Source organism: Oncorhynchus clarkii, chromosome 5, assembly GCF_045791955.1.
Source record: "Oncorhynchus clarkii lewisi isolate Uvic-CL-2024 chromosome 5, UVic_Ocla_1.0, whole genome shotgun sequence".
Lineage (NCBI taxonomy): Eukaryota > Metazoa > Chordata > Actinopteri > Salmoniformes > Salmonidae > Oncorhynchus > Oncorhynchus clarkii.
The window spans coordinates 61,500,659-61,632,671 of NC_092151.1; the positions used below are offsets into that span (position 1 = coordinate 61,500,659).

The window sequence follows — 132,013 nt, forward strand, 5'->3', positions numbered from 1 at the left end:
CGGGTTGTTGAATAACAGTGGAACTGAAAAATCTGACAAATGTTGTTAGCCTTATCAAATTGAAAACAGAATCAAATTTGTCTGGGAATGCCAAATGACCTCAAGTTAACTCACCAGATACCCAGACTTTGCAGCTGAATATATCTGTTCAATGTTGAAATACTGTCAACCATTTGAACCAAATGGGCAGATAGCTATTTGTAAATAGCTATTGGTTATTGTAATGTGAATGAATAGTACTTCCCATTTATCTAGATGATTTAATTGATTTGGGGATAAAAAATAAATAAATACATACTGTTGTTGAACAATTAAAAGTACTTTATTGTAAATACAACTCCATTTCATGTACATGTACCAGTGTACCTACTGTGAAATTTAAATGATCAATGTATCTTCATATTTTTGTATTTTTGTACTCTCAACATAAACTATACTATTTGTCATGAGGCCTCTTTCATTTCTGGTGCGACTTAAATTCAGCACAAATGAGTAACACCTGTTACACAAGTCAGAATTGTCTCATTGGCAATGACAAGGAGTGTAATGTTAGCTAAAGAAAATGGTACTCAGGCTATGGTCTCTCTGGTTTAGTGTATCATTCCAGAAAGGCTTTGTCCTACCCTCTGTTATTAACTCTCTATCATACAATATATCACTTACAGTACAGGCACTGCATGCACAGTAATTACCATTCTATATGTAATGTTTACATGCCTTTTGCCAGTCTAAAAATACACACAATAGTAAAGAAATGTATCAATGGCAGTCATTGCAAGCCTCATGTGGCTGTGTGACAAGCTTATATGCACAGCATCTATCACTTACTACTAAAAGGAGGTCGCCTTTCATGATTATGAACTGTGGTGAACTGTCCACGTTAACTACCCTCACAGAAGAGCAGCAGGTGGGCTAGAGTGATGGACGGCTTTTACTATGCTGCAGCCTCTGTGCGTGCAATGGCCCTGGCGCCTGACAGCCCACTGACAGGCCTCAGAGGAGAGGAGAGGAGACCAGAGGAGAGGGGCGGTGGAGCATCAAAGCAGGGGGACAGGCCCCCGTTTCCTGTCCCTGTGGAGCCTCCTCTGGAGGGGAGGAGGTGGGTGAGGTGAGAGACAGAGGGCCACTGACTGACTCACTTTTCTGTATGAAATACCTTCCTTGTTTTCCTTATTCTGACTGAGAGCCACTCCTGGACCGACTGGGCCAGCATCTGGTTTAACTTTGGGAGATGTTTATATTCTGATCCAAGCACCCTTTTATTACATTGGGAAAGGACTTAAATGTTTGCTCGAACGGGCAATAACAATGCCATCGAAAAGTGGTTGTTTTTCTGATATGCATGCATATTATTTCTTGTTCTACAATTTCTCTGCTCTAAATTATGTTTTTTCATTTTCTGTTTTCTAATGAAATGATACGGTATCAGATGACATAGCGGGAAGAATGTGTGACGCTGCTAACCCATTCCATTTTGCCTAGTTTACTGAGTTCTGGTACAAACTTTAATGGCCTGATGATCTTGTCATCAGCAACCAAGACTTGACCTCAATGTGATCCAATGGCATGCACCACTCAATAATGCCAGCTCAGTTTTTCATATAGTGATAATTGGCATATAAAAGTTTTTTCCACAGGCTATTCTATATTACAGTTAAGTGCCAAAGGGCCTAAAATTGAAGGAATTTAAAGTAAAGTTTAATTATGGAGAGAGCATGGGGAAATGTAAACGCTTTAAGGCGGTGGTTTCCAGACCGTTTTGGGGATGTGACCCATCTAAAGCCTTTTCAATGTCTTGTGACCCACCCAATAAACAAAACCAATGTTTCTGGCACCAATCTAGAATAGACTGTGACCCAAAGGAATATCTGTGACCAAATAGTAGAACAGAAAACAAATGTATTGTCAATTAGTTGAAAAATAAATGTTTTTCAGCCTCTCCCAACACTTGAGATACCAGAGGAGGCTGGTGGGAGGAGGGAAGGAAGGACGGGCAATGGCTGGATTGGAATTAATGGAACGGTATCAAACACATCTAACATATGAAAACCACAGTTCCATTCCAGACATTACAATGAGCCTGTCCTCCTATAGCTCGTCCCACCAGCCTCCACTACCGGACACACACACATGTCGAGAGGCACAGGGTCAGCAGCAGTACAGTGCCCCTGGATGGAGAGCAATTGTGGGGGGTTAAGTGTCTTGCTCAAGGGCACAACGGCAGGAAATGGTACATGGGATCAGAGAACAGCAGCCTTCCAGCTGCCAGTTCACATTCATTCACATAATTGTGTTGCCCGGCCTGGGGCTTGCGATTCGTAGCACACCATGATCACATACTCCACAGAGCAATCTGTTTTCTTCACATAAGGGGCTGTTCTGAAGGCCACTTCCTGAATGGAGGGAGTGGGACTGAGTGTGTAATCCTGCTGTAGATGATGCGTCATGCAAATCCGTGGGTTTTCCCAGAACACACTGCTCTGTTGCTCTGAATCTAACAGATGCACATGGCACAAATCCCTCTGTCAGGAGCTCCAACTGAAATGTTTAGACTTTCAAACAAACACTTGTAGCAACTAAGTGTACACACTCAAGTTTGAGAGCTGTTGGGTCCATCCATTTTGATCATACACAAGTCCTCATAGCTCTTTCTCCATGCCTATTTTTGTATGTTTTTCGTCGTCATGGTGCGTCATTTCCTACAGTCGACTGACAACTTCCAGTAAGTTACGCCCAATAGTTTGATCGACATAGACGTCTTGACAAAAACATGCTGGAGCTCGCAAAGAGACCACCCACTCTCCACATCACACCACTTGATTTTAAACAGCCCCAACCCCACAGCTGAAACTAATTGATATTCAGTGTCTTCGGAAAGTATTCAGACCCCTTGACGTTTTCCACATTTTGTTACATTGCAGCCCTATTCTAAAATGTATTCAATAAAAAAGATTCCTCAGCAATCTACACAGAATAACCCATAATAACAAAGAAAAAACAGGTTTTTAGACATTTTTACAGAAGTATTCAGATCCTTTGCTATGAGTCTCGAAATTGAGCTCAGGTGCATCCTGTTTCCATTGATCATCCTTGAGATGTTTCTACAACTTGATTGGAGTCCACCTGTGGTAAATTCAATTGTTTGGACATGATTTGGAAAGGCACACACCTGTCTATATAAGGCCCCCCAGTTGACAGTGCATGTCAGAGTAAAAACCAAGCCATGAGGTCGAAGGAATTGTCCGTACAGCCCCGAGACAGGATTGTGTCGAGGCACAATTTCTGCAGCATTAAAGGTCCCCAAGAACACAGTGACCTCCATCCTTCTTAAATGGAAGACATTTGGAACCATCAAGACTCTTCCTAGAGCTGGCCAAACTGAGCAATCGAGGGAGAAGGGCCTTGGTCAGGGAGGGGACAAATAGCCCGATGGTCACTCTGACAGAGCTCTAGAGTTCCTCTGAGGAGATGGGAGAACCTTTCAGAAAGACAACCATCTCTGCAGCACTCCACCAATCGGGCCTTTATGGTAGAGTGGCCAGCCGGAAGCCACTCCTCAGTAAAAGGCACATGACAGCCCCCTTGGAGTTTGCCAAAAGGCACCAAAAAACTATCAGACAATGAGAAACAAGATTCTCTGGTCTGATGAAACCAAGATTGAACTCTTTGGCCTGAATGCCAAGCGTCACGTCTGGAGGAAACCTGGCACCATCCCTACGGTGAAACATGATGGTGGCAGCATCATGCAGTGGGGATGTTTTTCAGCGGCAGGGACTGGGAGACTAGTCAGGATAGAGGAAAATATGAATGGATCAAAGTACAGAGAGATCCTTGATTAAAACCTGCTCCAGAGCGCTCAGGACCTCAGACTGGGGCGAAGGTTCACCTTCCAACAGGACAACGACTCTAAACACAGAGCTAAGGCAATGCAGAAGAGGCTTTGGGACAAGTCTCTTCATGTACTTGAGTGGCCCAGCCAGAGCCTGGACTTGAACCCGATCTAACATCTCTGGAGAGACCTGAAAATAGCTGTGCAGCGACGCTCCCCATCCAACCTGACAGAGCTTGAGAGGATCTGCAGAGAAGAATGGGAGAAACTCCCCTAATACAGGTGTGCCAAGCTTGTAGCATCATACTCAAGACTTGATGCTGTAATCGCTGCCAAAGGTGCTTCAACAAAGTATTGAGTAAAGGGTCTGAATACTTATGTAAATGTGATGTCTCAGTTTTTTATAAATTTACAAACCAGTTTTTGCTTCGTTAAAATATTGAGGGAACCTAATAAAATAGTCAAATATAATTTCTGTGCCTTTATAAATATATAAAATATGACCTTTTTGAATTAGTAACATAGTAAACAACTATTTTAGTATGTGATGAACACCTGTCTTTGAGTCTGTTTGCAATTGGCTTCAAGTACAGCAAGATATGTACCCTTTGACTCCATCATTACATTGTCAACATAAACTTGTCATCCACTGTGCCACCACTAGGCTAACATATCACTCCACCTGCACCATTAAACACCAGCAGTGCCCTGTTAGCAATTGAGGGCCATGCTTTCAATTGCGGGGGGATAATCAGACCATCAAGACAAGAGATCAACAGATTTGTGAAGTTGCGCAAAAAGTTAATTGTCCCCAATTATGCAACTTATCTTTTCCTGGATGCGTCTACTGGGACAGCCTGACCCCTGACCCCTGACTGTGTCTGTGTGTGGTCTGATTAAGTCAGTGGAGACGGCAGCTGGATTTGCTGGAGTGTGATTATTAGCGAAATATTACAGCTGTGACAAACAACCACTTAATTGTTTGGTCTAGGAATGGGATGGGATTATTGTTGATTGACCCTCTGCACCCTGTGATGACAAGGTCACTGATTGAACCCAGGTGCGGGCACAGGTTGAATGCGTCATTGGGGGAAGTTATGTTAACTGAATGTTCCCAGTCTTACCCAAAGTCAACTTACACAACTGAGTAGATCTGTACATATGTTGTTTCTTGCACCATCAGCAACATCACTGCCCTACATTCGGTGGGCTAATTTAGACACAAGTAGAAACTATTTTATAAACGTTGGCTCAAGAGAGGGCCAAAATGCCTGCATATTTGTCATAGATAGTTGGTTGTATTCATTCACAGAAGTCATGCATAACCTTTTGACAAGTGTACATTCAGCAGCAAAAATGTACGTTTCGAAGATACAAGCAAACAGTGATAATGTATATCAACTTGATAGATTAACCACAAGGACCCAACTAGATAGCAAAAGTAACTGCAGGGAATTCCCTTCTCATCAGAAGGGAACAATGTACCCCCAGTGAACTCCTGTGGCCATATGGAATCTATTTCCTCTGACTATTACACACATCTCTGCAACAGACTTATGGTGAGGGAGTTCTAGACTGGAGGACTGCCTGCCTGCCTGCCTGCTTGCCTCTGCCCTGATAACATCTGTCCCGGCTCAGTGCAGGAGCGTGTCGACAATAACAGTCTGACGCACTAGCCCCACTATGTATCTCCTCCACCATCTACAGTACCAGTCAAAAGTTTGGACACTCCTAATCATTGAAGGGTTTTTCTTTATTTTAACTATTTTCTACATTGGGGAATAATAGTGAAGAAATCAAAACTATGAAATAAACATATGGAATCATGTAGTAACCAAGAAAAGTGTTAAACAAATCAAAATATATTTTAGATGTTAGATTCTTCAAAGTAGCCACCCTTTGCCTTGATGACAGCTTTGCGCACATATGTATTAGTTCATAGTTTTGATGTCTTCACTATCATTCCACATTGTAGAAAATAGTCAAAAGAAAGAAAAACCCTTGAATGCGTAGGTGAGTCCAAACTTTTGACTGGTACTATATATTGTTGTTGCTCTTTTGGTAATTGTATTGTCGTTCACCGCACTCAGCCTTTTGACACATACTGTATGCTGTGTCTAACACAGTGGACAAAATAAAGTTCTTAAATGGTTCTTCCTTAGCACTTGAGGTTCCTTGGAGAACTCTTGCCCAATAAGGAACCTTGATATGGCATCTACAGTTATTCAGAAATTCTAAAAGGTCTTTGAAATGTATGGAAACCTGCAGATGTGTCCCTTTCATAGCACATAGCAAATTGGCCAGTGTTAAGGAGTGTTTATTTTTCCATGTAACATTTCTAGTGTTGATTCAGGAGTTAAATTAACACTGTAAAGAGTTAAATCAACACTCTTTGCTGTAAAATAACCCCAGTGTTGGTATTAATAACCAGAGTTCAACCAAAACCACGCCCAACATTAGCAGACTTCCCAGCATGCTCTATTGCAGGTAGATTTTTTTAATTGTTTGTTTCAATATCAGTGGCGATTTTAGTATGTGGGGCAAAAAAAATAAAAAATAGATGCATTCCAGCAAAGCCACTACACAACACAACACTGAACAATACATTAATTCCACTATAACGGTGACAAGCGGTGCCCACAAACTGTTAGGGCCGACATAAAGCTGTTCCCCCGCTTCACCTGGCTATCAGTGCAGCCTCCTCTTGCAGCGAAAAAGTTAATTCAGCCTCATTTACTGCCTTTTTAAAAACCATAGCTGATATGGCTGACTTGCTTAAATAAATATGGTTTCTACTGACTTCTTGTGGATTTGTGTAACTCGATAAAAAAACATTTTCTCCTTCAATAATAATGAATGCCGACATTAGTTTTGACTCTTGAACCATATACAAACATGATTACATTTATGTTCAGTAGATTCATAATGTTTGTTCTTATATCATTAACACTAAGCTCTAATTATAAGTAAGTGCAAGAAAACGAGCTGTGAAGAGTTAGGCCTTCGTTCAGCACCTTCAAAATGGACACAGACAGAGATTCAGGTAGGTGTTAGTTCAGATAAATTCAGCAGATGCTGAGGCGTTAATTTTACTCTTCTTTAAGTCACCAGAGATATAGAGAGCGAGAGAGAGAGATTAGCCTACTATTTTAAGTATTTTATTAGGCCTATGTGGTCAAAAAAGGAAGGAAAATACAATCACAAGGATCCACTTTATAGAGAATAGGCTTATACCGAAGCACAGACAGCACATTGCGCAAACAAAATAATCCTCGCAATATCAACTGGAATTACATGGGTCTGTAACTGAACTTTCACTGGAAAACATGGTTACAGACCCAAAAACATTATAATATCACCTCCTCGTGGAGAAAAGCCCCACCTGCCCTGAATGACAGGTTGCCACTGTTCAATATCTATGTTTAGGCATGTACATTGATTGATTAATTAATCTTATTCTACACAAATATAAAGAGCATCATTTTTTAGAAACTAGTCCAATCTGACGGCGTTTAGACAGGCAGCTCAATTCTGATATTTTTCCACTAATTGGTCTTTTGACCAATCACATCAGATCTTTTCACATCAGCTCTTCTACAGAGCTGATCTGATTGGTCAAAAGACTAATTTGTGAAAAAAAGATCCGAATTGGTCTGCCTGTCTAAACGCAGCGTAAATTAGTTGGATTTATTGCACCCGTTAGTTACTTAAATGGTTATTCCAGTTTAGATGCTTTAGGTAGTCTCATATCTTAGTCTTCCCAACCATGGCAGTCATTCTGAATGCAGGTTGAGGGTGAATATCTGAACTCTGGCTGGATTCCAATAGGAATTACACTTAACTTTGCAAGCCAACATAACATGACTTGCAGGCCCGATGTGGCCTAAAACCTATGAATTTCAGGCCACTGAATATGGGTAAAACTAGGCCATTATGTAAGGCTGTATTAAATATTGTAAGTAAATTATTGTCTTAAATTATTTTATTTTAATGATTACATATTCACCTAGGATATAATGGTGAAGGCCACAGAACGACTGAATGACTGCAAAAGCAATGTCTCTGTCACTAGCAAACACAGTCATGGGTGGTACTGCTAACTATAAAATTCACTCCGAAAGGCAACCTGGGAAATATGCAAATAGGGATCTGAATCTGTCTGCTGTGGCCCTCTGCCACCGTTCCACACCATGGTGACCTGGTTCCGAGATTAGGGATGGAGGCACACTTTGTGTTCACACTCATGTCTTAGACATGTCCAGGGAAGACTGTAATAATGTGTTAGTGAATCAATGAGTCATAAAGTCACTCTCAAACTACCATGATATCAAGATCTCTTGGGTATTGCAAGAGCATGTGCAGAGAGTGACTAAGATCAAATTTACTATGACAGAGGAGATTGGATTTTTGTTGCTAATTGTGCACACATGTTATTGCAGACCACACTGACGTCTATATTTCCTTAGCTGTATAATGATGTAATTGCCAAAGCTAATGGACTATTGCAGTGTGGCCAGTGTGTATGACACAGAGTCTAGTCACACAATGGAAAACACTGGATGAGCTGAGCAAAGAGAAGATCTCATGGCCTGGAATTAGTTTGGCAGACAATCCACACTGCCTAACCTGTGTTTAAGTGGCACTTTAATTTATGTGTTGAGGAGTTTTATGTCTGTCTTGACTTGTTGGGCACAACTCTTTCCTTAACTACTGACATATTTCAACTCTGGGACTCACTTCTGGGATTTTACAGTGTGATGCTCAGCTCTTGTGACGCATGGCTACCGCCAGCATGTGTAGGAGAGGGATCTTGTTCAGTGGGAGCAAAAATAAGTGACGCATGCATGACTAAGAGGGCCAGGAAATGTGCTACTGCTGTGTGTCTAGGTATTCGGGGGCCGAGAGGAACTGTGCAGGGCATTCCCTGCTGGAGTGTCTGGAACAACTATTTTGGGTGACAGTCGTCCTACCAGCATGCCCGGGACAATGGCTGCCAATACACAAAATATGTTTCTGTTCCTCTGACTGTACCAGCGATGCTGTTCCTAAAGGACCTGTCTGGTGATTTCTATTACCATCTGTACTTAGATAAATGGCATAGAAACACACGTAAAGTACACTGCTGCCCTATGTGCCTTTAGAAAGTATTCAAACCACTTTACTTTTTCCACATGTTGATACGTTACAGCATTATTGTAAAATGGATTCAACAAATCCACAGCAATCTACACAGAATACCCCATCACGACAAAGTTTTTTGCAAAGGTATTAAGTATTAAAATTAAAAACTGAAAAACATTATTTACATAGAGTTGAACTCAGATTCACAATTACTGACATTTAATCCTAGTAAAAATTCCCTGTCTTAGTTCAGTTAGGATCACCACTTTATTTTAAGAATGTGAAATGTCAGAAAAATAGTAGAGAGAATGATTTATTTCAGCTTTTATTTCTTTCATTACATTCCCAGGGGGTCAGAAGTTTACATAAACTCAATTAGTATTTGGTAGCATTGCCGTTAAATTGTTTAACTTGGGGCAAATGTTTCGGGTAGCCTTCCACAAGCTTCCCACAATAAGTTGGTTGAATTTTGGCCCATTCCTCCTGACAGAGCTGGTGTATCTGAGTCAGGTTTGTAGGCCTCCTTGGTCGCACACACCTTTTCAGTTCTGCCCACACATTTTCTATAGGATTGAGGTCAGGGCTTTGTGATGGCCACTCCAATACCTTGACTTTGTTGTCCTTAAGCCATTTTGTCACAACTTTGGAAGTATGCTTGGGGTTATTGTCCATTTGGAAGACCCATTTGGAAGTCCTAAGCTTTAACTTATTGACTGATGTCTTGAGATCTTGCTTCAATTATATCCACATAATTTTTCTTCCTCATGATGCCATCCCTCCTGCAGCAAAGCACCCCCACAACATGATTCTGCCACCCCCATGCTTCACGGTTGGGATGGTGTTCTTCGGCTTGCAAGCCTCCCACTTTTTCCTCCAAAAATAACGATGGTCATTATGGCCTAACAGTTCTATTTTTGTTTCATCAGACCAGAGGATATTTCTCCAAAAGTACAATATTTTTTGGGTTTGGAGCAGTGGCTTCTTCCTTGCTGAGCGGCCTTTCAGGTTATTTTGATATAGGACTCGTTTTAATGTGGATATAGATACTTTTGTACCTGTTTCCTCCAGCATCTTCACAAGGTCCTTTGCTGTTGTTCTGGGATTGATTTGCACATATCGCACCAAAGTACGTTCTGTCTAGGAGACAGAACTCGTCTTCTTCCTGAGCGGTATGACAGCTGCGTGGTCCCATGGTGTTTGTACTTGCGTACTATTGTTTGTACAGATGAACGTGGTACCTTCAGGCGTTTGGAAATTGCTCCCAAGGATGAACCAGACTTGTGGAGGTTTACAATTTTTTTCCTGAGGTCTTGGCTGATTTCTTTTGATTTTCCCATGATGTCAAGCAAAGAGGCACTGAGTTTGAAGGTAGGCCTTGAAATACATCCACAGGTACACCTCCAAATCACTCAAATTATGTCAATAAGCCTATCAGAAGATTCTAAAGCCATGACATCATTTTCTGGAATTTTCTAAGCTGTTTAACGGCACAGTCAACTTAGTGTATGTAAACGTCTGACCCAGTGAAATTATCTGTCTGTTAACAATTGTTGGAAAAATTACTTGTGTCATGCACAAAGTAGATGTCCTAACCGACTTGCCAAAACTATAGTTTGTTAACAAGAAATGTGTGGAGTGGTTGAAAGCAAGTTTTAATGACTCCAACCTAATTGTATGTCAACTTCTGACTTCAACTGTAAGTATTCAGACCTTATGCTATAAGACTCAAAATTGAACTCAGGTGCATCCTGTTTCCATTGATCATCCTTGAGATGTTTCTACGAATTGATTGGAGTCCACCTGTGGTAAATTCAATTGATTGGACATGATATGGAAAGGCACACAACTTTCTATATAAGGTCCCGCAGCTGACAGTGCATGTCAGAGCAAAAACCAAGCCGTGAGGTCGAAGGAATTGTCCATAGAGCTCTGACACAGGATTGTGTCGAGGCACAGATCTGGGGAAGGGTACCAAAATATTTCTGCAGCATTGATGGTCCCCAAGAACACAGTGGCCTCTATCATTCTTAAATGGAAGAAGTTGGGAACCACCAAGACTCTTCCTAGAGCTGGCCGCCCCGCCAAACTAAGCAATCGAGGGAGAAGGGCCTTGGTCAGGGAAGGGACCAAGAACCCGATGGTCACTCTGACAGAGGTCTAGAGTTCCTCTGTGGAGATGGGAGAACCTTCCAGAAAGACAACCATCTCTGCAGCCCTCTGCCAATCAGGCCTTTATGGTAGAGTGGCTAGATGGAAGCCACTACTCAGTAAAAGGCACATGACAGCCCGCTTGGAGTTTGCCAAAAGGCACCTAACGGACTCTCAGACCATGAAAAACAAGATTCTCTGGTCTGATGGAACCAAAATTGAACTCTTTGGCCTGAATGACAAGCATCACATCTGGAGAAAACCAGGCACCATCAAAAACACCCCCAAAGCATGATGCTGCCACCACCATGCTTCACGCATGGTGGTGGCAGCATCATGCTTTGGGGGTGTTTTTCAGAGGCAGAGACGGGTAGACTAGTAAAGATCGAGGCAGAGATGAATGGAGCAAAGTACAGAGATCCTTGATTAAAATCTGCCCCAGAGTGCACAGAACCTCAGACTGGTGCGAAGGGTCACCTTCCAACAAGACAATGACCCTAAGCACAGGGCCAAGATAACGCAGGAGTGGCTTCGGGACAAGTCTCTGAATATCCTTGAGTGGCCTGGCCAGATCCCGGACTTTAACCCGATCAAACATATCTGGAGAGACTTGAAAATAGTTGTGCAGCAATGCTCAACATCCAACCTGAGAGGGTATGCAGAGAAGAATTGGAGAACCTTCCCCAAATAAAGGTGTGCCAAGCTTGCCAAGCATACTCAAGAAGACTCAAGGCTGTAATTTCTGCCAAAGGTGCTTTAACAAGGTACTGAGTAAAGGGTCTGAATACTTACGTAAATGTCATATTTCTATTTTTTATTTTTAATAAATTAGCAAACATTTCTTAAAACCTTTTAACCTTGTTATTAAGGGGTATTATGTGTACAGTCGTGGCCAAAAGTTTTGAGAATGACACAAATATTAATTTCCACAAAGTTTACTGCTTCACTGTCTTTAGATATTTTTGATGTTACTATGGAATACTGAAGTATAATTACAAGCATTTAATAAATGTCAAAGGCTTTTATTGAGAATGAAGTTGAAGTTGATGCAAAGAGTCAATATTTGCAGTGTTGACCCTTCTTTTTCAAGACCTCTGCAATCTGCCCTGGCATGCTGTCAATTAACTTCTGGGCAACATCCTGACTGATGGCAGCCCATTCTTGCATAATCAATGCTTGGAGATTGTCAGAATTTGTGGGTTTTTGTTTGGCCACCCGCCTCTTGAGGATTGACCACAAGTTCTCAATGGGATTATGGTCTGGGGAGTTTCCTGGCCATGGACCCAAAATATCGATGTTTTGTTCCCCGAGCCACTTAGTTATCACTTTTGCCTTATGCTGGAAAAGGCATTGTTCGTCACCAAGCTGTTCCTGGATGGTTGGGAGAAGTTGCTCTCGGAGGATGTGTTGGTACCATTCTTTATTCATGGCTGTGTTCTTAGGCAAAATTGTGAGTGAGTCCACTCCCTTGGCTGAGAAGCAATCCCACACATACATGGTGTCAGGATGCTTTACTGTTGGCATGACACAAGACTGATGGTAGCGCTCACCATGTCTTCTCCAGACAAACTTTTTTCCGGATGCCCCAAACAATCGGTAAGGGGATTCAGCAGAGAAAATGACTTTACCCCAGTCCTCAGCAGTCCAATCCCTGTACCTTTTGCAGAATATCAGTCTGTCCCTGATGCTTTTCCTGGAGAGAAGTGGCTTCTTTTCTGCCCTTCTTGACACCAGGCCATCATCAAAGTCTTCGCCTCACTGTGGATGCAGATGCACTCACACCTGCCTGCTGCCATTCCTGAGCAAGCTCTGTACTGGTGGTGTCCCGATCCCGCAGCTGAATCAACTTCAGGAGTCGGTCCTGGCGCTTGCTGGACTTTCTTGGGCGCCCTGAAGCCTTCTTCACAACAATTGAACCGCTCTTCTTGAAGTTCTTGATGATCCGATAAATGGTTGATTTAGGTGCAATCTTACTTGCAGCAATATCCTTGCCTGTGAAGCCCTTTTTGTGCAAAGCAATGATGACAGCATGTGTTTCCTTGCAGGAAACCATGGTTGACAGAGGAAGAACAATGATTCCAAGCACCACCCTCCTTTTGAAGCTTCCAGTCTGTTATTCGAACTCAATCAGCATGACAGACAGCCTTGTCCTCGTCAACACTCACACCTGTGTTAACGAGAGAATCACTGACATGATGTCAGCTGGTCCTTTTGTGGCAGGGCTGAAATGCAGTGGAAATGTTTTTGGGGGATTCCGTTCATTTGCATGGCAAAGAGGGACTTTGTAATTAATTGCAATTCATCTGATCACTCTTCATAACATTCTGGAGTATATGCAAATTGCCATCAAACAAACTGAGGCAGCAGACTTTGTGAAAATTAATATTTGTGTCATTCTCAAAACTTTTGGCCACGACTATAGATTGATGACGGGAAAACAACAATTTAATACATTTTATAATAAGCCTGGAACGTTACAAAATGTAGAAAAAGTCAAGGGGTTTGAATACTTTCTGAAGGCACTGTATATAGGCATGGTATCACTGGTCACTTTAATAATGGTTACTTACTAATTTACTCATTTCATATGTATATAACACTCTGACATTGCTCGACCTAATATTTATATATTAATTTCATTATTTTACTTTTAGATTTGTGTGTATTGTTGTGAATTGTTAGATACTACTGCACTGTTGGAGCTAGGAAAACAAGGATTTCACTTCACCCGCAATAACTTCTGCTATATCTGTGTATGTGACCAATAACATTTGATTTGATTTATTACAGTGTTAATCCATCCCATTTACTCTAGGCCCGGGCTTCTAATAATTAACTGGTTGATGAGCTGATGCAGGTTAGTTACAACTGTGATTAGAGCGAAAAACCGGTAGCTCTCCAGGAACAGCCCTGCTCTAGGCATGCACACATTTTGAGCTATTCAGCATATTTCATATTGAACTGCTGCCTGTCACCATATCTTACTTCTACATGACTCAGGGACACGCTAAAATACTTGAATGGTAATCTCAGTTCTATTTTCAACACTTATCAATTCAATATCTCAACCCCATATTGCTTCGGTGGCATGATCAGAGGGCTCGCTCAGTCTTGCATTGTTTCCAACAGCTCACATGACCTGTCTCTGAACCTGGTCTGCTCAGTCTGCTCACAGACATTCCCCAGATTTAAGTGCAACAATGAATATTGAATTGCAGCAATGGCACACTGGGGAGCAGGGAGGCAATAGCTTACCTCAGCAACTTAGACATAGCAACCTTAGTGCTATCAGACCTCTCTATTCACAGCCCATAGAACAGAAGTGCCCCTCCAGTTCCAACAGTGATCAGACACCACAGGATACAGGACCGGAGCTGTGGACTAACTGACTGGGTTACTATGTAATTCCTATGGGCAGAACATTCCATCCACATGAAATCCTATCACTGTAAAAATGTTCTCAGTTGATAAAGAGAAGCAGTCCTTACCTAAACTAACTAATGTGATGGAAAATATTTTAAAAGGCATAACTACCCACAGGGCTGTAAAGGCCATGACAATTTGTATATTAGGCTGGGCAATTTATACATTGTGTTTACTATGCCATTTTTCTAATTAGTTTTAAAGGTATATTGGCAATAAAATGGCAACTGTATTTAGTCCAAATCAATCAAAAGTATCCTAGTTTGGCATCATTTAATGTTGATGTATTTTATTACAAGGCTTCATTCTGGGTCTATGGCTTTAAGACTTCTGTGTTTGCAAAACCATAATGGTTTCGGTATGGTAGGAGTATGAAATAGCACATCAAATCAGCCGAGCAGATTGGAGAGCTGGGATTGGCTAGAGGACAGTCAGGCGGAAACTCCTACTTACTCTCAACATGTGGTGCCAAATACTGGAGATTTGTCTCAAGGTAGCACAGTAAACTCAATACCCCTGGATGCTGGAGTGATACAGTATCTTACAAAGCTGCCAGAGCTGACCATAAATCACTGCTGTTATGCCTCTCTGGAGATAACATTAAAGCTACCTGTGAAAGAGTGAAATATTAAAGGAGAAGTATTTTTCATCTCCAAAATAAAAACAGACCTGCATAGTGCCCTGGGTCTTATCAATCAAGCTCTCCTCTTTAACATAACTACAAGACCACCTGGGCAGTGCAATCTTGAAAATGCTTTAAAATTTGATGTTTGAACTACACTGAACAAAAATATAAACGCAACATGTTAAGTGTTGGTCCCATGATTCATGAGCTGAAATAAAAGATCCCAGAAATGTTCCATTCGCACTAAAAGCTTAATTCCCTCAAATGTTGTGCACAAATTTGTTTACATCCCTGTTAGTGGGCATTTATTCTTTGCCAAGATAATCCATCCACCAGACAGGTGTGGCATATCAAAAAGCTGATTAAACAGCATGGTAATTACACAGGTGCACCTTGTGCTGGGGGACAATGAATTGCCACTCTAAAATGTGCAATTTTATCACACAGCACAATGCCACAGTTGTCTCAAGTTTTGACTGCAGGAATGTCCACCAAGCTGTTGCCAGAAAATGTCATGTTCATTTCTCTACCATAAGCTGCCTCCAACATAGTTTTAGACATTTTGGCAGTGTGTCCAACCCGCCTCACAACCGCAGACCACGTGTATGGCGTAATGTTGGCGAGCCGTTTGCTGATGTCAATGTTGTGAACAGAGTTCCCCATGTTGGCGGTGGGGTTATGATATGGGCAGATATAAGCTATGGACAATGAACACAATTGCATTTTATCAATGGCAATTTGAATAGACAGAAATACTGTGACAAGATAATTTTGAGGCCCATTTCTATTAAGGTACAGTATATGTGACCAACAGATGGGTATCTTTATTCCCAGTCATGTGAAATCTATAGATTAGGGCCTAATGAATTGATTTAAATTGGCTGATTACCTCATATGAACTGTAAATTGTTGAGCATAAAGTTTATATTTTTGTTCAGTATATTATGTACATTGACAACAGATAAATAGATCCAAACTATCTACTTTGTATATCTAAAATATCTCTGAAACCCACAGCTTGTCAAATCCAATGATGTGTATATATAAACCCTGGAACGAGTCATGCTATGCATTGGCCAATTAGAGGCTTTGAAGCCACTGGCCGCCATTTTGGTACTCCCCAGAATGAGAAGTCTCCCATAGGAGTATTTCAATAAAATGTTTCATGGACAAAATTAAGTGTATTTTAGTATTTATATGATGAATTGGGGACAGTAACCTATGATGTGTATAAACCCTGGATAACTGACAGGTGGTGCTGAATTGAAGCCACCTCGGAGCCATCTTGGTATTCCATTGTCAAAAAAGATTTTGGAAGCTATAGAAATGCATTTGTTAATGTTTACATTAGTTTTTAACACGTTTATTATATTATAGACACCTTTAATGCATACGTTTATGCGAGCTAAACATAAATGTAATAATATATATTTTTTTTAAATGAGAGTACTAATGTTACTGTCCCCTCTACAACAAAAAATACTTAAAGACACATAATTTTGTCCTTAAAACATTTAATTGAAATACTGTAGGATTCCATTAATTCCCGTGGAGCACTGCTCCTACTGGGCAGTGACAATATGGCCGACCGGTGGCTTCAAAGCCTCTCAATGACCAAAACATAGAAATAGCAACCATGGGGGTATAGACATCACATATAAACATTACTACCACAGATAGAACAATTAGGCAGATATTTCACCGGATGTATAAAGGTGAAGCATCCGGCTGGCGTTTCCACTCACTACCAAATATGGTGACAAGAAGAAGCTAATTGGCCGGCAGTGGGAGAAGATGGTATGAGATGGATTTTGGCCGAGATATTGCACATTTTCTCATCGATTAAACATTTGATCTCAATACAGTTTTCTGTTCCCAAAACTACAATCTGTTACGTACAGAGTAGACTAAGTTCTGTAGATTTTACCCTTCGACATAGTTAAAAACTTGCGTTGTTTAGAAAGAATGCAAGGGTGAATTGAGTTATTGCACATGCGCACTTCACAGAGTAGGCGCTCCCTACTACGACAGGCTGTGGTCTATAAAGGGTTAGTTATAAAAAAATATACTTGTTAGTAGACCTATACTGTGAATAAATGCTATATTTTTATTTTGTTTTATTTGTTTATGTTCCGTTCACATAATACAATTCAAACGTATGCAGTAAGGTGTCTAACAGAATATACTTGTCAAAAACAAATGTAGACATTAATAAATGCATTTATATAGCTTCCAAAATATGGCTGCACGGTGGCTTCAATACAGAGCCCCCTGTCAGTCAGCCAGGGTTTATACACATCAATTGTAAAATCCCCCAAAATATGTAATAGAATAGACCAGCATTATCTATTTTTTTAACTGGACTCTGGATCTTTTAGTATTACATAAGGTGAAAGGAAGGTTGCCAATAGGTTCTCAACTGGTCACTAAATGTTCCACAATCCTGTACATTAATATGAAGAATACTTTACCTACTGAGGGGCAATATTTGCTGGAGATCAGCAATAAAACAATATACTTAGGACACAAAAGCGCCACCATGTGGCAATACTGCGTAGACCCGCCATCAGAAAAGTGAAATAGAACATAGCGCTTCATTATTCCCCGGAATTTCTTTAGTTATAATGTATGTTGTTCATGTTATTATTATTATTATTTTTAACTATCAGAAATGCATATTGGCTTAGTATTGCTTCTTACCTTATCATTATACAACAAACATCAGTGAAGCACATGAAGATGTTTTGTATTGCTAATTTACTGGAAACTAAGTGCAACGAAAATGCTAATTTAGGCCTAAATAAATATGCCATTGTTTTTCTTTAGCTACCTACTGAATAATACAGATTTAAGACATTTGATGTATTTCATTATAGCGCGTCGTACATTCACTGAGACGTAATGCCTATATTATAGTGAGCGAATGATTATTGTCCCCTTCATTTCGCCGTACATTCTCCCTCTACAACCAAAAAGATGGCAGAAGCACCTCCATGGCCCAGACAGTTTTTCTGTCACAGATGTTCGGAAGAGATCAGCCCTCGCCTCCCGGTAAGTGACGTTGACAAGAAGCAAGAAGTTAAAGACAATAGTCGTGGAGAGTAGATACATTGATGTTGGTCTTGGACGTTTGGAGTCCTTCGCATTTCTAGCTAGCTAACAGCCACTCTGGCTAGTATCTAGCTAAGCAGTACGCTAACGTGAGCTAACTAGATTGTCCATGTCTGGCAACTGACAGTTATCTAATGAGAACTAGTTAGCTAATATTTTAAGCTGGAAGGATGGTGTGTGAAATCAGAGACTCGCTATCTAGTTAACCAACTAACCTAACCGTATCTGATATGGTTTTCGGTTAAGATGGCTAGCTAATTAGCCAGCCTGTCTAGAGTTGCGTCGGTTGTAACTAGCTACTGTAACTAGCTTGGCTGTGTACGTGCTAACTAGTTTACTTAGCTAGGGCATTACATGTATGCAAGATATAAATGTGACTCACATATCTAGCTAGCAAGAAATCAGACATGATGGGACAAGCACTCTTAGCCAAGGAATGCATCAGAACGTCCTTTATCAGTCAGCAATGCTTGGCAATGGCATGTGATGACAGTTACGTCCAGATTAGCAATGAATGATTACTAAAGGATTTCATTCAGTGTCCAAACATCCTGTAGGCCTTATGACTACATCCAGATCAGCTGCAGCAGAGGACGATTTGTATTTAGCTGGTCGTGAGATATTGATTTAATTAACCATTCTCTCCAAGGAACAGTTTATTGTAAATATTTCCATTATGGCATTAAGGTTTTCTCTAGAAAGCGTAGACATAGGTTGGTCATTTGCTGGCATATTCCAATGCCAAATGTAAAATATTATGTCTAGTGTTGAAATGCTAGTCAGTGACAATGGCATGTTGCATTCTTTCTGTGTGTGTGCCATTCAGTTAAATCACACCAGCATAACAGTCAGGGCCTGGAACAATCTGTCACAGAATACTAAAGGTGTGTCTCACAATGAAATGTTCATCTGTAGGCTTTCCCCAGTTTGGTACTAATGACAACTGAATTACATACTGAAAACATTTCAAGTCCTTCCAGGATTATTTGTTGATTATGCTTGTTCTTTGAAGCTGTCCACGTTCATAGTTGAATGTAGTGAAGTAGGAATTCAATAGCTATATGCTCAATGTGTGGTAGTGAATGTGAAAAGGACACCTAAAGTCATTGTAATATTTGTTTGCAGGATTACACATGTCCACGGTGTGAATCTGGCTTCATCGAGGAACTGCTGGAGGAAAGAAGGTTTGTTAAATGTGTGATGGCAGGCATACTGTTGACATTCTGATTAAAGATTTCAATTGATTTTGTCACTTGGCATCACAGAACGTTTCACCTATGATTACATCAATCTGGTCAAGAGGGTGTGCACAAATATAAAAACATCTTTCCAAAATTGCTAACTGTTATTTTCTATGTTTCTCTTCCTGAACAGCAGTGAAAATGGGTCCACATCCACCATCTCCAGCGGTGATCAGAACCAACAGTCGTTAGAGGTTTTTGCAGCTTATTCATTCTGCTTATTGATAAACCCAGGCTAGACCATGATATTATCTTATCAAACACAAAAGCACGCCTCTGTGCATTCTGGAAAGATTCCATCAGTTGAATTTTGATGTAGTTGGGATTTCTGTTGACTATTAACATTGAATAATACAGAAAGAACTCCAAGTAATTTATGAATGCGGCTGTATGTTAAATGTCATTTTCTTGTAGAATGTGGACTCTTCACACATGGCTACATTCCCATCGGGTTACGGACAATTTGCTCTGGGTGTCTTTGACGACTCCTTTGATTTTGGAGCGGGGCAGGGAACAGAGGACAACCGCGACACAGAGAACCGGCGGGAACAGGAGTTGGCATCACGGCAGCGTTACGGCGCCAGGCAACCTCGCGGCCGCCATGACATCCGGGGACAGGCAGGGAGACATGAGGGAGTGCCCACTCTAGAGGGGTAAGCTCAGTGACTTGTGGGACCTTTTTAACTTTATACATGTCAGCAGTTCCCAGTGACAGGCTTGTCTCTTCATCTGAGCTTTGATGATTTAAATAAAATCAAATGTATTTATATAGCCCTTCGTACATCAGCTGATATCTCAAAGTGCTGTACAGAAACCCAGCCTAAAACCCCAAACAGCAAGCAATGCAGGTGTAGAATCACGGTGGCTAGGAAAAACTCCCTAGAAAGGCCAAAACCTAGGAAGAAAACTAGAGAGGAACCAGGCTATGAGGGGTGGCCAGTCCTCTTCTGGCTGTGCCGGGTGGAGATTATAACAGAACATGGCCAAGATGTTCAAATGTTCATAAATGACCAGCATGGTCCAATAATAATAAGTCAGAACAGTTGAAACTGGAGCAGCAGCACGGCCAGGTGGACTGGGGAAAGCAAGGAGTAATCATGTCAGGTAGTCCTGAGGCATGGTCCTAGGGCTCAGGTCCCCTGAGAGAGAGAGAAAGAAAGAGAATTAGAGAGGGCACACTTAAATTCACACAGGACACCGAATAGGACAGGAGAAGTACTCCAGATATAACAAACTGACCCTAGCCCCGCGACACAAACTACTGCAGCATAAATACTGGAGGCTGAGACAGGAGGGGTCAGGAGACACTGTGGCCCCATCCGAGGACACCCCCGGACAGGGCCAAACAGGAAGGATATAACACATGGCTACATTCCCATTTAGCTTGTCAACCATGTTCTATGTAAGCAATGATGAAATTAGGTTTCATTTTTGGATGCATGCAGAACATAATCATGTTTTTTTTTGTCATCTTGTGTAGAATCATTCAGCAGCTAGTGAATGGAATAATCGCCCCTACGGCAATGCCAAATATTGGTGTGGGACCCTGGTGAGTATAATTAGTCTCAGGATACTGGGATGTACTATGCCCCCTTTTTAAATACATTTTTTATGTTAAACTTTGAGGTCAGCCAACTGACTCTTTTTCTTCCATCTGACACGGTTGTTTTTTTAATATTTATTTTTATAGGGGCGTGCTCCACTCAAACCCCATGGATTATGCCTGGGGTGCCAACGGACTAGATGCAATCATTACACAGGTACGTATTGACTGTTTACCACTCACATTATTAAAGTTTCTAAATTAACTGTCAAAAAGCACACATGCCTGCATATTTGCATTGTGAAAATGGTTGCGTTTGGACAGCAAGATCTGCGCGGTATGAAATAAAAATGTATTTTTTATGTGTCCCTTAGTTATTAAATCAATTTGAGAACACTGGCCCTCCGCCAGCTGACAGGGACAAAATCAAGAGCCTTCCCACAATCCCAATCACACAGGAGCATGTTGGTGAGTGACCCTAAACATTAACACACATGTACAGCACAGTCAATTGCATCACCTGTGGGCTGGACTTGTTGTGGTCTTGTTCTTTTTCTACGGAAGTCAGTGAGTCATAGGGTTTGGTGGTGTTTTTAAGCCATTTACATCTTGAATTTGTTTTGTTTCCAGTCTCAGGTCTAGAATGTCCAGTGTGTAAAGAAGACTACAGTGCTGGAGAAAATGTTAGGCAACTTCCATGTAATCATTTGTTTCATAATGATTGCATAATACCTTGGCTTGAACAGGTAAGACCTTTCCACTCATATGCCCTTCTTTTAGTGCTATCATTGACAAAACCTATATGACCTTACACCCCCCCCCCCACACACACATCACCTAACCACAAACATATATTGGCCCACATATATTCTCCTAGGCAAGTTAAGTGGTCAGTAAAAACTACTGGCCCTACTTTAAATTCTTGAAGATGACTGATTTATATAGTGATGTCTTCTGTGTTTGTGCCACTGTGTGCTTCCACAGCACGACACATGTCCAGTGTGCAGGAAAAGCTTGAGTGGACAGAACACCGCTATGAATCCTCCAGGTCTATCAGGGATGAACTTTGCTGCGGCCTCATCCCCTACACCCCCGTCCTCCACTTCAACCAACAACGAGAACTCAGCCAACAACTGCTAAAAAAACATGATCCACCTCACACCACCCTGTGAACTGCCCTGAGTGGGTGCCAGTCTCTGGCTGTAGAGGGGAACTAAGAGCACACACCCAGTCTCATTCTCACTTGGAGCGCTGTCTCACACTGGACTGGAGCCAGCAGGAATCCAATCAAATGAAAGTTGATGCGTTTCTTCTCCACCTGAGGCTCTCCTCAAGCCTTCAGGAATGGTGCGCCCCCTGACCCCCTGCCTGGGGGAGAATAGGAACATTAGGGGGGGGTCACTCTGGATAACCTCATCATGCAACAACAGATCAAGTCAGTTAGTCCTGCATTCTGAGGGCAGACAAGGGTGGGAGGTTTTTCTGGTCTCTTACCAAGACAGTTGTTTTACAATGAGAGGTATATTCATTTTAATACTTTGGATGCACAGCAATTTGTGAAAAAGGATAAATATATTGCATTCACTTTTTTTTTTAAAGTAGCATCCATATCTGTACAGTTGTAGGCCTCAAAATGGAACTTTCAGGAGTGGAGGAGAAAGGAGGCTAAGTATAGGATGTCTACTTGGTTTGGATTCTGCATCTTGTTTCCATGGATTGGAAACATCTTATCAAATTTTAAGTTTAAGTTTTTTTTTAACAACAGTACATATGAATTTATCATTCATACTCAAACAATAACAACCCTACATAAACAAAAGACCAATAAACCGATGCACACACATTTCAACCAACATCGACGACATTACACCTGTTCCCACCGCAACCATACACATCACGTATGTCTCAACCATACACATCACGTATATATCTCAACTACACTCCCCCTTCATCCCCTGGAACTTTCCAGTGCTTGTAGCACTATGCCATATGGCCTCAAATTGCACTGTTCTGATTCTTTGTAGCCCACACCTTTTTAAAATATTTAAATAATTTGATTCATCCACTGTGGTAGTGATGGAGGATAATTTTATTTCCAGTTTGAGTATAAGTATGGTCCATCTGATTTGGGTATCTCAGTTTCTTACTGACTTAAGTTGCACTGATATCATTGTTTTGCTCTTTCAATTAAGAAACAAACTACATTTGGCTTGGGGCTTTTTGGAAAATTTATTTGGATGCTGGATTGTCAAATGTTACTGAATTCCTCTAACTACAGAGGGAAAATCCATTGTAGTTAACCTTCTAGACATTCTAACTCAGCCTCTTCTTATTCAATCATACATAATCAGTGAGTTTCAGTGCATTTTTTTTTCTACATGAAGTTAAATGTAAAAAAAATCACAAAATTAAGTGAAATATTGATTTGCAGATTATGTAAACCCCTGAACAAAACAATCCATTTGAAAATAAAGATGTTTTGGGTGCTACCGCTCAATATTCAAGTGAATGATTCTATATTGGTTTATTTAAATATATAAGCTTATCATAAACATGTATGGATGGACATTTAATGCTCGGTAGTTCAAACATCTATATAATCTATATATTGTCCCAGAAATGATAATGCTATCAGACCAATATCTTATTACTCATGGGTTATCTAGTAGATTTCAGTCACTCAGTGTCTATTACTTATGCATTTCCTCATGACGACATGGGTTTGACACTAGGTGGGAGTGTAATACAAAATGGCTACTGTTTGTCACGCAACCCTCTGATGTGGTTGCCTGAAACAACTATTCATACAGTTTGGAATTGTAGGTAATTGTTTTGTCACCCTATATAAAACAAAGCCTTGTTGCATAATGGACATAACGATTGTTTTCAAGGGCTATAATCAACAATTATTCTGGGACGGTGTCTCATACTCCCATTTAGAGCAATGATATAACATTTACTACCCTGAGAAGTTGTGAACTCACCAGAGGGTAATACAATTAACTCATTAATGACCAACACTGGAAATTACACACCCCTCTTTGGCAAGGTGTTTGGTTAAGGGAAAATAATTGTTGTCCAGTTTTTTTTTTACTTGTGAGATCCAACAAAGGGCATGTCTTGGATAAATGTTACACAACAAATCCAGTGCCTGCTGTATTTTAGGACCAAATATTTAATTATACGGTATCTAATGTACTTTAAGTATCATTGAATATGCCTATTGTACAATACATCCAATGCAACATTGGTACCTCTCTTTTAATATGAACATCAGGAACAAGTTCATATTTTTAGCTTCTAAAACCGAGTAATTTGTAAATTTGCAAGAGTAGACATGGCAAGTCTTATAAACTTATATTTGAAGAATTGCTTGCCACGATTCTGTTTATATTATAATACAAAACAATTGCTCAAGCTGTCAGTTCCTCCAAAGAAATGTAGTGGGTCTCTAGATTCATTGCCACTGATACACCTACATATTAAGTGAGATTTCCTGAACCACTTTAAGAGTAAACCATATAAATGGTTGTCTGTTATTGTGCGAGAATAACATCCATGAGTAACATGCCCAAAATGTTTTAGCATTTGCTTTGTTGTCATTTTCCGAGGGGGGTTTTGTCAAAAACCGTATGAATTCCCAATCTGGCCCTCATACCATCATGGCCTCCTAATCATCCCCAGTTTCAAACTGGCTAATTCATCCCACCTCCTCTCCCCTGTAACTATACCCCAGGTACTTGCAGTAAATGGGAAATTGTTCTTAGGCAATTTACCTGGTTAAATAAAATAAATGAAGAAACTGCTAACTCAATAGGCGATGTCATGGCGACGTTGGCTAGCTAAACTCATGCGCAGCAACACGTCATCGGGTCTAACTGTGGCCTTACTGAGCATGTACAGGCCGTGAACTTAAAAGCAGTGGACGTTGAACACATTTATAGCGGCAAAAAAATATATAACCATGGTATGTATGAAAGGGATAATTATCTCGGGGCTCTATGCGTTCTCTGGAGAATAATGCAACTCCGTGGAAGGTCAGTTCCACTCTGCTAACGTCGTGGAACACATCTTCCACGTCGTTCATTATTTTCCACAGAACGCATAGCCCCAGCCCTTCGTTGATTATCCCTTCCATCTGTACTGTTTTGGGTGGATGACTATTTAGAGTTTAAATACATCTGTATCTTTACAATCTAACTACATAGGCCTATCTGTGTGATCCACATTTCCATAGAGTAAGATTTTTTTGTTGACTCCATGTAATCACATTTGTTACAATTCCATGTTGCACAATCACAAACAATAATGAGGAAGGTTCATGGGCATTACGTAATGAAATACAATGGAGCATATCCCCTTCTAGTAGCCTATGTACTCACTACCTAGTTATATTTTGAGAAAACCAACACAAAAATACAAAACAAGTCTAGTGAATGTTAGAAAGAGCTTGGGCTGGTATCTAAATTCCTTATCATCAGGATGTTCATTCATTGGAACATGTTGGGGCGGCAGGTAGCCTAGTGGTTGGTCAATAACCAAAAGGTGCTCAGATCGAATCCCCGAGCTGACAAGGTAGAAATCTGTCATTCTGCCCCTGAACAAGGCAGTTAACCCACTGTTCCTAGGCTGTCATTGAAAATAATGATTTGTTCTTAACTGACTTGCCTAGTTAAATAAAGGTATAAAAATGGATCATGTTCAGCTTTGTGCAGAAGTGGAATTTCGATAGCAGCCGCTTTCTTGCCATCACTAGCCTGCTTCCCCCCAGTTACGCACCCCCCCTGCACCTTGGAGGCTGCTGCCCTATACACATAGACTTGGAATTACTGGCCACTTTAATGTCTACATACTGCTTTACTTATCTTATATGTATATACTATATTCTATTATACTGTATTTTCGTCAATGCCTCTCCGACATTGCTCGATCTAATATTTATATATTTCTTAATTCCATTATTTTACTATTAGATTTGTATGTATTGTTGTAAATTGTTAGATACTATTGCACTGTTGGAGGTAAGAACACAAGCATTTCGCTACACTCGCAATAACATCTGATAAATATGTGTATGTGACCAATAAATATTGATCTTATCAACAGTAACAGAGGAGAATGCCATTTTCGCGTTTCCTAGAAAAAGCATAAGTTGTCCGACTTGCTGTTGGTGCACGTGTACCTCCATCCACTTTACTCTCCTGACTTTCCTCTACATTCGGCTACTTTCACCTTTACCACTGAAACGCGCCATTTGACTCCTCAAACCCTGGCCTTATCTGCTAACGGAAGTATGAAGAGTCTGTTTCCGCAAGCGTTCCCGGAAGTGATGCTGCGCCTCTGGGGTTAGAAACTCTGTGGTTTGGTAATCAAATCTATTTTGGTCACGCCCGAGCGTCATGTCATGTGTACGTGCTAGTTCACGACGTGACTGATTGAATTGAGGAACAAGTAGAGGACGACCAACTCGGTCGATGGTGGAGCAGAGCTAACGTATTAAAAAAAATTGTGAAAGTATATATCTGTGCTAGAAAAGGACATCGTCGAAATGAAATATCTGTGGGGTTTAAGTGCCCTCCTCTTGTGCTTGTACCGAGCCGATGCCCTGACAGGTAATATTTTTAGCTTGCTTTCTAGCTAGTTAGACATCATACATACAGTCATTGAGTTAGACTAACTCGGTTGTGTGTGCCGTGCGTGCTAACTCACTGGCTTGATAGCAAACAAGCTAACGTTAGCGCTTTTCAATTATTGATTTGATATAGTGCTTTCGTAAACGTAGCTAAGACATTATTTTGTTTACAGTTGAATGTTTTCCCAACGTTTTTAAACCAGTCTTTGCCATCGAGCTACTTTAGAAAATGGACCAGTGGCTAGCTGGCTAGGAAACAACCTTCTTTTGTAATGCGTTAGCTAAGTTGGCTAACGTTAGCTAGTATAATGGTCCCAGCGTTCAAGCGTAGGAGCCATTTATCATTTCAGACTGCTTCTCCGTAGGGTTTTCAGCGGTTTGCCTCGTCCACGGTTGGCTCCATGTGAACTACAATTCCGACGCATTTAGAAACGTCTATCATCCCTTGCTAAAATGTTTTATAAACATATGCTGATATGCCACTTTCATATCAGCGAGGAAGACTTTCAAATAAAAAATAAACACTTAACTACTGTAGCAGTTTTGCACAGATCCATATGCTGTGTGCCAGAAAACAAATCAATCAAAATTATTTATATAGCCCTAGTTACATCAGCTGATATATAAAGTGCTGTACAGAAACCCAGCCTAAAACCCCAGCAAGCAATGCAGGTGTATAAGCACGGTGGCTAGGAAAAACTTAGAAAGGCTAAAACCTAGGAAGAAACCTAGAGGAACCAGGCCAGTCCTCTTCTGGCTGTGCCGGGTGGAGATTATAAAATACCAACCGTACCATTATGATTGTTTACGATGAGCTACACTGGGGTAGGAATGCAATGTGGAGCCGGTGTAAGATATAGGTCGGAAAACGCACCTCTTTGCAGGGATGGGCTATGCCACTGTGCCCCAAATTGTACTTTCATCCGTAACTGATACAGCAAGAATATTTAAATAATGTTTGTTTTCCTGTAAAACTGTCCTTCTCGTCCTCATACTAGCTAGCGTTTTGGATGGTGTTAGCCAATCAGCTCCTTTGTTCTACGTGAAGTGCCATTACACAATGGCTGCCGTGGCTACTGCTCGCTAGCATGAGAACAAGAAGTACACTTTACCAGAACTAAATACAGTTGAAGTCAGAAGTTTACATACACTTAGGTTGGAGTCATTAAAACTTGTTTCTCAACCACTCCACAAATGTCTTGTCAACAAACTATAGTTTTGGTAAGTCAGTTAGGACATCTACTTTGTGCATGACACAAGTCATTTTTCCAACAATTGTTTAGACTGGGAATTATAAGTGAAATAATCTATCACAATTCCAGTGGGTCAGAAGTTTACATACACTAAGTTGACAGTGCCTATAAACAGCTGGGAAAATTCCAGAAAATGATGTCATGGCTTTAGAAGCTTCTGATAGGCTGATTGACATAATTTGAGTCATTTGGAGGTGTACCTGTGGATGTATTTCAAGGGCTACCTTCAATCTCTGTGCCTCTTTGCTTGACATCATGGGGAAATCAGCCAAGACCCCCAGAAAAAAAGATGGATATCCACAAGTCTAGTTCATCCTTGGGAGCAATTTCCAAACGCCTGAAGGTACCACATTCATCTATACAAACAATAGTACGCAAGTATAAACACTATGGGACAACGCAGCCATCATACCGCTCAGGAAGGAGACGCGTTCTGCCTCCTAGAAATGAACGTACATTGGTGCAAAATGTGCAAATCAATCCCAGAACAACAGCAAAGGACCTTGTGAAGTCCTATATCGACATAACCTGAAAGGCAGCTCAGCAAAGTAGCCACTGCTCAAAAACCGCCATAAAGCCAGACCATGGTTTGCAACTGCACATGGGGACAAAGATTGTACTTTTTGGAGGAATGTCCTCTGGTCTGCTGAAACAAAAATATACCTGTTTGGCCATAATGACCATTATGTTTGGAGGAAAGGGGGGGGGGGGGCTTGCAAGCTGAAGAACACCATCCCAACCGTGAAGCAAGGGGGGTGGCAGCGTCATGTTTTGGGGGTGCTTTGCTGCAGGAGGGATTGGTGCACTTGACAAAATAGATGGCATCATGAGGAAGGAAAATTATGTGGATATATTGATGTAACATCTCAAGACATCAGTCAGGAAGTTAAAGCTTGGTCGCAAATGGGTCTTCCAAATGGACAATGACTTCAAGCTTACTTCCAAAGCTGTAGCAAAATGGCTCAAGGACAACAAAGTCAAGTTATTGGAGTGGCCATCACAAAGCCCTGACCTCAATCCTATAGACAATTTGTGGGCAGAACTGAAAAAACATGTGTGAGCAAGGAGGCCTGCAAACCTGACTCAGTTACACCAGCTCTGTCAGGAAGAATGGGCCAAAATTCGCCCAATTTATTGTGGGAAGCTTGTGGAAGGCTACCTGAAATGTCTGACCCACTGGGAATGTGATTAAAGAAATAAAAGCAGAAATAAATCATTCTCTGTACTATTATTTTGACATTTCACATTATTAAAATAAAGTAGTGATCCTAACTGACTTATGACAGGGAAGTTTTACTAGGATTAAATGTCAGGAATTATGAAACTGAGTTTAAATGTATTTGACTAAGGTGTATTGAAACTTCTGACTTCAACTGTATTTATATATTGTGGATAAAGGTACAGTAGCATATCCCATTCATGCATTAAGGTAAGTTTTTCGCCCCCCGTGCAGCTCACTGAAGTGTAACGGTGGGGTATTTTCTAGCAACCATCCGATGAACTATACTTTCGCGACACTGTTCGATCACAGTAGATGACTTGTTAGCATAGGTGGCCGTGTCTGTCTTCGGTAGCGCCAGCGCTGTAGAATGGGAATAGTATGGCAGTATGGGAACACTGACCCTTTAAAGGTGTGTAGTATTTGAACCTTTTTGTTTTTTTGAACATAATTTCTCGCTTAGATGAAAGATGGCTACTTTCCTTGTGTTTCCAAAATTTTATCGCAAGCGATGCATGCTAATATTAAGAACGAGCGTCTGGGCTTTTAACCAAACTCCACCGGCAAGAAGATACTATGTTTAGTAGAGGCGCTAAAGGTAGTTAGCATCTATGAATGGCTTTACCGGGTAGTTAATTTAAACACATTGCGGTGATCAAAATCACTCCCTTGTAACGGTTAACGCTAGGTAAAATAGTTGATTTTGCAATTGGAATCAGCCATCATAAAAATCATTTTATTAAATAACTTGTTTTAAATAGGCAAACTCGTGTCAACATTTACAGATGGTATCTACTAGGTAGCTAACTTGCTAATTTTTCGTGTGATCCAAACCCACCTTTGGCCAAATATCATAGATGTTTTATTTTTCATAAACCAGCCAATGCAGTTGCTTTTGGCTGGTTTATGAAGAAATAAACCAATATATATATATTTTTTTAGTGTTGTATTTGTAAATTAGCAGACTAACCGGACACTTGTGTTTCAAGTCTCAGCTAGTTTTGTGTGAGAGCCAAAGCTTGTGCTTCTGGCTTGTTTTAGCTGCAGTCTTTAAACTGGTGTAGACCAGTTTGCCTGCCTGAATCATTGGACATTAACTAGCAGGTTAGCTGCTGTGTCCTATATAAAGACATCCCTTTTTTAAAAAGTAGGCCTATATTTGACCTCAAATCAGGTGTAACCTTTTCTATGGAGATTAATGGCATGCAGTTGAGGTACAACATGCTACCACATTTAAATTCACACCATTTTAAATTGATTACAAATGTATGTGAATGTGTTACATGAAATGTGTCAAACAAGCAAGAAGCTTTATTTACAAGATTGTTGTGCGGGTTTGTTTTTAGCGGAGACTGCAACACATTTAGATTACCTTAATCTCATTATAACATTCCGTCACAACCACTGCCTTGTCTATTTAAGATTGTGCTGACTTTCTAAGCCTGGAAGAGCCTCAAGCCATGGCAGTATATATACATTACGCAACCTTGAGTACTTAATAAAGCATTGCATGCAGCGCATGATGCACTCATTGTTAATTTAGCCAATTCAGAGTGAGGGTCCAACATTGTATTAACTTATGTTCAGTGTCAAAGAAACAAGGCAGTATGTGGATTCATTATGATGAGTTCATGTGTTTTGAACCAATTAATGACACTAAAACATTCTAAGTAAGGAGCGATGTGGATGATGTATAATCTTATTGAGAGTAGATTGCTAGCTCACTTAATTTGGTGTGAAAAAGGCTCCATTTTAGGCCTAATGGTTTTGGTTAATCCTAAAAACCGTACCAAATGTTTGAAACTTGCCTCGTATTTTGCTTTTTAAAAAGCAGATTTTTATAGAAAAGTCCTACACTATAACCTGCCCTATTTGCTCCAAACAATTTAAATTGGTAAACCTAACAAAAAAATATTGATTTTTGCCAGGACAGTCAGGGGAGACTGGACTTTGCATTGGGCCTTTTACTCTGCGAGGTCCTCCATTGACCTAGATATACAGAGTGGCATGAAAGCTTTAGAGGGCATGTCCCAGAGGACTGCAGATGCCTCTGAAGATACAGCACACAGGCAGTCCCCATGCTGGACGGGCAGTTTTCCGCTTTGGCAACTCCAGATCATTAATACAATTATATTTCTATTGCGCTCCAGCTTCGTCTTGAGCAAAACGTTGGTTGGAGAAGTAGGTTATAGAAAGCAGGCAGCCATTTTCCCTTCGGTTAAACGAGGTCAGGAAAAATACGTTTTGAAGCATTTCCTATGCAAATGAGCGGAGTCATGAAGTACGATGGGCTCATAAAAGCCCATTGATTTATGTAACAGAATATTAATACATATATGACTCAGATAAATCTTTATTGCTAGTAGCATTTGTTTCCCTGTCTGCCCCGAACAGTGTGTTCAGGATTCATGTTGTTGGTTTGCTATTTTGATTGTGTGCCCATTTTCTGGGTGACCATTTTATGTCGGCATAATTGATCACTGGGTAGGCTAAATGCTGCATACAAACAACTGTAATGACTATGATCACTCTTTCTCTCACCTGTTGCAGGACATTTTTTGTGTTCATCTTTTATATTTTGCAGTCACATGCCTATCACACCTGCTTTCGAAATGTCCTATTTGTCCCCAGCTAACATTCACACAAAATATAAACCTAGTTGTTTTCACTGAGTAGGCGGCTTGTGGAGCATGACCCTATGTAGTTAGTAAACTGTAGCACATGAACTTGACAACCATTCCAAGCAGTCAGGCTTCTGTCTTTTTGCTATGCTAGGCCAGTTAGGACTACATGTTGCCTACAGTACTGGTGAGTCACACTGATTTCAAGAGGGGTATACTGGAGCGGGCTTTTTGGTCAGGCCCCCCCCCCCCCCCCCCCCCCCCCCACCCACACACACAATTTTTTTGGGGGGAGGAACTTGCTGGTGTGTTAGGTTTGATACAAGCTAGAGTAACAACTCATTTTAGTTAGGCCTGAACGGAAGTCATATGTGAAGTCACTCTGCATTTACTTGGGTTTGTTTTGTACAGCATTTGCTATGAAGGTGACCTCTTTGTTATGGTTATTAAAAGGATCCTGTCAGCCTTAGCTAAAAGGTCACATGATTTTTAGAGCCAGAGGCAGCCGTGCCTCCAATCCACTTTACAAGTTTGACTTTGGACATGTTAATGGGTACATACTGTCTCTGGTCTTTAGGGAGCCAACTATTCAGAAAATGTCCACCTACCACCATGCCTTGTTGTCCTACTATGCAAAGATGCAATAAAGAAAGAGGGTGTGGCTCAGGCGTTGTCTGAACATGGTTGTCTTTGTTCAAGCGGCGTTACATAGGGATCCCTGAGTTTGTTCTGAAGCATTTCTCATCATTGATCTCTTGGGTTGTTTATTCAAGTGGGCCTGGATGTTGAAGGTATGCCAAGGTTTTGTTCTCCTGTGTTTATTTAAGATTGTTCCGTGGGCTTCGATAGAAATAACCCTACAGGGGGCTAACTCTACAGAATGCGCCTCGAGCCTTGCAAATGTTATTCTTCTGTTGCTCCTCCTGGGTATTAAATCCTGTACAGAATGTCCTCAACGTCAGATCAGGTGTTTCGTTTAATAACTAAGCCCTGCACTTCTCAACACAATGACAAACGGACAGAGAATGTAATAGATTTACAGACACAATTTTGAATCATATCTGACATTTTAAATTTCATCCATCTGCTTAGTCCACTCGTGCGATGAATAACAAACATATTTTCACTTGCCCTTCATGAAATTTATCTGTTTTTATTAGTTGCTTTTGATTTTAATGCATGTCATTCAACTTGTCTATATCTGCAATGGGTCTGAGTATCAAGTACTCTAAAAAGCCATTTGGCATGAACTATTTTGGTTAATAATGATACTCAAACCCCTACTCTTCATGTGCCTTCTCTCATTCTTGTGTTTTATTAATCTTTTGTTTCTTTCTTTTTTGCCTGCTTGCCTTTTCCATCGCATTTTACTTTCACCTCCATAAAATTGTCGGATTTGCTAAAAAACCAATCTGAAACCAAATCAATGTAAACCACCCCTCTCCCACAATGGCCTGATCAGCTGGTTTTGTCAAGTCGCCCCTGTCCCAGATGAAACTGATAGAGGACATTGCAGAGCTGCACTGTGAGGTGACGGGGAACCCCATCCCAGAGGTGCAGTGGTGGTTCATAGAGGGCGAGGAGCCCGACGAGACCATGACCCAGCTGTTCGATGGGGCTCGGCGAGACCGTGTCGAGATCAACGCCACCTACATCCTGCACGCCACCAGCTCCATTCACCTCTTAAACCTCACGCTCGATGACTCCGGCACGTACGAGTGCCGCGCTTCCAACGACCCCGACCGCAACGAGCTGAAGAAGGCACCCAAAATCAAGTGGATCCGCTCACAGGCTAACGTTATAGTGTTTGAATGTGAGTGTTGGGAGGCCCTACGTACAGCCAGGCATCGTCTCCCTGTAGAGGACAGCGAGGGGTCCAGCTCCTGTCCCACACCTTCTCCTGCCCTCTCCCCTGTTTCACCCAGACTCCCCTACTCTCCCCTCACTGAGCTCCCATGATGTCCAGTAGTGGAGAGCCAACCTGACCACAAGGCGTGGCCGGGCCTCTCCTTAGACGTGTCCTACCTGCCGTAGCACTACCCTCAATCTGATGCCTTTTTTTTTGCTGGGCCTATGTCAAATCCTTATTTTAAATGAATTAGGAAAATATTTCACATAATACTGGTCATAAGGTCTGAAACCTGCAAATGGCTACATCTAATTTTTGAATCATAAAATGTTAATTTTGTTTTTAAAAGGGTCAGATTATGGGTTGGTCAGCTTCTTGTTGGCTTCCATTTGGTCTATTTTGCTGTCTTGTCCAAGGTATAGAATGTGTAATTGATACTAACATATTGACACTGTCCTGTGGTGTTTACACTCTTTAGACCTGTTAGGCCTGACTAGGCTCTTTAGGAGTACTAAATCTATCTATAGGAGACAGCAACCCAGCTTTCTGATTCTTAGCCATAGGGCATCTTTCCAGTATTTGTTTTCTCTACCTGAATCAAACCAAAATATCCTCTTATTTGTTCCTCTTCTCTGTTAGTGGAACACCAACCTACCATACCTTGCCGGTTGCTTCTTCTGCATGTGTTGATTACAAGCTCCTCTCCTCATGGTCTCCTAGATTAATTTCCCTGTGTAACCCCTCTTGTATTTAACTCTTGGTTCAGCCCGAGCTCTCCATTTTTAGGTGCCTGCCCATGTGATCCGCCTCTTCTTGGAAGAGGCACTGCCTTTTTTATATTGTGCTGTTCTTGGCCAGTTCTTGGCTTGATTTTGAAAGTAATAACATTTGACAAGCTAAGCTAGACCTTATCAGTTGTCACTATGAAGTTTAGGCTAAAGGATAGTAAAGCAATGTCAAGCCCTGAACAGTCAAGGTTTGTGCTGCAACATGTTGGTATCAAGAGAGCCATTTATCCTGTAAACCCAATACATGCGTACCTTTTAAGTTTGGATTAAATCCACTACTTGGATATAAAATATTTTTTTGTGTCTTTAGTTACCCTAAAGTATTTTAGCAATATCCTGTACGTGAAAAGACATGCAAGAATTAGTTACACTTGGCTTGTCGTCGTGGTAATGTTACTACGGTAATGATCCTACTAGAAGTGGTCATGGTCAAAGGACGGCTTATTAATATGTTGACTTTGTCTACAGATCCCTTAATTGTGTCTTCACCTATGGAGGTGAACAACCAGACTTCTGCCATCCTCTCGTGCAACCTGACCAACCCCCCGTCCACAGTCAAAGGTCATTACTGGATGAGGAATGGCAATGTGATCGAGTCATCCAAGCAGGACTCTGCTGCTCTCTACACCGAGTACATGTAAGTGCCTGCCAGGCAGGCAGCGTGTGTTTGCATGTTTGAGCCACCAGATGGACAGGAATCCCTCTGAGCTATAGAACGATTTCCCGGAGCTGGGCTCGCTGATTTGAGATTCAGCTGTTGTCCTGAATCTAGCAGTCATTGCTTGTCATTATTAGCGACCATGCCTTTATAATGTTTGGTCAGCAGGGCGGTAGGTCACAGATTTGACCGCACAGCAACACCGAATGAAAAGCCATGCCAACCTTTCCTCCAAGTATTTTCTACATGTTAGCTCTCCCTCATTCTATTGCTCACACACACATACACATACCATCCATTAAAGGTAACACTCCAGGCCCTGCTCAGGCATTGCCTGCCATTAATTAGTAGCGAGATGGACTACAGCTTTGGTTGTAGCCTTGGCAGCAGCATGGATAAGCGCCCCCTAGCACTCCCATTCTTTCACTCTCATAATAACCATAATTCCCCATCAGACGTAAAGAGCAGGGTTCCAGTGCCGACACAAGTCTGATTGTTGTTACCAGGGGGAAGTAGAAGCGTTTGTAACAAGGAGAGAGGCAGTTTATTTTTATCTGGTTGCTTCTCATTCTCAACAGCAACAGGGAGCCATTTGAAGTTCAGCCTGTTGGTGCAGCATCTTTTGTAGTGTGTTTTTACAGGCAAAGTGACTTCATGACTGAGATGTGTTTGAAGCCATTGAGTGAAGTCTGTAGGCCTGCGTTTCTCATCCTCAGGGCTTACGTTGTTGTTTTTTTCCCCCCATTAGCTTGGCTAAAATTGATTTCCATTCTGGTGGAGTATATGACTGCGTCTTCCTGTCTGATCCTGTGGTGAAGAAATCCATTGCAGTCAAAAGTAAGTAATGCGTTTGAACTTTTAAAGTGAAGTCTCTACTGTCATTAGCTAAGCCGATGAATGTTACTACCTTAGTGCACTTTGAGTATCTGAAAGCTGTAATGGGCTTCTATAGCCAGTTTTAGACAACTGCAGGTGTTGGATGAATCGCGGCTAAACGATAAATACCTGCATCCGTGTGTTTGTCACTAGCTGCTATCCATGTCTCGGCCTACAAACGCTCTGAGCATGGAAACGAGCAGGACAAGGGTGTGCTGGTGTGTGTCAGTCATGGATATCCACTGCCTACTGACTGGAAGTGGTACAAACTGGAAGGAGAAGAAATGCTGAAGAAGGTATGCGTTTACCATCATTGACGCACCATTAGGCTTAACCACGATGAGTTTCACTGAGCCAGAATAACCCCTGATGCTGAACTGAGTGAATTAAGTCACATGCTGCAGTTATTTTCCAATGTTAGGAATCGTTGACTAAATCAATATCTTGATTGAAGTCACAGTAATGCCACATGCACTAGTACTATCCAGAGAGGTCTCTGCCCTAGATAAGAGTTGAGTATTCAATTACTTTTTGCTCCCTATTTGTCATTCTCAGGCCATCACCAACGGTACTGACAGGTATGAGATCAAGAGCACCCCCAACAGGACCACCCTGACCATCAATGACCTGGACATCGCCATGGACATGGGCGACTACATGTGCTACGGTGCCAGAGAAGTGGACTCGGCCTTCGACAAGATCCACCTGCGCGTCCGCAGCCGCCTGGCCGCCCTCTGGCCCTTCCTGGGCATCGTGGCCGAGGTCATCATCTTGGTCAGCATCATCTTCATCTACGAGAAGCGGAGAAAGCCTGATGAGATCAACGACGGTACGTAGGAACACCCACAGAGAAATGCAGAAACGAAGTACTCTTGTTTTGCCATTCATGATTTCTGAAGTAGCATACCTCGCTAAGTCCATATGATTTAGCTGTGAGTGTCTGCTGCCCTCCAGTGGCTGAACAGTCTTAGTTTCAGATGTACTGTCATTCTCCAAAGATTGCTGTGCATTAGCTGCCATTTTAATGATATCTCAACACGTTGTCTTTTCTTAATGGTTTGGATATAGCAGGTTTACTGTTATTTACTTGGTCTTCTTGATTTGCAATTTAAATATGTTTTTCACTTATGATTTTAGTCATTTCATTTGATCAAAAGCAATTGGTTTTCTATTAGAACACTTTTTTTCCTTCTCCGTTTTGTATTTCTCTGTTCGCTGCTGCGTTTGCGTTTTGGTAAGTGATCAAAACTGCATGTCAGACGGAAGTGGTTGACCTGAGATGACCGTAACTGAGAAGCTATAGGAATGCACTGCGTTCACTTGTTAAGAATGTATCTAATAAGGAACTCTTCCACTGGCCTTGCATTCATATATTGGACCAATTTGGGCCAAATTTGAAATACATTTTCAGACTGCTAAAACTTCGCCACATTTTTATGCCCACCAATCAATGTGTTTTTGTCATGCCAGTAAAAGGGTCAAATAGCCCAAGTCATGTGATTTATGTGGAGATGGAAATTAGGCCTAATGTCATGGTTTGTAGTGTTGGAAACACCTAAGGGTTTAGGGTTTTTAAAGGTACACACAGCAGTATGACATCACGGGGCAACTTCCTGCTTGCATACAGTTGTTGACGTCTGTAAGCAGGAAGTTGCTCTGGTTATGTCATATTTCTGTGTGTACCTTTTATAATATCTTGTCTTGCATGCCATCTGCATCTTGATCTCATGCATGACAAGTCATTTTCTTTTTTTTATAATAGGGATATCATTTCATTGATCTCATTCATTGCCTGAGGGCACCTATTCTTTGATTTTAACCGGTGACTGAACGGTCATGTCCAGACCTTTTTAATCTGCAGTATACCTGTACGCTTTGTTTAGAGCTGTTTTCGGTGTTGCATTGTCCCTTCAATTTTTCACTTTTCACTTGGTTATCCTGTTTGCGTTATTTTGAGATGCTCAGAACAGATTGATACCATATCTTCTAATCAGGAACATAGAGTTGGGATACAGTTAACTGCAGTTATGACAAATCTACCTTTTCTTTTTAAATGAAATGCTTAAGTTCAAGCGATGTAACTGTATTTGCTTATTGCAGATAGAATTATGGCAGTGTATGCTTGTTTTGCATAATTGACTGCAATCATTTGACAATGGCCTACTTAAAGAAATACTTGGAACTTTGTCACCATTTCCTTCATTGTCTGTGGAAAGAATTTTCTCCATGCCTTGCTCTCATTAGAATGTCTCCCTACCAGACAGTCTCTGACCAATTCAGCTGTTGACACATCTTTTCTCTTGTCCCTGTGCTGCTTTATAGATGAGGACTCAGGTTCTGCTCCCCTGTAAGTACACATTTTACACTGACATGTAAAAATGCAATACATTTAATTTCTCATGAAGAAAATATATAAATGGGCCTCCCAAGAGGTGCAAGGGTCTAAGGCACAGCATCGCAGTGCTAGAGGCGTCACTACAGACCTGGGTTCGATCCCATGCTGTCGCAGGTGGCTGTGACCGGTAGACCCATGAGGCGGCGCACAATTGGCCTAGCGTCGTCCGGGTTAGGGGAGGGTTTGGCCGGCCGGGATGTCGTTGTCCCAGCGTGCTCTAGCGACTCCTGTGGCGGGCCGGGCGCACACAGGCCGACTTCGGTCGCTAGTTGTACAGTGTTTCCTCCGACACATTGGTGCGGCTGGCTTCGGGGTTAAGCGGGCGGTGTGTCAAGAAGCAGTGTGGCTTGGCAGGGCCGTGTTTCGGAGGACACATGGCTCTCGACCTTCGCCTCGCCCGAGTCAGTTTAGGAGTTGCAGCGATGGGACAAGGCTGTAACTACCAATTTGGATATCACGAAAAAGGGGTAATTTAAAAAAAAATAAACATTTAAGATATACATTGCTGTGTTTGTAAAGTTCTGGATGGAAAATGTATTTCAGGAAAAGCAATGCTGCCACAAACCACAAGGATGTCAGGCAAAGGAACTCCAACTGAGAGAAGATGAGAGGTGTGTGTGTGTGTGAGTGCTTTTGAATCAACCCACTCGACTGGATGAGCCTATTTCAAATTAATTTATTCTGATTGCAAAATCAAAGCAGTAAACCTCCCGTAGAGGTTGAGCTCTCAATCTAATTGTCAGTCCCCTTTCTTTCCTGACAGATATCCTGATGACTATCTTCCAGGATGAAGAGCATTTGCTGAGCGTCACATAATCTAGTGCACCCTGCAAATTTTAAACAACTTTAAATTTAAATTCTTGAACGTTAATGTCTTGAGAAATGGACTGAATTGTACTTCTATATTTCTCTCCATATTGTGCTTTCGGCTTAAGGCCATTGGCAAAAAAAAACATGTTTTTGCATGAGTTTTATTGCCGTTCTAGAAGTGTTTGTTCGTAGTGAAGTCCATTGTAAAGGTTTACGTGGGAATGATCTATTGGTGGTTTTTCTATTTGTGCTTATAGCTTCCTCCACTGTCCTTCACGTCTAAATATCTGCTCTTATATTTGCAAGCATGAACAGCCAGCCACCTGTTAAGCAACATGGATCTTACTACGATTGTGAAACGTTTGGACACTGACATGCTTTTTCCCCAGGCCCTATTACCACACCTGACTCCAATAATCAACTAATCATTGTCTTTAGAATGCAATTAGTTTAATCAGGTGTGTTTAGATATAGGGCTGGGGACAAATTACATGAATCAGGCCCCTGAACTGGAGAGGCCCATCCATGCATCCCTCACATAGTTGGCTGAGTTATAGGATACACCTTAACACAGTCCATTTGACTTCCTCCACGGTATTTGATTTTCCGCAGAGGAAGTTATAATACTGTAGGTAGTTCCTAAATGAAACGCAGCAGGTAGGATTATAATGCAATTTCGTCTGAGTTCCTGCTGTATTTAATACATGCGCTGTTGAGATTTTAAAAGGCTAATCATTGCAAAATAAAATCCAAGCTTTTTGGAGTTTTACTACTATGTTAAGTTGTAGTTTTGAATTTTCTATGCTTTTGTTGCCATAGTCACATCCATAGTAATACTTCCTGAAAAAGGACCAAGTGTAAGAGATTGGTTTTCTGCATCTGAACAACGACTAATACTAATGTATTAATCAGAATGGAAGGCGATTTTTAAATGGCTTGTTTTCTTGAAGGGTACATGGAACCTTAACAGGATTGACACTATTGAAGCATTGTCCTTTTTCTAACCTCCACTTTGTAGACAACTCAGAAGCCACATGTTGCACTAACTTGATTTAGTATTGTGACTGGATGTGCACCGGTAGTTTAAGAAGTACATGTGAAAATTACTGTCATTTATTTTGCTTAAAAGTAACTAATTAGATTCAACACAACTGTACCAATTTGCACAATCTCAATAAAGTGATCTGATTTAAGAGATGTGGTCTGTCTGTTACTGCTTGAATAAGATGGACATTTTGGTTAATTTCCTCTGGGCAATAAAATGCTATAGGTCATCCCACACAAAGCTATGAAGTTACTGTTAAGTGCCCTGGATAGTCGTTGGCGATGGGTTTGTAGAGCAAAGGTGTTGGTCCTCTGGTAAATGGCATGACTTGAAGCTGGCATACATACAGAAGGAGTTACCCAATGGTAAAGGAGTAGTCTTGGAAATTCCAGACCTATGACAACAACATTACATACAGTTGTGGCCAAAAGTTTTGAGAATGACACAAATATAAATTTTCAGTCTGCTGCCTCAGTTTGTATGATGGAAATTTGCATATACTCCAGAATGTTCTGAGTGATCAGATGAATTACAATTAATTGCAAAGTCCCTCTTTGCCATGCAAATGAACTGAATCCCCCAAAAACATTTCCACTGCATTTCATCCCTGCCACAAAAGGACCAGCTGACATGTCAGTGATTCTCTCATTAACACAGGTGTGAGTGTTGACGAGGACAAGGGTGGAGATCACTCTGTCATGCTGATTGAGTTTGAATAACAGACTGAAAGCTTCAAAAGGAGGGTGGTGCTTGGAGTCATTGTTCTTCCTCTGTCAACCATGTTTGCCTGCAAGGAAACACGTGCTGTCAATGCTTTGCACAAAAACGGCTTCACAGGCAAGGATATTGCTGCCAGTAAGATTGCACCTAAATCAACCATTTATCGGATCAAGAACTTCAAGGAGAGTGGTTCAATTGTGAAGGCTTCAGGGGGCCCAAGAAAGTCCAGCAAGCGCCAGGACCGACTCCTGAAGTTGATTCAGCTGCGGGATCGGGGCACCACCAGTACAGAGCTTGCTCAGGAATGGCAGCAGGCAGGTGTGAGTGCATCTGCACGCACAGTGAGGTGAAGACTTTGAGGATGGCCTGGTGTCAAGAAGGGCAGCAAAGAAGCCACTTCTCTCCAGGAAAAAATCAGGGACAGATTGATATTCTGCAAAAAGTACATGGATTGGACTACTGAGGTAAAGTCAATTTCTCTGATAAATCCCCTTCCCGATTGTTTGGGGCATCCGGAAAAAAGTTTGTCCGGAGAAGACATGGTGAGCGCTACCAACAGTAAAGCATCTTTCATGCCAACACTAAAGCACCTTTCATGTGTGGGGTTGCTTCTCAGCCAAGGGAGTGGGTGGGTTCACTCACAATTTGCCTAAGAACACAGCCATGAATAAAGAATGGTACCAACACATCCTCCGAGAACAACTTCTCCCAACCATCCAGGAACAGTTTGGTGACGAACAATGCCTTTTCCAGCATGATGGAGCACCTTGCCATAAGGCAAAAGTGATAACTAAGTGGCTCGGGGAACAAAACATCAATATTTTGGGTCCATGGCCAGGAAACTCCCCAGACCATAATCCCATTGAGAATTTATGCTCAATCCTCAAGAGGCTGGTGGACAAACAAAAACCCATGAATTCTGACAATCTCCAAGCATTGATTATGCAAGAATGGGCTGCCGTCAGTCTGGATGTGGCCCAGAAGTTAATTGACAGCATGCCAGGGCGGATTGCAGAGGTCTTGAAAAAGAAGGGTCAACACTGCAAATATTGACTCTTTGCATCAACTTCAACTTCATTGTCAATAAAAGCCTTTGACATTTATGAAATGCTTGTAATTATACTTCAGTATTCCATAGTAACATCTGACAAAACTATCTAAAACACTGAGGCAGCTAACTTTGTGAAAATTAATATTTGTAATTCTCAACTTTTGGCCACGACTGTATACTGGAACATTGCTAACGTTGTGGGAGGCAATTTATCTACTTAGGTCCTAGGGAGACTAGTAAATGAGTGGACTAAAGGTCTGATTTCATAGTCCAAACCGATATAGACTCACTGTACAATATTACATCAGTAGGCCTACACATCCAAATCATTGAGAAGATTCGACACCAGAGGGTGCCATTTAATCATCAGTGGAGGAACCATTGTGATTATATGTGGCATGGTTGACGTAGCCTATCAAGGTGTCTTGAATAAATCGACATCTGGACTGGTGAATATTGTAGCCTATATTGGCACATATTCCATTTCTCAGGTGAAGTAATCCACCAGTATTATTTGGGGATTACACATGCGTGCTATGCATAAAATTGAGTAAATTTGCCAATGTGCTTATCGATTGACCTTTCAAGGCTACTATTGCATTTGAATGTTTCACAAACTATTTGCATTGAAAATACAATATTCAAAACAGATATATAAAATATTTCACAATTGTATTACTTTTTTTCCATCTTTCTTTGGTCCACCATGCTGTCATCTCACATTGGAAACTTCCCTTGGATGTCATTCGTGAGGAGGAGAGGAGGGCTCTGAGGTTATAGGTAATAGGACGGGCTCTCCGTTTCACTGTGACATGAAACGAATAGCCTGATTGCAGCCATAGCAACGCCACTGGTGCTGTATCCTAAAGTGGTTTCCACTGGATACAATAGGCTGGGGCTGCTTTGAACTCGTCGCCGCCCAGCCACGCAAAGGTTCCGAAGGCGCGCACTCTATTCCCAGGCGCTGTCATGGACGAGGCTGAGGATGGAGAAGATGAGTCCAAATTCCAGCAGCCTTTATTGTGCGGAACCGGCTCCGTTGGTGGCGGAGGCGATAGGAACGGTCTAAGTTTGAAGATGAAGCAATTTACGCCAGGAGGGGGAGCATCATCAACAGCGCGCAAGAACTCCAACAATGAGCTGTGGTTCATGCAAGGCGAAGAGTCCGCACCTTGTGCTCCTACAGGCGCCACAAGCTGTGCTCTGTTATGCCAGGGAGATGCTACTGCCCGTGGCGGCTCATACTATAGGGCTGGAGGGGACTTAGCCCCAGGGTCAGCGGTAACCGGGTTGGCTACTTGTTGGACAGGTGAAGGCACTACCGGTGTGATATGCAACAACAACGGAGATTGCAGAAGGGACCCCAACATTTCAGGGAGCCTGTCCTCCATCGTCTCTAGGCAGGAGAAACAGACCGGTGGAATAGTTGCAGCGGACAACGGGAAAAGGCCAACTAGATGTAATTCCAGAGTCGCCAGCATGGACGGTTCGATCACCTCAGTACAGGGGCAAGGGCCCGAGGTGGCCGGGGCCACAACTACTGGCAATGAGAAAAAGGACTCCAGAGTTTCCTTCTCAAGTGCCCCTAATAGAAAAGCATCGTCCTCTGTGCAGAACCAACAGAACAGGAATTCTCTCGCATTTTTTAAATCTGAGGATGGACCCCAGATTGTGCCAGATGATGGGGAACCGCAGGACAATCGGACTTATATGCAGCGCCAATTTAGTTCCATGCTTCAGCCTGGAGTTAATAAATTTTCCCTGCGTATGTTTGGGAGCCAAAAAGCGGTGGAAAAGGAACAAGAGCGCGTCCAATCGGCCGGTAATTGGATTATTCATCCATACAGCGATTTCAGGTATGGGTTGAGTGAAGTGCCACTCTGAGGTGGGCGCAAATTGTTAATGTGATCTATGGGCTAAACAATTTACCCAATAAGTAACTTGAATATAAATTAACATAACCAATTTGATATTAAGCATTGGAAGTAGTTTATGAGTTGTTGTTAAATTATAAGATTTGTTGACATCCATTTTGATGTTTGCTGTCAGTGCGGTCTGCTGCTTTTCTTGAGTAATGCATTGCCACTAAATGTCAAATTAGGCAACATATATTGGGAGAACAACACCGAATCTAAAAGCTGAAAAGGTATGTTGCACATTCTCATCATTGCGCAGTTTTGATTCATTGGGGTCGAAAGACCTATTCCATTGAAAATACTTGATTTAGGGATGAGAGTTGCGTTGCTGAAACCTCTGTAGTTTACAGGAAATGCCTATTTATGTCTCGCGATTTACAGTGAGGACGCGTGTGTAAAACAGCTGACCACAAAGGCCTTGTTGTTGGTGAAGTTACTTGGCAAACATATACCGCATGAAATCAATCTAAAACACCCACGCAGTTGATAAAATGTGTCCCAGGTTATCACCTTCATGAAACGCTACATGCGCTTTTTATTAAGCTCTTAATGGTAGCCTACTATAAAGCGTTTTTCTCAGATTCCCTAATAGTATAGCCATATTTCAAGCAGGGATGGGCAACTTTGATGGGGGTGGGTGCCACAAAAAAAAATCTGAGCTCATCATGAGAAATGTTTGCTGTTTTTAAAATGATATCTGAGTGAGACTAACAAAATCAATGGTGGGGGCCGCCATTAATTTGACGATGATAACAAGCTTAGATAGCTGGCTTGTAAATTAATTTGGCAATCTTTTTTTTTTCTTTTTTTTAGCTGACATGGGCTAATTGACTGACTGTAAAAACTGCTGATGCACAGCAAATTGTACCTTGTGTAGTTTACTACTCGAAATCGCAACAGTAAATTGAGACACTGACCGAGTTCTTAAAAACTATATATATTTATATTTATATATATATTTATATTCAAGGGTTTTTCTTTATTTTGACTATTTTCTACATTGTATGATAATAGTGAAGACATCAAAACTATGAAATAACACATGGAATCATGTAGCATCCAAAAAAAGCTTTAAACAAATCAAAACATATTTGAGATTCTTCAAAGAAGCCTCCCATTGCCTTGATGACAGCTTTGCACACACTTGGCATTCTCTCAACCAGCTTCACCTGGAATGCTTTTTTCAACAGACTTGAAGGAGTTCCCACATATTAACAGCACTTGTTGGCTGTTACTTGGTGTCCTTTAGTAGTGGTTTCTTTGCAGCAATTCGACCATGAAGGCCTGATTCACTCAGTCTCCTCTGAACATTTGATGTTGAGATGTCTGTTACTTGAACTCTGTGAAGCATTTATTTGGTCTGTAATTTCTGAGGCTGGTAACTCGAATTAACTTATCCTCTGCAGCAAAGCTAACTCTGGGTCTTCCTTTCCTGTGGCGGTCCTCGTGAGAGACAGTTTCATCATAGCGCTTGATGGTTTTTGCGACTGCTCTTGTGGCCTGATTGACTGACCTTCATGTCTTAAAGCAGGGGTGGGCAACTCCAGTCCTCGAGGGCCTGATTGGTGTCACACTTTTCTCCATCCCTAGCAAACACAGCTGATTAATCGAATTGCATTCTAAACTGAAGACCATGATTAGGTGATTATTGGAGTCATGTGTGTTAGATGTGGCTGGGGCAAAACATTGACACCAATCAGGCGCTTGAGGACTGGAATTGCCCAGACCTGTCTTAAAGTAATGAGGGTGTTGCTTATTTGAGCTGTTCTTGACCTAATATGGACTTGGTCTTTTACCAAATCTTCTATATACCACCCAGAAGATCTATACCACATCTTCTGTATACCACCCAGAAGATCTATACCACATCTTCTGTATACCACCCCTACCTTGTCACAACACAACTGATTTACTAAAACGCAATAAGAAAGAAAGAAATTCCACAAATTAACTTTTAACAAGGCACACTTGAAATGCATTCCAGGTGACTACCTCAAGAAGCTGGTTGAGAGAATGCCAAGAGTGTGCAAAGCTGTCATCAAGGCAAATGGTGGCTACTTGGAAGAATCTCAAATGTAAAATATATCTTGATTTGTTTAACACTTTTTTTGGTTACTACATGATTCTGTATGTGCTATTTCATGTCTTCCCTATTATTCTACAATAATAGTAAAAATTAAGAAAAACCCTTGAATGAGTAGGTATGTCCAAACTTTTGACTGGTACTGTATATATTTTTTTGGGGGGTGGGGGTATTGATCCGAGGGCCTTCAAAAGGGGTTGTGTGGGCCGCCAGTTGCCCATCCCTGGATTACATTATCATACACAGACATCTGATATTGTTTTGTCACATAACTTGGTCAAACATGTTTCATATTTATTTTGTCAATGCTTATTCATAAAATATGAACGTTACATGAATGGAACCATGCATGCATTGACAGGATATTATTCCATGCAAATATATTCATATTAGATTTCATATTGAAAATACTAAATGCACCAATCTAGTTTGATCTTTTGGATTTCGTTATGGGTAGGTGTCAGTGTTAATTTAATACTCTGTAATTAAAATCGGGAACAATTTCTTTCATGAATGCAAAATCAGCTTGAGCTATCTCACTGTAGCTGCTTCGTCCCTATCCCTCACTATTCTCCTCCCATTTCCTCACATCGCTCTACAATAGATTCCCATAAACATTTAGGCTTTCCCCCGAAATCAGACGCTTCGGTCTAAGACAGACTCTCCCTCGTATGGTGACAGCTATTTTAAGCCGACTGATAATCAATTTCATTACGTGCACGTGTAATTATAAGAGGCACCATGATTTTTTTATTAAGTCAGTTCCAGGTCTTGATGTCAAGAAAGAGTTAAGGTATCATCTCTCTTCTAGGGTTAAGGTTGGTTTTTAAAGTGAATGATGAATTGTGTCATTGAGCAGCACCCTGTCCCATTGCTCCCTCTTTCCGAAACATGACCTTTTAGAGAAACAAACAGGCACGTACACTGACCCATTACTCAGTAACACAATAGTAAAGTAGTACTGTTATGTATGTTTGTTAGGTAGCCTTCAGTTTGCAGGTTAGGTTCACATAGGGTGAGATACGCTACATGACCAAAAGTATATGGAAACCTGCTCATCGAACATCTCATTCCAAAATCATGGGCATTAATATGGAGTTGATCCTGCCTTTGCTGCTATAACAGCCTCCATTCTTCTGGGAAGGCTTTCCACTAGATGTTGGAATATTGCTGCGGGGACAAGCTTCCATATAGCCGCAAGAGTATTAGTGAGGTCGGGCACTGATGTTGGGCGATTAGGCCTGGCTCGCAATTGGCGTTCCAATTCATCCCAAAGGTGTTCGACGGGATTTAGGTCAGGGCTCTGTGCAGGCCAGTCAAGTTCTTCCACACGGATCTCAACAAACCATTTCTGTATGGACCTCGCTTTGGGCATGGGGGAATTGTCATGCTGAAACAAGACACAAATGGCTTCACCAAACTGTTGCCACAAAGTTGGAAGCACAGAATCATCTAGAATGTTATTGTATGCTATAGCGTTAAGATTTCATTTCACTGGAACTAAGGGGCCTTGCCCGAACCATGAAAAACAGCCTGGCATTCAAAACTGTCAACATGACAGCATACTGTCACATACTGTGCGTTTAGACAGAGAGCGATTTTTAGGCCTATTTCACAACCAATAACTTCTCCGATACAGTAAATTTGAGCAATTTGCAAACTTCACGGCAACATTTAGGGCATTTTTGTTATGTAGCCTACTGTAGCAATTTCTCGTTGGAAGGATGATCACTCACTCAGTGGAGTCGTCGATGTCCGTTTCCGATCAGGCAGGATCAGTCAATCGACATGACTCAGCGTCCCACCTATCAGTTACACTCTTTCCAAGCATTACCTTGGGTTGACAGCAATATTTATAGCCACTGATATTACACTAGGTGCACAATTCAATATGTATTTTCAGTTGAGCTCTTCAATATTAATCAATCTCTTACCTCACACATGTTATTGTCAAGTGTAACATTCCATATGCAAAATTCCATAAACTTGTAATGTATCTTACATAACCTGGCAGTCACAATAATTCAAATATATCAATATAGGCCTACTATTCTGGTTTCACCTATGCCACCCTTTGTCCTTGTAGCAAGGATTTAGAATCAATTCACCATCCAGCTGTACCCTCATATTACCCTCTTCCCCCATCGCCTCCCCTCCTGTCCTTGACATGACCTTGTCATGCATGAGCAGGAGGATGGACTTGATTTCTGACAGGTTGCAGTGATATGACTGTTGATTGTTAACTGTTTTGTGGTAGGCTATGCCACCAGCCTTGTTGTGTGTGTGTGTGTGAGCTTGCATGCACATGTTTGCTTGACTCTGTGTGTGTGTGTTATTGTCAGTGTGCCCCTTTCTGACAGAGGTTGTTGTGAGATGTGGACAGTAGAGAGCAGGCTGCAGTAAGTCGAGAGGTACTTGTCAGAGTGATAAAGCAACTTCAGCGACTTTTTAGTGATTAGAGGGAAAAAATCCATACAGTTACATATCGTGATATTATTTTTGGATGATACTATATTGATATTTGTCTCCAAGTATCGTTTATTTATTTGTGCCACTGTAGGTAGTATCAGCTTGTACTAGTCGGCTGTACCTGCATCCAAACACCAGTACTTTTCCTTCATAGCTTGTTCTCCATCTTTAAAAAAAAAGAATAGGGAGCCAATTTCTTTTCAGCACTTATATTTCCTGGACTGATCATAACTTGTTTTCTCATGCTCTCTCTTGTCTCTGCAGCAGACATATAGTGAGAATACGTTTGGAACATCAAATCGCAATAAATGTAGAATTGTGATTCGTGACAATGGTGGGAGTTGTGAGAATCGCAGTACATACAGTATCTTATCAGCTCCTCGGTATAGTGATAATGTATTGCGACGTTCCTGGCCATTCCCTACTACTTGCATGTGATATGCACAGCAAACAGAAAATAAGAACATTTGCTCATAATGAAAACAGTGATACTACAGTTTCTACTTGAACTAGTACTCATCCTACCCTAGTCACTTACTGTACTGTTATTGTAGTATTCTTACTAAGTAAAAGCACCTGTCAATTGGTCCATAGATTATGTGATGACAGGAAGCCCTGTCTCCGAGGATCTTCCCTCGCGACAAGACCATTCCCCAAACAATTGAATAAAATGTTATATTGCATTCTTTGTTTTTAATTTAGTTAAGCCTGTACTCGATTGAACAGCAGTTGAAGTTCAGGTGTCCCGAGTTCTTCCACCATAACTGTCTCTCAGTCCCCTAACCTCCTTCTCCTGCCCTCTAGGTTCTACTGGGATTTCACCATGCTGATGTTCATGGTGGGCAACCTCATCATCATCCCCGTTGGGATCACCTTCTTCAAGGACGAGACCACCGCGCCCTGGATCATCTTCAACGTGGTCTCTGACACCTTCTTCCTCATGGACCTGGTCCTCAACTTCCGCACAGGCATTGTATTTGAGGACAACACCGAGATTATCCTGGACCCCAGGAAGATCAAGAGGACGTACCTGAAGACCTGGTTCTTGGTGGACTTTGTCTCCTCCATCCCTGTGGATTATATCTTCCTGATCGTTGAGAAGGGGATCGACTCTGAGTTGTATAAGACGGCCAGAGCCCTGAGGATCCTACGCTTTACCAAGATCCTCAGTCTGCTGAGGCTGCTCAGGCTGTCCAGGCTAATCCGCTACATCCACCAATGGGAAGAGGTAAACTGGGCTCTAGAACTTACTTTGACCTAACATAGCAGGCGTGAAAGAAATGCCTGAAACTAGATCTCCTACATACTGGTCTTGAGGAGAAGAAAAATAACTGGGGAGGTTCTCTTCTGCACTGTTCAACTAATCCAGTAAATGTGGAGGAGGTTGTTGATGACTCGGCAGAGTCTAACTTTGACCAGTGGCAGGAGGAGATGGGATTGGCAATGTGTTTCTAGAATTTAAAATGAGAGGCTACACACTATAGGTTAAGTACTTGCATCGACCAATGGAAAGAGGGGGTAGGCCGCAATAATACCCCTATGATACAAAGGCAGCAGTAGAAAGAATAAGCTCTTTTAGTTTGTCAAATCAGGGCAAGTACAGAAGGGAGTCAGATATGAACATCATCAGCCCAACCTACTTCAGAGTAATGTCCTTCCAATAATAGGCTAGTCTCACACTATCACAGGCCTTCAACACTGTTTTCTCTCTGTATCTGTAGTGATATACATCAGCAGGATGCTGAGATTCACAGCCTTGCTTTCTCAGTGAGTGTTGGCCAGTTAGCCTCATCATCACAACCTTTGGCTGTGGTGTGCAGCCAGTCACAGTGGCCTGTTTTACCCTGATGTGACTGGATGTGTAAAGCTGTGCTGGCCAAACAGAGGGTAGGATGGCTATACATACATTTATGCCCCTTCTGTGCTAGCTAAGATATTCCAGAAAAGGCTCTGAGCTGACCCGAGTCTGATGACTCATTTGTGTGTGTTCTGTACTCTACTTAATGGGACAATTATTTTCTTGATTCCAGAGTGGTAATTTGAGCCAGACACAACCCCCTAATTATTGAATCAACCCCTTGCGTAACCGAGTGCCTCTCACCCACTGCTCACCTCATCTGGAGCATGAGAGGGCCAGTTAGACAAGTCACCGAATAAAGGAGGAACCTGAACTGCAATATTTTTCACAGCTGTTGTCATACAGTGACTTCATTTTCTTAGAGAGCAATGTGCTCATCAAGATGTACCTGGGAACACGGTCTTCTTTACTACTGCATGTAGCTGACAGCTGTTTGGAGCACTTCTCTGATACCCTATCTAGGACCCACGTATTCCCTGAGTGTCATCCCCTCTGCATTGGGCTGTTTGTGTGTACGTGCTTGTTAGTTTGTGTTCTAGGTGCTAGACAGGATGCAGCAGTAAAAACACTGAGGCTTTCTGGGAATAGGAAGCTTGTATCAACCTCTTCCATTTGCAGTCACGTCCAGACTGAGTGGATGTTACCTTTCTCATGAGCTGGGCTGGCCAGGCAGCAGTGCACTAGGCACTCTGGGATTGCGTAAGGGGTTCAGGAGGACTTTCACTTAGCATGCTCTCATTTCTGATTCCCATCTAGAGCATTATGATTTAATCAGAATCCTTAAACAATTACATTTTAATTGAATTGATACAGTATTTCCATATTAGTGGCTGTGGAACTGTTGTGTAATGTGTTAGAGTGGATTGCGTAATGCTTTGTCCTGCGTTTCTATTTGTGTAATGGGCTGCAGGCCATAAGGTTCTTGTTACATCTACGCTATGTGCCCTGGCCCTTCCGGCCAACTGACAGTGACACATGTTACATGTCATAGTTCTGCTAGTTAGCTGAAGACTTAGTTTTAGCCCATGATTGGATCCTAATCAAAATGCAAGGCCTTCAAGTTTTTTCTCCTCCTGTTGCTTGCGGGCAGTGAGTCTGATAGCAGAAGCATGGAGGGGGAGTTGAGAGATGGCGAGCAACTGCCTGTGAGGGCACCGCGATACGCTAAACGCACCAATCTGAGCCCTCTGACCTTAATGGTGTAAGACAAGCCATTGCATTTATGTAGGTGTGTGTGTACGCTGCAGGTAAATTGTCCATAAACAGATACAGAAATAGCTGTACAGGCACAGTGAAAATAACCCAATACCACCCAAACTCAGTAATACAGGGATTTTGTTTTCAATTTTAGGGCTTTTGAGACAAAACTAGAAAGAGGTCATGCAGAAGGATGCTTGTTTGGCCTTTTTCACCACAGATATTCCAATACAGTCACTTTTACAAACAGCGAAAGGAGGCTTTTCATTTTGTGTCCGGTTAAGCTTTAAACCCATGGGTTTGCGTAAGGTCTTGTGAGGTGACTGAATCACCTGGCTCACACTTCGATGGAGCTCTAATTTTGATACTCCATGCTTATCCCTCTTGGTCATATTTGCCTCATCAAAGCTGTTAGTGCCTCTGATGAGTGCAGGAAAGGAGTGCCGTCATCACTGATGTTATTTGATGTACATTTCTCAAGGCAAACTAAGTTCAACTTCTGTGTACAGAAAAGCAACTGTGCATTTTTGGCACCGGTAAACTTACTTACTTAATTACAATAACTAATCCGATCATGAATCCAAATCCTGTTGTAACCAGATAATGCTTATAATGGAATCGTTTTTTTAATCATGTGTTCATTGGCTATGTTAACAGGCTAAGTCCATGTGAAATGGTGAATGAATGAGGTGTGTAACACACCACTTACTCCTCTCTCTCTGACCCTCTCATGACAGATCTTCCATATGACCTATGACCTGGCCAGTGCAGTGATGCGTATCTTCAACCTGATTGGTATGATGCTGCTGCTGTGCCACTGGGATGGCTGTTTGCAGTTCCTGGTTCCCATGCTGCAGGACTTCCCCCAGGACTGTTGGGTCTCTCTCAACAAGATGGTGGTAAGTGCTGCTTAATACACACTCTAGAGTGTAGTTCGATCCGGTACTCTAGGGGCCAATTCCTGGACACCGGACTGGACTACCGGGCAGACGTTTGGTATTTTATGTAAATATTAGCATTTCCAATAAGTCTTATATGTTACATTTGGTATGGTTACTTAAGACAGAAACGATCAGAGGGACGTTGGACCGTGACCGTCTAGCAATCCAAAGGTTGCGTGTTCTAGACGTGTCAGGGACAACCGTAGCATTTGAGCTAATCCATATTCTAACCTTAACCCAATTCATCTAACTTTTTTACTTCATTTTCTGAACCTTTGTCGTTTTAGTTCCCCTAACTTTTTACATAAATTATCCTAACCTTTGTTGATATTTATCCACCAATGCAAATTCTCCCTGTAATTCTCCTTTGTTGTTACCATGCAACAAGCAACTTGGTTTCAGAGAAGAACGTATAATACTATACGTCCTTTAATTCGTATGATATATATATATATATTGTACGACTGCTATTCCATTCGTAATGTAACCTAACGTAGTGTAATGTTTCGTACTAAATGGAGGGGAACAGATTTACATTCCAAATCTTACAAATTGCCCTGAGGCTAGGCTGCGGACACAGATGAAGCCTATTCCTGGACTAAAAACACTTTCAGTGGTGATTCTCCACGGAGCATGCTTTATAGTCCAGGAGTAAGCTTAATCTAGGTCCGTAAAATCAACCATTCAAATGCTGCCGTGAAGGAGTATTTCCTACCTCAAAAGAGGTCTGAGGTAGACGCTCATCCAAAATACCAGTGCTGGGAAAAGCAAGAATCCCAAGGCACAGACCGTATTAGAGGGAATATATTGTCTTTACTGAGACAAAAATATTAATGGACCAACAGGTGTTTCCTAACCAGCTCCTGCTAAGAACGACACACTCACCCAGGCCTGCAGTAAACAAGCAATTATAGTAGTCCTCAAGAGGCTTGTTGAAGGTTTGTTCTAGTCTCAGGCTCTCTCTAGTCTCAGGCCCGGACCTCAATCATTCAGCACACAACGCTTTCTCGCTGTCAGAAAGGAAGATAAAAAGGCCCTGTCATTCTCTCTGCACTCCGTTCCTTTTCTTTGCTCTGATGTCTGTGGACTCAGATGATTCGTTGCTTGTGTCCACCTGCAGACTCCTCATAGAGAGAGGAGGCTGACAACACTACAGAGAGAATAAAGACAGAAGACGTGAACAGGCAGGGGGCACGTTGCAGCAGCACACCGGTCTTCTCTTTCTCTTTCTCCAGATATCATAGTGCTAGCAATCCATCAGCCCTCACAAGCCATAAATATCTGGCTGAGTGCTCACAGACAAATGTGTTTTGAACAGGCTGAGGGCTAGCATGACTGAGGATCAACATAGATGCACCTGACTCAGAGATTCAACACATTGCTTGGTTCTGAGGTCCTTGATGATCTTCTTGGCTTTCCTTTGACACTGGGTGCCATGGATGTCCTGGAGGGCAGTGTGTCCCCAGTGATGTGTTGGGTTGAACCAGCCCGACAGGATGCTCTCAATGGTGCATCTGTAGAGGTTTGTGAGGGTCTTAGGGGCCAAGCTGTTGCACCCTCTTCATCACACTGTCTGTGTATGTTCCCGCTGGCATCTAGCCCCCTCTGGCCTATACAACCCCTCCCATCTGGGAACAAAGTCTTTCTGGGGTCTGGGGCCATACTGAGTTAAAAAGGCATTTTTCAGCCCTACTCTCTGTCCAATAAATTGCAGTGATCCGATATGTTTAAACGTGTGTGTATTGATGAGCCCCGTGCCTCTCCTGTGCCCTCCTCTGGGGTTGAGGAATAGAGTTCACCTGAAACGGAGGAGCTTTAGCAGACAGGTGGTGTGACTGACTGGGACTCCCGTACAGCTGAGAGAGTAGCTGGCAGCCCCAGAACCACCACCCCAGGTCTTCAGGACCTTTACTGCCATGCCATTACAACTAACAGCCATGCCATAAGCACTGTCATGCCATAAGCACTGTCATGCCATAAGCACTGTCATGCCATAAGCACTGTCATGCCATAAGCACTGTCATGCCATAACACTGTCATGCCATAAGCACTGTCATGCCATAAGCACTGTCATGCCATAAGCACTATCTAACAACACAGGAGACACATTTATGTTCTACAAGCATAGAGTAACCTGCAACCTGTTGAGTTGCCTTAATGATAGTGCTGTGCTGTAACATAAAACTCCAATGGGTAAAAACACAAATGCTTCTGCACATGCTAATTCCAAGTCCAAATAAGGAAGTATTGAGACATGTCCATGTGAAAACAAATAGTTCAGGCAGGAACTAAAAGAGCCACCCAAGCCACAGCCTGTTCATCCTGCTACCATGTAGAAGACGGGGACAGTACAGGTGCATCAAAGCTGGGAACGACAGACTGAGAAATAGCTTCTATCTCCAGTCAATCAGACTGTTAAACAGTCACCACTAGCCGGCCTCCGCCCAGTACCCTGCCCTGAACCTTACTGTTCTAGTCGGCTACCACCCAGCACTCTACCCTGCACCTTAGAGACTGCTGCCCTATGTACAGAGTCATTGGGAAAGGGAAAGGGGGATACCTAGACAGTTGTACAAATTAATGCCTTCAACTGAAATGTGCCTTCCACAATTAACCCAACTCCTCTGAATCAGAGAGGTGGGGGGCATTGCCTTAATCGACATCCACGCCTTCGGCGCCCGGGGAACAGTGGGTTAACTGCCTTGCTCAGGGGCAGAACATGAGATTTTTATCTTGTCAGCTCGGGGATTCGATCCAGCAACCTTTCGGTGGTCACTTTAATAATTTTTACATGCTATTTCACCAAATGTATGTGTACAGTACCAGTTAAAGGTTTGGACACCTACTTATTCAAGGGTTTTTCTTTATTTTGACTATTTTCTACATTGTAGAATAATAGTGAAGACATCAACACTATGAAATAACACATGGAATAATTTAGTAACCAAAAAAGTGTTAAACAAATCAAAATGTATTTTGTATTTGAAATTCTTCAAATAGCCACACTTTGCCTCTGACAGCTTTGCACACTCTTGGTATTCTCTCTCAACCAGCTTCATGAGGTAGTCACCTGGAATGCATTTAAATTAAAAGGTGTGCCTTGTTAAATGCTCATTTGTGGAAATTATTTCCTTCTTAATGCGTTTGAGCTAATCAGTTGTGTTGTGACAAGGTAGGGGTGGTATACAGAAGACAGCCCTATTTGGTAAAAGACCAAGTCCATATTATGGCAAGAACAGCTTAAATAAGCAAAGAACATCATTACTTTAAGACATGAAGGTCAGTCAATCCATAAAATGTCTAGAACTTTGAAAGTTTCTTCAAGTGCAGTCGCAAAAACCATCAAGCGCTATGATGAAACTGGCTCTCATGAGGACCACCACAGAAAAGGAAGACCCAGAGTTACCTCTGCTGCAGAGGATAAGTTCATTAGAGTTACCCACCTCAGAAATTGCAGCCCAAATAAAAGTAACAGACACATCTTAATAGAGGAGGCTGCGTGAATCAGGCCTTCATGGTCAAATTGCTGCAAAGAAACCACTACTAAAGGACACCAATAACAAGAAGAGACTTGCTTGGGCCAAGAAACGCCATCAATGGTCATTAGACCGGTGGAAATCAAACCTTACGTATGGGTGGTCCCAGTAGCTGAAAGGATGATCTCTGCATGTGTGGTTCCCACCGTGAAGCATGGAGCCTGCATTGCTTGCTGTTTGGGGGTTTAGGCTGGGTTTCTGTACAGCACTTTGAGATATCAGCTGATGTAAGAAGGGCTATATAAATACATTTGATTTGATGGAGGAGGAGGTGTGATGGTGTGGCGGTGCTTTGCTGGTGACACTGTCTGTGATTCATTTATAATTCAAGCCACACTAAACTAGCATGGCTACCACAGCATTCTGCAGCGATGCGCCATCCCATCTGGTTTGCGCCATAGAGGGGCTATATTTGTTTTTTAACAGGACAATGACCCAACACACCTTCAGGCTGTGTAAGGGCTATGTGACCAAGACGGATAGAGATGGAGTGCTGCATCAGATGACCTGGTCTCCACAATCACCCTACCTCAACCCAATTTTGATGATTTGGGATGAGTTGGACCGCAGAGTGAAGGAAAAGCAGCCAACAAGTGCTCAGCATATGTGGGAACTCCTTCAAGACTGTTGGAAAAGCATTCCAGGTGAAGCTGGTTGAGAGAATGCCAAGAATGTGCAAAGCTGCCATCAAGGCAAAGAGTGGCTACTTTGAAGAATCTCAAATATAAAATATATTTTGATTTGTTTAACCCTTTTTTGGTTGTAACATGATTTCATATGTGTTATTTCATAGTTCTGATGTATTCACTATTGTTCTACAATGTAGAAAATAGTAAAAAATAAAGAAAAACCCTTGAATGAGTAGGTGTGTCCAAACGTTTAACTGGTACTGTATATGCTGTATTCTAGTCATGGCTTATACCATATAACTTATTTTTGAATTTTTCTGGATTATGTGTGTATTGTTATTTTTTTTAATGCTAGATATTACTGCACTGTTGAAGCTAGAAACCGATGCATTTCACTGCACTTGATTTGATTTAAACTAAAAGAGCTGTATGTTCCAGGTCTCTAGTTCCAGATGGCCACCATTACCCCATAGTAGAGAGCAGTGAGATGGTGGAGGGTGGCTCTATCTCTCCCACATCTCCCCTCAGACTGGCCTGGGTCTGGGTGGACTGTGCCTGCCTGGGTAGACTGCTCCACTACTACGTGCCAGCTCTACATCACTGTCTCTGAACCAGGCCCAGGATTATGGCAAGCGCAGACGTTGACTCAGTGTCTCTTACTGTGCAGTAATTGTGTTTGGCCCCCTCCCCTAACTCCCTCCTTGATTTGGGATGATGGTAGGTAGGGTGCAGTGCTGTGTGTATGCCACACACACACACACACACACTCTCTGACACACACACACTCTGACACACTGTGAGTGTACGTCGCGTACGCCTCGTGCACAAACATACACACGAACCCATGCCTCTCGGTCCTGTTGATGTTCTGTTCCTCTGAGCTGGGCCCCTACTCTGTGTACTCCATGCCAATTTCCCTGAGAACAGTCGTACTGGGCGATCGGGTGCAGGCAGGCGCAGGCTGGCTGGCATCTCCCAGCAACCAAGGTCAGCATTTCTCTGGAGGCGGATAGCTTCAAATGAGAGACGCAGCGTTAAATGATCCATCTCCCTGCCACTCGAGACTTGTTCACTTCGAGTGGCTGCTTGTCTACTCACTGCATCCTGGTCTGCATCCTTCATGCTGCTCAGAGAACAGAGACACACACATCTCTGTGGCCACAATACTTTTCACATTTTTGACGGTTTGACTGTATTTTATGTTTTTGAATAATAACAGTTCTACATTTGCTTTATGAGTAGTCTATGATCCTACGGTGGCAACACATACAGTTGAATTCAGAAGTTTACATACACCTTAGTCTAATACATTTAAACTCAGTTTTTCACATTTCCTGACATTTAATCCTAGTAAAAATTCCCTGTCATAGGTTAGTTAGGATCACCACTTTATTTTAAGATAGTGAAATGTCAGAATAATAGTAGAGAGTGATTTATTTCAGCTTTTATTTCTTTCATCACATTCCCAGTGGGTCAGAAGTTTACATACACTCAATTAGTATTTGGTAGCATTGCCTTTAAATTGTTTAACTTGGGTCAAACGTTTCAGTTAGCCTTCCACAAGCTTCCCACAATCATTTGGGTGAATTTTGGCCCATTCCTGACAGAGGTGGTGTAACTGAGTCAGGTTTGTAGGCCTCCTTGCTCGCACATGTTTTTTCAGTTCTGCCCACAAATGTTCTATAGGATTGAGGTCAGGGCTTTGTGATGGCCACTCCAATACCTTGACTTTGTTGTTCTTAAGCCATTTTGCCACAACTTTGGAAGTATGCTTGGGGTCATTGTCCATTTGGAAGACCCATTTGGAAGACCCATTTGCGACCAATCTTTAACTTCCTGACTGATGTCTTGAGATGTTACTTCAATATGGTGAAGTGCACCAGTCCCTCCTGCAGCAAAGCAACCCCACAACATGATGCTGCCACCCCTGTGCTTCACAGTTGGGATGGTGTTCTTCGGCTTGCAAGCCTCCCACCTTTTCCTCCAAACATAAGGATGGTCATTATGACCAAACGGTTCTATTTTTGTTTCATCAGACCAGAGGACATTCCTCAAGTATGATCTTTGTCCCCATGTGCAGTTGCAAACCATAGTCTGGCTTTTTTATGGCGGGTTTGGAGCAGTGGCTTCTTCCTTGCTGAGCGGCCTTTCAGGTTGTGTCGATATAGGACTTGTTTTACTGTGGATATAGATACTTTTGTACCTGTTTCCTCCAGCATATTCACAAGATCCTTTGCTGTTCTGGGATTGATTTGCACTTTTTGCACCAAAGTACATTCATCTCTAGGAGACAGAACGAGTCTCCTTCCTGAGCGGTATGGCGGCTGCGTGGTCCCATCGTGTTTATACTTGCGTACTATTGTTTGTACAGATGAACGTGGTACCTTCAGCCGTTTGGAAATTGCTCCCAAGGATGAACCAGACTTGTGGCGGTCTACAATTATTTTTCTGAGGTCTTGGCTGATTTATTTAGCTTGACATCATGGGAAAATCAAAGAGGCACTGAGTTTGAAGGTAGGCCTTGAAATACATCCACAGGTACACCTCCAATTGACTCAAATGATGTCAATTAGCCTATCAGAAGCTTCTAAAGCCATGACATCATTTTCTGAAATTTTCCAAGCTGTTTAAAAGCACAGTCAACTTAGTGTATGTAAACAAAGTAGGTGTCCTAACCAACTTGCCAAAACTATAGTTTGTTAACAAGAAATGTGTGAAGTGGTTGAAAAAAGGTTTTAATGACTCCAACCTAAGTGTATGTCAACTTCCGACTTCAACTGTACATTCTAAGTGATTTTAATGGCTCTGTCTCCTTTCTGAAAATAAGCATTTTCATACAGTTCTGCATTTCACTGCACTCGTTATTTCCACACTGCCATGTTGGTCTGCACAATATGTGCAAAACATAGAGACCGAACTATTGAAATTGCGATTTGACTTGCAATTTAGATCAAAACACTTGGGTAAACTGTTGGAAAAAGGGGAATACAATGATTATTATAATTCTATAGTTAGAATATAACAATAGGCACTTTGAATACAGTGTAGTTTGACATTCGTTTGACAACGAATGAAAAAGCCAGGGTGGCTTTATTGTGACAGGGTAGGAACCAAAATGTTGGTCAGTGTTTCCAAGGAGACCCTTTAATCTTTGTCTTCATTAAATGTAATACAGCTAACATATTCATGCTTTGCCTATTTCTCTCTGATTTTGAAGATACTAATGCACAATCAACCAGCTAGCCAGCTAACTAGCGAAAAGCAATTGGAGCAAACATGATTTATTGTAGCCACAACTTGTTAAGAAAAGACAAACTAGCTGTTTGCAGAAAGTAAGATACACAAACTAAGTGTAATTATAGAATGCTTGTGGATTTATATTAGGAAGCAAAGTGGAATGGAGCAATGTTGTCAGTCTTGAACATGCAGACTGAAGAGTGAACAGCAAATGGTCGAGAAACGACAACTGCGCTCCTCGAGTCACGTGGCAGGGTGGGGCTTGTTGTATGAGAGAGGGAGAGAGACAAATTAAGTATAGCGAAGTAACCTATACAAACAGTCTTTACACGCGGCAGAGTGGCGTATCACATTTAACAAACCAAACAGTGAAATACCGTTATAGAAGTAAAAACACAAGCCGGTCCTTGCATCAATACAAGTCTTCAGTATAGTAAAATATGGTATTCCGCCCAGCTGTAACACACGCACAAACACACAGAGCACAGAAATTCACTGAGCCAGAGCATCAGGTGTGGGAGAGGCTTTCCTCCAACTATCTTAAGGCCCCGTGGGAGAGAATTACCAGGAGGTCCCTTCATCAAACAGCCAGTCAAATCACATTTATTTATATAGCCCTTCTTACATCAGCTGATATCTCAAAGTGCTATACAGAAACCCAGCCTAAAACCCCAAACAGCAAGCAATGCAGGTGTAGAAGCACGGTGGCTAGGAAAAACTCCCTAGAAAGGCCAAAACCTAGGAAGAAACCTAGAGAGGAACCAGGCTATGAGGGGTGGCCAGTCCTCTTCTGGCTGTGCCGGGTGGAGATTATAACAGAACATGGCCAAGATGTTCAAATGTTTATAAATTACCAGCATGGTCAATTAATAATAATCACAGTAGTTGTCGAGGGTGCAGCAAGTCAGCAAGTCAACATGTTAATATACCTGACCCTCCCTGATCTGACCACTGATACGGGGCGACAGGTAGCCTAGCGGTTAGAGTGTTGGGCCAGTAACCGAACGGTTGCTAGTTTGAATCCCCGAGCCAACTAGGTCGAGCAAGGCAATTAACCCTAATTGCTCCAGGGTTGCCATTGGGTGTCTCGGGGAGTTGGGATTTCCAATTCACACATGAGTATGATACACACTTGGTCTGAAATAGGACAAATATAAGCACCCACCTCATTGTTATTAGATAGAGACTGTTCTGCTATAAGCCAGGATTTAAGTTTATAGCCACCTGATCAAATTAAATAAAAATGTCCCCTCTGTTATGAAGCCCAAGTCAGGGCCAGGTGCTTTCATCTCATATACCTTATCCTGTATGGCTCTTAGATCAATAGAATTATAATAAAGCCCTGGATCATCTCACTATCCATCTGTCCTTTATGATCTTAGACCTGAGGTAGAGTAATCCGGCTCTCATGCCAGGGTTCATCTGGCTAGAAGATGCAGGGCAGCCAGGGAAAATACAGTTACTAAGACGAGACGCATATCTCCCTCTCTAACTTTAAGCATCAGCAGTCAGAGCAGCTTACCGATCACTGTACCTGTACACAGCCCATCTGTAAATAGCACACCCAACAACCTCATCCCCATATTTGTATTTTTTGTTGTTGTTGCTCTTTTGCACCCCAGTATCTCTACTTGCACATCATCATCTGCACATCTATCCCTCCAGTGTTAATGCTAAATTGTAATGATTTTGCCTCTATGGCCTATTTATTGACTTACCTCCCTAATCTTAATACATTTGCACACATTGTACATAGACCTTTTCTATTGCGTTATTGACTGTACGTTTGTTTATTCCATGTGTAACTCTGTGTTTTTGTCGCACTGCTTTCCTTTATCTTGGCCAGGTTGCAGTTGTAAATAAGAACTTGTTATCAACTTGTCTACCTGGTTAAATAAAGGTGCTATATATATATATATGTATTTTATTTATTTATTTAAAAAACACCTATACACACACACACACACACATACAGAGTGTTCACATCCCTTTACTTTTTCCACATTTTGTTGTGTTACAACCTGAATTTAAAATGTATTAAATTTAGATTTTGTGTCACCGATCTACACACAATACCCTATAATATCAAAGTGGGACTTTGTAGAACATTTTCGAAATTAATAAAAAATGAAAAGCTGAAATGTCTTGAGCTGATAAGTATTCAACCCCTTTGTTATGGCAAGCCTAAATAAATTCAGGAGTTAAAATGTACTTAACATATCACAAAAGTTGCATGGACTCATTCTGTGTTCAATAATAGTGGTTAAAGTAATAATGTAATATATTAAACTTTTATCCAAAGCAATTTAGTTAAAAAAATATATTTATATACAGTGCCTTGCGAAAGTATTCGGTCCCCTTGAACTTTGCGACCTTTTGCCACATTTCAGGCTTCAAACATAAAGATATAAAACTGTATTTTTTTGTGAAGAATCAACAACAAGTGGGACACAATCATGAAGTGGAACGACATTTATTGGATATTTCAAACTTTTTTAACAAATCAAAAACTGAAAAATTGGGCGTGCAAAATTATTCAGCCTCCTTAAGTTAATACTTTGTAGCGCCACCTTTTGCTGCGATTACAGCTGTAAGTCGCTTGGGGTATGTCTCTATCAGTTTTGCACATCGAGAGACTGAAATTCTTTCCCATTCCTCCTTGCAAAACAGCTCGAGCTCAGTGAGGTTGGATGGAGAGCATTTGTGAACAGCAGTTTTCAGTTCTTTCCACAGATTCTCGATTGGATTCAGGTCTGGACTTTGACTTGGCCATTCTAACACCTGGATATGTTTATTTTTGAACCATTCCATTGTAGATTTTGCTTTATGTTTTGGATCATTGTCTTGTTGGAAGACAAATCTCTGTCCCAGTCTCAGGTCTTTTGCAGACTCCGTCAGGTTTTCTTCCAGAATGGTCCTGTATTTGGCTCCATCCATCTTCCCATCAATTTTAACCATCTTCCCTGTCCCTGCTGAAGAAAAGCAGGCCCAAACCATGATGCTGCCACCACCATGTTTGACAGTGGGGATGGTGTGTTCAGCTGTGTTGCTTTTACGCCAAACATAACGTTTTGCATTGTTGCCAAAAAGTTCAATTTTGGTTTCATCTGACCAGAGCACCTTCTTCCACATGTTTGGTGTGTCTCCCAGGTGTCTTGTGGCAAACTTTAAACAACACTTTTTATGGATATCTTTAAGAAATGGCTTTCTTCTTGCCACTCTTCCATAAAGGCCAGATTTGTGCAATATATGACTGATTGTTGTCCTATGGACAGAGTCTCCCACCTCAGCTGTAGATCTCTGCAGTTCATCCAGAGTGATCATGGGCCTCTTGGCTGCATCTCTGATCAGTCTTCTCCTTGTATGAGCTGAAAGTTTAGAGGGACGGCCAGGTCTTGGTAGATTTGCAGTGGTCTGATACTCCTTCCATTTCAATATTATCGCTTGCACAGTGCTCCTTGGGATGTTTAAAGCTTGGGAAATCTTTTTGTATCCAAATCCGGCTTTAAACTTCTTCACAACAGTATCTCGGACCTGCCTGGTGTGTTCCTTGTTCTTCATGATGCTCTCTGCGCTTTTAACGGACCTCTGAGACTATCACAGTGCAGGTGCATTTATACGGAGACTTGATTACACACAGGTGGATTGTATTTATCATCATTAGTCATTTAGGTCAACATTGGATCATTCAGAGATCCTCACTGAACTTCTGGAGAGAGTTTGCTGCACTGAAAGTAAAGGGGCTGAATAATTTTGCACGCCCAATTTTTCAGTTTTTGATTTGTTAAAAAAGTTTGAAATATCCAATAAATGTCGTTCCACTTCATGATTGTGTCCCACTTGTTGTTGATTCTTCACAAAAAAATACAGTTTTATATCTTTATGTTTGAAGCCTGAAATGTGGCAAAAGGTCGCAAAGTTCAAGGGGGCCGAATACTTTCGCAAGGCACTGTATATTTCACATTTATTTAACCAGGTAAGCCAGTTGTAAATAAGTTCTCATTTACAACTGCGACCTGGCCAAGATAAAGCAAAGCAGTGCGACACAAACAACAACACAGAGTTACACATGGAATATCCCTTTACGCATGGTGAAGTTATTTGTTAGGCTTTGAATGGTGTATCCATACACCCAGTCTCTAAAGATACAGGCATCCTTCCTAACTACGTTGCCGGAGAGAAAGGAAACCACTCAGGGATTTTACAATCAAGACAATGGGGATTTTAAAACAGTTAAGAGTTTAATGGTTGTGATATGGGAAAACTGAGGATGGATCAACAACATTGTAGTTACCTCAAAATACGAACCTAAATGACAGAGTTTGGGCCAAACCAACACAACACATCACTGAGTACCACTCTTCATATTTTCAAGCATGGTGGTGGCTGCATCATGTTATGGATATGCTTCTCATCGGCAAGGAATAGGGATATTTTTTAGGATAAAATGAAACGGAATTGAGCTAAGAAGAGTTAAACCTAAAACTCAAGGCCAAATCTAAATTGGAGTTGCTTACCAAGACGAGACCTAGTTACTTACATTTTTGTCTTAAATTGGCGTGAAAATCGATGGCAAGACTTAAAAATGGCTGTCTAGCAATGATCAACAACCAACTTGACAGAGTTTAAGGAATCAAAAAAAAGTGCAAATATTGTACGATCCAGGGGTGCAAATTTCTTAGAAACTTACCCAGAAGACTCACATCTATAATCACTGCCAAATGTAATTCTAACATATATTTTCTCAGGGGATTGAATACTTATCGAATCAAGATATATTAGTGTTTTATTTGACACAATAAAAAAATAAAAAAATGTTAGGATTTTTCTTCCACTTTGACATGACATAGTATGTTGTGTAGATCGTTGGCCAACAATGACAATGAAATCCATCATAATCCCCCTTTGTAACACAACACAATGTGGAAAAAGTCAAGTGGTGTGAATACTTTCTGAAGGCACTGTATGTGCGCGCGCACACACACATGCACACACACAGAGCCACAGGAAATACCCTTGTTTCAATGGCTAATAAGGATATCCTCCATTTATTAAATGACTGAATCCATTAGAGTGGCTCAGCATCTCAACCCTCCTATCATGCCTACCCATGGCCCTTAGGGATGGTAAAGATGGCTGTACCAGTTTAGGCATCTGACATGGTGAATGTAGCTGAAGAAAGAGCCTTTTACTCAGCTCTCACTGTTATCCATCTATGAAGGCAGGCCACTCAGAGGTTAAACGTAAGCTCCGAGGCACAGCGCAGAAGTGTGGGAGCAATAGTGACAAAAAGTCCACAGACACACACACACACACACACACACGCCTGCACACACATACACATGCATATACGTACACACACACCACGACCCCTCCTCCCTTCTCCTTCCACATCTTACCTCCCTCCAGGATCTTGGAACAAATCTGCGTTTATCTCTGATTATGCCATCATAGATCATGCACAACCCATACTGCATGAGTGCTCCTCTCTGTAAATGGATTATGTACAATTAGGCTTTGCCCCTGTTCCTTTAGCTGGGGAATGACTAATGCAATGGATGGGGGAGATTATCCTCTGTATTGCTGCTGAATTGTGAATAACAAAACAGAGCTCAGTGGCGTGCATCATGTAGTGAAAGGTGTAGAGTTTGATCCTAAGTGACGGTTGCACACTAGACTGGGGGATTTGATTTTCTCTAGCATTTGCAACTTCTCCTTGGCAGAGAATGTTGGGTTGTAGCCTGCTTCAATGGAGCTGTGGTGTGTATTCCACACTATCCCTCAGAGCCAATACCTTATGAGCTGGGTCACCCATTGTCATTGTAATGGGTTATTTTTAGTGGAAAGTGTATGCCTATATCATATCGGTGTGAGAATCAGAGTACAGAACAGAGATGATTCACCTGCTCCTGTCTAAACACCAGGCTGTCTGTTGACGTTATTGCTGTGGGGATTGGGGACTATGTTTCATCATTTGATCACAAATCTGAGCTCCCGTACCTGTAGGATGGATGCATGTTCTAATAGATTAGCATTTCTGTCAACTCCCTGTCGCTATGGAAGCAGTAATGGCGCGGTGCGACACACACAGGCACACATACACACACAGGCACACATACACACACAGTGCAGTGGGTAAAATATGGTATTGTCCTACCGAGACAGAGAAAATGGATGTGTCAGTACTGTGGAGGATGTTCAGTCATCTGCACTGGGGATTGGGTCTTTAGATCACAGGTGATGTGTGTGTGTGTGTGTGTGTGTGTGTGTGCTGTGCTCAGTTCCTCAAACTCGGGGTGCAGTGAGGCAGCATAGAGACGTTAGTATAAAAGCCTGGGTGAACATTGTAAATTCAGATAAGCTACTGCAAGCAGGCCGAGCCAGAGCAGCTAGCTACATCTCCCTGTCACATTTCTTAAAGGCATGACTTTATCTGAATGTATTCCTTTTTCATCCATGTTGGACAGTTTCTCTGGTTCTGACAGAGTTATTGTAGCTACCTGCACATATCAGTCAAACAGGCCTGGTGGTAGGGAGTATACATATCCAGGCTGTATCACATCCGGCCGTGAGAGTCCCATAGGGCGGCACATAATTGGCTCAGTTTCGTCCGGGTTTGGCCGGGGTAGGCCGTCATTGTAAATTATAATTTTTTCTTAACTGACTTGCCTAGTTAAATAAAGGTTAATATATATACAGTGCCTTGCGAAAGTATTCGGCCCCCTTGAACTTTGCGACCTTTTGCCACATTTCAGGCTTCAAACACAAAGATATAAAACTGTATTTTTTTGTGAAGAATCAACAACAAGTGGGACACAATCATGAAGTGGAACGACATTTATTGGATATTTCAAACTTTTTTAACAAATCAAAAACTGAAAAATTGGGCGTGCAAAATTATTCAGCCCCTTTACTTTCAGTGCAGCAAACTCTCTCCAGAAGTTCAGTGAGGATCTCTGAATGATCCAATGTTGACCTAAATGACTAATGATGATAAATACAATCCACCTGTGTGTAATCAAGTCTCCGTATAAATGCACCTGCACTGTGATAGTCTCAGAGGTCCGTCAAAAGCGCAGAGAGCATCATGAAGAACAAGGAACACACCAGGCAGGTCCGAGATACTGTTGTGAAGAAGTTTAAAGCCGGATTTGGATACAAAAAGATTTCCCAAGCTTTAAACATCCCAAGGAGCACTGTGCAAGCGATAATATTGAAATGGAAGGAGTATCAGACCACTGCAAATCTACCAAGACCTGGCCGTCCCTCTAAACTTTCAGCTCATACAAGGAGAAGACTGATCAGAGATGCAGCCAAGAGGCCCATGATCACTCTGGATAAACTGCAGAGATCTACAGCTGAGGTGGGAGACTCTGTCCATAGGACAACAACCAGTCGTATATTGCACAAATCTGGCCTTTATGGAAGAGTTGCAAGAAGAAAGCCATTTCTTAAAGATATCCATAAAAAGTGTTGTTTAAAGTTTGCCACAAGCCACCTGGGAGACACACCAAACATGTGGAAGAAGGTGCTCTGGTCAGATGAAACCAAAATTGAACTTTTTGGCAACAATGCAAAACGTTATGTTTGGCGTAAAAGCAACACAGCTGAACACCCCATCCCCACTGTCAAACATGGTGGTCATCATGGTTTGGGCCTGCTTTTCTTCAGCAGGGACAGGGAAGATGGTTAAAATTGATGGGAAGATGGATGGAGCCAAATACAGGACCATTCTGGAAGAAAACCTGATGGAGTCTGCAAAAGACCTGAGACTGGGACAGAGATTTGTCTTCCAATAAGACAATGATCCAAAACATAAAGCAAAATCTACAATGGAATGGTTCAAAAATAAACATATCCAAGTGTTAGAATGGCCAAGTCAAAGTCCAGACCTGAATCCAATCGAGAATCTGTGGAAAGAACTGAAAACTGCTGTTCACAAATGCTCTCCATCCAACCTCACTGAGCTCGAGCTGTTTTGCAAGGAGGAATGGTAAAAAAATTCAGTCTCTCGATGTGCAAAACTGATAGAGACATACCCCAAGCGACTTACAGCTGTAATCGCAGCAAAAGGTGGCGCTACAAAGTATTAACTTAAGGGGGCTGAATAATTTTGCACGCCCAATTTTTCAGTTTTTGATTTTTAAAAAAGTTTGAAATATCCAATAAATGTCGTTCCACTTCATGATTGTGTCCCACTTGTTGTTGATTCTTCACAAAAAAATACAGTTTTATATCTTTGTTTGAAGCCTGAAATGTGGCAAAAGGTCGCAAAGTTCAAGGGGGCCGAATACTTTCGCAAGGCACTGTATATATATATATATATATATATATTTCATCAGACAATATTTCAGCTCAGTCTTGAGACCACAGTCCACAATAGTGAACATTCGCTGCTAATTCTGTCCTATTGGATGGGTGCGTGTGTTTGTGTGTGTGTGTGTGTGCTATTTCCGGCTCAGAGTTTGGAACTCAAGGTGACGGGTTGCTGCTGCTGTTTGCCTGGCGGGCATGCTCTGTAGGCAGCATGCTGATAGACCAGGGGGACAGAGAGAGAAAGAGAGAGAGAGAGAATAAAGCGATGCAGCTCTGCCTCTATTGCACACCCAAGGTATTGGGACCAGGTCTGAGGTTAAAGCTGCCCCTAGCAAAGAGAGAGAGAGGGAGGTTCCATATGAGGACACACAAATACATCTCTGCTTTGGCTCTTTACTGGCAGTCCCTCCTCAGTGCTGACTGCTGAGTGCTCCCAAGATCTCATCTCATCTCATCCCCATGCAATTCCACACAGTACCTATCTGTCCTCTTCCATTATTCCTTTCCATCCAATTCGCTCTGTCACATTTCAAAACAATCTGATGGTGCCTCGCACTCATTTCTCCTGATTTCCACCCCAACTCCTCTCCCAACTAAAGCATTTTGAATTGAATGCAAATGGAGTTCAAAGAAATTCAAAACAGATACAATCCGATCCAGAAGGAGTCAACCGTTGATAGTGGAGACTGCTCTGTTCGGCTCGGCTCTCTACGGCATGCAGATAGCCGATCCAGAAGGAGTCAACCGTTGATAGTGGAGACTGCTCTGTTTGGCTCGGCTCTCTACGGCATGCAGATAGCCGATCCAGAAGAAGTCAACCGTTGATAGTGGAGACTGCTCTGTTCGGCTCGGCTCTCTACGGCATGTAGATAGCCGATCCAGAAGGAGTCAACCGTTGATAGTGGAGACTGCTCTGTTCGGCTCGGCTCTCTATGGCATGCAGATAGCTCTGTAAAGCATGTTTTTTCAAATGTCTGTACTTAATGTTTTCATGTTTATATGTTCACCTGCCAGGGGACTGCAGATGTAAATGTCTGCTAAAGCTGGTGCAACGGATCACTTCTCTTACTCTGAGACGTATGTTTTGTTGTACATTGTACCTGCCAAATAAACGGAATAACTAATACCGCCAGGCCAGTCTAACTCTGAACCAAAAGCACTGTAGATGGCAGAGGAGAAGATTAACAGTGACATTTCCCTGGATGAGCAAACCTGTAGCCAGGCAGCGTTTCTCAGTCAGTGTTGCTGTTTACGGCTGAGTAGACAGTGTTTATAATGACTCTAACATGACTAGTCTCACTGTATACACAAATCAAAGGCAAAACAAACCAAAGTGGAGGAGGCAGACGTAATGGCTCCTCATTAGAGCCCAGTCTGAAGAGGCCTTCTATACCTGAGTCAACAACACTATGGTGGAGTGATTAGGCCTTCAACAAGCAGCAAGCTAGTACAATGGAGCCAAACTCCTTACCTACTCCAGAGGAGAGATCTCAGCTTTCTTCCAGGAACTTTCTCATATCCCCCCCCCCTCTCTCTTTCTCTCTCTCTCTTTCTCTCTCTTTTTAAAGGCTTTCTATTTTAGACTTTTAGGTTGGTATCATAGTCATGTTTTTTTGTACAGTGAGATTGAAAATGTGGTTTTAATGCAATGTTATTCTTTCTATATAATATCCTTTTTTGTAACAGAAACCCTGTTGTTTTCTCTCTCCCAACAGAACGACTCGTGGAGCGAGCTGTACTCCTTTGCCCTGTTCAAGGCCATGAGTCACATGCTGTGTATCGGTTACGGGCGCCAAGCCCCAGAGAGCATGTCTGATATCTGGCTGACCATGCTCAGTATGATCGTGGGCGCCACCTGCTATGCCATGTTCATTGGCCATGCCACCGCCCTCATCCAGTCCCTGGACTCATCCCGACGCCAGTACCAGGAGAAGGTAAGACCGCCGTCGATGAGGACCAAGCCATGTGACCAGGAGAAACTCAGAGCCGTAGACATAGGTTATTAGTACGGCCTAGAGTTTTCCCTGGTCAAGTCACATAGTCAGGAAAATCCCTGTCCCTACCGGCATCCACCAGTCTGTGTCGTCAGATCAAAGCATGTGGTCAAGTCTCTTAAGAAGGAGAACACTGCTCTATAAGGACATTGCAGCTGAGTCTCCATAGAGTTCTTAGATACTGGGTGATCTGGTGGAGTATTATTCAGTCTGTCAGCAGCATGTCCCCCTGGCCTGCAATCATTTGCCAGGCTTTGTTGTCTAATTGCAGCATCTGGCTAATGTTGAGAACAGAGGAGAACAGTGCCTCTGACTCCGCTTCTGTCATCTACTGTTTGGCTTCTCTTCAAGACCTGAGACAGGATTCCATCCTGTCTCTAGTTTCTGTCCCTCTGTCTCAGTCTCCAATACCTTTTTGATATTATCTTGGAGAGATAATCATCCTGTTTTCTGGTTCACAATACTAGGGAGCGACGAGGGGAAATTGTGTGCTTGAAACAGAATGAATTTGCATTTGAATGAGGGATTATATAAACCAAGTCTCCGATCAGATAACATTAAGTCGGCTAGTACAGTAAGATAAAAGTTAGACTAAATTCACAGGAAAGGGTTTCCCTGAACCAATTTGACATGATCTGTATCCACTGCATACTATCATTCATACACAAGTGCACCCGCTGTAAGTAATTTCCCCTGCATGGGATAATGAATACAAACGTTCAATAGAGATGTGCTTCTCCCTATTCCTTACTCCCTAGTGATGGAGATGCAACAGTTAGTGCTATGTAGCAATTTGTACCTACTCTGTAACTACACTACCTCTTTATGTAACTTCTCAAAAACATACATTTAGGCCACTTAATGTAGAGTGAAACCACACTCTCTGTTCCCTAGCTAAATATATGCCCATTACATTATCTCAGGACTGTTCGGACCGGTTACAACAAGTATGCTCCTGACACAGCACATCAATCCCTACTACTCCCTACTCGGTGACCGAGATGGAGAGAGAGAGAGATCTCTAGCTGAAGAGATGCACACGCCTCCTATCACAGGAAGAGCACGTAAAGCCAGGAAGGCCCCGTTATTCCTGGAACTGCTCTCTCTCTCATGCTCCCCTTCTTCCCTAATGTCAGAACTAACGATGTGACTACCGTGATCCAGCGAAGACAGCTCATCACATCTAGATCTTCCTCAGGCCATCACTCATGAGGGTGTTTTATTCATCATCAGCTACTTGAGATACAGTATACTGGGATACACACTGAGGCAGGCATCCAATTACACAGTGATAATGGCACAATGAGTCTGAACTCTCGCCTCCGATCCCCACAAAAGTGTTTCTTTGTACAGGGTAGTGTAAACACAGGCGTCAGTGCGTGGTCGTATTGACAGCGCAGTGTAAAAAGTTAGCCGTGGTTTCTGTGTTGAAACAGATTAGTCATGATACACTATATATACAAAAGTATATGGACACCCGTTCAAATGAGTGGATTCGGCTATTTCAGCCTCACCCGTTGTGTATAAAATCTAGCACATGGCCATGCAATCCCCATAGACAACATTGGATGTAGAATGGCCTTACTGATGAGCTCAGTGACTTTCACCGTGGCACCGTCATAGGATGCCACCTTTCCAAAAAGTCAGTTCGGCAAATTTCTGCCCTGCTAGAGTTGCCCCGGTCAACTGTAAGTGCTGTTATTGTGAAGAGGAAAAGTCTAGGAGCAACAACGGCTAAGCAGCAAGGTGGTAGGCCATATAATCTCACAGAACGGGCCCACCAAGTGTTGAAGTGCGTAAAAATCGTATGTCCTCGGTTGCAACACTCACTACCGAGTTCCAAACTGCCTCTGGAAGCAATGCCAGCGCAATAATTGTTCGTCGGGAGCTTCATGAAATGGGTTTCCATGGTTGAGTAGCTACACACAAGCCTAATATCACCATGCGCAATGTGAAGCATCAGCTGGAGTGGGGTAAAGCTCTCTGGACTCTGGAGCAGTGGAAATGCGTTCTCTGGAGTGATGAAACACGCTTCACCATCTGGCTTTCCGACGGACGAATCTGGGTTTGGCGGATGCCAGGAAAATGCTACCTGTCCGAATGCATAGTGCCAATTGGAATGTTTGGTGGAGGAGGAATAATGGTCTGGGGCTGTTTTTTCATGGTTCGGGCTAGGCCTCTTGGTTCCAGTGAAGGGAAATGTTAACGCTATAGCATACAATGACATTCTAGATGATTCTGTGCTTCCAACTTTGTGGCAACAGTTTGGGGAAGTCCCTTTCCTGTTTCAGCATGACACTGTCCCCATGCACAAAGCGATGTCCGCACAGAAATGGTTTGTCGAAATCGGTGTGGATGAATCACCTTTGGGATGAATTGGAACGCCGACTGCGAGCCAGGTCTAATCCCCCAACATCAGTGCCCGACCTCACTAATACTCTTGTGGATGAATGGAAGCAAGTCCCTGCAGCAATGTTCCAACATCTAGTGGAAAGCCTTCCCAGAAGAGTGGAGGCTGTTATAGCAGCAAAGGGGGGCCCCAACTCCTTATTAATGCCTATGATTTTGGACGAGCAGGTGTCCACATACTCTTGGTGATGTAGTGTACTTCTGACACCGAGAAAATCCACTTTTACGTTGAGAGAAGGTATTGTCATTGTTTGCAATGTCCACACTGTTAGACAATGCGTAGGCTACTGATTTATCAGAGTGTGGCGTCTGGGCCTTAGGCGGTCAGAGTTTCTGTTTCTCATTAGACATTCAGCAGCTCATTCTCAATGGCTCTCTAAAGGTACACATTGTCCCTCTCCATGTATCTCACCCGGTCACACATTCCATGTACACTCTTAGAAAAAAAAGTTCCAAAAGAGTTCTTCAGCTGTTCCCATAGGAGAACCCTCTGGGGAAAGGATTCCACACGCACGCATGCACGCACGCACACGCATGTCTGCTGGGTTTTCTCACATAGGAGACAAGGAATACCATCAACCTGTGTCTTAATCGTCTGATGGTGTTGAGTAGAGGACACAGATACACAGTCGTAACGTGTCTGTCTCTCATATTGAGGACAGTGTGGCAACAGATGAAGCAGCAGCAGCATGTCCCTGTGTCCTCTCTTCCTCTGAGGTGACACAACCCCCCCCCCCCCCCCCCCCAACATCCCTCTCTCACCTCCCGCCGTCTTTGACATCTAACTGGGTGAAACATCATCTGCCAGAGGACACAGCGTGCAAGTGGCCCCGCCGCCCAGATCTTTAGGCTTTATGTAACTGTTACTACTGTCCTTCTCCTCAGCAACGCTGCTGAATAGGCTCTGAAGAAAGATGTGACCCAAGGGGCCTCTAGGGCAGAACAGTTCTCCACTGGGGTCCAGTCAACCTACTGTCTTCGTTGACTCAGCACAACCCCTGTGGTCTCTCTGGTATATGAGTCAATATTTCCATAGTGTGATTGGTATTTATTTGCTTCTTGTGAAAGCTCATTGGAATAAGACAAATCAAAAGAAAATCCTATGGAATGTGTAATGGGAAATGATGGTGTAGAAACACTTGTACAGTGGTTCCTCCTTTAATAGTTGCGAGCTTACACCATGGGACTTAGAGGTAATTTGTGGTTTAGTACGTTACCCTGCATCACCACTTCATTGCTCCAGACCAGCGCAAGGGGGGAGTTAAAGCACTGATTATGATTTTGGGTCCTACTGAGTCTCTAACGGACTATGAATCGGCAACATAAACCTAAATAGAAACTGATAATTGTGCACGACTTCAGTATTACTTACTAAAACTGTTGTTACACTAAGGTTTTTATTATTTTATTTTGTTAGGATTATTTTGCTCTTACTGTAGCACAACGCCTGAGTGGTGCAACGGTCTAAGAAGCTGTGTTGCTATAGATGCTGGTTCAATACCCCTGCCAGCCTCAACTGGGAGACCCATGAGATGACTGTAGGTTTTTGGTTTTTCTCCCTCTAAAAACAGAAATAAATCATTCTAAATAACAAACTGGATTTATTTATAAATTAGTAACAATGTCTCACCCCACCGTAGGCGACATGAATCTCACTAGTGTTGAGTAACGTGCTGTTAAAAGTGGTGTAGGTCTTATTTATTTAAAGAGCATATTGAAGTTCGAAGCAAAAGCCTACAACTATTTTAGCACCGTTTCGTGCTGCTCTGAGACAAGCATGGGGACTGGTCGGGATAAATCAATGAGATTTTTATTTTCACTGAATCTCCATTTGGGTTTTTGGTTAGACTAGAATTAGAAAATTAGGGTGCAGATGTTATGCTCTTAGTTAAGAACAGGGACAGCCTACTCCTTCCTCCCCATTGGGGAATTGAACCCCGGTCTCCCTTGTGCCCTGCCCACACGACACAGGGATTTAGCTAAGTAGCCCAGTACTGTACTCCCGACCGTCATATTGTACAGCGCCAGATTTTCCGTTCCATCCTAACGGAAACCCTGAGGGTTTTTAATTTTTCTTGGAATAGAAACATAATATTCATCAAATTAATTAAATTAAGCAAGTAACAGTCAAAAGTTTGGACACACCTACTCATTCCAGGGTTCTTTATTGTTACTATTTTCTACATTGTAGAATAATAGTGGAGACATCACAACTATGAAATAAGACATATGGAATCAGTTAAGAACAAATTCTTATTTACAAGGACAGCCTACTCCTTCCTCCTCGTCGGGGAATTGAACCCCAGTTTCCCGCGTGCCCACGTTCTCTAGTACAGCCATTATTGAAGGCTATCAAATGCTTCTCAAAGATGCCCTCTGCTGGTCAAACTAGCACTAACGAACATTAATGGTACCAGTGGTTTAAACTTAAATAACGTGCCATAGAATTCTGCCGCAACATGCAAGCTGTGCCACAGTACACTGCAACTTTTAAAGTGTTAGTTCACTGTGTTAGCTCATGTATATGACTTTGTCCCTATTCAGGTCCCCCTTGTCCTTCCTTTTGAGCAGCATGCTTCATTGGGGGTGTAGCACGAGTCCATGACTCTTACATTCCCGGCTCGTTGAGTTTTATAGGATCCTGCTTAAAACTTCTTATGGCTTGGGGGCAGAGTTTCGGTGTCTGGATGAGAAGCGTGCCCAAAGTAAACTGCCTGTTACTCAGGCCCATAAGCTAGGATATGCATATAATTGGTAGATTTGGATAGAAAACACTCTAAAGTTTCCAAAACTGTTAAAAAATGGCGGTGAGTATAACAGAACTGATATGGCAGGTGAAAACCTGAGGACAATCCATCCAGGTAGTGTTTTTTTTTGTTGATGTGGGTATTTTTAATTGAAATCCTATAGAGTATCTAATGGGTTAGGACCCAGATTGCAGTTCCTATGGCTTCCACTAGATGTTAACAGTCTTTAGACATTGTTTCAGGCTTGTTTTCTGAAAAATGACGAAGAATGAGACCTTTCTGTCAGTGGACTGTAGAATCATGCAGCACTGGTTAGCACGCGTGACCGAGTGCGCGCCCTTCTTTGCTTTTCCTTTCTATTGAATACGCTATTGTTCGGTTTAAATATATTATTGATTATTTAGACAATTGACAACCTGAATATTAATTATAAACATCGTTTGACATGTTTCAACGAACTTTACCGGTACTATTAGGATGTATTCATCTGCATGTTTTGACCGCCTTTGAGCCAGTCGATTACTGAACAAAAAGCGGCAAGAGAGTTTTGGGGATATAAAGAGGGACTTTATCGAACAAAAGAAGTTCATCTTTAAACCGATGTATAACACTTGTATTTTTTATGAATGTTTATTATGACACTTTCTGTATTTTGAATTTGGAGCTCTGCAATTTCACCGGATGTTGTCGAGGTGGGTCGCTAGCGGAACGCCTGCGCCAGAAAGGTTAAGCTAAGTCAGTTCTGATGTGATCCACCTTTGACACCCCCTCTCCACACATCCACACACAAGTCATTGAGCCCCACCTCGTCCTACCTGCCTACGGCATCCTGTGTTAGTTCAAGGGACAATTTAATTTCCTCCTCTGGTTCTGTGGCAGCTCCCACTCCTAATGACAGCCATGCATCATGCCAGTACGTACGCCACAGACCAGTGGCTTTATGTCCTATAAAATATATAAAGGAACTCTGAACTCTTCCTCCCCTAAGTCTACAGGCTGACGGGAACAGATTGGATTTCAGAAAATGTAATGCATCTTTATATAAGTGCAGGAAGAGATATAGCCCCGGCTCTGCCTGTATCTCTGCTCTGAGCCTAATTTCATAAGATGGACAGTGGGACAGAAATATGACCTTGGAGGACAAGCTGTATTGTAGCAGACATGGAGGGTCACATGTCAGTGGAGCTTTAAAGAACTACACTTTCTGTCTGACTTCTAGTGAAGCGGAATATCCAATGCAATAACTATTGTATAACTGACTCTCCACAGACTCACATAGGTGTCTGTCTTACACAGGTATTGTATGGGGGGGGGGGGGGGGGGTCTTTGTCTTTAAACACAGAACATACAGTCAGTGCACTATGTGTGTGTTTGATTGCCATGGGGGTCCCTTTGTCAAATACTGTACTTCCTCCCGGAGCTTTGTGACAGAGTGTGTGTGTGTGCTCAGTGTGATGTGGTGTCAGAGCTGCCCTTTGGCCTGCAGTGATACAGTGAGTCAGAGCTGTAGAGAAGATCAGAGCTACTGACATTCAGCCACCGATGGTCTGGCAACTTAGTGGTAAAAAAATATATACTTTTCCGTGGCGTATGTCTGCCCTAAATCTCACAATTCACCATTGTACCAAACACCCTGTGCCTAAAGTGACAGTGGCATGGGGTTTTGGTAGGAATGTACACTACTGTTCAAAAGTTTGGGGTCACTTAGAACTGTCCTTGTTTTTGAAAGAAAAGCACATTTTTTGTCCATTTAAAATAACATCAGATTGATCAGAAATACAGTGTAGACATTGTTAATGTTGTAAATAACGATTGTAGCTAGAAATGGCAATTTTTTAATGGAATATCTACAAAAGCGTACAGAGGCCCATTATCAGCAACCATCACTTCTGTGTTCCAATGACATGCTGTGTTAGCTAATCCAAGTTTATCATTTTACAAGGCTTATTGATCATTAGAAAACCCTTTTGCAATTATGTTAGCACAGCTGACAACTGTTGTCCTGATTAAAGAAGCAATAAAACTGGCCTTCTTTAGACTAGTTGAGTATCTGGAGCATCAGCATTTGTGGGTTCGATTACAGGCTCCAAATGGCCAGAAACCAATAACTTTCTTCTGAAACTCGTCAGTCTATTCTTGTTCTAAGAAATGAAGGCTATTCCATGCCAGAAATTGCTGAAGGGAGTAGTACACAACGCTGTGTACTACTCCCTTCACAGAACAGCGCAAACTGGTTCTAACCAGAATAGAAAGAGGAGTGGGAGGCCTCAGTGCACAACTGAGCAAGAGGACAAGTACATGAGTGACTTGTTTGAGAAACAGACTAGTTGAGAAACAAGTCCTCAACTGGCAGCTTCATTAAATAGTACCCGCAAAACACCAATCTCCATGTCAACAGTGAAAAGGTGACTCCGGGATGCTGGCCTTCTAGGCAGAGTTGCAAAGAAAAAGCCATATCTCAGACTGGCCAATAAAAAGAAAAGATTAAGATGGGCAAAAGAACACAGACACTGGACAGAGGAACTCTGCCTAGAAGGCCAGCATCCCGGAGTTGCCTCTTCACTGTTGACATTGAGACTGTTGCAAAAATTAAAGTAGGGTAGTTGGTCAGGGTGGATGGGTAGGTTTCTAACGCAAACATCTAGCAACCCAAAGGTTGCGAGTTCAAATCACATCACGGACAACTCGAGCATTTTTGTTAATTAGCAACTTTTCAACTACTTACTACTTTTTAGCTACTTTACATCTACATAGCATGTTAGCTAACCCTTCCCCTAACCCTAAACTTAACCCTTTTAGCTAACTCCTAAACTTAACCTTAACCCCAATCCAATTGGGGTTAGGGTAGTGTGGATAGGCTCAGATATGGATTTGGTAAGGGCTTTGTACAAATGTAGCATAATGTGTTGAGATTGGCTGGGGAGTTGTGGTTGTTAGGCAATAGATTGGAAATGGCACAAAACCCTTTTCAATCCAACTTGAGATTTAGAGTAATGATTGTAAGGGCGAAATTGTGGTTGTATATCGAAATTGGATGTCATAGATCAATTACGGATGAGACCAAATCTGATCTACTAACGTGGCTCCATGAGGCACCCCCAGCATCATACTTGAGTAAGCATATATGATAAAGTTGGCCTCAGGCCCTTTCAAAGTCCAAAATAGGCCAAGGCCACACCCCCCCAACATGTCACATGACTCCTCGGTCAATCGGAGCAATATCAGATTATAATTGTACTAAGCCCTTACTAAGTCCATCCATATACCTACTTACTATATGCTCAGTTTGGCCGGGCGGCCAGCTCTAGGAAGAGTTGGTGGTTCCAAACTTTGGTTTTGTACCCTTCTCTAGATCTGTGCCTCGACACAATCCTGTCTTGGAGCTCTACAGACAATTCCTTCGACCTCATGGTTTGGTTTTTGCTCTGACATGCACTGTCAACTGTGGGACCTTATATAGACAGGTGTGTGCCTTTCCAAATCATGTCCAATCAATTGAACTTACCACAGGTGGACTCCAAGTTGTAGAAACATCTCAAGGATAAACAATGGAAACAGGATGCACCTGAGCTCAATTTCGAGTCTCATAGCAAAGGGTCTGAATACTTATGTAAATAAGGTATTTATGTTTTTTAAAATGTATAATACATTTGCAAACATTTCTAAAAACCTGTTTTCACTTTGTCAATGTGGGCTATTGTGTGTAGATTGATGAGGAACAAATAAGTTTTAATCCATTTTGGAATAAGGCTGGAAATGTAACAAAATGTGGAAAAGGGAAGGGGTCTGAATACTTTCTGAATGCACTGTACTTACAGAATAATAAGAAATGCTCTGAGACCAGGGTTGGTTGTGGTAGTTTATGTTTTAGGGTGAATTGTTTGATTCAAGTGATGCCACTGACCTTCATTTTCTCCACTCTTTATTCTATTCCAACTTCCAGTTTTCAAAACATCATAAAACTGGTAGTTGATAAAAGACAATGTCCTACAAAGCCGTGGAATAGCGATAGTAAGGCGAGTGTATATGTTTTGTGGATCCAGAGACAGCCATCACTTTAACGGAATTCACCAGCTTCTCCCTAGGTTGATGGAATGAGGGACTCCTGGGTAATTCTCCCACTGTGAGCTAACAGGATGCATGTTTTGGAATATTTTTATTCTGTACAGGCTTTCTTCTTTTCACTCTGTCATTTAGGTTATTATTGTGGAGTTACTACGATGTTGTTGATCCATCCCCAGTTCTCATATCACAGCCATTAAACTCTGTAACTGTTTTAACATCACCATTGTCTTGATCCCTGAGCTGTTTCCTTTCTCTCCGGCAACATAGTTAGGAAGGACGCCTGTATCTTTGTAGTGACTAGGTGTATTAATACACCGTCCAAAGTGTAATTAATAACTTCCCCATGCTCAAAGGGATGTTACTTCTGCTTTTTTTTTTACCCATTTACAAATAGGTGCCCTTCTTTGCGAGGCGTCGGAAAGCCTCCCTGGTCTTCCTGGTTGAATCTGTGTTTGAAATTCCGTTCTCGACTGAGGGAACTTACAATTATGTGTGCAGTACAGAGATGAGGTAGTCCTAAAAAATATATGTTAAACACTTTTATTGCACACAGAGTGAGTTTATGCCATTTATTATGTGAGTAGTTAAGCAAGCTTTTACTTCTGAACTCCTTTTGCCATAACAAAGGGGTTGAATGCTTATTGACTGAAGACATTTAGCTTTAAATTTTTAATTTGTAAACATTTCTAAAAACATTATACCACTTTGACATTATGGGGTACTGTGTGTAGGCCAGTGACACAAAATCTAAATTAAATTAATTTTCAATTCAGGCTTCATGATTAAAATTGGATTACGTGGAAAACAAAAGGATTTGACTGAATTTTTTGAGGGGGATTTCCACACGATTAATAAATGATTTCAACATTCACATATCCAGATTGTGTGTGGGTGTGGATGTGTGTGTGGATGTGTGGGCGTGTGTGTGTGTGGACATGTTGGTCCCCACAAGAATAGTAAATAAACAAAAATTTGACCAACTAGGGACATTTTGCTACGGGGTTAAGGTTGGAGTTAGATTTACATTAAGGGTTAGGAGCTAGGTTTATGGTTAGGAGCAAGGTTTAGGTTTCGGAGCTAGGGTAAGAGTTAGGGTTAGGGAAAATTTGGATTTTGAATTGGACTGAATTGTGTGTCCCCACAAGGTTAGCCATACAAGACTGTGTGTGCTTGTGGGTGCATGTACTCATGGGGGTGGGGGTGTTTTTCTATTTGGCTATGAGAATTTTCTGTTTTACCAACCTTTTAATATTTCTTGTTTGGCAGATGCAGTGGGGCAAAAAAGTATTTAGTCAGCCACCAATTGTGCAAGTTCTCCCACTTAAAAAGATGAGAGGCCTGTAATTTTCATCATAGGTACACTTCAACTATGACGGACAAAATGAGAAAAAAAATCCAGAAAATCACATTGTAGGATTTTTAATGAATTTATTTGCAAATTATGGTGGAAAATAAGTATTTAGTCACCTACAAACAAGCAAGATTTCTGGCTCTCACAGACCTGTAACTTATTCTTTAAGAGGCTCCTCTGTCCTCCACTCGTTACCTGTATTAATGGCACCTGTTTGAACTTATTATCAGTATAAAAGACACCTGTCCACAACCTCAAACAGTCACACTCCAAACTCCACTATGGCCAAGACCAAAGAGCTGTCAAAGGACACCAGAAACAAAATTGTAGACCTGCACCAGGCTAGGAAGACTGAATTTGCAATAGGTAAGCAGCTTGGTTTGAAGAAATCAACTGTGGGAGCAATTATTAGGAAATGGAAGACATACAAGAACACTGATCATCTCCCTCGATCTGGGGCTCCACGCAAGATCTCACCCCGTGGGGTCAAAATGATCACAAGAACGGTGAGCAAAAATCCCAGAACCACACGGGGGGACCTAGTGAATGACCTGCAGAGAGCTGGGACCAAAGTAACAAAGCCTACCATCAGTAACACACTACGCCGACAGGGACTCAAATCCTGCAGTGCCAGACGTGTCCCCCTGCTTAAGCCAGTACATGTCCAGGCCCGTCTGAAGTTTGCTAGAGAGCATTTGGATGATCCAGAAGAAGATTGGGAGAATGTCATATGGTCAGATGAAACCAAAATATAACTTTTTGGTAAAAACTCAACTCATCGTGTTTGGAGGACAAAGAATGCTGAGTTGCATCCAAAGAACACCATACCTACTGTGAAGCATGAGGGTGGAAACATCATGCTTTGGGGCTGTTTTTCTGCAAAGGGACCAGGACGACTGATCCGTGTAAAGGAAAGAATGAATGGGGCCATGTATCGTGAGATTTTGAGTGAAAACCTCCTTCCATCAGCAAGGGCATTGAAGATGAAACGTGGCTGGGTCTTTCAGCATGACAATGATCCCAAACACACCGCCCGGGCAACGAAGGAGTGGCTTCATAAGAAGCATTTCAAGGTCCTAGAGTGGCCTAGCCAGTCTCCAGATCTCAACCCCATAGGAAATCTTTGGAGGGAGTTGAAAGTCTGTGTTGCCCAGCAACTGCCCCAAAACATCACTGCTCTAGAGGAGATCTGCATGGAGGAATGGGCCAAAATACCAGCAACAGTGTGTGAAAACCTTGTGAAGACTTACAGAAAACGTTTGACCTCTGTCATTGCCAACAAAGGGTATATAACAAAGTATTGAGATAAACTTTGGTTATTGACCAAATACTTATTTTCCACCATAATTTGCAAATAAATTCATTAAAAATCCTACAATGTGATTTTCTCCTCATTTTGTCTGTCATAGTTGAAGTATTCCTATGATGAAAATTACAGGCCTCTCTCGTCTTTTTAAGTGGGAGAACTTGCACAATTGGTGGCTGACTAAATACTTTTTTGCCCCACTGTATATCATATTTCATAAATGTTTCATAAAATACTGATTTATCTTTTTGTATTTATGTTGACTTATTATTATTCTAATCACTCTCTTAATACTGTCCTATAATGTGTATATATATCAAAGCCTACCCTGGTGTTTTTGTAGAAGTAAAATAAGTCTAATTTTTATACAGTTGAGGGAGAAATGACATTTGTAGTCTCATGCTAAGTGTGATTGAAAGTGTTTCTGACACACCTTTGAATGCATGTACACTGAGCTTTTCTTGGAGCTTCGTTAAGAAGAGGTTGTCAAATACATAGCCATATCATATTTTATCTCTATTTTCTTATTAGATGATATAAAAGTGAGAAGGGTTATGCCAGATAACCCCACAACAAGGACTACAGCCCAAAGGGTCACAACTCTGTTTCTGACATTGCGCTCTTCTCTGTAAGGGACAGATCGAAATGTACTGGGGGGAGGGTTGTCAAACTTATTTGTTTCTGCTTTGGAAAGGGTTGTGTGTTTTTTTTTATTGGGCACAGGAGAGGTAGTGTGTTTTTTCCCCGGTTTACATTCGCTCTTCTGCTTGTATTTTTCCTATCAATAATGTCTTGACTTTTGATATTACCCTAATAAAGTTTATGTACCGGCATTCATTAGAAAGTGAGGACCAAGGAGCAGCGTGGTACGTGTTCATCTTGTTTATTTAACTGAACACTGAATGACCAAAACAACAAAGAGAATGACCGAAACAGTTCTGTCTGGTGCAGACACAAAAACAGAAAGCAACTTCCCACAACAACCCAGTGGGAAAACAGGCTACCAAAGTATGGTTCTCAATCAGAGACAACGATAGACAGCTGCCTCTGATTGAGAACCACACCGGCCAAACAACAAAGAAATCCAAAACATAGAAAATGAACATAGAATGCCCACCCTAGTCTCACCCTGGCCTAACCAAAATAGAGAATAAAAGCCTCTCTATGGCCAGGGCGTGACAGTTTAGAAACATTTGTGAAGGTGTGGTTATTATTAAAATGTAGCTACTGCAGGACTATGATATGAAGGCGGTGTGCCCCGGCGCACTGACTCAACACTTGAGGTGAGGAAGTCTGTTTCAGGTCTACCAGAGTTACTCCTATAATCCAACAATAAAATGCTTATCTTTATAAAAAAACATTTTGATAAAAACGTCCTCCTTCTGTACTTCTATATTTGTATAGCAGACGCAGTAGCCATCTCACATAAAGAAATACATGACGGTGTCGTAGGATGCCACCGTCATACTGTATCTTTATATCTCTGGGGTTAGGCCTAAACTTCTCTTCCTTTTATATAGGCATTATATATAGTACCAGTCAAAAGTTTAGACACACCTACTCACTCATTCAAGGGTTTTTTTATTTATTTTTTTACTATTTTCTACATTGTAGAATAGTAGTGAAGATATCAAAACTATGAATAACACATAAGGAATCATGTAAGTAACCAAAAAAGTGTTAAACAAACAAAAATATATTTTATATTTGAGATTCTTTGAAGTAGCCACCCTTTGCCTTGACAGCTTTGCACACTCTTGGCATTCTCTCAACCAGCTTCATGAGGTAGTCACCTGGAATGCATTTCAATTAACAGGTATGCCTTGTTAAAAGTTAATTTGTGGAATTTCTTTCCTTCGTAATGCATTTGAGCCAATAAGTTGTGTTGCGACTGGGGTGGTATACAGAAGACAGTCCAATTTGGTAAAAGACCAAGTCCATATTATGGCAAGAACAGCTCAAATAAGCAAAGAGAAATGACAGTCCATCATTACTTTAAGACATGGAGGTCAGTCAAGTGCAGTTGCAAAAACCATCAAGCGCTATGATGAAACTGGCTCTTATGAGGGCCGCCACAGGAAAGGTACACCCAGAGTTACCTCTGCTGCAGAGGATAAGTTTATCAGAGTTACCAGCTTCAGATTGCAGCCCAAATAAATGCTTCACAGAGTTCAAGTAACAGACACATATCAACTGTTCAGATGTGAATCAGGCCTTCATTGTCAAATTGCTGCAAAGAAACTACTACTAAAAGACACTAATAAGAAGAAGAGACATGCTTGCACCAAAACAACACAAGCAATGAACATTAGATCAGTGGAAATCTGTCCTTTGGTCTCATGAGTCCAAGAGAGATTATTGGTTCCAACCGCAGTGTTTTTGTGAGACGCAGAGTAGGTGAACGGATGATCTCCGCATGTGTGGTTCCCACCGTGAAGCATGGAGGAGGTGTGATGGTGTGGCCATGCTTTGCTGGTGACACTGGGATTTATTTAGAATTCAAGGCACACTTAACCAGCATGGCTGCCATAGCATTCTGCAGCGATATGCCATCCCATCTGGTTTGCGCTTAGTGGGACTATCATTTGTTCTTCAACATGACAATGACCCAACCCATCTCCAGGCTTGATCAAGAAGGAGAATGATGGAGTGCTGCATCAGATGACCTGGCCTCCACAATCACCCGACCTCAACCCAATTTTGATGGTTTGGGATAAGTTGGACCGCAGAGTGAAGGAAAATCAGCCAGCAAGTGCTCAGTATATGTGGGACCTGTCACATCTGCTCCTGCAACGCCCTCTACTGCTCATCCTGTGTCTCCTTGACCTGTCGCCACTACCCCAGTACTCTCTCTCTCTCTGTTTCTCTTTCTGTCTGTGTGATTATGTGGGCAGAGACATGTATGCTGGAGTCAGTGTAGATCCCCACCAGCTGCCACCTGTTCCATAATCAAGACCTCTAGAAATACTCAACCTTGTCACTTCCACGCTGCCAGATCGAAATCTCTGCTCATTCTGCCCGCTCTGACTCTGGTCCCTGTCTCCAAAACATAAAGCAAAATCTACAATGGAATGGTTCAAAGATAAACATATCCAGGTGTTAGAATGGCCAAGTCAAAGTCCAGACCTGAATCCAATCGAAAATCTGTGGAAAGAACTGAAAACTGCTGTTCACAAATGCTCTCCATCCAACCTCACTGAGCTCGAGCTGTTTTGCAAGGAGGAATGGGAAAAAATGTCAGTCTCTCGATGTGCAAAACTGATAGAGACATACCCCAAGCAACTTACAGCTGTAATCGCAGCAAAAGGTGGCGCTACAAAGTATTAACTTAAGGGGGCTGAATAATTTTGCACGCCCAATTTTTCAGTTTTTGATTTGTTAAAAAAGTTTGAAATATCCAATAAATGTTGTTCCACTTCATGATTGTGTCCCACTTGTTGTTGATTCTTCACAAAAAAACACAGTTTTATATCTTTATGTTTGAAGCCTGAAATGTGGCAAAAGGTCGCAAAGTTCAAGGGGGGCGAATACTTTCGCAAGGCACTGTAAGCCTATAGGCCTTTGCATACAATGCCCTGATACATTTAGTGCTCAAATATCTGACAGCTGAACCGTGAGGTGGACATTTATTACTTTAAGAAAGTAGCCAAAAAATACAATAAAAACAGGCTACAAAGTTTTGTATATGGTACACATTGAAACACAAGTAATAGTGTTTTTGTAATTTGTTAAAGCCATGTAAATGTAGCTCATTTAGCCAACATCACTGATTTATTGATGGAGCTGGATGCGCCAGGTTGGATCTGAATGCATATGGATGTGCGTAGAATTTCTCAAATGTCCGGTAAAGTTAAATCTTCCCTGTCATGTTGTCCGGCGCCAAATTTCGCAAAAAGGAAACTCTGAAGTGGCATATTGCTTTTAAAAAGATTTTAGAATATTCACATGAAAATGTGTCTCCAATTGGATGGAATGTAGTGAGGTGTGTACTGGCGGCAGAGAAGTCAGGCGCAGGAGAGCAGAAACTGATTTACAACGGTGTCGTTTAATATCCATAAACCACCGTCAACAGAACAATACATAAAATGGGTCAAACAAAACCCGGTAATACCAGCATACCGTGCACAAGCACTACAAGAAACAATTACGGACAAGGACATGGGGGGGAACAGAGGGTTAAAAACACATGTAATTGATGGAATTGGAACCAGGTGTGATGGAAGACAAGACAAAACCAATGGAAAATGAGAAGTGGATCAGCGATGGCTAGAAGGTCGGTGACCTCGACCGCAGAACGCCGCCTGAACAAGGAGAGGGACCAACTTCTGCAGAAGTCGTGACATGGAAACCTAGCTGTAGACACCCTAAAGACTGACAAGTGCATTAGTCCAGTGTCACTTTCAACATGCCTGCACATCATGGTTCACTAGCAGCCCCAAACATCTAAATAATAAGTTACCAGCCCAACAAGCTTGTAAGAATTGTACTTAAACTCCCCCCTCAGACTTATCTGGAGGTTAAGCATCTTTTTGTCTACAGTGCATTTTTGTGTCTGTATCTATGTAATTGTATTTATGTTAAAAATAGGGACCACTGGAAAAAAATCCCTGAGTTCATTGTGCAATCCCGGTACCTTAAAAGTATTTGTGTATATATATTTTTTTCTTTCGGACCAATACAATCAATCAATCAATCAATCCGAACTGTGCAGTGGCCAATTGGTGAATGGAAAGAGAGATCTGTTACGAAACACAAATGTTTAATAACATTTGAAGATTGTCAAACCAAGCCAAGATGTATTTTCTGTTTGTTGAGATTTACATTTATTGTGGTGTTGAAAATGCTAACCATGATATTGCTCCCATCTTCCCATTCATCCATTCATATACATCATGAATGTTGGGATGGGCCATTGACATGCATGGAACACATCAGCACCATCAATTATTAAAGAATGGAGTTTGCATGTATGACACGTCTGATGCTGCACTGAATTCCCCAACTGCATAACCACAAACACGTGGAGATAATCACATAATTGCATAATTCAACTCTTCTCATCAGCATGGCCTTATTTCTATTACAGCATATCGGATGACTGTCATTCATATTGCATTCACCCAGTTCAATGTAACATCGATAGTTTCAGGCTACTACATGATACTAAAACTGTCCCTATACCCATCATGAGGTTGCTACAACCTAGCCTATGAATGAAAGTTTACAATGTAGGTGTACACAGGTAGAGAGAAAATCTTTATGTGACGAACAGTGACACATTCAAAACTCCCTTGCACACTCTTGCCCGCATCTAGCTGATCTAGGGTGTAATAATTAGTCCAACAGTTTCTATTGGACAAATCCAGGTATGTTTATCCCTGTTTCGTTCTGTTTGCTTCTGTTTAAGAAACGTTTTACAACAGAATTGGTGGAAGGACTACACCCCTGATCACATGGTAACACAGTTCACTTCATAACAGCCACGTTGTATTCCTTCTCGCATCTATGCGATCCCCTCCTCTCACCTTTTCCCTTCGTTTGTGGACTTCAATGCACAACACATCAGCTGTATGTGTATAGGCGAAAAAACCTTTCCAAGCAAAACCATATCATAACCGTCACACAGCCTACATAGTTTTCATCATATTAGCTAAAGTAACGTCATAGTCAACATAGCCAATAGAACTAACACGTTAGTGAACCCGCTACAATCATACAGTAATGTTACAGTGTACAGTTAGTAAGCAGTTCAATAAGCAGCTTAGCAGTTACACTGGCAGGCCCAGGTGGCAATAAATTAGTAAAACCAAAAGCTTACCTTGATTTGGAAGATTTCCAGTGTTGTGTTGGATAGTCATAGCCAGCTAGCTACCATAGTATCCCTCTGTTTGAGCCGAGTCTTTGAGTAGGCTAAACTAGCTAGCTAGCTGCATTTGTTTGCTAAGTAGGTAAAGTGACAGCGAAAATAAATGACAAAATATAGTTCTCTCTCTCTTGCTTCTCCTTCATTTTTGAAGAAATTAATTTGTTGTTAACTGTTCAACTATTGTCTTTCTCTCTCTGAGTCAACTACTCACCACATTTCATGCACTGCAGTACTAGCTAGCTGTATCATATGCTTTCAGTACTAGATTCATTCTCTAATCCTTTGACTGGGTGGACAACACCTCCAGAAGTAGTCATAATTACTGTGTAAGTCTATGGAAGGGGTGAGAACCATGAGCCTCCTAGGTTTTGTGTTGAAGTCAATTTACCCAGAGGATGGAAGCTAGCTGTCCTCCGGCCATATCATGGTGCAGCCCTAGAGAGTGCTGTTGAGGCTAATGTAGACCTTCATTGCAAAACAGTGTGTTTTAATCAATTATTTGGTGACGTGAAAAACTATACTAAATATTTATCTGAAAAGGATACCTTTTTAAATGTTTCACTACTTTTATGAAATTGACTACAGAGGATGGTCCCCTTCCTCCTCTGAGGATCCTCCACTGGTGGAGATAGTCTTCTGTGATGCATGCTGTATTTTTCATCCACACATGACACCGCCCTGACAATATTATACGATGGGAGTGGCCATGTGACGTGTGTAGCTATGATTCATTTCCTGCTTGACAGCTGACTTGACAGGAACAATCAATTTCAGCACACATTTCATATTGCCAATATAAAGTGGTGTGAAATATTTACAAGCAAAGTAGTCATATTAGTAGGCTTGTGAAAAGTCCATAAAATTGTTTTCACATTCAGAGCTAATCACTATAAACGATAATCAGTATTTTTACATTTTTTATTTCACCTTTATTTAACCAGGTAGACTAGTTGAGAACAAGTTCTCATTTGCAACTGCGACCTGGCTTAGATAAAGCAAAGCAGTTCGACACATACAAGAACACAGAGTTACACATGGAATTAACAAACACACAATCAATAATCAATAATACAGTAGAAAAATCTATATACAGCATGTGTAAATGAGGTAGGATAAGAGCGGTAAGGCAATAAAAAGGCCATGGTGGAGAAGTAATTACAATATAGCAATTAAACACTGGAATGGTAGAATGTGCAGAAGATGAATGTGCAAGTAAAGATACTGGGGTGCAAAGGAACAAGATAAATAAATAAATAAAGTATGGGGATGAGGTAGATTGGATGGGCTATTTACAGATGAGCTACAGTGCCTTGCGAAAGTATTCGGCCCCCTTGAACTTTGCGACCTTTTACCACATTTCAGGCTTCAAACATAAAGATATAAAACTGTATTTTTTTGTGAAGAATCAACAACAAGTGGGACACAATCATGAAGTGGAACGACATTTATTGGATATTTCAAACTTTTTTAACAAATCAAAAACTGAAAAATTGGGCGTGCAAAATTATTCAGCCCCTTTACTTTCAGTGCAGCAAACTCTCTCCAGAAGTTCAGTGAGGATCTCTGAATGATCCAATGTTGACCTAAATGACTAATGATGATAAATACAATCCACCTGTGTGTAATCAAGTCTCCGTATAAATGCACCTGCACTGTGATAGTCTCAGAGGTCCGTTAAAAGCGCAGAGAGCATCATGAAGAACAAGGAACACACCAGGCAGGTCCGAGATACTGTTGTGAAGAAGTTTAAAGCCGGATTTGGATACAAAAAGATTTCCCAAGCTTTAAACATCCCAAGGAGCACTGTGCAAGCAATAATATTGAAATGGAAGGAGTATCAGACCACTGCAAATCTACCAAGACCTGGCCGTCCCTCTAAACTTTCAGCTCATACAAGGAGAAGACTAATCAGAGATGCAGCCAAGAGGCCCATGATCACTCTGGATGAACTGCAGAGAGCTACAGCTGAGGTGGGAGACTCTGTCCATAGGACAACAATCAGTCGTATATTGCACAAATCTGGCCTTTATGGAAGAGTGGCAAGAAGAAAGCCATTTCTTAAAGATATCCATAAAAAGTGTCGTTTAAAGTTTGCTACAAGCCACCTGGGAGACACACCAAACATGTGGAAGAAGGTGCTCTGGTCAGATGAAACCAAAATTGAACTTTTTGGCAACAATGCAAAACGTTATGTTTGGCGTAAAAGCAACACAGCTGAACACACCATCCCCACTGTCAAACATGGTGGTGGCAGCATCATGGTTTGGGCCTGCTTTTCTTCAGCAGGGACAGGGAAGATGGTTAAAATTGATGGGAAGGTGGATGGAGCCAAATACAGGACCATTCTGGAAGAAAACCTGATGGAGTCTGCAAAAGACCTGAGACTGGGACGGAGATTTGTCTTCCAACAAGACAATGATCCAAAACATAAAGCAAAATCTACAATGGAATGGTTCAAAAATAAACATATCCAGGTGTTAGAATGGCCAAGTCAATGTCCAGACCTGAATCCAATCGAGAATCTGTGGAAAGAACTGAAAACTGCTGTTCACAAATGCTCTCCATCCAACCTCACTGAGCTCGAGCTGTTTTGCAAGGAGGAATGGGAAAAAATTTCAGTCTCTCGATGTGCAAAACTGATAGAGACATACCCCAAGCGATTTACAGCTGTAATCGCAGCAAAAGGTGGCGCTACAAAGTATTAACTTAAGGGGGCTGAATAATTTTGCACGCCCAATTTTTCAGTTTTTGATTTGTTAAAAAAGTTTGAAATATCCAATAAATGTCGTTCCACTTCATGATTGTGTCCCACTTGTTGTTGATTCTTCACAAAAAAATACAGTTTTATATCTTTATGTTTGAAGCCTGAAATGTGGCAAAAGGTCGCAAAGTTCAAGAGGGCCGAATACTTTTGCAAGGCACTGTATGTACAGGTGCAGTGATCTGTGAGCTGCTCTGACAGCTGGTGCTTAAAGCTAGTGAGGGAGGTAAGAGTCTCCAGCTTTAGTGATTTTTGCAGTTCTTTCCAGTCATTGGCAGCAGAGAACTGGAAGGAGAGGCGGCCAAAGGAAGAATTGGCTTTGGGGGTGACCAGTGAGCTATACCTGCTGGAGTGCGTGCTACGGGTGGGTGCTGCTATGATGACCCGTGAGCTGAGACAAGGCGGGGCTTTACCTAGCAGAGACTTGTAGATGACCTGGAGCCAGTGGGTTTGGCGACGAGTATGAAGCGAGGGTCAGCCAACGAGAGCATACAGGTCGCAGTGGTGGGTAGTATATGGGGCTTTGGTGACAAAACAGATGGCACTGTGATAGACTGCATCCAATTTGTTCAGTAGAGTATCGGAGGCTATTTTGTAAATGACATCGCCGAAGTCGAGGATCGGTAGGATGGTCAGTTTTACGAGGGTATGTTTGGCAACATGACTGAAGGATACTTTGTTGCGAAATAGGAAGCGGATTTAATTTTTGATTGGAGATGTTTAATGTGAGTCTGGAAGGATAGTTTACAGTCTAACCAGACACCTAGGATTTGTAGTTGTCCACATATTCTAAGTCAGAACCGTCCAGAGTAGTGATGCTGGACGGGCAGGCAGGTACGAGCAGCGATCAGTTGAAGAGCGTGCATTTAGTTTTACTTGTATTTAAGAGCAATTGGAGGCCACGGAAGGAGAGTTGTATGGCATTGAAGCTTGCCTGGAGGGTTGTTAACACAGTGTCCAAAGAAGGGCCAGAAGTATACAGAATGGTGTTGTCTGCGTATAGGTGGATCAAATAATCACCAGCCGCAAGAGCGACATCATTGATGTATACAGAGAAAAGTCAGCCCAAGAATTGAACCCTGTGGCACCCCCATAGAGACTGCCAGAGGTCCGGACAACAGGCCCTCCGATTTGACACACTGAACTCCATCAGAGAAGTAATTGGTGAACCAGGTGAGGCAGTCATTTGAGAAACCAAGGATGTTGAGTCTGCCAATAAGAATGTTGTGATTGACAGAGTCGAAAGCCTTAGTCAGGTCAATGAATACGGCTGCACAGTAATGTCTCTTATCGATGGTGGTTATGATACCGTTTAGGACCTTGAGCGTGGCTGAGGTGCACCCATGACCAGCTCTGAAACCAGATTGTATAGCGGAGAAGGTGCGGTGGGATTCAAAATGGTCAGTGATCTGTTTGTTAACTTGGCTTTCGAAGACCTTAGAAAGGCAGGGTAAAATAGATATAGGTCAGTAGCAGTTTGGGTCTAGAGTGTCTCCCCCTTTGAAGAGGGGGATGATCGCGGCATTTTTCCAATCGATGGGAATCTCAGACGATACAAAAGAGAGGTTGAACAGGCTAGTTAATAGGGGTTGCAACAATTTCGGCAGATAATTTTATTAATATGACTATCCACTGTATGTCTAACTGCTATGTTCAATGAAAAAGCTCAATATTTATAGATTTCCAGTTTTCGAATCAAACGCAGACAATATTATATTGTGTATGCGTAACAGTATAACTTTAGACCGTCCCCTCGCCCATACCCGGGCGCGAACCAGGGACCCTCTGCACACATCAACAACAGTCACCCTCGAAGCATCGTTACCCATCGCTCCACAAAAGCCGCGGCCCTTGCAGAGCAAGGGGAACTACTACTTCAAGGTCTCAGAGCAAGTGACGTCACTGATTGAAACGCTATTTAGAGCGCACCGCTAACTAAGCTAGCCGTTTCAAATCCGTTACATATGTTGTCAGAAACTGCGATTTATTTGGATTTTATCACCATGGTTTACCCAAGTTCCCCATTATATAATAATCTGAACTGTTTATGATGTTGTACTTGGCACCAATGTAATCCCTGACCATAAAAACATAGCTGTAGACATCACCTTTTCTGTGGTGTCATGTTTGGTTCAGCAGATATGAAGAAAAATGCATTTTCCAGCTATGGCGGAATAGCAAAATGGCCGTCAGAGCTGCCAGGGGGGCGTTTTTTCGGTTGTACATGGCAAAATTGTTAACATCCTTTTCACGTATAGCCTGGACTAAAACACATATATACCCCCCCCAGACCCATACATAAAGGCAACAAAATGCCTGTTCCATGTTGGGGCAGAGAGGGAGAGAAACCAAAGCCCTTGAGGTGGGAGGTGGCTGGATTGGCCCTTGATCTCCTCCTTGGTGAGTCCAGTAGTGAGTACTGAATCTGTACTGCAACAATTTCTCACAGCTGAACCCAGTCAGAGAGAAAGGAAAGGGAAATGGGATACCTAATCAGTTGCACAACTCAATGCATTCAACCGAAATGTGTCTTCTGCATTTAATCCAACCCCAGAGACAGAGAGAACAATATGGAGAAGGACAGATAAAGATAGAAAGATAGAGAAAATGAGAGAGGGAGAGAGTGAAAGAGAGATAAAGAAAGGAAGAGAGAGCTTATGCAACATCTTCCTCCTTCAGATGTGGCTAGCATTATCAACCCATGTGGCTTGTCAATTAGTCACTATGACTCTATAGGACCACAGCTTCCTGTTGGTTCATTCACGTGTGTATTCATTGACACTTGATGTAATGATGGGTGGGGACCGGTGGTATGAAAACCAAGGTTGTTGATTACAAACGCAACATATTTCACCATTGTTTCTGTCTGATTCTGCATCTTTACAGTACTCTATTCACGTTTTATAATTAAATGGAAGCTGAAAAGGTTGTCCGTGGTTGGAAGGGGGCGTTCACTGTATTGGTTTAATACACAGCTAAGTCACATGATTAAGCTACCTTCTTCTTCTCTGTCCACGTGTTTCGCGTTGTGTGTGTGACAGGTGTGTGCATTGTTAACTGAAATCCAGTGATGCTTGAAACTAGAATAAAACCCAATTTTCTGCTCTTATATCAAGGGATGAGCAAATACCCTGCTTATTCTTCAGTTGCAGCAACAGACTGTACACATGAAAGGGCACCATTTTACACTACTGTCTATACATGAAAGGGCACCATTTTACACTACTGTCTATACATGAAAGGGCACCATTTTACACTACTGTCTATACATGAAAGGGCACCATTTTACACTACTGTCGATACATGAAAGGGCACCATTTTACACTACTGTCTATACATGAAAGGGCACCATTTTACATTACTGTCTATACATGAAAGGGCACCATTTTACACTACTGTCTATACATGAAAGGGCACCATTTTACACTACTGCCTATACATGAAAGGGCACCATTTTACACTACTGTCTATACATGAAAGGGCACCATTTTACATTACTGTCTATACATGAAAGGGCACCATTTTACACTACTGTCTATACATGAAAGGGCACCATTTTACATTACTGTCTATACATGAAAGGGCACCATTTTACATTACTGTCTATACATGAAAGGGCACCATTTTACACTACTGTCTATACATGAAAGGGCACCATTTTACACTACTGTCTATACATGAAAGGGCACCATTTTACATTACTGTCTATACATGAAAGGGCACCATTTTACACTACTGTCTATACATGAAAGGGCACCATTTTACACTACTGCCTCTTCATGAAAGGGCACCATTTTACACTACTGTCTATACATGAAAGGGCACCATTTTACACTACTGTCTATACATGAAACGGCACCATTTTACACTACTGTCTATACATGAAAGGGCACCATTTTACACTACTGCCTCTTCATGAAAGGGCACCATTTTACATTACTGTCTATACATGAAACGGCACCATTTTACATTACTGCCTCTTCATGAAAGGGCACCATTTTACATTACTGTCTATACATGAAACGGCACCATTTTACATTACTGCCTCTTCATGAAAGGGCACCATTTTACATTACTGTCTATACATGAAACGGCACCATTTTACACTACTGTCTATACATGAAACGGCACCATTTTACATTACTGTCTATACATGAAACGGCACCATTTTACACTACTGCCTCTTCATGAAAGGGCACCATTTTACATTACTGTCTATACATGAAACGGCACCATTTTACACTACTGTCTATACATGAAAGGGCACCATTTTACACTACTGCCTCTTCATGAAAGGGCACCATTTTACACTACTGCCTCTTCATGAAAGGGCACCATTTTACATTACTGTCTATACATGAAACGGCACCATTTTACACTACTGTCTATACATGAAAGGGCACCATTTTACACTACTGCCTCTTCATGAAAGGGCACCATTTTACACTACTGCCTCTTCATGAAAGGGCACCATTTTACACTACCGTGACTACAGCATCTTTTTTTCATTAAACCCAGCGTTAAATATGTTTTGATGAGGCAGAATTGACACATTTCGATTGGCAGCTACCTCAAAGAGAGAAGGAAACACTGGATTTTAACACGGAATATGGTTTGAATCATTGAAATTTCATTTGAGCAGGGACCTTCTCTCTATGAACAAGCATAGAGTAAACTTAGAGTACTACAGTCCAGCCACCACTTTACAAACATCAGATCAGAATGGTAAACTACCCCTGTGCATATACCCATCAATTCCACTGGAAGTAACTTACATCTATGCCTCTTAGAATAGTACCCAAGTACAGGAATGCATGATGCTCCAATTAATACCCTGTCCTCCACTGAATACAGTCATCATCATCATGCCAAAGAGTGGTTCCATGTCCAATAATATGACTACTGTTGCCAGATAAACAGTTGTGGCAGGGTTATATTGGCGTGTGTTGACTGAGAGCAGGCCTGTGGTTTAATATATGTCAAATAGAGCCTGGTACACATCTGACATACTCTGACACAGTCAATGACTCAAATGTAAATGTGGGAAATCTCTGGGGCTTTCTGGAGCTGTCACTTTTCCTCAACAACTAAATGTTTTCCCTCTCCCACCAGCTCTGTAGCATAAATAGGTCAGGTGAGTGCTGTGAACGTGTCTTCCTTGTCTTCCATATGTATGTTTATGTTCAATGTACAGTAAGAGGTATAGGACCACATATGTTTAGCTCATGGTTTCATGGATATGCAATAGGTTGTTTATTGTGAATGGTATTGTATGAGAATGCATACAACAACCACAATGCATTGAGTACTAGTGTTAATATCCTCATGACCTTAAAATAATAGTTAGGTTAAATATACATTTATCAAACGTTGTCTAAGCATCTATCGGAGTCCAACACGTGAATGCGTACACACAGCAGTGTTCTAGAATATTGGACCGTTGGCTTTCATACTTTTCAAATTCTCAGCGCTGCTAGAGCAATTTCTCCAACCCTCACCCCATTCAAATGGATGGCTGATGAGTACGTGGAGCCGCGTTGCTTGTGAATTTGGGGAGTTGCACATTCGGGCTGTGCATCGCCTGAGGACGTTGGTCTCAGAGCCGCATTGCTATGTCTGCCAAACATATTTTTTTTGACAAACTGTTCCTTTAATAAGCAGGTGCTAACTCCAGTCCATGAGTGCCCCCAACAGTACATATTGTTGATGTGGCCCCGGAAATGCACACCTGATTCTACTTGTTAACTAATCATTGATCCCTTGACAAGTTGAATGTGGTGTTTTTGTCCGCGCTACAACAAAAATGTGTGCTGTTGCCTCGAGGACCAGAGTTTGGAGACACTGCTGTAGAGCGTATTCCACATTCTCCATTTATATCAACCTGCACTCAGGGGTAGACGTAACATTGTAAATGAAAATCCAGGACACTCAAATTAGTATTACATACCATACCAAATGAAACATTCATTTATGGATGTCCATCATCCATTTCATATGATATGTTACAAATTACAATTCACATGATATGTTACAAATTACAATTCATGATATGATACGAATTTGTAATAGGTATGATATGTTACAAATTACAATTACATTAGCTAGGTGGCTAACATTAGCTAGGCTAGGGGTTAGGTTTAGGGGTTAAGGTTAGGGTTAAGGATTGGTTTATGGTTAGGAATTAGGTTAAAGGGTTAAGGTTAGGGAAGGGTTAGCTAACATGTTAAGTAGTTGAAAAGTAGCTGAAAAGTAGTAAGTAGTTGTAAAGTGGCTAATTAGCTAAAATCCATGATGAGATTCGAACGCGCAGCCATTGGGTTGCTAGACGTTAAAAGTCCAACCAACCACCCTCCTTTCATTTTTGCCTTCAGTAGTCTTCTGTCTTATGTAACCAAACCAAACGTAACATATCATGCTAATTTGAGTGTCCCCTCTTTCTTCCTTCTTTCTTTCTCTTTCCCTCTCCCTCTATTTCTTGTTCTCTAGTACAAACAAGTGGAGCAGTACATGTCTTTCCACAAACTGCCGGCTGACTTCCGACAGAAAATCCATGACTACTATGAACACAGATACCAGGGCAAGATGTTTGATGAGGAGAGCATCCTGGAGGAGCTTAATGAACCACTGCGGGAGGTAAAACAACCAAACACACCATTAAAAACCTTGACAAGGTCTGACACTTAAAGGAACAAAGGAACTGAAAAACAATGTCTCTGCCCCAGATGTCTTTTGCAAACATGCCCACTGAGAACTTCTGAAGTTCTGAACCACTTCTTTAAAATCACAATAAAAACCATAGCTCTACACAAGGAGTACCAGTACCAGGTCAATGTGCAGGTGTACGTGGTAGCTGAGGTAATTGAGGTAATACAGTATTTACATGTGGGTAGGGATAAAAGTGACTAGGCCATCAGGATATATAATAAACAGAGTAGCAGCAGCGTGAGTGAAAGTGTGGTGGTGTGGTGGTGTGTGTTGGAGTGTCAGTGTAGTATGTGTGTGGGTAGAGTCTAGTAGGTGTGCAAGAGCCAGTGAAAGGGGGTCAGTGCAAAACCATCAAAATAAATGAAGAAGTAATAAAGGTGGTCAATTTAAACTGTCTGGGTGGCCATTTGATTGATTGACTGTTCAGCAGTCTTATGGCTTGGGGGTGGAAGCTGTTCAGGTGCCTTTTGGTCCAAGACTTAGTGCTCCGGTACCGCTTACCATGCGGTAGCAGAGAGAACAGTCTATGACTTGGGTGGCTAGAGTCTTTGACAATTTTTAGGGCCTTCCTGACACCGCCTGTTATAGAGGTCCTGGATGTCAGGAAGCTTGGCCTCAGTGATGTACTGGGTCGTACGCACTACCCTCTGTAGCACCTTGCAGTCGGATGCCGAACAGTTGCCATACCAAGCACGGGTGCAGCTGTAGAACTTTTTGAGGATCTGAGGACCCATGACAAATCTTTTCAGCCTCCTGAGGGGGAAGAGGCGTTGTCGTGCCCTCTTCCCGACTTTGTTGGTGTGTTTGGACCATGATATGTCCTTAGTGATGTGGACACAGAGGAACTTGAAGCTCTCAACCCGCTCCACTGCAGCCCCGTTGATGTGAATTGGGGCGTGTTCGGCCCTCCGTTTCCTATAGTCCACAATAAGCTCATGGTGATTTTAGGCTTGTGTGATGCTGCTCGGCCCATTTCCTGAAACTCCCGACGAACAGTTCTTGTGCTGACATTGCTTCCAGAGGCAGCTTGGAACACAGTAGTAAATGTTGCAACCAAGGACAGAAGATTTTAAGCGCTTCAGCACTTGGCAGTCTCGTTCTGTGAGCTTGTGTGTCCTACCACTTTGCGGCTGAGCCGTTGTTGCTCCTAGATGTTTCCACTTCAGAATAATAGCACTTGCAGTTGATCGGGGCAACTCTAGCAGGACAGTAATTTTACGAACTAACTTGTTGTAAAGGTGTCATCCTGTGACGGTGCCACGTTGAAAGTCAGCTCTTCAGTAAGGCCATTCTACTGACAATGTTTCCTATGGAGATTGCATGGGTGTGTGCTCAATTTTATACACTTGTCAACAACGAATGTGGCTGAAATAGCCCGAATCCACTCATTTGAAGGGGTGTCCACATAATTTTGTGTATGTAGTGTATGTTAGTCTTAGACTTAACAATTCAAATTCAGTTACATTAATTATATTTTCCCTCAGGAAATTGTCAACTTCAACTGCCGTAAGCTGGTGGCATCCATGCCCCTGTTTGCCAATGCCGACCCCAACTTTGTGACAGCCATGTTGACCAAGCTCCGCTTCGAGGTCTTCCAGCCCGGAGATTACATCATCAGGGAGGGCACCATCGGCAAGAAGATGTACTTCATCCAACATGGTGTGACCAGCGTGCTGACCAAAGGAACTATGGGCATGAAGCTCTCTGATGGATCCTACTTTGGAGGTATGCTCAACAATATATATATATACATTTTATTTTATTCAATTCAATTGTATTCTATCGTGGTGCTGATAACATACATCTACTGTAGAACAGATATTATATAAGTTACAGTACATTCATGTAGACTTAATTCACGTTCCTTTCTCGCTCTAAATCAGGGATCATCAAGTACATTTTTTTTCTGGTCGGGGGGCCTGAACGTATTTACAAATAATTTGTAGACTGAAAATTGACCGAAAGAAGACCAAACAGATAAAATATCTGACTAAAACATAACATTTGTATACAATATTTTATGTGAAGGAATACTTGGGAACAGCTTTTTTTAAATAAAAATGACTTGGAGCTGATTTCCTGGTGTTTTTACATTATTTTATGTCCAACAATACAATTTATTTTATTTTATTTTATTCAAAAATAAAACCACCTGCGGCCCACCAGTTGGGGAACCCTGCCCTAAATCCTATGATCCAAACCACCAATGTCTCAACTATGTTAATATAAAAATTGTAGCAGGCAAGACAATAAAATAAAAACACCCTGACATTTGACTTATTCTCGCTAGTCTTTTCGCCCTGCAGCCAGTTTTGTCCCCATTTCCCATGCAGTCTGTCCTCTTCCCTGCCTGTTTTCAGATGCATCGCTGCTGTTGATCCACAAAAAAAAGCACAACTTTTCCCAATGTGTCTGGGCCATGGTCTGGGGGCATTCTTCACATCCGGCTCCTCTTCAGAAGAGCAGAGTTCAGTTCAGTGGTGCTGTGGGTTGGGCTGTGAGGTGCCAGGAGCAAGGGCGGATGCTGAGGGAGAGAGATCTACAGCAGCACCCACGGCTCATAAATAACAGCTAATTAGTCCACAGAACACCAATGACAGAGCAATTAGGAATGTCAACCGTCGACGTTCAAAGCCAAGCCATTATATTTTATGCCACCAGGAGGCCAACCCTTTTCTACATGGCATGGGCTAGGCACAAACTTGAATCAGAATGTCTGTTGGATTTGTGGTGGCATTTGCCGATTCATCTGCTATTATTTACAATTAATAATATTACTGGAAAAGATACCGTATTTTGGTCATGTTGTTGTAGTATGATGAGGCCATATGGAAAGAAGGTAAAAACTAGGCACTGTAATAGTTGCCCTAAGATAAATTAAATGTGGGCATAAGGGAAACAACATGGCCCATATTTGCCGTAGTTTGTTATTAAAGGAGGAAATACCGGAGTGAGTAAATGGGTGTAGTAGAGTCAGAATCACATCCCAGCATTGTGTTCTGCTGCTTGCCTCTGCAGCACTCGGCACAGCGGAGAGAACGGAATCTCATTAATCTTGTGAAGAACTGTAAATCCCCCATCAGATAGCGAAGAGACACAGGGCCGCGCTGACACCCAAGGTCACACTTTAATACCCTGTGAATAAGGAGTCATTTTGAGAGTGGGAGGGGAGCTGGGGTGGAGAGGGTTTGTCACTGCGGCTTACTGACAAGATTATTATGTAAATGTATAACTCATGAATGGAACATCCCTTTGTTGCTCTTTAATGGTATGTGGGCCTCTGTCCAGCCGGCAGTAGCTGATCTTTTACTTGACTGCGCTTCTTGTTAAATCCTATTTTTCCATTGTCCCCGGGGGGTTGCCTACCACTGTAAAAGCTGATATGTAGAGTGGAGCCAGTGCAGTTCCCCCATGCATACAGTAAATACTCCCCCCCCCCCCCCCCCCCTTTACTGAGAGCCAGAGGATACCCTTCACACGCGACAGCAGCGCGAGGGGGGAGAACGGGGAGGCAGCAGAGTAAAAAGAGCATATGGTTGTCAAGACAACCATCAGTCACAGGCCAGAGAAGGAAGGGTAACACCTGAATGTAATGAACCTTGGCTCTACTACGTATCCAATCCTGTAGCTCCCTCCATACACTAAGTAGTCTCAGCAGGGTCTTTGGTTTAAATGCCTTTCTCCTCTCTGTATTCATGCTCTGTATCCTCTCTGTAAATGACCTATGTCCACATGTGATACATTGATACTGTAGGATTGTGTGTGCATTGTATTTGAATCATAGTGTAGCAGTGTTTTATAAGATAGAAATAAGAAGAATAACGAGTGTGACATGTCCAAGGGAACTTTGCCATGGGGATCATGACATTCGAATGGCTCATGTTTCTTTGACATGTTTTCTGTAGCTGAGTTACAGTAATGATGCTCCCTCTGGCCGTGTAGTAATTGTGTCTGTCTCTGATCGTCCTGTCTTTCTCTCTCTCCCTCAGAGATCTGTCTGTTGACCCGAGGCAGACGGACGGCCAGTGTGCGGGCGGACACGTACTGCCGTCTCTACTCCCTGTCTGTGGATAACTTCAATGAGGTGCTGGAGGAGTACCCCATGATGAGACGAGCCTTCGAGACTGTGGCCATCGACCGACTGGACCGGATAGGTGAGACCAGCCCACCCACTGACCAGTAAATAAGCCACTGACCCATACAGGATTAGCTATGCACGTAGTTGAGGCATTTTGTCATTCACAGAATCAGCAGAACAAAAACAGACATACTGTATTCTATCAATGGAACCTACTGTAACTATGCCACTAATCATTTCTCTTTGACTTCCCTGGTTCCTTTGATTTAGATGCAGCTGGTGTATCTTCAGCATTTGATTTTCACAAGATATGATTATTATCTCAAAATGACTGTGTGTGCCGTCCTCCCCTGGGTTTACTGTAAATGTGCTCTCAGGAGGAGTGATGCTCATTTGTGAAAGGGACTGCTCAGCACACTGTCTAAACAGCTTCCTTATGCTCTCCTCTTCTGTGTGGAAGGGAGGAAGTTACCGTATTCTCTCTTGGTTGCTGCGTTACCTCCAGTGTTGCTACGCTGTCAGTCACTCAGCTATCATCAGAAAGCACCTGGTTAGTGAATTCCGAGCTTTGAGTGTAAACATATAAATTATTAAACAGTGAAGGCAAGGTCAATGTGATGCTGATGTCACCGCTCAGTGACGTGCAGGGGCCCTGCATCCACCAACTGCCAGCGGTTGCCATAGCAGCCAGATTCCACATCAAGTACGAGACATTCGGTTTCACACATTCAGATGAGATTGAGTTGTCTTTGATCTTTGACAACAGATTAATACCTAACCTGAATAGAGCATAGGGGAGCAAGAAAGGTTTAATATTCTGTTTAACCCATTCATGTCTGTAACAGAAATTTAAAATGTATTTTAGTACACTTGTTCTCTGAGCTTACTGATGGACGAATCTGAAGACATCTTTTAAATCAGCCAAAGCATTTGTCTACAATGTGAGTTGTTGATATTGTAGTATATTTTGTCTCCAGAGACATGGGGTTACTGTTTTTACACATTTCATGAATCACGTCATGTGAATGAATACATGTTTAAATGATTCGATCTTTAAAAAAATGTTGGTATATAGATTGTCCAGAACAATATATACAGTGCATTCGGAAAGTATTCAGACCACTTGACTTTTTCCACATTTTACAGCCTGACACTAAAATTGATTAAATCATTTTTCACCCCCTCATCATCTATACACAATACCCCATAATGACAACACAAAAACAGTTTTTAGAAATGTCTGCAAATGTACAACCCCCCCCCCCCCCCCCCCCTGAAATATCACCTTTACATAAATATTCAGACCCTTTACTCAGTACTTTGCTGAAGCACCTTTGCCAGCGATTACACCCTTGAGTCTTCTTGGGTATGATGCTGCCAGCTTAGCACACCTGTATTTGGGGAGTTTCTCCCATTCTTCTCTGCAGATCCTCTTAAGATCTGTCAGGTTGGATGGGGAGCTGCACAGCTATTTTCAGGTCTCTCCAAAGATGTTTGATCAGGTTCAAGTTCGGGCTCTGGCTGGGCCACTCAAGTACTTGTCCCAAAGCCACTCTTGCGTTGTCTTGGCTGTGTGCTTAGGGTCATTGTCTTGTTGGATGGTGAACCTTCGCCCCAGTCTGAGGTCCTGAGCACTCTGGAGCAGGTTTTCATCATGGATCTCTCTGTACATTTCTCCATTCATCTTTCCCTCGATCCTGACTAGTCTCCCAGTCCCTGCCGCTGAAAAGCATCCTCACAGCAAGATGCTGCCGCCACCATGCTTTACCTGTAGGGATGGTGCCAGGTTTCCTCCAGACGTGACGCTTGGCATTCAGGCCAAAGAGTTCAAACTTGGTTTCATCAGACCAAATAATCTTGTTTCTCAAGGTCTGAGAGTCTTTAGGTGCCTTTTGGCAAACTCCAAGCAGGCTGTCATATGTCTTTTACTGAGGATTGGCTTTTGTCTGGCCACTACCATAAAGGCCTGATTGGTGGAGTGCTGTGGAGATGATTGTCCTTCTGGAAGGTTCTCACATCTCCACGGAGGAACTCTGTAACTCTTTCAGTGTGACCATCGTGTTCTTGGTCACCTCCCTGACCAAGGCCCTTCTCCCCCAATTGCTCAGTTTGGCTGGGTGGCCAGCTCTAGGAAGAATCTTTGTGCTTCCAAACTGCTTCCATTTAAGAATGGTGGAGGCCACTGTGTTCTTGGGGACCTTCAATGCTTCAGAAATGTTTTGGTACCCTTCCCCAGATCTGTGCCTTGACACAATCCTGTCTCGGAGCTCTACGGACAATTCCTTCAACCTCATGGCTTGGTTTTTGCTCTGACGTGTACTGTCAACTGTGGGACCTTCTATAGACAGGTTTGTGCCTTTCCAAATCATGTCCAATCAATTGAATTTACCACAGGTGGACTCCAATCAAGTTGTAGAAACATCTCAAGGATGATCAATGGAAACAGGATGCACCTGAGCTCAATTTTGAATCTCGTAGCAAAGGGTCTGAATACTTATGTAAATAAGGTATTTCTGTTTTTATTTTGTATACATTTGCAAAAAATTCAAAAAAGTTGCTTACGCTTTGTCATTATGGGGTATTGTGTGTAGATTGGTGAGGAAATTGTTTTATTTTAGAATAAGGCTGTAACGTAACAAAATGTGGAAAAAGGAAATGGGTCTGAATATTCTCCGAATGCACTGAGTATACCAAGCATTAGGAACACCTTCAGAACAGCCAATCCAAACACACTCTCTTATACACACACACCGCTAGAGTACATAAGGAAATCCAGTGCATGTCAATGGAGACTACAGAGTGAGTCATTTTACAGCAATTTCCTTAACTCAATATTAGGAAGGTTTTACAGAACATATATTGTGTTGCGCCCCCTTTTGCCTTCAGAACAGCCTCAATTAATTGGGGCATGGACTCTACAAGGTGTCAAAAGCATTCCACAGGGATGCTGGCCCATGTTGGCTCCAATGCTTCCACAGTTGTCAAGTTGGCTGGATGTCCTTTGGGTGGTGTACAATTCTTGATACAAACTCAGCAGAGTTGCTGTTCTTGACACAAACTGGTGCGCCTACTACCATCCCCCGTTCAAAGGCACTTAAATCTTTTGTCTTGCCCGTTCACCCTCTGAATGGCTCACATAAACAATCCATGTCTCAATTGTATCAAAACTTCAAAATCCTTCTTTAACCCGTCTCCTCCCCTTCATCTACGCTGATTGAAGTGGATTTGACAGGGGACATCAATAAAGGATCATAGCTTTTACCTGTGTTTTTAATGCTTTGTACACTCAGTATATACAAAACAAATATCTATAGAAATCCACACACACACACACACTCTCTCTCACATACACAGCCCTAGAATATATGCTTTATAAGTAAATTCAATGGAGACTGGATCTCTCTCTCTCTCAGGTCTTAAGAATTGTTGGTATGTGTGTGTATATATATATATACACACACACAACAACAATTCTTAAGAATTCTTATGAATGTTTCTTGTGAATGTTTTGCATTCATACCAAACATAATTTGATTTGTGGCACATTTTTGATATTGTGCTAAATATTGTACAAGCACGCGAATGGGTTCATTCGTCTGCTGTTTTAGCTATTCTCTAGATTTACTGACAACAGAAGCATCCTGGATCAAAGGCTTAGTGTTGTAAGTGGCCAGACTAAACAGTCACTGGCGGGTAGGAAGCTTATGAATTCCAGATCTAAACAGTAATTCAGAGGATGGTAATTCTCTGTTAACCTTGGAGTTATTTTGGTCTTTTTCCGACACCTTCACCTAAAGCATCCAAAGAAATCATGTTTATAAAGTCTTGTAGTTTACACAATGTCAGGACAGGAGACTATGATCCTTCTGTTTAGCAGATCAGGGTGTGTACTACAGTGCTCTGGCGCCTTTAGATGTCTATGGAAGAGACAGTAGACTAGACTCATTGAACTCTATCCTGACCCTAAGGAAACATAATAGACGTGGCCCTTTTGGCCTGGGGCCTATAGCAGCCAACCACTCTGCAGTCAACTGGACTGTGTTGTACCATGCTAGCTAGTTATGCAGCTTGAATTAGAGTTAATGTCCCTGTCAGACTGTATTTTCCATGTTCCTCCAGTCCCTCAGACTCATGTTTCAAATCCACCTGATGTTTTCATGTGGGTGTCACTCTATTTGTTTTTAAAAGCCCGATGGAGACGGACAAGTTGAAAGTCCCCTGCCGATGGGGAGAAAAACAGAGAGTAGTAAAGATGAAACTCTGAAACTTGAGAGGGGGCGGAAGTAATAATCCTAATAATCCTTTTAATGCGCGTTCAACTAGAAATGTTTTGAACACTGGAGAGATGAGAGAGATGGATCTGTGATCTTACTTGGCCGCCTGCGTGAGCTCCGTGAAGGAGGCAATTTCAGCTGCAAATTGGTTTCTCCCCCAGCACCACCACCAACCCAGGCCCACACAACCACTACACACATGCACATGTTGATCCACCTCATGTTTGAGAAAACACAGGCCACCCATTCTCACACCCTTGTGTTTACAATTCAGGTGGTGCATGCTAGAGATGGGACGATTAACTGATTAATTGCCTGCCTCTTACCAAAGCATTTTGCTTACGTCCATAAACTGGTAATTAGGCTACACAATGTGTTTTAGGGTTCTATTCAAACCATTATTTGGTCAACTGTAATGTGCATTAACCTGCTTCCTGCAAGTAAAGTATCTGCCCCTCCGCCCCTGTTTCGCTGCCCGCTCTCAATCCCTCCCCCCACCTTGTGCACGGAGTGAAGGGAGCATACGAACAACATTTCAAAATGTAATTGCAGGAAAAACACTTTTTGTCTAATGTTACTGTTGTTAAAGAGAAGAGAGTCTCAGCTTTCTGTATGTATGAAAAACATTTCTCAACACTAAATATTGAGAAATTACCAGCGCTTTACAAACAGAGTATATAATTGAGGTGATGCGTTGGCGAAACCGAGCGCACCATTTGTGGTGAATACATCATCAATGGCCTACATAGGCCTAACCAATGGAACGTGTTTTGTTGGATATTAATTATATCAATTACATGGCTATCTAGCAACAATATCATATTTAGGGTTGGCAATCTAGCTAATATGTTTTGACTTCCACTTCCTTAGGTGTTGAATTATGTAGTATATAGCCTAAGCCAATATGCACAAAAAGATGCAGGTAACTTAATCTCTAAAGAGCCCCAAATGAATCTGATCATTCTAGATCCTGTTTTGACTCTGTCACGTCTGTCACATGTGCTCAGTGTGAACCTGCTTTCATCTGTGAAGAGCACAGGGCGCCAGTGGCGAATTTGCCAATCTTGGTGTTCTCTGGCAAATGCCAAACGTCCTGCACGGTGTTGGGCTATAAGCACAACCCCCACCTGTGGACGTCGGGCCCTCATACCACCCTCATGGAGTCTGTTTCTGACTGTTTGAGCAGACACATGCACATTTGTGGTCTGCTGGAGGTCCTTTTGCAGGGCTCTGGCAGTGCTCCTCCTGCTCTTCCTTGCACAAAGGCGGAGGTAGCGGTTCTGCTGCTGGGTTGTTGCCCTCCTACGGCCTCCTCCACGTCTCCTGATGTACTGGCCTGTCTCCTGGTAGCGCCTCCATGCTCTGGACACTACGCTGACAGACACAGCAAACCTTCTTGCCACAGCTCGCATTGATGTGCCATCCTGGATGAGCTGCACTACCTGAGCCACTTGTGTGGGTTGTAGACTCCGTCTCATGCTACCACTAGAGTGAAAGCACCACCAGCATTCAAAAGTGACCAAAACATCAGCCAGGAAGCATAGGAACTGAGAAGTGGTCTGTGGTCACCACCTGCAGAACCACTCCTTTATTGGAGGTGTCTTGCTAATTGCCTATAATTTCCACCTGTTGTCTATTCCATTTGCACAACAGCATGTGAAATTGATTGTCAATCAGTGTTGCTTCCTAAGTGGACAGTTTGATTTCACAGATGTGTGATTGACTTGGAGTTACATTGTGTTGTTTAAGTGTTCCCTTTATTTTTTTGAGCAGTGTATATATATATATATATATATATATATATTAATTTCCTGAACATGTTAGATGAAATAGCTAACGTTTTTCATGTCTTACTTGGCACCTTAAAAGTCCTGCCGCTAACGAAAAGTGATTGTGCATAAAAAAAATATACAGTACCAATCAAAAGTTTGGACACTTTATTTTGAATATTTTCTACATTGTAGAATAATAGTGAAGACATGAAAACTATGAAATAACACATATGGAATCATGTAGTAACCAAACAATTGTTAAACAAATCCATATATATTTGAGATTCTTCAAAGAAGCCACCCTTTGCCTTGATGACAGCTTTGCAAACTCTTGGCATTCTCTCAACCGGCTTCATGAATGCATTTCAATTAACAGGTATGCCTTGTTAAAAGTCAATTTGTCAAATTTCTTTCCTTCTTAATGCGTTTGAGCCAATCAGTTGTTTTGTGACAAGGTATGGGTGGTATACAGAAGATAGCCCTATTTGGTAGAAGACCAAGTCCATATTATGGTAAGTACAGCTCAAATAAGCGTATCATTACTTTAAGACATGAACGTCAGTCAGCCTGGAAAATTTCAAGAACTTTGAAAGTTTCTTCAAGTGGAGTCGCAAAAACCATCAAGGGCTATGATGAAACTGGCTCTCATGAGGACAGCCACAGGAAAGGAAGACCCAGAGTTACCTTTGCTGCAGAGGATAAGTTCATTCGAGTTACCAGCCTCAGAAATTGCAGCGCAATGCTTCACAGAGTTCAAGTAACAGACACATCTGAACATCAATTGTTCAGAGGAGACCGCATGAATCAAGCCTTCATGGTCAATTTGCTGCAAAGAAACAACTATATTGGTCATGACACCAATAAAAAGAAGAGACTTGCTTGGGCCAAGAAACATGACCAATGGACTTTAGACTGGTGGAAATTTGTCCTTCGGTCTGATGAGTCCAAATGTGCGATTTTTGATTCCAACCACCGTGTCTTTGTGAGACGCAGAGTAGGTGAATGGATGATCTCCGCATGTGTGGTTTTTCAAGAGGACAATGACTCAAAACACACCTTTAGGCTGTGAAAGGGCTATTTGACCAAGAAGGAGAGTGATGGAGTGCTGCATCAGATGTCCTGGCTTCCAGAGTCACCCGACCTCAATCCAATTGGGATGAGTTGGACCGCACAGTGAAGGAAAAGCAGTCAACAAGTGCTCAGCATACAATTGAAGTCAGAAGTTTACATACACCTTAGCCAAATACATTTAAACTCAGTTTTTCACAATTCCTGACATTTAATCCTAGTAAAAATCCCTGTTTTAGGTCAGTTACCACTTTATTTTACGAATGTGAAATGTCAGAATAATAGTAGAGAGAATTATTTATTTCAGCTTTTATAGCCTTCATCACATCCCCAGTGGGTCAGAAGTTTACATACACTCAATTAGTATTTGGTAGCATTGCCTTTACATTGTTTAACTTGGGTCAAACATTTTGGGTAGCCTTCCACAAGCTTCCCACAATAAGTTGGTTGAATTCTGGCCCACTCCTCTGACAGAGCTGGTGTAACTGAGTCAGGTTTGTAGGCCTCCTTGCTCACACACGCTTTTTCAGTTCTGCCCACAAATGTGCCCCTAATTTGCTAAGCTTGCTGTATTGTACAATGCTGTCCAATACAATTTTTTTTTGTATTGGCATTAGCACAGTATACATGATCCCAATTTTAGCCCCAAGAAGGTGGCAATTAAAAAAAAACAATGTGTGATTTACACATTAAACGCGTTGATTTACACGTTGCGCACCGTAGATTAAAAAGTATGTGGATAGTGCAAGAACAACGGCGTCATATCTTTTTTAAATTTAAATTTTATTTTTACCCCCTCTTTCTCCCCAATTGTTAGTAGTTACTGCCTTGTCTCATCACTACAACTCAACCGAAGGTTGAGAGTCATGCGTCCTCCGAAACACAACCCAACCAAGCCGCACTGCTTCTTAACACAGCGCGCATCCAACCCGGTAGCCAGCCGCACCAATGTGTCGGAGGACCTAGCGAACTGGTCAGCGTGCACTGCGTCTGGCCCGCCACAGAAGTAGCTAGTGCACGATGAGACAAGGATATCCCTCCCGGCCAAACCCTCTCTAAGCTGGACGACGCTAGGCCAATTGTGCGTCGCCCCATGGACCGCCCGGTCGAGGTCGGCTGCGACAGCGCCTGGGCTCGAACCCAGAGTCTCTGGTGGCACAGCTAGCACTGCGATGCAATGCCTTAGACCACTGCGCCACCCGGGAGGCCCGAATTCCTCCACCTTTATGCACCTTAGCCATTGAAAGGAGATGTGAATACATGTCTGTCCTGATCAGGTTAATTAACTGCTTCCAGCTGCCCCATACTCTGTTCTGCTATGCCAGCAACTTCTCTAATACCAACTAATCAGGGGGGAGAATGCTATTACTGTCGGGCACTGTTAGGAGTATTCATTGGACCATTTGGCTGTTTATTACTTTGTATAATGTATTGATTGTGCTGATTCTACAGTGGAACAGTGTCTGCTCAGGTAACAGAGTCTCATCTCTCCTCTTCTATTTTCCGTCCTCAGGGAAGAAGAACTCTATCCTAATGCACAAGGTTCAGCATGACCTCAACTCGGGTGTCTTCAACAACCGAGAGAATGAAATTATCCAAGAGATTGTGAAATATGACCGTGAGATGGTGCAGCAGGTGGACATGCAGAGGCCTCGTGCCATGTCCATGTCCAACCCCCCCACGCACGGGGGTATCTTCGCTCCTCCAGCCCCACCTCAGAGCTCAGCCATCGCCACCCTCCAGCAGGCTGTGGCTATGAGCTTCTGTCCCCCCATGGCAGGCCCCCTGGTAGGGGCCGGGGCCCTGCAGTCACCTTGGATGGTACGGAGGTTCCAGGTGATGCAGAGCATGTCAGCCTCCCCTCCTCCCCAGACTGAGCAGACCATGCAGCCCCAGCTACACGCCGGTGGTGCCTTCGCCTCCGCCCTCTCGAGCCCCCCCATCCAGAGCCCCCTAGCTGCTGGGGGACGGACATTCCAGTACGGCCACTCTTCTGGCTCCCAGCTCTCCCTGGTCCAGCAGATTGTACCCAGCCCCCCACACCGGCCCAACACCCATAACAGCACCCGCTCTCTGCACATGGGCAGTCTGAGTCAGGACGCCAGGGCACTGTCTGCCTCTCAGCCCTCTCTGCCCCAGGGAGGGGCTCAACCCATGGCCCCGAGCCCATCACAGTCCAACCGTGTTTCCTCAACCTCCATTGGGCCACCTCAGACCCCCCCGGGTTCTGTGGGGCTCAGGAGCGCTGTGACTCATAGGATGGTTCTGCCCCACCAGATGTCTGTGGGGGCGTTTCCTCTAGCCTCCCTCCCGGGGACTCTGACATCGCTGGGGACAGGCATGGGTGCGGGTATGGGAATCGGCATGGGAGTGGGCATGGGATCAGGCTTGGCGCCAGCCCTTCCGGACTCGGGTTTACCCAAAAAGGACTCCAAAGCCAGCCACCCTGAGACAGACCATGTCAGATCGAGGCTATCTTCCAATTTGTGACCTTTATTAGATTTCTGCAGAGCCAGGAGTTTTTGGTTGTGGGAACTGTGGAAGGTTTTGTCCTTAGACCCCATAATCTCCCCTCTCCCTGTCACGCGGGTCTGAATATGACTATAAGAATGTATGCTGTGGGACCTTGGAGAGGGAGACCGTAGCTGGAAGACAATGTACGACTAACAATATAGTTATTATCAGAGGTGGGATGTTTCTACTCCACCCACAGACATAGATAGTAGATACCGTCCGTACGTAGTAGTAGCACCTTCTCCCCACATCTCTCCTTTATTTACTCTCTTTACTGTAACCATATTCAACATAAATAGCACGCATCTCTCACCCATTATCTATATAGTCGAACAATACAAACTGGCAGGGACAAGAAGAAAATCAGGAACCTGCTTCCGATGACAACGATGACATCAACACTTTGCAGAAGTTCTTCTGGGATTTCATCTTTTCTCTACGGACTGGTTTTAACAAAAGTTCTACTCACGTCACTGTAATATTGTTTCAGAAAACAAGAAAATGTTTTTTTTAGACCATGTCTTAAATTATTGTTTTTTTTTGTTGTTGTTTTTTCACAGGTTGGGCTTAATAAACAAAAGGTTGCATTGCATTAATGGGATTAATAATATATTTCTGAAAAAAACGAGTGGATAGATCATTTCACTGCATTGATTTCAACATTTAAAGCCATATCCTTGTGTGTGTGTGTGTGTGTGTGTGTGTGTGTGTGTGTGTGTGTGTGTGTGTGTGTGTGTGTGTGTGTGTGTGTGTGTGTGTGTGTGTGTGTGTGTGTGTGTGTGTGTGTGTGTGTGTGTGTGTGTGTGTGTGTGTGTGTGTGTTAATAAGGAATTCACATCTATAAAATATATCTTCCCCCGTCCTCAAATTGTATTTGCAGATGACAGTGTAGGTATCATTTCAGTATTTTTCTTGGAGTCTACAGCCTACATTTCATTCTGGCTTGGCCAGAATACAGCTAGGGTGCAAGTGATATACACTACATGAGCAAAAGTATGTGGGCACATACTCGTCGACCACATCTCATTAGAAAATCATGGGCATTAATATGGAGTTGGTCCCCCCTTTGCTGCTATAACAACCTCTACTCTGCTGGGAAAGCTTTCCACTAGATGTTGGAACATTGCTGAGAGGTCTTGCTTCCATTCAGCCACATGAGCATTAGTGAGGTCGGGCACTGATGTTGGGCGATGAGACCTGGCTCGCAGTTGGCGTTCCAATTCATCCCAAAGGTGTTTGATGGGGTTGAGGTCAGGGCGTTTCAACTGCTCCAGTATCCAATGGCAGCAAGCTTTAAACCACTCCAGCCTGCGCTTGGCATTGTGCATGGTGATCTTAGGTTAGGGTGCGTCTGCTCGGCTATTGAAATCCATTTCCTGAATCTCCCGATGAACAATTATTGTGCTGACGTTGCTTCCAGAAGCAGTTTAGAACTCGGCAGTGACTGTTGCAACCGTGGACAGACAATTTTTACGCTCTATGTGCTGCAGCACTCGGCAGTCCCATTCTGTGAGCTTGTGTGGCCTACCACTTTGGGCGGAGCCGTTGTTGCTCCTAGACATTTCCACTTCACAATAACAGCACTTACAGTTGACTGGGGCAGCTCTAGCAGGGCAGAAATTTGACGAACTGATTTGCTGGAAAGATGGCATCCTATGACGGTGACACGTTGAAAGCTCTTCAGTAAGACCATTCTACTGCCAATGTTTGTCTATGGAGATTGCATGGCTGTGTGCTCAATTTTATACACCTGTCAGCAACGGGTGTGGCTGAAACATCCAAATCCACTCATTTGATGGGGTGTCCACATACTTTTGTGCATATAGTGTTTAAACCAAGTCATCCATCCCCATTGGCTGCTCGGCTATTGAAATCAATTTCCTGATTTGAGTTATGAATCACATGAATATATCAACATACTGTATCTCATTCAACCCTGATGGAAATGCGTATCAGGTTTTTTGCATAGCTGAAGTTTAGAACAGACAGATCATAGTTTTATATTTTATAGTCTGACTGATGTTCTGACGGCACTGTGCAGTGTAATTGATTACGCTAATATGTATTCTTATACTGTACAGACTGATGCACCCTGGTCAGATCCACACATCCACACACCATTTAATGAATACATTGAATTTTTCATCTCATCGGCATTGTCCCATCCATTACAAGACTTTTTAGATTATTTGAAGTTTAAAACAAATCCATTTTCTTTTTCCTTTCCTCTCAAATTCTAACAGTAATATTGCATCAAATTGAGGTAGATTTTGTGTGCATAAATGACATAATGCTTCTGGAATGCTGAAATCTAAATGACTCCCATTCTATTCTAATCTGCAGCAAGGACAGAGCAGACATTTTGGAGGGTGCATTTCAATGATGTGTCTCCTACCATAAGTGATGCCACTGAATGTGTGTACCGGCCTCCACTGATTAGTGTCCAAAAGTATTAGTGGAAGAGGCTTTCCAAGCGCTGATATCCACTTCATCTGCTGCTCAATAACCCCCGCACCACCACCACCACCACCACCATTACTATGTAATGAGAGAGAAGATTGGATCCCCTCAGGCCCCATTTATTTTGGACTGTTATTACTTTCCATTGTGTTTCATCATAAGTTTTACTGTATTATCCACCTTGTCGGTGGCGCCAAGGTTGTGGGTTTGGAAGGGATTTGTTGCTGGAAATTATGCCCAATGAAACTTCTTTGGGAACTTTCATGTGTTTGAAGGTGGTTTTAATTCCTTTTAGGTTTTGAGACTATTTGTCTAGCAATAAATTAGGACATTTAACAAACATGTAATAAATACCATACAATACAGTGTAGATGAAAAGCCAAAATTTGAATAAAATGTCAATGTTTTTGAATTGCTTAAGATTTGTTTATGGGAAGCGTTTGGAAGTTCTTATATCTACTGTACATGACACACTTAAGATGGTAAATGGTGGGAATATTTCATGCAATCCATATACACTGAATAAAAATATAAACGCAACATGTAAAGTGTTGGCCCCATGTTTCATGAGATGAAATAAAAGATCCCAGAAATGTTCCATACGCACAAAAAGCTTATTTCTCTCAAATGTTGTGCACAAATTTATTTACATCCCTGTTGGTGAGCATTTCTCTTTTACCAAGATAATCCATCCACCTGACAGGTGTGGCATATCAAGAAGCTGATTAAACAGCAAGATCATTATACAGGTGGACCTTGTGCTGGGGACAATAAAAGGCCACTCTAAAATGTGAAGTTTTGTCACACAATACAATGCCACAGATGTCTCAATTTTTGAGGGAGCGTGCAATTGGCATATTGACTGCAGGAATGTCCACTAGAACTGTCGCCAGAGAACTGAATGTTAATTTCTCTACCATAAGCCGCCTCCAACATCGTTTTAGAGAATTTGACAGTACATCCAACCGGCCTCATAACCACACGTGTATGGAGTCGTGTGGGAAAGCGGTTTGCTGATGCCAATGTTCCTAGGCATGTGGAATCCATAGATTAGGGCCTAATTTATTTATTTCAATTGACTGATTTCCTTATATGAACTGTAACTCAGTAAAATCTTAGAAATTGTTCCATGTTGCGCTTATACTGTATTTGTGTTTAGTATACAATCCATTTACAATCCTATCTGAAGCATGTTCATTTTGTCAGGTTAGAATGACAGTTATCCTCTCCAATAGCTACATTTGTTGTCATGTGTTTAGCCTTTACCCAGCATTTTTCTTGGGATGTTTCCTTGCCAAATTGTGATTTAAACTGTAACTTGAATAAATATATGACGCAATAACAAGCAGTATAAGAAAGAGTCCTTGATGTTTTGGCTTACATTTCCAGGAAGAGACGGAAATAACCTTTTAAACCCTTATATTTACTGTACGTACTGTATAGGTCATATTATATAACAATTAGTACCTGTTGTTCTATTCAGAGGAACTGAAACAATGAAACGTGTGGTACTGTTTTGTTCATCGCTCTACACAACAGAAACTCTATCAAGAATTTGAATGAAGTGTTTATTTGCTCATTAGATTTTTCCAGTGCAATACAATTACATGAAATATCTATCAACACTATCTTCAGGGCATTGTTGTCTCTCAGCTCTGCAAACATTCCTAACCACTTTTCCTGAAGTATCCTCAAACCAATTATCAATTTAGCCTTGAATCCTGACACTGGTGTAACCCCTTCTCTCACACTGTCAGAGAAAAGCTATTTTTCTGTAAAAAAAATAATGCGCCTGAGCTTTTTACAGAAAAACACAGAACACCCCTGGGCCAAGTTAGGCATCTGCGTTTGTCACAATCCGCAGCATCTGTGTTTTCCAAATGCTTTATTAGCCCCCCATATGTCGTTCCCTCTCTCCAAATATAGTGTACTTTACAGAAACTGTTGCAGTTTTAGAAATGGCTTCAGCTCAGTGAGTTAATTTAGGGAGACACTGATGGCTGTTTTTTTGTTGTGTTGCCGAGCAGGTGATTGTGGAGAAATAGCATGTAAAGCTGGGACATAAATCAGGGAGAACATGGATTAGAGAAGGGCTACAATTTAATACTAATCAACCTTGCAAATAAAATATTCAAATAGCTGCGATGGGGAGAGAGGTAATTTTGAAGTGGCCAGTCATGGTGGAGAGAGAGGGTTTGGGGTGACTGTTACGTGAGCTGACATTTCACAGGCTTTGTAGTCTACCAGAAAGCTTGGCCCAGTCTTCAAACTCACATTTTAGGGGAGTTCCACAAACATCGTAGTGCCTAATCCTAACTTAAGATTCAAACTTGAACAGAAATCCCATGACACTGCATGATGGGGGGCCTCTGGAATAATCACTCCACCAAATCAAATTAATGATCAGTTAGTCCTTTCAGTTGAGCTTTGTCTGACCTTATATTTCAAGTGTTGCTGTGGTCGGACAAACATCTTTGACATTTGAACAAATTCCGTTTCTGTTGGTTTATTACCAATATCCTAAACTGTAAGCAATGAGATAGATGGTATATTCATGAATGTTATTCCCCCCCAAAAAGTGTGAATTCATTGCTTACAGCCATAGACGTGTATAATGTTCCTCATACTCTTAACCTACACATCTCACTCTCATACAGTAGTTTCTGAAACAATACTCAGTATGGAACTAGCAGTGTGATTTTCTGTTTGAGACGCTCTCCATCTCTATTGGCGGACACAGTTGTGACCGATGTGATGTGAGCATACGTACATTATGCTGCACAATATAGTCTTTGCTGTTGTTCCTCTCTAATGCTGACCCCATTTAACCTGTAATGATTTTAGCTGCATCACAGACTATATGATTCAATTTGAGTGCATCTTTGAGTGGGTGTGGACATTGAGAGAGATTGGAGGGGGGTGACTGTATACAAATGGTGCTTTGAGCACAAAGTGGCAGAGTCAGCTGTTATCGCCTAACATTGTTCCTAAACTACAGCACTCAATTGACTTAACAGCTGATGGTCTCTTTTCAGAGCTGGTTGGAAACCCAGCCATGAAGAAAAAAAAGATATATATATACTTACAGCTAGTTAGAGCAACAGAAACAATAAAGGTACACATGCTAATCAGAATTGGGAGCTGGTTCTTTTAAAGAGCAGTAAATGTCTCATCTCTCTTGAAAAGGGATCCCCATAACACGTGTACTGTATATACCTAGTGCCTAGCATACCTAGTTTCCACATACTACATAGAGTTAATTGTCTCTGTGGCTGTAAAACAAAAGCTCCCCAAATGCAAATACATTCAGTTGTGATGTATATCTAACTACAATACATGTAATAAGGAAAGCTAATAAATACCATTTGGATTACTAATGTCTGTTGTTGGCTGATCAGCTATTACATAATGCACATTGCACTTCTAACAAATGTTAATAGGGATTATATCATATATATATCATTATTATACATATCCTTATAGCATGATATAATCAACTGGTGTTCCCCTGTTCTCTGCACTCAACCTTTTGATTGGATTTTCCATCACCTTTGAAATACACCATTTACTGTGCAATAAAGCATTTACTCATAAGGTTACTTTTTCCTCCATTAGTGACACTTGCTGCAGCAATATGACTAAGTGGTCATGACCCTTGACATTCATTGCCAATGTCTGTAATGATGGAACATCCTCTTGACTGTTCTTGATTCAATTGTAATTGTACACAGGGAAAAATTGACATGGTTGTCAATACATGACCTTATTGTTATTCTTCCAAGGTTAATTTGCTCAATGCAATGACGTCCCAGCACAGTAATCTCACTCACTCACTCACACGGCGTGCACTCGCACACACACACACAAGCACGCGCACACACAAACACTGCTCCATCACTGAGCAGTGACAATAGCTAGGGCCGCTGCATCAGTGATGAGGTGTGTGTGACAGTCAGTGAGCCACGCCACCCATTAGTGTGCGTCAGAGCTCTAGGTCAGAGTACCCCCTAACCCCCCTCTGGGGCTGCCAATGGCCAGCGCCCCCATGCCGGCTCTGCTGAGAGGTGGGCACTCATCACGCCACGGGGCAGCAGATACGCAGCGATACTGGGAGAGCTTGGCAGATGACCCAAAGAGCTCGCTCAGTGAGTGAGTGTCCTGGCTAACACATGGAGACATTTGGATCCCTTACAGCTTGAGCCATGCTAAAACTCCTCACACTAGGTTGCTTCAATAGCTAGGATACCCGCTACTGTGCACATTATGTACCATTACATCAGATCATTAGTTAAGTGTTTATAAATCCCTCAAATGTATACTACATCCTTTTGAAATCATGCATTAGAAACACTTTGGCTTAACAGCAAAGGCTGTAGTAAAACTATGTTCGGTTGCTTTTCATCAAACACTTGTGTTGCTTTCATGTGCAAGCTTCAACTATCTATCTATCGAACTTACCTGAATTCACCTGCTATGGAGTGTAGCCATCGTTGCTTCAATGGTAGTTGTTCCAAGCGAGAGCAGGACTTATTTTATGACGCTGGACATCGTTTCTATTGCACGCAGGGCATTTTCCGCCATGGATTATAGATAAGCATCGGCCTTGGAATTATAGTTTCGGGGAGTTTGCTGCGGTACCGTGAGTAATGTTGGATTTCCATTTGTTTGCTGAGTTAGTCACTTCAGTGACAGAGGTTTTAAGAGTGCACTCTATACCCAGGGTTTTTTTTTTTTTTCTGTATTGTGATTGTGTTGTGTGCCAAATAATTTTGTCTAATAATATTTTAAAGTTAATTGCATTCCGTGTGTAGTTGTCTTTTTATTGAGTTATGATTGCATGGGAGAACATCCTGAAAACAGTCATCTCTGTGACTCGGATGGATCAGCATGGGAATAATTGTGAAAAGGACATCTCAGTAAATTAAATTCTATGATAATGACTTGCTAGGGGAAAAACGAGAGGCTAGGGATATTACTAATAGATATTTAAAGTTTAGATGGTTGTTTTCAGAATGTACTCCTTTGCAATAGAATAAATGTAGTATGAAAATATAACCACACACTTAATGCAATTTGACTTAAATGTATTAGCTAAAATAATGATTAGGTATACAAACGCAATACAATCAATTACAGTATAGAAATCAAAAACAAAATCCTGGTTATAGAGCTCCCTCTTAAAACTCAGTCAATGACACTGTTTGACCTAGCAAGCTAATGTTGACTCACGTTGGAGCTCAATTAATGATTAAGCAATGAATGTGAACACAATGTTACTCACAGTACCGCAGCAAACCCTTGAAACCAGCTGGCTGGTGTGTTACCAGACATATTCAATCTCTCCCAATCCCAGTCTGCTGTCCCCACTTACTTCAATATGTACACCATTGTTCCTGTACCCAAGAAAGAAAAGGTAACTGAACTAAATTACTATTTCCGGTGGTGAAGGTAAGAAACAACACCTCCACTTCTCTGATCCTCAACACAGGGAACCCACAAGGGTGCGTGCTCAGCCCCCTCCTATACTCCCTGTTCACCCATGACTGTGGCCACACACGCCTCCAACTCAATCATCAAGTTTGCAGATGACACAACAGTAATAGGCCTGATTACCAACAATGACAAGACAGCCTACAGAGAGGTGAGGGCCCTGGGAGTGTCGTGCCAGGAAAATAACCTCTCACTCAATGTCGACAAAACAAAGGAGCTGATCGTAGACTTCAGGAAACAGCAGAGGGAGCACACCCCTATCCACATCCATGGGACCACAGTGGAGCAGGTGGAGAGCTTTAAGTTCCTCTGCGTACACATCACTGACGATCTGAAATGCTTCTTCCAATAAAGACAGTGTGGTGAAGAAGGCGCAACAGGAGGCTGAAGAAATTTGGCTTGGCAACTAAAACCCTCACAGACTTCACAGATGCACAATTGAGAGCTTCCTGTTGGGCTGTATCACTGCCTGGTACGGCAACAGCATCACCCGCAACCACAGGGCTCTCCAGAGGGTGATGCGGTCTGCCCAGCGCATCATCGGGGGCAAACTACCTGCCCTCCAGGACACCTAAAAAACCCAATGTCACAGGAAGGCCACAAAGATTAAAGGACAACAACCACTCGAGCCACTGCCTGTTCACCCCGCTATCATCCAGAAGGTGAGGTCAGTACAGGTGCATCAAAGCTGGGACCGAGAGACTGAAAAACAGCTTCTATCTCAAGGCCATCAGACTGTTAAATAGCCATCACTAGGATGCTTCCATCTGGTTACATAACCCTGCACCTTAGAGTCTGTTGCCCCATATACATAGACTTGAAATCACTGGCCACTTTAATAATGGAACACTAGCCATTTTTAGTAATGTTTACATATTTTTGCTTTACACATCTCATTATGTATATACTGTATTCTATTCTACTGTGTTTAGTCTATGCCACTCCGACATTGCTAACCCTAATATTTATATATTTCTTAATTCCATTCTTTTACTTTTAGGTTCTGTGTATTGTTGTGAATTGTTAGATATTACTGCACTATTCGAGCTAGAAACACAAGCATTTCCCAACACCCACAATAACATCTGCTAAACATGTGTACGTGACAAAGAAAATTTGATTGCATTTTGATTTGAAACAATAATTCCAAGACTGATGTCTATCTATAATCCAATTGCGGAAAATGCCCTGTACGCAACAGAAGAGGCGACTCATCTCAGAACAAATTCTTCCTCTACAGCTCCCGATCCGACGAAGCCAGGCTAACCTTTTGAAGCGATGACAGCTCAATAAATAATATTTAAGTAATAAATCCAAGATGGCGTAGCAGTCAGGAGTCTGTATTCGTCTTGTCGTGTCCCGTGTATATATATTTTTTCTTCGCATATATATATATATATATATATATATTTTTTTTAACCTCAACTCCAACATACTCTCCTGCAACCCACCTCACCCAATGTGGTATGAATCTGCTATTTTCTTTACTTTAGAACTGGAACCCCCAACAGAAGCAAGCCAGCTAACTAGTTACTAACTAGTAGTCAGCTAGCCACTGCTAGCGGTCATCAGCTAACCTTTAGCCCGGACAACTCCTGCCAGTCTGCACAGCGCGATTCAACCTAGAGCATACCGTACTCTTTTTCCTCACATCTCCGGATTCCTACCGCAAGCTCTGAACCTTTTCACCTGGATATATCGCAGCTAGCTAGCTGCTATCCGAGTGGCTACTCCTGGCTAACGTCTCTGTCCCGAAGCAAGCACCAATTAGCCTGGAGCTAGACTATGCTAGGCCCATCTCCCGGCTATCTGAAAAGGTCCATCAGCCACTTCCTTGGGCTACAATACCCATTTTGCCAATTGGACTGGACCCCTTTTACTGCTGATATGGAACCCGCCGATCCTTCACGACTGGTATACCGATGTAATCAGCCCGAGGGGGTTTTCAACAGGCTCCTCCGTCGCAACGTTCCCTGATTTAAATGGTGTCTCTAGAAACAATACCTCTCTCATTGTCACTCAATGCCTAGGTTTACCTCCACTGTATTCACATCCTACCATACCCTTCTCTGTACATTATGCCTTGAATCTATTCTTCAGTGCCCAGAAACCTGCTTCTATTACTCTCTGTTCCGAACGCATTAGACAACCAGTTCTTTTAGCCTTTAGCCGTACTCTTATCCTACTCCTCCTCTGGTGATGTAGAGGTTAATCCAGGCCTTGCAGTAACTAGCTCCACTCACATTCCCCAGGCGCTCTCATTTGTTGACTTCTGTAACCGTAAAAGCCTTGGTTTCATGCATGTCAACATTAGAAACCTCCTCCCTAAGTTTGTTTTATTCACTTCTTTGGCACACTCTGCCAACCCAGATGTCCTAGCCGTGTCTGAATCCTGGCTTAGGAAGCCCACTAAAAACCCTGACATTTCTGACAAGACAGAACAGCCAAAGGGGGCGGAGTTGCAATCTACTGCAGAGATAGCCTGCATAGTTCTGTCATACTATCCAGATCTGTGCCCAAACAATTTGAGCTTCTACTTTTAAAAATCCACCTTTCCAGAAACAAGTTTCTCACCGTTGCCGCTTGCTATAGACCACCTTGTGCCCCCCAGATGTCCCCTGGGCACCATATGTGAATTGATTGCCCCCCATCTATAGTCAGAGCTCGTACTGTTAGGTGACCTAAACTGGGACATGCTTAACACCCTGGCTGTCCTACAATCTAAACTAGATGCCCTCAATCTCACACAAATTATCAAATGAACCTACCAGGTACAACCCCAATTCCGTAAACACGGGCACCCTCATAGATATCGTCCGTAACAACCTGCCCTGCAAATACACCTCTGCTGTCTTCAACCAGGATCTCAGCGATCCCTGCCTCATTGCCTGCGTCCGCAATGGGTCTGCGGTCAAACGACTACCCCTCATCACTGTCAAACGCTCCCTAAAACACTTCCACGAGCATGCCTTTCTAATTGACCTGGCCCGGGTATCCTGGAAGGATATTGACCTCATTCCGTCAGTAGAGGATGCCTGGTTATTCTTTAAAAGTGCTTTCCTCACCATCTTAAATAAGCATGCCCCATTCAAAAAACTATTTAACCAGGAACAGATATTTTTTTTTACCTTCATTTAACTAGGCAAGTCAGTTAAGAACAAATTCTTATTTTCAATGACGGCCTAGGAACAGTGGGTTAACTGCCTGTTCAGGGGCAGAACGACAGATTTGTACCTTGTCAGCTCGGGGGTTTGAACTTGCAACCTTCCGGTTACTAGTCCAACACTCTAACCACTAGGCTACGCTGCCGCCCCTAACAGCCCTTGGTTCACTCCAGACCTGACTGCCCTTGACCAGCACAAAAACATCCTGTGGCATACTGCATTAGCATTGAATAGCCCCCGTGATATGCAACTTTTCATGGAAGTTAGGAACCAATATGCACAGGCAGTTAGGAAAGCAAAGGTTAGGTTTTTGGAGTTTGTGCTACAGGATGCAAATTTCTGTTTGAGAACAAACAGAAATTTGCATCCTGTAGCACAAACTCCAAAAAGTTCTGGAACATTGTAAAGTCCATGGAGAATAAGAACACCTCCTCCCAGCTGCCCACTGCACTGAGGCTAGGAAACACTGTCACCACCGATAATTGAGAATTTCAATAAGCATTCTTCTACAGCTGGCCATGCTTTCCACTTAGCTACCCCTATCCCGGTCAACAGCCCTGCACAATCCACAGCAACTTGCCCAAGCCTCGCCTTTTCTCCTTCACCCAAAACCAGATAGGCAATGTTTAGAAAGAGCTGCAAAATCTGGACCCCTACAAATCAGCCGGGTTAGAAAATCTGGACCCTCTCTTTCTAAAATTATCCGTTGCAATTGTTGCAATCCCTATTACTAGCCTGTTCAAACTCTCTTTCGCATCGTCTGAGATCCCTAAAGATTGGAAAGCTGCCGCGGTCATCCCCCTCTTCGAAGGGGGAGACATTCTAGACCCAAACTGTTATAGACCTATATCAATCCTGCCCTGCCTTTCTAAAGTCTTTGAAAGCCAAGTTAACAAACAGATCACCGACCATTTCGAATCCCCTTCTCCGCTATGCAAGCGGAGCTGGTCATGGGTGCACCTCAGCCACGCTCAAGGTCCTAAATGATATCATAACCGGCATCAATAAGAGACAATACTGTGCAGCCATATTATAGACCTGGCTAAGGCTTTCGACTCTGTCAATCACCACATCCTTATCGACAGACTCAACAGCCTTGGTTTCTCAAATGACTGCCTCGCCTGGTTCACCAACTACTTCTCAGACAGTTCAGTGTGTCAAATCGGAGGGCCTGTTGTCTGGACCTCTGGCAGTCTCTATGGGGGTGCCACAGGGTTCAATTCTCGGGCTGTCTCTTTTCCCTGTATACATCAATGATGTCGCTCTTGCTGTTGGTGATTCTCTGATCCACCTCTACGCAAACGACACCATTCTGTATACTTCTGGCCCTTCTTTGGACACTGTGTTAACTAACCTCCAGACGAACTTCAATGCCATACAACTCTCCTTCCGTGGCCTCCAACTGCTCTTAAATGCAAGTAAAACTAAATGCATGCTCTTCAACCGATCGCTGCCCGCACCTGCCCGCCCGTCCAGCCTCTCTACTCTGGACGGTTCTGACTTGTGGACAACTACAAATACCTAGGCGTCGGGTTAGATAGTAAACTCTCCTTCCAGACTCACATTAAGCATCTCCAATCCAACATTAAATCTAGGATCGGCTTCCTATTTCGCAACAAATAGACTGACTATCTGACTATCCTACCGATCCTTGACTTCGGCGATGTCATTTACAAAATAGCCTCCAACACTCTACTCAGCAAATTGGATACGATCTATCACAGTGCCATCCATTTTGTCACCAAAACCCCATATACTACCCACCACTGCAACCTGTATGCTCTCGTTGGCTGGCCCTCGCTTCATATTCGTCGCCAAACCCACTGGCTCCAGGTCCTCTAGAAGTCTTTGATAGGTAAAGCCCCGCCTTATCTCGGCTCACTGGTCACCATAGCAGCACACACCCGTAGCACGCGCTCCAGAAGGTATATTTCCCTGGTCACCCCCAAAGCCAATTCCTCCTTTGGCCGCCTCTCCTTCCAGTTCTCTGCTGCCAATGATTGGAACAAATTGCAAAAAAACACTGAAGCTGGAGACATATCTCCCTCTCTAACTTTAAGCACCAGCTGTCAGAGCAGCTCACAGATCACTGCACCTGTACATAGCCCATCTGTAAATAGCCCATCCAACTACCTCATCCCCATGCTGTTATTTTATTGCTCCTTTGCTCCCCAGTATCTCTACTTGCACATTCATCTTCTGCACATCTATCTCTTCAGTGTTTAATTGCGAAACTGTAATTATTTCACCACTATGGCCTATTTACTCCCTTATCTTACCTCATTTGCACACACCGTATATAAACTTTATATTGTGTTATTGACTGTATGTTTGTTTATTCCATGTGTTGTTGTTTTTGTCGCACTGCTTTGCTTTATCTTGGCCAGGTCAGTTGTAAATGAGAACTTGTTCTCAACTGGCATACCTGGTTAAATAAAGGTGAAATAAAAAATAAAAAATAAATCCACAGCAGGCGAATTCAGGTAAGTTAGATATTAAACTAGAATTTCTCTAGACTGTAACATGCAAATAAAATTAGGCAACAGTCTTTTTGCTAAATAAATGCAATTCATATCTTCACAGATGTAAAAGTTTAAGCTCAACAAATAGTGTCCTTCTCTCTTCTCAGCTCGAGCAGAGAGTCACGAGTCCCAAAAAGTCTTCCTCCCAAGAGAAAACCCCCAAATTCACACGTTATTCCAAAACGTAATGTTTATTATTGGCTAAACCAAACCAGGTTGCTTTAGTTCACTTGAATGTAAAGGAGCAAAATAATTTAGTGGACGGCAAGAAATCTACCAACTTGACTGTTACCGATTATTGCACATGAAAGCAACAATTGTTTGAAGTAATGCAATCACATAGGCTCAACAGCAACGGCTGTAGTAAAATGTAGTGTTTCTAAGCCTTTAAATATCTATTAGTAATATCCCTAGCCTCCCCTAGCGAATCAATATCATACAAGTTAATTTACTGAGATGTCCTTTTCACCATTATTTCCATGTAAAACTAGTCAAGTGTTTGGTGAGAGGGTTACCTACACCATTTCAAAAACATCTACATTTGGAGGGCTTTGAGGGGTAAATGGGCTTGCGAATGTGATAAAACAGACTGAGGTATAAGTATGACAAGCGGAACAAGAGAGGGTCAAAACGAAGGGAAATCCTTCCGGGACTGCAGTGGAGTAGAAAGACACTACCATTACCCCATCGTTCAGGGCCTTTGAAGGCAGATCGTTTTTTTTTGTTTACAACAGAAGGGGGCTCACATCTCATTAAACCGTAGCTGGGGGAAACAGAATCAGGAGCTAGATAGGAACAGTACTAGTGCACTCAAATAACTGCAGGGAGAGGATGAGTTCAAGCACACAGCCTCCTTATCAAGCATTACCCCCTTTGGTGGAGATGGCTTGTTTGGCCATGGCTTGTTTGGCCATGTAACTGATGCAGCGTGCTGGAGCTACTGTCTTTGTTCCACTTAGAAACATTAGAGTTTGCTCTATTTTTCTCACTACAACTTCTCTGTCTCAGGCAGACATGTACAACGCCTTCGGAAAGTAGTCAAACCCCTGGACTTTTTTCACATTTTGTTACGTTACAGCCTTATTCTAAAAGGAATTAAATAAAAAAATACCTCAATGACTAAGCGAAAAAAAACTTTTTTTTATGTTTGCAAATGTATTAATATTAAAATTCAGAAATACCTTATTTACATACACTACCTTTCAAAATGTTGTGGTCTCTTAGAAATGTCATTGTATTTGAAAAAAAAAAGTATTAAAATAACAACAAAGCTGACCACGACTCCATTTTGTTGCTCCCTGCCTTTAGACAGAGACTAAAACAGAACGCTCCCGCGCTCAGGTCTGTTCAACCCTGGTCCAACCAATCTGATTCCACGCTTCAAGATTGCTTCGATCACGTGGATTGGGATATGTTCCGCATTGCGTCAAACAACAACATTGATGAATACGCTGATTCGGTGAGCGAGTTTATTAGCAAGTGCATCGGCGATGTCGTAACCACAGCAACTATTAAAACAGTCCCAACCCGGAAACTGTGGATTGATGGCAGCATTTGCGCAAATCTGAAAGCGCGAACCACTGCTTTTAACCAGGGCAAGGTGACCGGAAACATGACCGAATGCGCGTCAGTATAGAGACAAAGTAGAGTCGCAATGCAAAGGCTCAGACACAAGAGGTATGTGGCAGGGTCTACAGTCAATCACGGATTACAAAAAGAAAACCAGCCCCGACCAGGATGTCTTGCTCTCAGACAGACTAAACAACTTCTTTGCTCACTTTGAGGACAATACAGTGCCACTGACATGGCCCGCTACCAAAACCTGCAGACTCTCCTTCACTGCAGCAGATGTGAGTAAAACATTTAAACGTGTTAACCCTCGCAAGGCTGCAAGCCCAGACGGCATCCCCAGCCGCGTCCTCAGAACATGCGCAGACCAGCTGGCTGGTGTATTTACGGACATATTCAATCAATCCTTATCCCAGTCTGCTGTTCCCACATGCTTCAAGAAGGCCACCATTGTTCCTGTTCCCAAGAAAGCTAAGGTAACTGAGCTAAACGACTACCGCCCCCATAGCACTCACTTCCGTCATCATGAAGTGCTTTGAGAGACTAGTCAAGGACCATATCACCTCCACCCTACCTGACACCCTAGACCCACTCCAATTTGCTTACTGCCCCAATAGGTCCACAGACGACACAATCGCAATCACACTGCACTAACCCATCTGGACAAGAGAATACCTACAGTGGGGAGAACAAGTATTTGATACACTGCCGATTTTGCAGGTTTACCTACTTACAAAGCAAGTAGAGGTCTGTAATTTTTATCATAGGTACACTTCAACTGTGAGAGACAGAATCTAAAACAAAAATCCAGAAAATCACATTGTATGATTTTTAAGTAATAGTTTGCATTTTATTGCATGACATAAGTATTTGATCACCTACCAACCAGTAAGAATACCAGCTCTCACAGACCTGTTAGTTTTTCTTTAAGAAGCCCTCCTGTTCTCCACTCATTACCTGTATTAACTGCACCTGTTTGAACTCGTTAACTGTATAAAAGACATCTGTCCACACACTCAATCAAACAGACTCCCACCTCTCCACAATGGCCAAGACCAGAGAGCTGTGTAAGGACATCAGGGATACAATTGTAGACCTGCACAAGGCTGGGATGGGCTACAGGACAATAGGCAAGCAGCTTGGTGAGAAGGCAACAACTGTTGGCGCAATTATTAGAAAATGGAAGAAGTTCAAGATGGCGGTCAATCACCCTCGGTCTGGGGCTCCATGCAAGATCTCACCTCGTGGGGCATCAATGATCATGAGGAAGGTGAGGGATCAGCCCAGAACTACACGACAAGACCTGGTCAATGACCTGAAGAGAGCTGGGACCACAGTCTCAAAGAAAACCATTAGTAACAAACACCCTGCTCAAGCCGGCGCATGTCCAGGCCCGACTGAAGTTTTCCAATTACCATCTGGATGATCCAGAGGAGGAATGGGAGAAGGTCATGTGGTCTGTTGAGACAAAAATAGAGCTTTTTGGTCCAAACTCCACTTGCCGTGTTTGGAGGAAGAAGATGGATGAGAACAACCCCAAGAACACCATCCCAACCGTGAAGCATGGAGGTGGAAACATAATTCTTTGGAGATGCTTTTCTGCAAAGGGGACAGGACGACTGCACCGTATTGAGGGGAGGATGGATGCGGCCATGTATCGCGAGATCTTGGCCAACAACCACTCAGTAAGAGCATTGAAGATGGGTCGTGGCTGGGTCTTCCAGCATGACAACGACCCTCGAAACACACAGCCAGGGCAACTAAGGAGTGGCTCCATAAGAAGCATCTCAAGGTCCTGGAGTGGCCTAGCCAGTCTCCAGACCTGAACCCAATAGAAAATCTTTGGAAGGAGCTGAAAGTCCGTATTGCCCAGCGACAGCCCCGAAACCTGAAGGATCTGAAGGTCTGTATGGAGGAGTGGGCCAAAATCCCTGCTGCAGTGTGTGCAAACTTGGTCAAGAACTACAGGAAACGTATGATCTCTGTAATTGCAAACAAAGGTTTCTGTACCAAATTTTAAGTTCTGCTTTTCTGATGTATCAAATACAAATTAATTTTTGTTTTAGATTCCGTCTCTCACAGTTGAAGTGTACCTATGATAAAAATTACAGACCTCTACATGCTTTGTAAGTAGGAAAACCTGCAAAATCGCCAATGTATGAAATACTTGTTTTCCCCACTGTATGTGAGAATGCTGTTCATTGACTACAGCTCAGCATTTAACACCACAGTACCCTCCAAACTCATCATTAAGCTCGAGACCCTGGATCTCGATCCCACCCTTTGCAACTGGGTCCTGGATTTTCTGATGGGTCGCCCCCAGGTGGTAGGAAACAACATTTCCCCCTGCTGATCCTCAACACTGGGGCCCCACAAGGGTGTGTTCTGAGCCCTCTCCTGTACTCCCTGTTCACCTACGACTGTGTGGCCATGCACGCCTCCAACTCAATCATCAAGTTTGCAGACGACACTACAGTGGTAGGCTTGATTACCAACAACGACGAGACGGCCTACAGGGAGGAAGTGAGGGCCCTCGGAGTGTGGTGTCAGGAAAATAACCTCACACTCAACGTCAACAAAACAAAGGAGATGATCATGGACTTCAGGAAATAGCAGAGGGAGCACCCCCCCCATCCACATCGACGGGACAGTAGTGGAGAGGGTAGTAAGTTTTAAGTTCCTCGGCGTACACATCACGGACAAACTGAATTGGTCCACCTACACAGACAGCGTGGTGAAGAAGGCGCAGCAGCGCCTCTTCAACCTCAGGAGGCTGAAGAAATTTGGCTTGTCACCAAAAGCACTCACAAACTTTTACAGATGCACAATCGAGAGCATCTGTGTCGGGCTGTATCACTGCCTGGTATGGCAACTGCTCCGCCCACAACCGTAAGGCTCTCCAGAGGGTAGTCAGGTCTGCACAACGCATCACCGGGGGCAAACTACCTGCCCTCCAGGACATCTACAAAATCCAATGTCACAGGAAGGCCATAAAGATCATTAAGGACAACAAACACCCAAGCCACTGCCTGTTCACTCCGCTATCATCCAGAAGACGAGGTCAGTACAGGTGCATCAATGCAGGGACCGAGAGACTGAAAAACAGCTTCTATCTCAAGGCCATTAGACTGTTAAACAGCCACCACTAACATTGAGTGGCTGCTGCCAACATATTGACTCAACCCCAGCCACTTTATTATTGGAAAAAATTGATGTAAAAAATGTATCACTAGCCACTTTAAACAATGCCACTTGTATATGTTTACATACCCTACATTACTCTTCTCATATGAATATACTGTAGTCGATACCATCTACTGCATCTTGCCTATGCCGTTCTGTACCATCACTCATTCATATATCTTTATGTACATATTCTTCATCCCTTTACACTTGTGTGTATAAGGTAGTTGTTGTGAATTGTTATTACTGCATTGTCGGAAGTAGAAGCGCAAGCATTTCGCTACACTCGCTTTAACATCTGCTAACCATATGTATGTGACAAATACAATTTGATTTGTCTCTAACCAGCATAGAAAGAGGAGTGGGAGACCCTGGTGCACAACTGAGCAAGAGAACAAGTACATTAGTGTGTCTAGTTTGAGAAACAGATGCCTCACAAGTCCTCAACTGGCAGCTTCATTAAATAGTACCCGCAAAACACCTGTCTCAACGTCAACAGGGAAGAGGCGAGGATGCTGGCCTTCTAGGCAGAGTTCCTCTGTCCAGTGTCTGTGTTCTTTTGCCAATCTCAATTTTTGTTTTATTGGCCAGTCTGATATATGGCTTTTTCTTTGCAACTCTGCCTACAAGTCCAGCATCCCAGAGTCGCCTCTTCACTGTTGAGTTTTCAGCTGTGCTAACATACTTGCAGCAGGGTTTTCTAATGATCAATTAGCCTTTTAAAATTATAAACTTGGATTAGCTAACACAACGTGCCATTGAGCACATGAGACAAGATTAGAGCTGGTTGCTGATAATGGGCCTCTGTATTGATGTTATTTTAATGGACAAAATATTTGTTTTTCTTTCAAAAACAAGGACATTTCTCAGTGACCCCAAACTTTTGAACGGTAGTGTAAGTATTCAGACCCTTTACTAAACATCCGTATGATGGTTTTTAAACTTTTTTTTGTGTGTTTTTGTTGTTGAATTTTTCACCCCAATTTCATGGTATCCAATTGTTTTAGTAGCTACTATCTTGTCTCATCGCTACAACTCCTGTACAGGCTCGGGAGAGACGAAGGTTGAAAGTCATGCGTCCTCCGATACACAACCCAACCAAGCCACACTGCTTCTTAAAAAAACGCACATCCAACCCGGAAGCCAGCCGCACCAATGTGTCAGAGGAAACACCGTGCACCTGGCAACCTTGGTTAGCGCGCACTGTGCCCGGCCTGCCACAGGAGTCGCTGTTGCGCGATGAGACAAGGATTTCCCTACCGGTCAAACCCTCCCTAACCCGGACGACGCTAGGCCAATTGTGCGTCGCCCCACGGACCTCCCGGTCGCGGCCGGTCACGACAGAGCCTGGGCGCGAACCCAGAGTCTCTGGTGGTGCAGCTGACGCTGCAGTACAGCTCCCTTAACCACTGCGCCACCCGGGAGGCCCATGTTTTTTCAACTTGATTGGAGTCCACCAGTGGTAAATTCAATTGATTGGACATGATTTGGAAAGGCACAAACCTGTCTATCCCACACTTGACAGTGCCTGTCAGAGCAAAAACAAAGCTTCATATGACGTTGAAGGAATTGTCCGTAGAGCTCCACGACAGGATTGTGTACCCTGTGGAAGGGTACCAAAAATGTTTGCAGCATTGAAGGTCCCCAAAAACACAGTTGCCTCAATCATTCTTAAATGGAAGACTTTTCTTAGAGCTGGCCGCCCGGCCAAACTGAGCAATCGGGGGAGAAGGGTCTTGGTCAGGGAGGTGACCAAAAACCGAGATGGTCACTCGACAGAGCTCTAGAGGTCCTCTGTGGAGACGGGAGAACCTTCCAGAAGGCCAACCATCTCTGCAGCACTTCACCATTCAGGCTTTATGGTAGAGTGGCCAGACGGAAGCCTCTCCTCAGTAAAAGAGACATGACAGCCCACTAGGCACCTAAAGACTCTCAGACCATGAGAAACAAGACTCTGGTCTGATGAAACAAAGTTTCAACTCTTTGGCCTGAATGCCAAGCATCAAGTCTGGAGTAAACCTGGCACCATCCCTTTTTTTCTTTTCTTGTGACAGGTAGACCTGCATTTGCTTCAGCATAGCCTATGCTACAGTAATATAATGACCAAATGTGCGTCTAATTTACACATCTCCATCTGGCTTTCAGGGTCACCTTTTTTCATTTTTTTTTTCTATCCCCAATTTTGTGATATCCAAATTGGTAGTTACAGCCTTGTCCCATCCCTGCAACTTCTGTACGGACTCGGGAGAGGCAAGGTCGAGAGCCGTGCGTCCTCCGAAACATGACTCTGCCAAGCCGCCTGCTTCTTGACACAATGTTCACTTAACCCGGAAGCCAGCCGCACCAATGTGTCAGAGGAAACACAGTACACCTGGCGACCGTGTCAGAGTGCATTGCGCCCGGGCAGCCACAGGAGTAGGTAGAGCGCAATGGGAAAAGGACAACCCCGCTGGCCAAACCCTCCCCTAACCCGGACAACGCTGGGCCAATTGTGCGCCACCTCATGGGTCTCCCGGTCCCAACACAGCCTGGGATCTACCAGGATATGTAGTGATGCAGCTAGCACTAAGATGCA

General features: G+C 42.5%; 4 protein-coding genes across 8 annotated transcripts in view; all 4 read left to right on the top strand.

The window, feature by feature from the left end:
- LOC139410145 (follistatin-like 3 (secreted glycoprotein)) overlaps positions 1-446 on the top strand; it is a 6,647-nt gene extending 6,201 nt beyond the window's left edge. The window contains exon 5 of the mRNA XM_071155588.1: positions 1-446. This exon is cut by the window's left edge and continues 1,031 nt beyond it. The gene's annotated coding sequence lies outside the window, so the exon portion shown is untranslated.
- Positions 447-17,729: 17,283 nt separating this feature from the next.
- LOC139409154 (E3 ubiquitin-protein ligase RNF126-like) lies at positions 17,730-23,550 on the top strand. Of its 2 annotated transcripts, XM_071153925.1 has the most exons (10): positions 17,730-17,772; positions 18,123-18,197; positions 19,383-19,441; positions 19,632-19,692; positions 19,913-20,151; positions 20,979-21,047; positions 21,189-21,258; positions 21,416-21,509; positions 21,672-21,787; positions 22,026-23,550. In XM_071153925.1, exons 2-10 carry the CDS (start codon positions 18,123-18,125, stop codon positions 22,179-22,181), a joined length of 939 nt encoding a protein of 312 aa, XP_071010026.1. In that variant the 5' UTR covers positions 17,730-17,772; the 3' UTR covers positions 22,182-23,550. The 2 variants fall into 2 exon arrangements, with proteins under 2 accessions (XP_071010026.1, XP_071010025.1); XM_071153924.1 differs by lacking the exon at positions 17,730-17,772 and having other exon boundaries at positions 18,085-18,197.
- A 2,897-nt stretch (positions 23,551-26,447) lies between these two features.
- On the top strand, positions 26,448-40,335 carry LOC139409153 (basigin-like). Of its 4 annotated transcripts, none has more exons than XM_071153923.1 (9): positions 26,448-26,653; positions 33,229-33,579; positions 34,872-35,040; positions 35,810-35,898; positions 36,091-36,233; positions 36,493-36,766; positions 38,272-38,284; positions 38,876-38,953; positions 39,096-39,426. In XM_071153923.1, the coding sequence occupies exons 1-8, from the start codon at positions 26,590-26,592 to the stop codon at positions 38,928-38,930; spliced, it is 1,158 nt and encodes a 385-aa protein (XP_071010024.1). In that variant the 5' UTR covers positions 26,448-26,589; the 3' UTR covers positions 38,931-38,953; positions 39,096-39,426. The 4 variants fall into 4 exon arrangements, with proteins under 4 accessions (XP_071010024.1, XP_071010023.1, XP_071010022.1 ...); XM_071153922.1 differs by having other exon boundaries at positions 26,449-26,653; positions 38,876-38,943; positions 39,096-40,335; XM_071153921.1 differs by having other exon boundaries at positions 26,453-26,653; positions 38,260-38,284.
- A 2,592-nt stretch (positions 40,336-42,927) lies between these two features.
- LOC139410146 (potassium/sodium hyperpolarization-activated cyclic nucleotide-gated channel 2-like) lies at positions 42,928-111,640 on the top strand. The gene is made up of 8 exons (XM_071155589.1): positions 42,928-43,814; positions 49,231-49,654; positions 52,219-52,380; positions 69,856-70,074; positions 97,126-97,272; positions 98,829-99,069; positions 101,334-101,498; positions 110,050-111,640. Exons 1-8 carry the CDS (start codon positions 42,928-42,930, stop codon positions 111,024-111,026), a joined length of 3,222 nt encoding a protein of 1,073 aa, XP_071011690.1. The 3' UTR covers positions 111,027-111,640.
- Positions 111,641-132,013: the final 20,373 nt, after the last annotated feature.

Bases quoted from the DNA above. Each gene is read 5' to 3' on its own strand.
- LOC139409154 (XM_071153925.1), top strand. From the start codon at position 18,123: ATGGCAGAAGCACCTCCATGGCCCAGACAGTTTTTCTGTCACAGATGT. The intron at 18,198-19,382 runs GTAAGTGACGTT...ATTTGTTTGCAG, and splicing joins AGATCAGCCCTCGCCTCCCG to GATTACACATGTCCACGGTG. The intron at 19,693-19,912 runs GTTTTTGCAGCT...ATTTTCTTGTAG, and splicing joins AGAACCAACAGTCGTTAGAG to AATGTGGACTCTTCACACAT.
- LOC139409153 (XM_071153921.1), top strand. From the start codon at position 26,590: ATGAAATATCTGTGGGGTTTAAGTGCCCTCCTCTTGTGCTTGTACCGA. The intron at 26,654-33,228 runs GTAATATTTTTA...TGGCCTGATCAG, and splicing joins CCGAGCCGATGCCCTGACAG to CTGGTTTTGTCAAGTCGCCC. The intron at 36,767-38,259 runs GTACGTAGGAAC...GCTGCTTTATAG, and splicing joins GCCTGATGAGATCAACGACG to ATGAGGACTCAGGTTCTGCT.
- LOC139410146 (XM_071155589.1), top strand. From the start codon at position 42,928: ATGGACGAGGCTGAGGATGGAGAAGATGAGTCCAAATTCCAGCAGCCT. The intron at 43,815-49,230 runs GTATGGGTTGAG...CCTGCCCTCTAG, and splicing joins CATCCATACAGCGATTTCAG to GTTCTACTGGGATTTCACCA. The intron at 101,499-110,049 runs GTGAGACCAGCC...TTCCGTCCTCAG, and splicing joins CGACCGACTGGACCGGATAG to GGAAGAAGAACTCTATCCTA.